Raw genomic sequence first — 105,676 nt, forward strand, 5'->3', positions numbered from 1 at the left:
AAAAACGGTTCATAGTTCACTTCAAAGAGCCACCTTTTTGTACCGGCTCATTCGCGACCGACACATCACTTGTGAAAATGTAGATGATTGAACAGTCAGAGGTGCTGCCAAAAAGAACCCTTTCTGCACTGAAATACAATGAAATTTATTTTGATTCCGTTTGCTGCAATACAAACCGGATACTTCATACTTGACCATAAAGTTAATTTAAAACTTAGTACCTCAATTCAAAAACAAAATGTGACGTTGAAAAAAAACGTTGTTTTGTATTTGTAAGACTGAATATGAAAATAAACAGAATTTAATTTTCAGTGAGGCTCAAATACAGTTTCAAGGAAAAAAAAGTCTATCGTTTCAAATTCAGATTGTACAATTCAGATTCAGTTAGTCAATATGATTCAGAGTAAAATATACAAATCCATCCATTATCCGAGCCACTGACCTTCAATTCACGTAATTCAAATTCAGTATAAACTATGTAAAAGTTATTCACGTTTAGTTTTGGGTGGCAAATATTCCGCCCCACAGCTAGTTTAGTTTTGGTTGTAAAGTGTTCTAGAGTGTCTTAAAAGACGCTTATAAATGAAATGTATTATTATTATTATTATTATAAGAAATTTCAGGGGTTATTTTTACTGACCATTCATTGTTCATGACATGTACAAATGTTTGTTTTCCTAAAACACTGTCCATTCTTGTTTTCTTACAGTTCTTACAGCCGCTGTGAGACCTAACAGCCTAACATCTTGGGCCTCAGACCAGGAAATTGATGTCACAATCAAAAGATGGCTACATCTGGCTCCTGATCGGGGGGGTGACAGGAAGGAGAGCATGAGAAGAAAAGAGGACATGGAGAGCGCAACAGTTTGATGGACAGAAAAATACCGTTCAAGAGTAAGCTGCATCCCAATTTGGACTTTGTGTTCACTGTTAAATAAAGAAAAGTGTATTTACCCAGTGTATGTGGAGTTATATGTAAGGTTCACAAATTATGACAATAAACATATTTTTATAACAGTCGTTTTTGAGATTTTTTTTTTAATGTGGGTCAAATATGGGTCATGAAAGATGTGGCTTAGTTGAGGTTGAATTCAGGCTGATATTAGGAACCTTTTCTGGCCCAGCGTCGGACCGGAGTAGGGCCAGATATGGTTTTACAATGCGGCTCAGATCTGGGCCGAATGCGGCCCACATCATGGATGCCAGACGTGGGCCACTGCAGGACCGTCATTCATTGAGGTATGTGGGCCGAGTGTACGTGCCGTGTCTGCCCCAGAGCTGGGCCAGACCAATTTTGCTGACTGGGCTGCAACCCTTGTGAGGATAAAGCAGATCGGAAAATAGATGAACGGATGGATTGATGGTCCTGAATCTTTTCTGACACACCTCAGAGACTTTGAATTAATCGTCATGAATTTGGGTCACCCTTGACCTTTGTTTCCATAGGAGCAGCGTCATATGTAAAGTGTGATATCTCCCTCTAATCCCTAAATTCTACACACGCATGAGAACATCTTTGGAACCACGGTGGGAGTATTGGGTGGGCAGCAGTATGTAGAGCCTGCTCGGTACTGGCTCCTTGTACAGTGTGGAGGCTGCCAGGTCTCTCTTTCTCTCTCTCTCTCTCTCTCTCTCTCTCTCTCTCACTCACTCACTCCCTCATTCACTCACACACACACACACACACACACAGCGGCCAGTTTCGGAAAAATGGGAAAGGCAGCGAAGCTTCTAGCACCTCCCACCTCCAGAATTAGCACCATGACAACCATGTGGGCCTGCTGGCGTCTCCCTGTCTTCACCAGCCGCCGTTGCCATGGTAATTCCCCATGGGGCTCCCGCAGATCAGCGGGATGGGCGTCCAGTTGACTAACGCTCTCCCAGCCTGGGAAAAGCCGGAGGAAGGAGAGGGCGGCGCGCAAGGCGAGTTTGTATAAATGTGTGCAGCAGAACCTGGCAGTGCCCATCTTTGCCTGCATGTAGCATTTAGTCTGCTTCTGTCTTGAAAATAAGAGTGCGGATCTCCACCAAGGTTTCAACATTTGCCAACTATGCTATCAATGAGTAGCCTCACTAGCCGAGTGTTCAAATTCGAATATAAGTGCAACAAATGACATCTGGTGTCATGAATGCATTACCTGATGTTAAAATTTCGGTTGCTAGCAATGTGGATCAGATTCGATTTGACCAATTCTGGCCCTGTACACACATTTGGATACTATTGATACACATACAAGATTATCTTAGTTAACATGATATATAGTTTAGATTAAATCATGGATAACAATAAATAATACATAAAGGATATTTTAATTATCTGATTTTTTAAATGTAATTATTGTCCTCCCCCCCCCCCCCAAAAAGGGAACACATTTTTGTGTGTGAAAATCATCCCAAATGAGGAGAAAGTTGCTGATTTAATGGCTAGCTTTAGCGGAAAATAACTGGTGGAAAGAGATTGTAAGACATTGTGTTGAGAGATATGAATGTACATTTGAATAGATAAATATACATTTACATTTAATAGTTTGCTGCTTTGATTCTAAAATTTTGACGAAATGTTATCCACACTCTCACGTATGTCAGTACAGAAAGTACAGTCGTTCATTAGAATGCGGGAAAAGTGATCATCATCACCATTTGGCGCAACAAAAATAACTTCTTAAATTATTCTACCTCTTTTCTGTACCATTACCAGGCGAAAGATTTAAATTAATTTTCTCCTTAACTCGTTTGGCCAAAAAGCGTTTCTCAAGGAGAGTTGCAAACAAACGAAGTAAGAACAGCCTCCATGGCCCACTCCAACCAGCGACAGCATTTTATGACCTCTTTAATGACATCGAGTGGCGCAAAACTGCACTGCATCATCTGCTCCTGTTTCAAAGATTTGACTTACATTTATGTTATACTACATGAGTGGAATAAAATATGAAACAACATTCAGTGTTATGCGTTACAGATCTAAACCAATGCAAACCACGAGCAAAATAATACAAAATGTTGTGAAGCTAAATATCTCTCAGACAGTGTCGAGATAAATGCTCTGGCCGATGTGCTGATCTCATTCATGCCTTATTTCACACAAATCCTCCCGAAGATACAGCACTTCCGTCATCCCGCATTTCACAGTCACTGGCTACTAAGGAACACTTTCAGTGGGGTTTGGACCATGTGTGGTGCCTTGTCAGCAATGGCCTTCCTTGAGCCTCAGGCAAGGAAGGAGAGGATTGAGTTGTTGTTGTTTTTTTTTTTTTTCAGTCACTAATTGTTCCAAGCTGTTTGTGTGTCAGCATGTCAGCTACATATTCAAAGCAACAAAACGCCATTAATTTAAGAGTGGATCGCTTCTCTAGCATACATCAGAAATGGTGACAGCTTCGACTCGATGCACAAAGTGAAGGGCAGTTCAATCAGGTGTAGTTCATAATGAGCATTTATTGAAAAACGAGAGATAAACGTTCCATGGTAAATGCTCTCCGATGTAATGCGAGTGCAGAAAATGTTTCTACTTTTTCATATAAAATCCGTAAAACATATAAAAAGATGACAAGGCAATTCAGTCAGTGTTACAAGAAGGCAATACGCCCCAAACATTCTACGCTAATTCAAATACAGTACTCCGTTTATTGTCTCTAGTTATGCGTGCAATAATACTTCTAACTAGCTCAAAAGTGTATGACTAGACTGTGCACTTGCAGTGGTCGCCTTTGGAATTTAAAAAAAAAAAAAAAGAAGAAGAATCCCTTGACATGAGATGATTATCGAGAAAAGATATCTTGATAAAGAGTTTATTTATGAAACTCCGAGAAGCAGCCTCCCCTGCAGAGGTGGACATTGCATATCTTGCATCCAAACACGCTCTCATGCCGTAGTCCCTTGTTGGTGCAGTTCCTGCAGCGCCGCGAGCGTTCCGACATGCGCTCCAGGCGGTGTCCGTACTCGATGGGCGAGTCGGCGTGCCTCTTCCTGGCTGCGCGCTCCATGCCCCTGGCACCCTGGTAGTCTCCGATGAGCTGCTGGGCCAGCCGCACTCGGAAGTGGCGCTGGGTGAACTGCTTCCCGTTGAGGCCGGCCGGCGACGCGCCCCCTCCTTTGCTTTCCCTCAGGAGGACGTAGGCGTTGACGATACACACGTTGACGTAAAACCACAGAAAGTAGCGCCACCACTTTCTGCACGGCCGGCCCACCTGGTAGCACTCCCTCAGCTGGTCACACAAGTCCACTCCCCTCATGTTCTCCTGGTACAGCAGCAAGGGGAGTGGCCTCGGTTGTCCGAAAGACAAACCTGAGCTCTCCATGCTGTCGCTGTCGCCCTCACCGTCCGTCTCGCGGCCGTGCTGCTCCCCTGGGCTGATACCCACAATCCCTGGCGCAGAGTTCGTGGATAGGCAGCTAATGACCTTGATGTCCCGTGTCACCGTAGCAACCAGGTTGCCACGCTGGCACTGATAAAATTCCCCCTTGGACAGCTTGCCCACATTTCGAGGGCGGAGGACCTCAGGGAAACCTTTACGTCCTGAATGAGTGGGCCCGCAGGCGTAAAGTCCGTCCTTCAGCAGTCTCTGGAGGAGAGGCACCGAATTGAACAAGCCGTCCATGAAGAGGTGATGGTATTGACCTTCCAGGCCCCGCACAAGCGAGGTGACCACCCTGTATCCCTGCAGCACCGCCGCACGGTCCTCACTGGGCCGGCCCACGTGAATCTTGGCTCGGTGGCAGTAGCCCGAGCGCGAGTCGCACAGCATCCACACGCTCAAGCCTTTTCTCAGGGGCTTGGAGGGCATGGAGTGCGTGGGCGAAGAACGCCCCTTGGCGACAAGGGCGCTCTTGTCTATGGTCAGACAGCGGTTGGGCGTGTACGCGTCCCACATGGTGTTGTCCAGCACATCCAGAAGAGGCCTGATTTTGAAAAGGCCGTCGTAGCCGCGCTCGCCTCGCACGGGCTCGGTCTCCCTGTCGCAAAGCTGGAGATACTGGGTGAGCTTCTCAAAGCGCCTCGCGGTCATGGTCTTTTTAAAGCCGGCGTTGCCTATGAAAATGTCACTGGCCCAGTACATGTCACTCTCTGGCAGCTGGTTGATGCCCATGAGGATGTTGAGGCCCACGTAGGCTCTCATCTCCCTGGCGTGGGTCGGGTGCCAATGTGAGTCTGTTTTGCCGCTCCTCCTTTGCCGATAGAGGGCGTAGTTGTTTGTTTGTTCCACCATGTGTTCAAAAAGCGAATCTGGGAAGAGTATCCGGAAATAGTCACGGGGTTCGGCGTCATCCCCCAGCGAGTGCTGAGGCCCGCTGGAAGCATTAAAAGTCTCGATAGAAATCACCTGGTCCGGTTCGCCCCAGAAGTCCGGAGACGTGCAGTCCTCGAACAAGTCTTCATCGTAGCCGAGAAAGCTCGCTCGCTCCTCTTCCTCTTCCTCCAAATCGGAGAAATCGAGGTCAGAGTCGTTCGAGGCGACGTCGGAGCAGTTAGTGGAGGTGGAATAGTAGCACTCCTCCGAGTTGTCCTCCTCTTCATGCTTGAGTCCATTGCTCCCAGTCACCAAAATGATGTTGCAGCCTGCCCCGGCCACAAGGCTGCCGGCCGCCGCCGCCGCCGCGCTCGCGGACCCATTCTCCCCCGCGCCGCCACTGACACCGTCCTCCTCTTCCTCCTCGTCTTCGTCCTCCTCCTCCTCCCCCCGCGCTCCGTCTTCGTCGTCGGAGTCGGGCTTTTTGTACGGAATTTCAAACCACTTCACGTCGGCAGAAAGATTTAGCGGGTACTCTTGGCCGTCGCACGCCGTACTACTTTCTGTATCCGCGCTCGTTTCCAAAATGGTAAAAAGCTCCCTTCCGTTTCTTGCCGTCGCCATGTCGGGGTATTAAAGTGCCCCTGCATGAGTCCCCTTTCGGCGTGTTCTTTTCCACGCGGCGGGGAAATAGACGCACAAAGCAGTCATCCGAAGTGAGTCGATGTGCTCTGGAGGGCAGCGTCTCGGGCAAACGTTGAACCTATGCGGCGTTTGAGGGCTCCATTCGCATTGTTTCCGCTCCCGGTTCTTTGTGGGCTTCGCGGCGCAGTGTGGCCGCAGACGTCAGAAGCTGCATGCATGTCCTGCTTGCTAGGGCGTTTTGCGACTGCAGCTGGTGGGGTTGCTAGTTCGCAAGGCTGGCAGATGGCCGCTCGCTCCTCTAATGCCCGCTGGCATTCGGCGTAGCCGTCATCCCGGAGCGGTTTGCACAAAAACATCACATTCACGGGGAGCAGCCTCACGGGACGCACTTTTGTCATCGTCACAACAAGCGGGTTCATCGACAACACTCAATTCTTATTAAATATCTATTCAAAGTGAAGGGCACGTTTCCACCATTGGGAGATGCATCCGCCACGTATGCATCCCGACCACAATGCAGTGATGCACATCAAACGGCAGTGTGGAGTGGTCGTCGATGGAGTGAGCACAGAGGCAGCGAGTTCATTCATAAACATGTGTCTTCTCTCTGACAGGTTCTTACATGAACCTGAAGCCCTATAGGCTATTGTGGAATTAGGGACCTCCCTCGCTTTTATGAATGTGGGCAGATACACTCGTGTGTTTTACTCGCGGGTTGAGGGTGAACAGCTCCCCCTGATGAGATTGATGGTTCCTCTGCAAGTTATTTCTGTTGTACACAATACAGAGTTGCAAGGTACTTTATGTCATACGCAATAAAAAGTTGTTTATACTATGCGAGATTCGATTATGATCAATGCTTGCATTATCATTTTGCTCTGCACCAAAATGAAGCTCGATTTCTACACACATCAGAATAACAAATCTTGAATACTTTTTCAGACGTTCTACTTTTTCTCTACATGTGAAAATAATTGTCTCTACCTTTGATTCCTGTGTCTAAAAAGGATTGTTTTGAACATTCGTGGATGACAACGCAATGAAGAAAAGACAAAGACGGGTCAACTGCTTCAGCTCTTGAGGTCCAATAGGTCAGAAAAAAACAGGGACAGCAGCAACACGGAGAAACATAAACTAGGGAACATTAACGACAATGATGACAGATTAGGAGAAACAAGATATTCCCCATCCATGGCCTAATAGCATTTAAGAGTATTGCTTGTAAGGATGGCTGCGATTGGCTGGCAACCAGTTCAGGGTGTCCCCTGCCTACTGCCCGAACACAGCTGGGATAGGCTCCAGCACCCCCCGTGACCCGAGTGAGGATAGAGCGGATCGGAAAATGGATGGATGGATGGCGTGTAAGGATAGGTACAAAGTGGAGAACTAAACTGGCCCCAGGCTGGAAAAAAAAACGGCAGTATTGATAAACTCCCTTAACCATTCTGTAAATGGTATGAGACAAATTACTTAAATTAATTTTCAAATCATTTAGGCTATGTAAACATTTTGCACCTTATACCTCTGTGAGCGTAATTCTAACTGACAATAGAATGAATACAGTATCTGCCATCCTTGCCTCACCATAGCGCCCGTGCACGAGAGGCCCATGTAACTCCTTCCTATGCTAATGCGGTGCTCTGTAATCATATTACGATGTGATAAGTTGTATTATATAAAAACATCCACTGTGCTGTCGAAAGCTGTAGTTTGTATGATAATATTTTGTGGGATCGGTATTTGTGGAACATGGCGGTGACTACGTGCCGTCACAGGGCTTTTACTAACATGCACGCAGCCCTAGCTGTCGTGCTTTATGTTGGGCGAGTGCTGTTGCTCCGAAAATACAATCAGAGCATTTCACTCTTCAGGCACAACTCACAGCTTTCCACTCAATGCAACTATAGGCATATTCTTATGATGTCACTTTCACTGGACACCAGGGGAAACAAACACACACACACACCAGTTGTTTCGATAAAACTGATGATTATTAAATAATAATCAAGTCAACTTAATTATTACATGTGCAACATGTGCATAATGCAATCACATCGGAGTCCGTAGGTATTAGAATAGGCAGCTCTTTCTGGGAAGGAAGGGTTAGCACTGATTTATAACCCATTTTCTCATGGGGGGGGGGGGGGGGGGTTCGTCTGTCATCCTGATCCCACGTGAGACAGAGATGCGACCCTGTGCTGATGTTTCTACTCTAACATAGTTTTTGTCCTTAAGATTTGTTGTATTAAATGCTCAAAGACAAGTTTAGCATATTGTAATTTCATTTGGACATAATATCACCTATAAATATGACACATTACATACAGGAATTCCAATGTGGATACCTTTGCCTGACATAGCTGCACGGCTCTCCACTTGGGGTCTCGTCTGGGAATTACTTACACAACCATTACACTAACGTTAAACTTTGTTTTTTTCTGATTTGTGTGCTTATGCCTGGAGACTGGAGAGGGATGCAGCGATGACATGTCCCTGCTCAATAATGCACTTTGCATCATTGAGTGCAATCAATCATTAAAATGTCAGAAGGAAACAGGAGGCTTAACAAACATATCCAAAAAGTACTTTTTTTTTTTTTTTGCAGCCCAACTGCATGTTCCACCCTTATTGCTCTATGCAAGTTTTCTTTCACACACAATACATTTTTGTATATTCACAGTGTAACAGTGATTTGTTCAAATATTTTTTTTCTGTCAATGGTTGATTATTTATTGTATGTGTGAATTGCAAGACAAGTGCATTTATAAGTAAATGTTTTCTTTCTTTGAACATTTTTCCACAAAATTTGGAACATATTCAAAATTTCTTGGTGACAAGTAAAACTGTTGGCGAACGTCTCCTGAATGTCTTTGCGACGGTTTGCGACCTTGACCGAATGCCGACTATAAGAGAGAGAGAGAGTGAGATGGATCAGGTTCTAGCTATCTATCGATCTAGCTAGCTAGCTAGCTGTTGTTTTACAATAATACTTAACTATATTTATCGCTTCATATGTACCTGTGCCTAGAAACCACAGTGTGGAAACTTCCTGTCACCCAAAAGCATGGGTGCAGTCTGATCGATCATTGCCAACAGACTTTCAAAACACCCACACTCTCTCCTTTATTCTCACTGTTGGTGGCAAGCTACTTTCTCTTGACAATCACGTCATGTTTTTGTGGTTTAATAAAAAATAATGAAGTTCTGTATACTGTACTATATGTGGAGCCTCAAACCCCGATACTGGGTCGCAATTTTTTCATTTCAGCGTGTCAGTGTGGTGCTCAATCCTTTGCTGTGCGGGTGTGAAACGACAACTGTAATTTTCTTTTCCATCTTATCGCTCAGTGTGTGGCGTGCCTAAAAAGAAGTTTACGCTGTTGATATTTTAGATGCAAAAAGTAAAAGGTTGAATCTCAAACTGGTTTATATTTTATATGGGCTTCATGCAACGCATTTTTAATCATTATCAATGTCTTACATGCGTAAGATACAACAGCCGTAACAAAAGAAATACATACGCTAGACTATTTTCAAAACTGTATTTTAAGATCTTGAACCTAAAATCTTCCCTTCCAAGCTAATTTAGTGGCATCGGTGTCTTTGGATTTTCCTCAAACCAGCAAACCTCTGAATGTGAATTTCTTGCTCACTTGGGAGGTGACCGGTTAAATCATGTCTTCCTGTTTGGGGAGTGGGGGATGGGCTGGCGGAAGAGTCCCTTTTCCAAATTCCTTTAGCTGTGGCCAGCGTCTACATGGCTGGCTAAGCACTGGGCCTTGCAGAAAAAGCAGGCGCAGTTTCTGCATCCTACCTCACTCGCTTAGCACAAGATCCTTGTCTCAGTGGGATCAAATTGCCGCCATGACTTATAAGGCCTTCGTGTTGTTTGTATCCACACGCAGCGGACATGAGCGGTTCACTGCACTGTGATGCAGCATGTTTAGAAACAGTGGGAAACGTGAGAGGCTAAAGTCCTCCAATGTTTGGGCCAAAAATAGAAGTCAAGGGAAAAAGGCTCACTCCCAGCATTTCCAGGCCCCTGGAGCAGAGTGCTGCAGCAGACCCCTCAGAGAGTCCTTTGGTGGGGTGGAGAGACACTAACCAATTGGGGTTCAGACCCTCTAACACAGGTTCATGTGTGTATGTTGCTGCAACGAACTCCGCTCCCTCGTGGATGAGTTCAGATAAGGCCTCAGTGTGTGTGTGTGTGTGTGTGTGTGTGTGTGTGTGTGTGTGTGCAGCCAACAAGATGGACCGGCCCTTCCTTCTGTCACTTCCATGAATGCTTTGTGTGTGTCGAATTTTTTTGTAGCTGGTGTTCTCTTCCAACACCTACTTCCTGTTTGATCTGATTTGAATGACAGAAAGGTGCAAAAAAAAGCAATACAATCATTTCAAATTCAAACCAAAACATTTAGTTTTCCCTTACAATAAATTTAATTGAAATGGAATCGGGAAAAACAGTCATGATTTAAAATGAATAAATGTTATGTACTTTAAAAGGTATTGAAAGTTTCGCTCAAGGGATGTACCCGTATATATGCGGACACCCTCTTGTTTTATGTTGAGGGAAGAAATTTCATCTGTGCTGTATGTTACACATACAGTACATTTGACAAGAAAGTTTGTCCAATCCAATCCAATATGTTGCTATCATTATATTACAAAATATTTTCAATATACAGTATATTGACAAATTGCTAATTATATTCGGTTTCTACGTAATTGGTCAGAAAATGTGACGAAGTGGTCTGCATAATCTTTGCAGGCAGTGGCCTCTTGTGGTACTATTGTAGAAGAGCACAATGGTCAACATTTAACAGGCGGTATGACATTCTGGCAGCTAAATTATAATACAGTACTAATACTCTAGTATCAACACCAAAATGTGATTTTATTCGAAAGCCGTATCACCAAAATGTGATTTTATTCGATAGCCGTATCACTTATGCGCCGAGAATAATACAATAATTATGTTTGAATGTACTGTAGTTAGTATTTACTCAATGATGAAGAAAGGATTTTATTGCCATTTAACATTTACAACCTGTTCAGGTCAAGCTTGACCCCTTTTGACATTTGACAGCAATAATATGCTTCAACTGCCATTGTTTCACTTCACAATTGGATGAGTTTTCCTCAAGTAATACAAAATACACAAAAATTTCAAACGTTGAAAGCAGCGCATACTACACTTTGCCTACACTGAAGCAGTTTCAGGTCAAATTTTACCCGTGTGAAAAGGATTTTCGATTTACCGGTGTATGTTAGATCGAAAAAATGTGATAACGGTGAAACACTTGAAACTGTGTAACGGTTATCGTCAACGGCATATCATAAGTAAATAAACGAGAACTGTACAGTAATATGAATCATCTTTATATGCTTTGTGGAGATTCAGTTAAATCGTTTATACTTGCATAGCGAAGCAAAAGGGAAAAATAAGAAGGGAAACAAATGACTGTGTTTTTTAGCAAAACCACTAGATGGCGTCAATGCACAGAATACTGCACATAAGGCCTATGTTAGGTGGTTGAATGAATCCAAATGTAATGCTGTCTCAGAAACAGCACTTCTAGGTCATGGACGGAGACAGTGGCTCCTGATATTACAGAAGGGTGTAAAAGTAGGTACACAGTAGTATCACATCGGTGAATTATTAGTGACATAGATGAATGAATGTAGTTGTTATGTTTGTATAATAAACACAATAAGTATTGTATGTGTTCTGTCTCTCCCTCTCTCTCCCTCTCTTATAACTGTACGCTTACTTTTGCTCAACCCTGGAATTGCATCAGGAGCGACTCGGGAGTGTCCCCATTTAAAGATCCCAAGTGGACACGTACCGTACCAAACAAAGGAATAATACGCCTTTTGATGATGAAGTGGAGGAGGAGGATGATGCGTTTGATGTTTCTTTCTCATTTATCTTGATCTTACGCTTTTAAAACATGGATGTCGTAATAATCAAGGATTCTGAGATGGAAAAGTAATCGCTTAACCATTGTTAGACTTTGGAATGCAATATTTTAAGTGTTTAAGTTAATTACATTTTAATTGGGGTGGCACGAAAATGGGTGGTTTGCACGTCTGCCTCACAGTGCAGAGGGCATGGGTTCGAATGCTAGCTCTCCTGTGTGGCGTTTGCATGTTCTGCCTGTGCTTGCGTGGGTTTTCTCCGGGTACTCCAGGTTCCTCCAACATTCCGAAAACATGTATGGTAGGTTGAGTGAGCGCTCTAAATTGGCCCAAGGTGTGAGTGTAAAAGTGAATGGTTGTTTGTCTATTTGTACCTTGTGATTGATTGGCAACCAGTTTAGGGTGAACCCTGAGACAGTTGGGAAACGCTCCAGCATGGGCACGACCCTCGTGAGGATAAGCGGATCAGATAATGGATGGACATTTTAACTGCCAAAACAAAGATAGTTTTCATATATATGGTAAAACAGACAACTAGGTTCCAATTATGTAAAAAAAAAAAAAAAAAAGGACAGTGTGAAAGGTTTATTAAGGCTATACGTGTGAAGTATTTGATGTAGACTTGGCCAACCTGACAGAAATTATTACGGTTATTAAAATATCCATCCATCCATTTTCAACATCGCTTATCCTGAAGAGGGTCACGGGAATTGCTGGAGCCAATGCCATCTGATTTGGGGTGAAAAGGCGCAATAACCTCTGAACTGGTCGCCAGTCACAGGGCACACATCGAGACAAATAACCAGACACACCCACATTCACACCGTCACTGAGTGGGAACCGGTTCCACTCCGCCCGCACGCAAGTCAGGCAAGTGCCACTACACAATCAGCGACTGCTATTAAAAAAACGAAATTAGTTCGTCCTTTGACTCATTCTAAATTACTCATGGTTGTTATTAATTCTCACTTTTCCGACACGAATTGAAGGCACCGAGTGACTTCCTCCTCGGTGACGGGAAGATGACGTCAACACGTAGGGCGTGAAAAAAAAACGGACCAACGTCCGACGTGAACACGTTCCGGTGTTCTCCGCTAAAAGATCGTCGGATTGGACCTCGTCGAGCAACCAACTGAACACCAACAGCAGAACAGTCTTGACTCCGGGAACTCACCGGAACCAACCCCCACTGTTTAAATAATTCTATATTTGTTTTTAGTCACTATTTATTTTTATTGGCTTACGCGCTAATGCTAACTACCCTAGCTCGCGTAGCAGGTGAACATATGTAATTCGGCTGTGACCAAATACTTGTCACTATACTCTTCATTACTAGACAGCGATAGATAACAAAGTGGCTGTAAACGCGATCCCTCATCTCGGCTGTTTTTTTTTGTTTTGTTTTGTTTTGTTTTTTACCGTGTCGGGACGTCTTCTGGACTTGTTCCTGGCTTGAGGCGTTCGAGGTCACCCGCGCACTTGGGCTCTTTATCAAATCCCCCGGAGGGAATGAAGAGCTTGCCGTACTTCTGCCGGGGAGAGGTCGTTCGGGGCTTCGGAAGAGGCAGCAAAGAACTGGGAATACCGACCGGTACGCCTCTTTATCGTTAGGTGTTTCTTGTCTATGCGTCTTTGTCACCAGCCTTGATGAAACTGCTACCTATTGGGTACTAATTTCCTCTAAGGCCCGCCAGTTTGATAAACACTTAAATACGAAAACTGCTCAAATGAGTTCGAATGACATGTTATCTATAATGAATTATACTAATTAATAAAAACAGCCAGTCAAAGGTCAAAGGCACAATTTGTATTTGTGTGTCCGTACTTCAGCCTGCTAGTGTATGAGAGGACACTGAACATAGTACCTGTAACAATTTCTCGCAATAATTATCAACAATGATTTAACAAGAAGAAAAACAAATCATGTACCTGTACTGTATTTCAATCTTGGTAGGAGTTTATGTTTTCAAATGATCGATTTTACATTCCCCCCTGAAATCACAATATCCCATCAGAGGCAAGCTACTTTTTACAGCAGACCTGCAGGCAACGCATTTGGTCCTTGGTGCCTACCTTTAGCTTTACCTTTTAATTTAATTAGCTTTTAAATAACTTCAAGACCAGAGGTGGGCAAACTATGGCCCGTGAGCCACATGTGGTCCCCTCTGTCCTTGAAATTGTTCTTTAACCTTTTGACAGACATGTAACGTAGAGGAATCAGGATTGTGTTTGCAGAGTCGTATTGTCACCTCGTAATGTGCATGTATTTATTTATAGCATTCCTCTTCCATGTTGCTCATATCTTACTTAGCAAAGTCATTGAGTTCCATTTACAGTCTTGTGGTTCTCATCAGATTTTCTCAATGTCAATTTCAGCCAACTTCCCTGACTGTGTGGTGGAGCACCTGCCTGGTGACATCGGCACGGGCATCTACTACGGTTGGGCCTGCGTGGGCAACGGCGATGTGCACAAGATGGTGATGAGTATTGGCTGGAACCCGTATTACAAGAACACCAAAAAGTCCATGGTGGGTACCAAATAAATGGACGCCAGCTAGCAACTCATTATACAGTATACGATCATCAAAGAGTGTGATTGGCTGTGTGTCTGTGTAAATTTGAGTCATTGTGTAAAAATGACCTTTCTTCACAAAATGGCAACATTCCTTGCGTAAATGTCAAAATTGTTATGTAAAAAGTGACCTTTTTAGGTTAAAAGTGCATCATGAGACAAAAGGAGAGCGCTGGGGTATATAAGTACCATACGTCTAATAACATACAGATACCGGTACTCAAGAATAATACGAGTGGAAGTTAACATGCAGGGGAAAAAAGTAAAACTGCTGATATATGATGCAAGGATGTCCTAAGCTGAGGTAATCGGTGATTTATGGAAACTTGCATGCATGGAGGCAGAAGGAGCAGCCATTGATGCCCAGCAGGAGAAAAAATAAAAGAGAACATTGATGTTAGCTGGAATGAAATGAAACATAGCGCGTGGCCTGGAGCCGAGATGCCCGATTATCACGGTGGTGGAAAAGCGGGTTATCTTGAGCGCCACGCTGTCATCAACGCATGTGTGCTTCGCTTGTTCCAGGAGACTCATGTGATCCACAAGTTCAAAGAGGACTTCTACGGCGAGACCCTCAGCGTCGTCATGGTGGGATACATTCGCCCGGAGAGAAGCTATGACTCGCTCGGTAAAGCCAACGCACACACGCGGCGCTACCCGAGATTTCGCGTCTGGTCTGAACCTAGCATAAAAGCGCCAAATCGATCAAATAAACACTAGGGTACAATTAGAATAAACGATTTGTCAGAGCATGCTTCACAAAGAGAATGCACCTCATATCCGAGTGTGCCATATGGATGTCATTTCTTAAAATACCGTATTTTCCGCACTAAAAGGCGCACCTAAAAGCCTTCCAATTTCTTCAAAGCTCACAGCGTGCCTTAAAATCCGATGCGCCTTGTGTATCGTCATTACGGTAATATTTCGACCCCAAAATGGCTCCTTGCTCGACACATGCTGACAACGCAGAGTTCAAATTTAAGGCATTATGGTAACAGAAGGCGCAATAACGGACCAGGGTTGTTGTACCTTTGGCCACAATGCAACGGAGGATTCGAGTTAAGGTGCGCCATTATATATTAAGATAAAACCTGTTTCGCGAGTAAGAAGCGGAAACGTCATCCAACCGAAACATGTTTGCTTCTGCAACACAGGCTGCGTTTGAAATTTGACTGCGACGCCCTAAATTTCTATTTGAGATGGTCTCTACTTGTACATGTATCTCAACGTGTGTGTGTGTGTGCGCGTACCCCATCCTACAGAGGCGCTGATCGCCGCCATCAACGGCGACATCTCGGAGGCCAAGGTGCAGCTGGAGAGGCCCGAGCACGTCAAGCTGCGGGAGGACAACTTCTTCATCAGCCATTCCACCTCCACTTCAGCCGCCTCCTCCTCAAAGACTTTCATTAACGGCCACTGACGCCAAGCGGCGGCGCATGGCCGGCCGGCCTGTTGCCATGGCGACACCTGGGTGAAACCTCATCGTTAGTTTGAATGGTTTTGTAGCAGCTGTCTTGTTTTCAGTCTTCTGTCTTTGTGTTCACACACACACACACACACACACGTGTACATTTGCGCATGCAAAAACACATTTAGTAAGCCAGTGTAGGAGCGTGTGTGTCAAGCGACGCTATGCAGAATGACCTTGGACAAAGAAAAGATTGAATCACTACAGGCTAACTCTGTTGTTTTGTAATCTCGAATCTACTTGAATTGTGGTCTTGGTAACCGTTTGTTTCTTTATTCCTTTCCTCGGTGCACATTTGTCACACATTGACATTACAACAATGCGTTTGGAAAAGATCTTTAATATCTCAATCCAAATGATCCAATTTGATTCTTTTTAAGCATAACTTTATCTTTGTAATATTCCACATTTCTTGTTTAAAAAAAAAAAAAAAAAACAATTGCAACATTGATGACATACAACTTAATTGGGATAATTTTCTTCCAAAACTCCAACTCTTATGTAAAGCTTGACTTTTTTTTTCCACTGCAGATTTTTTTCAAGTTATTTTTCTCCGTTTTGTGTGACAATATTTGATATAAATTATGTATTTGATGTAAACATCTCAACGAAAAGTACATTTTGTTTTTCCTTCTGTGTACAAAATTATCCATTCTGTTTTTACACACAAAAGTACACTTGTTTCCCCACATTAAAACAGTCTTTTTTTTCAATGCAAAATTTGGACTTTTTCCCCCAAAAGATTTGTCAATTGAAATGAAATTTTTTTTGTTTCATGTAAAATCTTCACCTCAAGTTCATATTTGTTCCACAACTTATATACCTGTATGTCATTTAAAAAATATTTAATTATTCTCATCTGTTTTATTTTTTTCACAAAAATTCAACTGTCTCACGTGAAATAACTTTCACATCTATTTACAATTAAATGACTTTTTTTTAACTATGTAAAATTACGTTTCCCCTTTTTATATTTCAGCATTTGGGGCAAATATTACAACACAGCTCTTACCAAGGCCACTATTACATAACAAATGGAAGTTAAAGTGTAGAGTTGAAGTTTAGCCAGTAGCTTGAACTTTTCTTTGCACATAACCGCAACATGGTTGGAAGCTCAAAGTCCACTCACTCGGCACAAACATACACTTTTCCCTCCTATCGCTACATATATGTTCTCAATTCATTTTTGTCTGTATACTGTCAGGTGTTAAATTATATAATAAAATATATATATGTACTGTATGTGTAAATGACTTGTGAATATAATGTGATTCAACCTGTGAACGGTCACCAAAATGTTCAGATTTTACTCTCTCACTGTCTTGTGTTCTTCAAACTTTTGTATAAAAAAAAAAAAAAAAAGAAGAGAGAACTAGAACTAGAGGGTGTCCACAAAGTCTGGGTACAAAGGAGATTTCACGGTCACCAGACCTTTCTCCCCTTGACTTGTTTTTCTGAGATAAGTACACTTGATGACCATTAGATTCTAAACCACGAGACGCATTACCTGGAGTCACCAAGATTTTACAAAGCGCTTCAAATTATGCATTGAAAATTATGGAAATCATGTTGAGAATATTTATCACCATTGCAATTAAATTTTAAAAAATGTGGGGGTGGTTTTCCATGTATCCAGACTTTATGGACACCCCGTAGAAGCTCGCTCTGACCAGAATTTAGTGCTCAACGCCAAACACTTCCATTTTTTTTCAGATAATCCAATAAATCCTCAACAATTCTCCAAAAATATATTCTTTGAGTTAAGTGTATTTTTGGGGGGGATGAAATATAAATTTCAGGTGTGTGTGTGTGTATACTGTATATAAGTAAGGAAGGAGGCCGGGGACTAGTGAGTGTGAGAGCCACTGTCCAGGATGAAACATCCAAGCTCCATGAATACATCAAGGAGAAGGCTCCAACAGATGACGTACTCAGAGAATGTCTCAGACAATGGGGAACAGAGGATGAGGCGCTGGAAGAGGGACCATCATGGGAGGACAAGCCTCTACACGGGATGTACCACCGGACCATAACTGAAGTGGCCGATCTCAAGAAGTCCTATCAGTGGCTAGAGAGGGCTGGCCTGAAGGACAGCAGAGAGGCACTCATCCTGGCTGCTTAGGAGCAGGCCCTGAGCACCAGAGCCATTGAGGCCCAGATATACCACACCAGACAAGACCCAAGGTGTAGGTTGTGCAAAGAGGCACCTGAGACGATCCAACACATAACTGCAGGGTGTAAGATGCTGGCAGGGAAAGCCTACATGGAACGCCATAACCAGGTGGCTGGCATAGTCTACCGAAACATCTGTGCGGAGTATGGACTGGAAACCCCAAGGTCAAAATGGGAAACACCTCCGAAGGTGGTGGAGAATGACAGAGCGAAGATCCTGTGGGACTTCCAGATCCAGACTGACAAGATGGTAATGGCGAACCAACCAGATATCGTGATCATAGATAAAGGGCAGAGGAAAGCCGTTGTAGTGGATGTAGCGGTCCCAAGTGATGGAAACATCAGAAAGAAGGAACACGAGAAACTCGAGAAATACCAAGGGCTCAGAGAGGAGCTGGAGAGAGCCTGGAAGGTAAAGGTGACAGTCGTGCCTGTGGTGGTCGGAGCACTCGGGGCAGTGACCCCCAAACTAGATGAGTGGTTGCAACAGATCCCGGGAACAACATCGGACATCTCCGTCCAGAAATGTGCAGTGCTGGGAACAGCAAGGATACTGCGCAGAACCCTCCAGCTTCCTGGCCTCTGGTAGAAGACCCGAGCTGAATGAGGGACGGACACCACCCGAGGGGTGAGACGAGGATTTTTTTTTTTAAGTAAAATAAATCTGGTCTGTACACTAGAATGTGAAACTAGAACTAAAATGCTGTCTGTGATTACAATTTTTGTCCATCTATTCCGTTATCTGAACCGCTTTTTCCTCATAAGGGTTGTAGGCGTGCTGCAGCCTATCCCAGCTGTCTTTGGGCAGTAGGCAGGGTACACCTTGAACTGCTAACCAAGTCATCCACCGTGACAATTTTAGATTTTTGTTTGTAATTACATTACGTTTTCATGCCAAATTCTTTTTTTTTTTTTTCCACACAATAAATCTTTGTTGGAGTGTATAAATGGTACTCATAAGCTTATCCACTTCAAATGACATTTTTCCATCTACATTTTTCCACTCATAAAATGTTTTGCATGTTCAATTAAAATGTTTTATTACAGGTAATATAGAAACGTTTCACCCAAAACTGCTGCTGTATATTGGGAATTTCTCCATTGTGAGACGAAACGTTTTCTTATTCTTAAAACTATTTTCATCCCTCCCCCCCAAAATCTACATTTTGTAGGTAAAAATTAAGACTACACAACTTAGAACTTTCTTTCATATAACCTTTTCATGGCAAATTGTGACTTTACGTAAACTTGGATTTTTCTTGAAAAAAAATATGATTAGGAGTATAACACTTTGAAGTAGAATTATGAGTTTCTGTAGGCAAATTGGGTGAACAATGTTTTTCATCCCAATTTTTGGGGAGTGGGAAAAAAAATCGACTTACGTAAAATTATGACTTTTGTGGAAGAAACTGTTTTCATGAAAAATTGTGACTAAAAATGACTTTTTTTCATTTAAAAATTATGACAAAACAAAATCCTTTCCAGGTAAAATTAATACTTTTCATGTAAATAAAGGGGAAAATTCCAAAATTATAACTTCCTTTTGCAAAGCTTGTCACAAAATTAAAACACTTCGTGTAAAATCGGACTGAACATTTTAAAACTTTTTTTTTTAAACCGGTTAAAACTGGAACTTTTCCCCTGGCAAATTTTTCATTTAAAAATGTCACTGAAAATCCGTATAAATAGTGGCGCCAACAAACTAGCTAGCAACGTGACGGCTATGTGCTTGCTTCAATATCAATGAAGACAAGTAGTTACTAGCTAGCTATAATGAAGCTAACTAGTAATAGAAATGCTAATTAGTTGCTCCCTAGTTATAAGGAAGATAACTACTTTCGAGCAAGATAGCTATAATAATTAATCACTAGCTAGTTAAATATAAAAAAGCTATTTGGCGGCCATTTTTAAAAAAAGTCTATTTTCAATACAAGATATAATCTCACTTGTGTCTTATAATACATTCAATCAACTTTTTTTCCCTCCACAAAATAATTTTATCATGTCAGATGTCAAATTTTAAAAGTGTTATGTTTACGTTTTCCACATAAAATTTCATTTGCTTCCGACTGGATTTTTAAACAAATCAAATAACCTTTTGAACATAAAATGTTTTCTTTTGACCACATAAAGCGACAGATGTGATATATCCACTGGCTTGTGCGTATTCACGTGTAGGTGTAGCTTTCATCGTCGTACTCCAGCTCAATGTCATCCTCCTGCTCGCCCAAATAGTTGTACTTGAACTTCCTGTACACAGTGCCATCTTGTCCCATGTACACGATGTCATCTTCATCGTTGTCGTCATCGTCATCCTCCGCCCTGACGATTCTGTCGCTATACTCCCCAAAGGAGGACGCGACGGCTTGCTGTGTCGCGTCTACCACTCCTTCGTTGTTGTCCAGCTTCTGGTAGCCACCGCTTTTGGTTTCGGCCTTGCTGGCGGCGACCGTGGCGCGTGACTTCGAGCGAGCGCTGAGGAAAACAAACACCCCGGCCCCGACTGATAGGATCAGGAGGACGCAAATAGTCATTGTCAGTCTGGCCCCGCCTCGGCGTTCTCGCTCCAAGTCGGCAGCATCTTTCAGCACAAAGTTGACATCCAGGATGCATTCCTCTGGAAGAAGAGGTTTGAAATCACTGCTTTACCCAGCAAGGCGTCATACAGTCGCCTACTACTGTACATATGGCCACTTCACTCTTCATAAATACCCGTATTTGCATTTTTTTTTCTGTGGAACCGAGCCACAGCGAGTTGCTCTCATCCATCAATCAGGAATCGTGTCACGAAGTATTTGAGGTGATACGCTTCGAAAATGATGAATGGGACAAAAGCAAAAGAAGCAAACAAAAAGCTATTTCAAACAAATGTTTTTGCATATCAGTGTGTCCTTTTTAAAAGATTTTTTCTAATACGTGTGATGTGTGTTGTCGGTCAAATATTTTTTTGTATTTCTGTCAAATGTTTCCATACATTTTTGTCTCAATAATTTTTCAAAATATTTTAGTTTTTGTACTTCTTGTCATAATTATTGTGTAATATTTTTACAATTGTCAAATACTGAAATATTTTTCTTAATATTTTTCATGTTTTTTTTCTAATCAATTTTGACTAGTACTGAAATACTTTCCCACAGTCCCCCCCCTTACACAAAGCTACAACTTTTCCCATAATTTAATGTAAAATGCGCTCTTTTTATTTAAAAAAAGTTTTAGGACTCTTTTCATTTAAAATTATGAAACTTTTTTTCCATGTAAAGTCACATTATTTTCTCATGAATTACACATTTTAAATTAAAAAAAAAATGTTTCCACACTAAATTACAACTTTTACTTAAGGAAATAAAGGTTTCAGGTAAAACGAAAAGACAAAAAAGGACAAAATTTGGAGATACAGCATTTCTTTTTTTCCTCCTTCCTTTTCATCCATGATTGCTCCAACTGCTGCATGAGCTTGCACTGCGGTGTTCCTAATAATGTGTCTGCTCGTCTTACCCAACGAGGCGTGGCAGTCGCAGCACTTCCAGCCCACCGGCCGGTTGGCGGGCAACATCCGCTCGTGGCAGCAGCTCAGGCAGCGCCCGTCGTCGCTCAGGATCTGCGAGGCAGGGCACTCGGTGCAGTTCCAAGCACCCCCGCCACGACAACCCAGGCAGGACGGGTCGCACCGCCGACAGTCGAGCGCGTTGCCCTCCGATGACTGCTCCTGGAACCGAGAAGAAGAAAAAGTTGGTGTTCTGATGTAGACGGAGGTCAGCATATATGAAGAAGATAAAGACCTGGGAGGCTAAGTAGAAGCCAATCATACACTGGGAATCACAGATGCTGGAGCCAATCAGACGGTATCCATGGTAACACGACTGGCAGGACATAGCGCCGGCACCTGGACATACACAGTCATCAATTAGCTACACTCAGATATACTTCACTAAAATGAAGACTTATGTTATGCTCCACACATACATACAAACATTGTGGTCATTGATTTATGATCCATCCACAAAAATCAATAAATGATTGATTTATGGCCCCTTCATTAAAGCATTAAGGAATGTGCAACTAGATTTTATGTGCTCCTAGTGTAAAGTTAACAGGGAATATCATGATTTACACATTAAGATATGAACCAACGGTATACGACGAAAAAAAGAAAACGGTTGTTTGATTTATGGTCCACCATTAACTCGTTCAATCCCAGCCATTTTCACTGGAGCAACCCCCTCAATCCCAGCGTTTTACCGGATTTTGACTGATCTTGCAAGGCCCACAGAATATTTGGTTCTAATGCTATATAAACATGGAGCCTACCAAAATAAAGTTTGGACTCTCTTCCGACCTACTGGTCGCCTTTTTACATGATTTACAATGCAAACGGCTTATTCTCATTCACAGATTGCATCAGACCCTGCTCCTCTCTATGACGCAAAAAAAAAAAAAAAAAAGACTTAGACGTACATGTACGTCCTTGGTAGGCGGGGCCTAATTTTAAAAAGATGTTCAAGTACGTCTTGTGGAATGAAAGAGTTAAAAACAAACAAATGTGCAGGTGGATTGTATGGTCTCCTCATGTCAAAATACATCATGATTTATGGCCTGTCAACACTGGGATTGGGGGCGGGAATGTGACGTCTTATGTCCACAAAAAATACCTACAGTATATGCTAATTGATTTATGACCCAGCGCGCGATAAAATAACAGAATAAAATGGTTGATGCTTTATGATCCCTTCCTAAAAACAAAGGAAGGCACAGTACATTTGAGTTGTTTTAGCTCTTCACGTCAAAGGGATAGAAAATTGGTGGCCCTCCATTCGATCAAATGAAGGAAGGCCCAACTGAGGTTTAATTCATGAATTTATCATCGTTACTTCACATGAATGGATACCCCAAAATTAAGAATTTCTTTTATTTGGTTTTCTCTGATAAATATACTGTATATTATTTTGGAGATTGATATCGTACCGTTAATTGACAAGTTCTTTGGCAATGTCAATGAAAAGAGAGCATTATGTTTATAAGGGCTAAAATTAGGACAGCTCTTGTACGAGAAAGGAAATAATTTCTTGTGACTAATCATTTGTGATTTGTGACCGCTTCATTTTTGAGGACATTAATTCCCCAGCGACGCTATTAACCCGAGTCATCCTTACGAGAGCGGATCACAAACCTGTGCACGTCTTGCACGTGGGGTGGCACTTAAGGCAGGTGTGGGTCCAGCTGTGATGATAGTATCCCGGCGGGCAATTCTTCATGCAGCGGCTCTGGTGCCTCGCGTAGACGAAGCCGCTCCGACAACTCAGGCAGTCGGTGTCGGCGGGCCCCCGACACCTACTGCAGGCAGGGTCACAGCGCTCGCACGCCATGCTACTGCTGTTGCCGAAATGACTAGAAAAGGAGAAATGAAAGCAGAGGTTGGAGCTGGTCAATAATAAGTCTCAACTCTTAACATTCAAGTTTCAGGCAAGTCTCAAATTACTCTGGCAAAAGTCGAGTCACACAGTCTTGGCCTGTATACTACAGTGATGGGAAAAAAATATTTTTCACTGACCATAACACAATTTGAAGAGGAAAGGGACTGAGTCTTTACCATGAATCAAATGCTCATTGCCCCCTCCCCCCAAAAAGGGATTGTAGTTACCATGAGATGCTACAAGAAAGCAAAAGGTCCTTAAAATGGAGAGATCATTTCAAAAACAAGGGATGGATAGAGGCTTGTAAGATGTCTCTTATGTTCAGAGTGGTATGTTCCAGTGATGTGTGCTCAAGTTTAAAGAGAATGGTATTCCATTTGGATTGTTTCATGTACTGTGGTCTGTGACATTGCAGTCAAAGAAATAATCAGGAAGGCATCAACACCATGCATGCATCTAGCACGTACACGTTATGAAACCATGTTACATAAGCAACTGTATTGAGACGGTAAATCATTCAACACAAACGAGCCACTTTCACTTTTGAGGGCAATTAATAGTATTGGCTAACATAGGACATTCCAATGTCCAACACTAAGACAAACTGACGCACAAACTGACGCACAAACTCCCTTTTTGGGTTTTATAAACAATCGTAACAGCAAAAGATACTACATGGCTAGGAGTAGCTGCATCAGGATAGAAGCAAAGACACACTTTTACTTTCACTTTGACTGCTTATTTAAGAAGCGCCAATACAACAGGGATTCTCGAACGCAGACGAAAAACACAAATGATACCAAAAGATGCAGCAACGTTGCAGTTTTCAATGCTTTGGTCTAATTGCAAAAAGAAACGGAAGATAGGGTCCATAAAAATAAATCAGAGAACAGGATGCTGAACCCCGAATACGTGGGTGCTCGCTGTATTGAAGCGAATCTATGGCTCTCTCTTTTCATGTGTATTCTGTATTGTCATATTTAGTAGATACAAAATATAATGTATGTGCATGCACTATTATCCATCCGTCCATCCATTTTCCGATCCGCTTATCCTCACAAGGGGGTGCTGGAGCCTTTGGGGAGTAGGCGGGGGACACCCTGAACTGGTTGCCAGCCAATTGCACGGCACACATAGACGAACAACCATCTGCGCTCACGCTCACACGTAGGGACAATTTTAGAGTGTTCAATCAGCCTGCCACGCATGTTTTGGGAATGTGGGAGGAAACTGGAGTACCCGGAGAAAACCCACGCAGGCCCGGGGAGAACATGCAAACTGCACACAGGGAGGCCGGAGCTGGAATTGAACCCGGCACCTCTGCACTGTGAGGTCGACGCGCTAACCACTGGACCGCCATGCACGATTATCTGACTTAAAAATGGTATATGAATGTATTGAATATTTGCAGCTGTAAAACAAAAAAATGTAAAGAAAAGTTCATTACCACACAGAAAAAAAACATTGCTTAAAAAATGCAACACGGGGAGGAACACTGAAAGGCGATATAGCGGGGGAACATTGTACTACTGACCTCTCAAAGCAGGTTTGTACACAGCTGCTGCCCTGCCTGAAGAAACCCGATCTACAGGCGAAGCACTGCACGCTGTGGCGTCCGGCGCATAAGGCGCAGCTCGCGTGGCAGCGCTCACAGGTGCGCTCTTCCTTGTCGTCGCCATAGTAACCGGCAGGACACTGCTGCACGCACGTGGAATCTGCCAAAATGAACAAAAAGGAAAAAGTCAACGCCAAGTGTCTCGTACGAAAGGAGCGTGTGTGAGTAGCACTCACTGAGCAGGAAGCGTGGAGGGTCGCAGCCGAGGCAGCGGTCCGGGCCGGGGCCTCCGGAGCAGCTTCGGCAGGAGGCGTGACACGGCCGGCACTGCCCCCCGCCGTCCTTGTAAGTGTGCGGAGAACATTGGCTATACCACACGCAGTGGCCGCTGGCATCGAGGCGGCACGTGGACCCGCAGCTGAGGCACGCCGATGGCTCGTTGCCCGAACACGTCAGACAGGTGCGGTCGCAGTCTGGACGCACATGACAAATGGACTCAATATCGACATCATCAGTGCTTCGCAAACTTTTAAAGAAAATTCAAAGCTCTCCAAGTACTGACATCATGACCAATATTAAAATACAGTCGGTAGTCACCAATACAAGGCAGTTAAAAAAAATAAATTGTATTAGAATGTGCTGCACCAAAAATGTACAAATACAAATTATATTTGAATACATGTTGGAAAACCAATTCCCCCAAACTAAATATAAATGTACTTAAAGGGGAACTCCAGTGAAAAAAAAAATCTTTGCGATAATTAGTTCAATGTGCTCTCACTAGTCTAAACGCGGTATTCCGATTAATATAGTGTTGAGGGAATAATAATGAAAGTTAGCTTTTCATCCATCTCATGGGGATGACATTTTGTCCAGCACAGCCCCCTGCTGTCGACTGAAAATGACGTTCAAGTCCACTGGCGCTCGCGTTGAAAGTCATCTGACCAAACCAAGAAAACAGGTGAGCCTTGACTATATTCTTAGATTTCAGGGGCTACAATCAACATATTACAAAGCAATATTTTGACATGATGGCATCAAAACAAATGCAAAGTATTATTTTTGGAATTTCCTGGCCGGTGCATAAAAATTGTGCTTTTTATAATATTTTTGTCTATTCGTGTCACTTAAGTCACATTTTTAAATTACATTTTTATTGCATTTACAGTCAGTCTTTACACACTTTTGACTTTATGTGCTTTTATTTTATTTTATACACTTTATTCTATTTTTTTAAATATTTTTTTCATTATACACTATTTACATTTTGAATGTTTCATTATTTTTAAAATTATATTTGATTTGTTTTTACTTATATTTTGAATTTGTATATTACATTTCAATTATACCTCTGCACTCGCCATCAGCGCTCTCGTAGTAAGTGTTGCTGGGACATTGGGGGAGGCACTCTCCGTTGTAGCGCCGCGCTTTGGGGTTGCGGCACGTGCTGCAGTCGTCGGGGTCGGGCCCATCGCACGAGGCGCAGTCGGCGTGGCATCGAACGCACTCGCGCTGCTGTTCGCTGGGGAAAAAGCCAGTGGGGCAGTTGTCCACACACTTGTCGGCGTGGAGGAGGAAGTAATCTGCACACTCTGGTGAAGAGGACACACACACACGCACACACTTAAGTGTAGGGTTTCAAAAAAAAAACAAAAAAAAAACGCTGTGACACTGCTCGAACAATTGGCTCATGTTGCCGTGTAGAAACGCATGAAAGGTTTGATGTTGGTTTCCTGTGGAATGTACAATGGAAACTGAGGCTGCTGGGTGTCCTAAGCTGACGTACTTCTTCAGCCATGCCTTCTGTCTCTAATAGGCTAATATAGAGCATAAGATTGAGCCAGAAAGGGATGGTTTTTCAAAAGATCTTTTTAATAATAATCTACTCTCAGGTCAGACAACCAGTTTGAACATATAGGACAAAAAGCGTTGTTTTTCAAATGGCAAACTTCTCCTTTAATTCAAAGATTTTAACACCACTCAAAAAGAGAGATTTGGCAGACCTCCCGGTGAAAAATTGTGGATTCTTAATTATTCAATTTTTGTTTTTATTCTTTATTTCAGACCAAAGGTCATTCATACCACACTATATTTAATCCACCCATCCATTCATGTTCCCATCCGCTTTATCCTCACAAGGGTCGCAGGGGGTGCTGGAGCCTATCCCAGCTGTCTTCGGGCAGTAGGCGGGGGACACCCTGAACCGGTTGCCAGCCAATTGCAGGGCACACACAGACGAACAACCATCTGCGCTCACACTCACACCTAGGGGCAATTTTAGAGTGTTCAATCAGCCTGCCAGGCATGTTTTTGGAATGTGAGAGGAAACCGGAGTACCTGGAGAAAACCCACGCAGGCCCGGGGAGAACATGTAAACTCCACACAGGAAGGCCGGAGCCGGGATCGAACCCACAACCTCTACTGTGAGGTTGACGCGCTAACCACCGGGCCGCACTATATTCAATGATTACGCGAATTAAACTCCCTTCTTTACTACATGTTATCAATTGACCCATTCCCTACACCGCTTATCTTGTTCAGGGTCGTGGAGTGCTGGAGCTAGGCCCAGCGGACTTTGCGCGTTAGGTGGACTACAGTGCAAAGGGCATATACAGCAAAGAGGGACAAACATTCACTTTCGCTTCATTCCATAAACATTGTCAGTCCTCACTCACCCCAACCCAACCACACCCACTTTTGATTTGATCTACACGTGTACTCACTGTTACAGAGTCCGTCTTGGTTGCAGCGGATACAGTCGGGAGGACAGCGGAGACACTGCGCGTCTTTACTGTAGTAGCTTGGAGGACAGCCACGCACGCACCTGTGCTCCAACAGGAAGTGGTCGGACTCGCAGCTCAGACAAAACGAAGCATTGGCGTGACAGGACGTGCACTCGGGAGCACACGGGCGGCACGTGCCACCCTCGGGGAAACCTCTGCAAATGAAAACGGGCAAGAGGGAAACTACACGTATTTGTTCCGTGGCCAAGCTCATTACTGCGTTTATTTTTCTTTCAAATCAATGAAGAAAATGAACTGCGATGCCATTAATCCTTTCCAGCACACAAAAAAACACCACCAATTTATTGTGGCTTTTAATAAAGAAAAAATCATAGGTAATAAAGGAAAATGTAGAGATTTTTTATAAGCTCTAAAAACAGTGTTGCCTTGAGTGACTTTTTCAAGATACGAGCCACCTGGTCAAATTTTATTTTTATTTTTTTTGCCTTGATGTATGAGCAGTATGACATATGAGTGTGCATCACAACTCCACCACTAGGTGACAGTAGCGCACTTCACAACATCGAGCCACCACCAAATCACGTTGGTTTCCTTGCAGTGGCAAGACAGTCTCAGGTAGGGACAGTAATGCGCCATAAATATAGTTTTCCAACTGCCAAAATACACCAGAGAAGTAGATAACAAGGAAAGACAATACATTAGGTACAGCCCCTTTTGTGCTCACATTTTCCCGGTGAAGACCAAACGTTATCACTATGTTGTGATACATACAACATTGTTGAGTGCATTGTTTCTAAGGGGAAAAAAACCCACGTATACTAAAAATAAAATGTACAATAAATGTACAAATATAAAATAAAACAAATACATGAAAACATTTTTTAAATACTTTTTTTCACTTCACCCGAGCGGCATTGTATCTCAAGCGCCATCTTAACTCATAGCTCACTCGTACCTCCAATTTGGCTCGCAACGCAATTAACTTGAAAAGACAAACAGAACATAAACTGCAAGAGAGCTGACCTGTCACATTGTAGCACACAGGCCGCTCGTTGCAGAGAGAGTCCAGTGTGACACCGCAGGCACGCGTCGGCGCCGTGACATGCGACGCAGCCCTCGACGCAGTCGTCGCAACGTCCAGACGTGACGTTGACAAAGGTGGACGCGGGGCAGTGAGTCAGGCACGCCTGATCGGACGTCAGGAAGGCTCCTCCAAAAATAAATACATTATTTGAATAGTTAAGATGGACACATTCATGTTCATGCTAACCATGCACAAGTGTTTTCTTATCGAGATGCGTATACACGCACGCGCTACTGAAATGCCTTCAGTAGTATGTATGAAAAAAATTCCTGTTGTGTATGCAAGAGAAATACATTTCAGAAGTGTGTGTTTAAGCAGTGGTTTGAGAGAATTTCATGAGTACATGCAAGAGCATATCCGTAGTGTGTGTGCGTGCACACGTGTGAGAGACAAGAGGTAATGCTGAATCGTGTAATTAAAAATGTGCACACAAAAATTCACATTACAGAACATGTACGCAAGATATAGACAGACCTTTGTGACAGGTGATGCAGTCGTCGCTGCGTGCATCAAAGCAGGTTTCACAAGAAGGATGACAGAGCTCACACTCTCCATGTGCTGAAACATGCAGCATACACACACACCGCACACACACACACGCACGTGCACGGTCACTAGTTGTACACAAGAGGTGGGCAAAGTATGGCCCGCGGGCCAAATACAGCCTACTCCGTTCACACATCTGGCTGCTGAGAATTTGAAGCTGAAATGGGATTGGCCAATTAGTGCGCGTGTGAGTGTCTGGGCATGAGTTGTGGCCCACAGCATCTTCTATATCATGTTCAGAGGCTTCTCATATCGTATGTTGTACTGTACAACTTTTTTCAATCCACGTAACAATAGGGTGTCATTCCAGGAAGACACAGGTTGCTCCAGAAAAAGGACGTGGGTGAGAAAAAAACGACAAAAATTGGGGATGAATGCCGATTGCAAACATTTTACCACAAGCTTCACTATTTCATCGAACAGGTACATATGAAATACTGTACAAACGTTTAGGTATTGTTGTAAAACTCAATATATAGTACTATGCGTGTATTTTACAGGTATATACTGTATTTCTATAGTTTGGTGGGGGTTGGCTGTGTCTTCCTTTCTTCGGACCCGGAAATGGATCTTTCGCTTATGTGAAAGCTTCCGTGCAATTTCATTGGCTACAATTTGCAACATCGCCACAATTCATATTTTGAATGGCCACAAAAGCAGTAGCCAAGACTCGACAACTTGTGAAAACTTGTGCCACAACCCCGGACGTCCTGCGCCAGTATTCAGTGCAGTTCCGCTGCATTGCTCATTGTGCTGCAGCCCTAATGTTACCATTTTTTTGTTCACAACACAAAACAAAAAAACTTGCTGGTGCACTCGGAAATCAAGGCACTACTATAACAATAAGATAAGAGCGTCTGGTTGTCCTACCGTTCCTGAAGTGTCCAATAGGACAGGCACCCAACTGAGTTCCCTTCACGCACTCGCCGTCTTTCAGTACCAGGTCGTCCCGGCATGAATCGCAGTCGTCAAACCTCGGACCGCCGCACGTCTTGCACGCTCTGTGACAGGCCTCACACTCCTGACTCTCCACATCCACAAAGTAGCCCTCCTGGCATCTCTCCACACACCTACCATCTACACACACGCACACACACACACACACACACCCACACACACACACACACGCGTTTGTCTCATTGCTCTTTCAATGTGGGCTCCAAAAATGGTGGGGAGGCGTACCAAAAAGGTAGAATCCCCGCTGACACCAGTAGCACTGTGATTCATCGCAGATGGCACAGCGCCGGTCTTCACACGGTGTGCATGTCATGCTCTCGGGAACACCAATGGTGCCATCTGGGCAAGACTTGTAGCAATCAGAAACCAGCCTGCCACACACGCACACACACACACACACACACACACAAAACACATTAACCCGCAACACAATAAAATGCGCAAAAAGCTTGTCCATTGTTAACTCACTGGTAGAAATCATCTTCACACTTGAGGCAGATTGTTCCCTGGTCCGGGTGTGCGGAGTCCTCTGCGAGGAATACTTTGGTTAGCATGTTCGCATAGAGTGGCTATTAAAAGTCTCCACAACCCTGTTTAGGTTTCTGTGTCATAAAAAAATGGGACCAAGAGAAATCATTTAAAACCTTTTTCCACAAGCAATGCGACTTATAACCTCCTGTTCAACTCAATGAAAAAAAAAACGTTTTGAGAGGGTAAGTAGAAATAATCAACTTGGATAAATGTGCACACTTTTAAGCTTTGTTTGTGTTTTAAGGGCTGCACATTTGTTTTGAAAAAAATGATTTTGGTCTTACACCTGGCAAATGGAAAAAAAAAAAATCTATATTGTATTTAATAAATATAACCTAATTTAGGGCGGCCCGGTAGTCCAGTGGTTAGCACGTCGGCTTCACAGTGCAGAGGTACCGGGTTCGATTCCAGCTCCGGCCTCCCTGTGTGGAGTTTGCATGTTCTCCCCGGGCCTGCGTGGGTTTTCTCCGGGTGCTCCGGTTTCCTCCCACATTCCAAAAACATGTATGGCAGGCTAATTGGGCGCTCTAAATTGTCCCTCGGTGTGAGTGTGGGCGTGGATGGTTGTTCGTCTCTGTGTGCCCTGCGATTGGCTGGCAACTGATTCCGCCTACTGCCCGGAGATGGCTGGGATAGGCTCCAGCACCCTAGTGAGGATCAAGCGGTTCGGAAAATGGATGGATGGATGGATAACCTAATTTAACTACATGCCAAAATGTGCATGCTGCTAATTTGTCACAGCCAGTTTAGCAAATAGTCCATTATATGCTAGATTCTGGCTTGTTGCCAAAGCGCTATATGCTTATTTGTACATACAATTATTCAGATTCATATAATTGTGAATTAAACAACCCAAAACCAAACAAACAAACAAACAACCACTCACAACTTGTAGTGTTGTTTGTCACCAGCAGGGGCTACTCTAAGACAACATAACACAGCAGTTGACCTGATCAAAGCAAAATGTGAGTTTTCCAAGAGACAATTTTGGACAAATCTAAATTCATCACATGGTGCATCTTTAAAGCTGAGATTGGCAACCTGCAGCCCGAGGGCCATTAACCATCTATAACAGATCGTTTGATCCTGCCCCCCCCACACACACACGCACACACACACACACACACACACACACACACACACACACACACACACACACACACACACACACACACACAGTCAAGAATGATGAATGCAAAAACATGTCGCTACATGCGCAAATCAAATTCACACAGGTGGAAGAAAAAGAAAAGGGGCCCTCACTCAATCTCCAAAAATCATGCCTTCAAGTGGTATCTAGAGACACGTGTGTGTGAAAATATTTTGGACTCACTGTGCTCACACTGTTTGCAGCCGTCATCGCAGGGGAGACAGGCTTCAGCGTCTGCAAGCTCACCTGAAGATGTGGTTAAGAAACACTTGACGCAGTGGTGATATGCCACAAAGGAAATGTATCAATGAGATTTCTACAAGCAGAAATCATAACTAAATTCTACATGTAATAGCCATGAAATAATAGCAGATCTAAAAAGACCTCAATGGGGACGTTAGTAAGACACATGATATTGAAAATGTAATTACAAAGGTTGAAAGCACCCATCAGGGGCTTCAAATACGATAGATGACATGATGTGGTTTGTTGCAGATTGATTTTTGATCATTCACCTGGGCTGCACTCCAATGGAAAACATCGTCCCTCTCTGAGTTTGTGTCCTGGGCCGCAGCTGAGGCATCTGCTGGCCGACGTGCACACAACACAGTCGGATGCGCACGGCTCACAGCGTTTGCGCTCAGAGTGGAAGAAGGCCTCGGGGCACACGTCTCGACACTCGCTCCCAAACAGGTAGCGGGACACATCAAACATATCTGGAGGGGGCGAGACAAGGAAGAAAAGCTGTTTAGAATATATATACTGCACAAACGGAGACGATGGGTCACTGGGGAAAAGCGAAGAGTGGAGGATTAAACTGCAACATCCAAAGCTAAGGAACAGATAATTGAATTCTGTGTGGGCGTGCGTTTGTGTGCGTGCGGGGTAAATAGTGACAGCGTTAACAGTGCGCCACAGTGATAACCAGGCATTAGCCTCCTCTATCTGCACACACCAATGATGTGTCGTGGGTTGAGGGAAACGCATGAAACGAAGCCCATCCCCCCACACATCGTACAAACGTAAAATGTGAGCGTGCGCCTAAAAATAGTGGCGCAGATTAAACGCCTCTGCACTTTGTTTTTGTTTGTGCTAAAGATGGGGGGTGGGGGGGATACGACGGTTTTAGCCACGGATTAGACCAGAAAGGTGAAAGACACAAGTTTAGTGGGTAGCACTGATCCCAGGCAAATAACGTTCATTGCAAACGGAATGAATGGATGAAGGTCATCAGGGATGTCATTGAGGATTACCCGTCGTCTCTACTTCTGAAAAGCTGCCATATGCACAACTGAAATCCTTTCACACAAGTCATTTTAACCCTTTCATGCCCCAAAAATGATAACCTGTAAAGTGATAACATGCTAGGCTGTCCACTGTAGTAACCGCTGTCCCTGAAACGGTTAAGGGCTCATCAAAGATTAAAAAAAAAAAAAAAGTGTGTGATTATCGAGAAGTATGATATCATCATTGATTTTTGGGTCGGGGGGGGGGGGGGGGTCTTGCGCAGGATGTCAATCAAGCTAGGGCTGCCACTGTATATCCCCGATGGCCCCCTCATTCTTATATCCCGAGGAGTTTATAGTACAATACTGACCCGAGGTCAGCTGACACTTACTTCATACAAATTTGATGACATCGAAATGACCGTACGAGTGGACTGCCGCAGGCTGATCCCAGACCAGCCGAGGGCTTGTACCTGTGTCGCAGCTGGTGCAGTTGTCAGGGCCTTCGTCAGTGCACTCGTGGCAGGTGTGGTGGCAGCGGTGACACTCTCTGCCCATGGCGTAGCGCCCTCGCTGGCAGCGGATCACACAAGCGCCCTCGTCGAAAAGCCTGCACGGGGAACAATGCGAATGAAAGTCAGTCACGACTACATTGATCTACAACTTATTTCAGCAAAGACAGAAAAGACTCTGATTATTTCATTCTCAAAATTATTCTTCATCTGGAGACTAACGAATGTCCACTGACCTATCCATCCAGCCACAGAATTGATGGGAACTAGCGTATCTATTAATGTATTAATCCATGGTATCTATCAATTGTGTTGATCATATATATTAATGTATGGTATTGATTGTCTCAATAAGATTAATGTTGCAATGGCAGCAGTATCTATAGCATTTACATGGCCTCAATGTATCCATGTATTCATGCTATTGATCTCTCCATGCAGCAATTTATAGTATCTTTGCATGGAATTCATCAATCATGTCCATTAGTCGAACTTGTCTGTGAAGAACATGTTGCAACTGTGATGCTCTTTTCCCACATGTGAGGACTTTATGGCCAGAAAGAACACTGTAATTTTTATTTATTTTTTTAAATCATGGAAAAACTTAATATCGTGGTCCAGCGCAAAAAAATTGAAATGCCATGGAGCAGGGAAACAGTGACAACTACCTGTTGTGTGTCATCAATAAAGCCCTGTGCTAATTTCCACAAACTATACGTGATGTCACAGTGGGGGTGGACGGTGGTCTCTCACCGCGTTGAGGGGCAGCTGGTGCAGTCCTCTCTCTCAGGCCCCGTGCACTCCAGGCAGGTGGCATCACATAGGCGACATTTGCCATGTCCGCCCATGTACTGACCTGCAATGTGGACACCACAGCACATAAATAAGCCTTCGAATCAATCCATGTCCTTACTCACACAAGTTTAGGCCTCATTTTCAATTGAAGTCATGCCCTTTGATGCAGTGATGTTGACATTCCTCAGAAAAAGAAAAACTCAGGATCAAAGGGACAGCAAATCATGCCACTGGATGGAATCTACCAACACCATCTGCCTTTTGGTAGACAGGTGCCTGGCGTAAAAACGGGCGTAACTTTATTTTCATACCAACGCAAGTTTAGTCTCGCATGTTTGGGGCCATATTGCGCCTGCCTGGGCAATCTGGCGCACAGATTTGCCTCAACGCTGACTCATCAGACAATTTCATAAAAGAAAGTATTCTGGGCAGCAAAATGCACCTGCTTTTGTTCTATCTCAGGGGGGCAGCCGTTTGGTCACTTGGTGTCAAAGGAAAATGAAATGACAGTGCCTAGGCGGGGCTCGGCTTGTGAATGTCACATGACAAAACCCAGAAAGCAGGTGAGCTGCGACAGTTGCTACCTGAGCCCTGAGCAACCGTAATGTCATTTTCAGTTGACAGCAAAATGGCAGCCCTCCCAGATGGATAAAAATAAAATGAGTGGATTTGTCTGGATTTAAATTCATAAACGCAATACTAATCAGAATAATGTGTTTAGACTAGTGGGGGCGCATAGAACATATTATTAAGGATGTTCAATACCACTTTTTCAGACAGATACCAGTACAAGTACTTTTCAGTACTTCTTTTCAGGGAATACAATGAACTGCAAAGAATTAAAATGAATACAACAGTACTTCAAGTAATGCTTAGGAATACCTACCATTTAACCAGCGTTTTGGCAGCACAAGTGTGCCATCTCTTTCCAAAGCCAGCGTTTATTTCAACTGTGGCGTCTCAGTCTCAAAACTGGGTGCCACCCGCATAATGACAAACATGACTTAGAAGCAGAAAAAGAAAAGGCACGAAGAAGTACTCCGAGTTATGTCATAGTGCTCTGCTAAGCTGGAAATAACATCATAAAAAAAAAGATACAACATGGACCAAACCTGAATGTCAGGCCCAGACAGTAGGCCTATACATGTTCTGCACTTGTACAAGCAACACATTTGGCTCATTTGTGTATTTATTGTACCAAGGTGACAGACACTGCTCATGGATGGAGAAGTGTGTTTGTGTGTGGATACACATATGGACATTTTGACCTGCAGCCAGACAGACGGAGGAGGAAACAAGTTTGGGGAAGAGAAACTTTCACTGTCCTTTTTGACACTCGGGATTTATTAAGTCAAACCCACCAACCCCAGTTTAAAAAAAAATTCTCGAAATAATGCAGTCTTAGCAATGAAAAATGTCTACCAAGGGCAGACCCACAGAAAAGTCTCAAGAGCCCGTAGTTTAAAATAACAAAAACAAAAAATATATAGTCTGCCATTTTGAATTGAAGCAGCCAGTTGAGTGTAATTTGGGGCATTTTCAAGTGTCCTTTAACAATTCTACCTAATTGGAACCATGCATACGAAACGGATGGGCGATGCCACATTGCTAAACGTTTTAGGTTTTCTCGAAGCGTTGTGGGCAAAGTTTGATGACTCCTCCAAAACACTTAAGCAAAGTATTGTCAGCATGTGCTCATCATTTTAGAAAATTCAGCCCCGAAAGCAAACAGTAATTTGGTCGGGATGTGTATGATATCCAAAAAGACTCATATCCAAAAAAACAAAGGATGTCAGCCATTGGATTTGATGCAACCTTCCAGCCTGCCCCCAGTCTTTGACCGGCCCTCACAGTCATCATGGAGTCAAAGTAAAATGTAAAATACATTTTATTCTCTGTGCACACATGTGGACGCGAGTTAGCAGGCAAGAGGTACAACAGAGCAACATTTTCACTATATTTAGTGATTTTTATGACCCGTCCAGCAATTATTTTTAAGAGTTTTTCTTTCCTGCGCAAAAAAGGTTAGAGGGAAGATTTGGCCTGATAATACTGTTTGCATAGCTAGTTTCATATACTGCACATATTTTGTGTAATCTAAGTCATCATTGTATCATATTTTGATTCCAAGATGGCGCCCGAGTAGGCAGCCGTTGGCAAATGCTCTTCAAGAGCCTTGCTTTTTTTGGTTGTTTTTGTGTATTGTTTTGTCACATGGTGTTAGTTGTTACATCGTGTGAACCTGATGTGGATTGTTTTCATCATTTTTTGGCCACGACATTCATCAAAGGAGAAGAATCTGTGCTTGGTGGTTGCGCCTTCTCGGCAGCACGTGCATACCAGTACTGATTTTGATTGGGAGGAATGTCGGCGCCATTTGACTGTCGGGGCTGGACAGACGCTTGTGTTTTTTACGCCTGTAATGGACAGCATTTTTCACTCCCCGTTTTGTTCAGCGGAAATGTCGGTGCTGTTGGACAGTCTGATGGATGGCTTGTGGAGCTGACGATGAGAGGAATGGCGCATCAGCGCAGAGCGCAGATAGATGCGTATGTGGAACTCGGTGTCGCAGCTTGGAATTGAAGCGGATTTACATGGGACAGGAGATGTGAGCCAATCTTTTTTTTTTCATCAATGGGCACTACAGCTTCTTGTTCGCTTTCAAACTTGGCTCGTAGCAGACACGTGCACATTTTCAACATGACGTCTCTGATCCACTGGTGAAAGGACATTTTGATTCTCTCCTCTTTCATCTATAACTGCTTCAAACAACAAAGTGTATGCAGAAAAAGTGGTTAAGATTCCATGACCGTCTGTGTTGTGTTGTATTATTTTGTCATTTTATGTGAACTGTTCTGTTGATGGCGGCACGGGTACCCGCAGCGGCTCCTCTCTCTCCTGTGATTGCACCGTGGTTGAGAGGAAAGAAATTTTATCTGTGCTGTATGTTGCACATAGAACATATATGACAATAAAGTTGACACTTGACATCACTGGAAATAACATTGTAATTCCCATTTGTCTATATATGTGTGAGTCCTGACTAAGAACATTTAATATGATTTGACGGCTGGTGTGCAGAATTAATGTAACCATTTTTAAAGTGTAAAGATGTCATTTGAATGATCACCTATTATTTTTCTTAATTATCATGATACATATCTGCAAACATGGACATTTATTGAAACAAGACAATACGCTTTTTGTCAAGACATTAAAATAATATATAATTTTAAATAAGAAACAAGAGTTGAGTCCAGCATGCTGGTTCGGCCCTTGGCAAGCATTTCAGTTTCTCATGTAGCCCCAGCCCTGAACAAGACAGAGGGGTGACGGCAAATTGTGAAGCTTGTTTGCTTTCATTGGTGTCTGGGCTGAGCATGGTGGCAACGTTTGATCAAACACAAACTAATAAATGTGGTCACTTATTGGAAATTCAGTGCCCGAAGCGAGTTTCACTCAGTCATATTAAATTTGGTATCTGGTTCCATCATAATCAGAGCCACAAAAAGTCTCAAAAACCAGTACTAGAAGAGACAGAGGAAGATATTTTGTGACGGCCATTTGCAGGGGTCACTCAAAGACAGACTTGTGCTAAAGTTTTAGCAATTGCTAACAAATCTGACCACCTACACTCGCCAGATGGATGATGCTGACAATGTGGAAAAAAGCACAAAATTCTAATTCAACAACTATGCCAAATTGGAAAACTGCGATAAGAGGCGTCAATTTTTTTTTAAAGTCACAACCTTTGTCATTGAATATAAACACTAGGGTGTAATGTATACAGAACCACCAAAAAAAAAACAGAAAATCTACAATAGGGCAAGAGAGAAGCCATATTGAAAAAAACAATTTATGCAGTTTTACCCCTCCTCCACACACACACGTTTAAAATACATTTAAAGTTATCTTTTTTAAAAAATCATTCAAACTCACTTTTTTAAAGACATTGCAGATGTAACAAAAAATAAAATGTATTGAACAGGGGTGTCAAGCTCATTTTTGTCGCGGGCCACATTTGTTTACCATTTCCCTTGGAGGGCCGTTATGACTGAAACCGTATTAAAAAAAAATAGTCAAGAATAACAGTTTATTTAATTATTGTTTAAGTTACTGGAATGAGAGATTTGATAACAGGAAAATGCTTCCAATATCTCTTATTGATTACATGAGAATTTTACATTTTGGTTGAGATTTTAGCAAGCATCATAGAAGTTACATGTTTGATTTGGGGGCCACATAAAATGATAGGTAAGCCAGGTCTGGCCCCGGGCCTTAAGTTTGACATGTGGTATTGTCGCTTTTCAAAAAAAATTTAAGCGATGATCTCATAGCTGAATGGTAACGGCACTGAAAATTACAAACCTCTCCATTCTATGAGGGTGCCATAACTTGCATAATCAGCAGTCAACAATTATTTTCCCAACTAAGCGAGGGAGCACAGTACTATCAGATCTCTGTTGAGGACAGACAGACTGTAATACCTTTTGATGACTTGTCCATGATTAACTGCCAGTAAACCAAAAGTAGGCATAAGTGGCTGTTTGTATGAGTATCCAGGCATTTGTCTTCCTCTCTAGCTTTTTTAAAGCACATCAAAAACAGAATAAAGCATATTCGAGAAAACACCAGTGTCGATTTATCAGCACAGCTCGTCACATGAAACTAAATCAAGATAATGAACAAAACAAAAACACAAATCGAGTAAACATTTTAATAAGAACATTTAAAAGTAAAAAAACAAAAACAAATTCTAGTACTCTGAATAGCAATACATTGTAGATGTCACAGGTACACAAAAGAAACGGCTTTTATACCAGGGGTGTGTGTGTGTGCATGTTTTGTGTGTCATCTTAAACAATGACAACTTTATGTGAAGCAAAACCAAAGGGGATTCATCAGTCTTTATTACAAATCAACAAGAACCAGGACAACGATCTAATACTGTAAACACACACACACACACACACACACACGCACACACGCACACACACACACACACGCACACACGCACACACACACACGCACACACGCACACACACTTTTAATTTTATACTGTTCTTTGTTAGACGCCAGCACCAGAGTCAGCACAGTCAGGAACATCCGCCGGCCATCGTGAAACAAGGAGATGCCACATTGTGACCACCAATAGCAAAATGTTGTGCTCATTACATTTTCGTATGCATTACTGTATTCTCATATGCATTTAGGTCAGTGGAAGGGACGCAGGTGGAAGAATGGACAGCTACTCGGAAGCAGAGGGAAACATTTTTCGAAAACATTGAGGGGTTAAATATTTCGGGACTTATTCAAACAATTTCCACATCCTTGGCTGAGCAGGAAAAGTAATCAATCAGGATGTCCACAAGATGACCGGGTGAGGAAGTGATTTAATGACCGAGTGCCGCTAGACCTGATATCAGGAACATAACACCTTTAGATCAAGTTAGGGATGCGGTTAATCCACGGGGGACTGATTGTTGTAGGGTTGCCAAAATTCTGAGATTTTTTTCAAGTATTAAACTTTCCATTGAAACAATTGGGAATTTATGGGATGGGCTGTAAGAAAAAAGGAATTTATAATATCGGGAATTTAAATATTGTTGAGGAACATATATTTGAGCACATTCCTGACTGACAAAACAACCATGCCACAAAAGTGGTACCTTGATTTACGAGCGCGCCATTTTATGAGATTTTCAATTGGCAAGCCGTCACTTTTTTTTTTTTTCGGTATGAGCCAAAATTTGATACGTCAACCACGGTTGGATACGCTGCCTCGCCAGTGAAGTGAAAAAATGTCGCAATCAGCGTACTGAAATCCCCTTACATTAAATTGAATTTCGAATGGATGTCTGCTTATTCCAAAACAAAATGATGTGACAGCAGCCATGAGCTACTTCCACACGGTGGCATGGAAACAGGAGCTTAGAACAATCAGAAATTTCCATCACATTTTACACGTTTTTTTTTTCTCTTTCATTTAATATTGTCATATGCCTAGCCCTAGTGAAAACATACACTCGCGGTAAAGTTGATTTTGTTGGCACATCGCCATTTCGTGTGCGTGTAGGTTGCCTGTATCTGCTCCCTCATAGGCCCAGATGGCCAAGATTTTCACATTGTCACTTTTATCATTTGTTTTCTTTGACGTATGCCACTGTATGTACAAATGCTCTCCTAGTTCCATCTGCTCATTATTATTAACACTGGGAAAAAAAAGAGAGAGAAAGATGCACACAGGCGCATTCAGAGATTCACAGGTTTTTAGCGATGCACGCTACACTGGCAAAAAAAAAAAAAAACTCAGACAAAAAATGTTCAATTATTTTGGCATTGATGCTTTGGTCACAAAATACTGACACTTTTTTGTTTTGTTTGCACTTTTTTGTTGTTGTTGAGGAAATTCCCAGTCATTGTACACCCCGAACATTCGAGTACAGAGCAAAAAAAACAACCCAAAACAAAAAGGTAGGTGTGTTGTAGTCCTGTCTTTGCACCTCCTCCCATGCAGTCCCTTTAAGAGGCACAGATTCCTTTATAAATTATGTGACTGTGAATGAGTGGGGGGCATGAACGAGGGGGGTGTTGTGTGGTGGGCCCATCAGCCCTTTTGTGAACATGTTCTGCAGCACAGCTGCTGCAGAACTTTCCTCTGGCAGAGATTGTTCTTTTTAACCAGCACGCAGAAACTGCCTTCCGCCCAAGATTCTTCATTTGCTTTCCACAGACCAGGAAGGAGAGAGAAGAAGAAAAAATAGATGGAAGACACACACACACACACACACACACACACACACACACACACACACACACACACACACACACACACACACACACACACACACACACACGAGGTGTGATTGGTCAGGAGATGGGAAGTTGAGGTCCAGTAGAGTGATTGAATCAATGCCAGGAGGAGCAAGAGGGAAATATTTGAGAGGAGAGGGAAAAAACAAACAACAAAAGTCACACAATTAGAAAATTGACAACTTTTGGCATCAAGTACTTATATCTTAAGGTAAAATGTCACACAAGACCTGAGGCTGGAGTGACACTACTGTACAGTAGGTCTCACATCAGACGTTTCCACATTCCCAACTATAAATGGTCATGTTCAATCAAGCATCCTACTCTATGTTTTTCATTTGATTCTTTCATATTTCTGGGCTGTAAGTATTTCTTATTCAAAGAGAGACTATAATTACAAGTTTATTACTGTGTAGTACTGTGTTCCGGATTACATCCAAATACAAGTTACAGTTAGGCATGGCTGGTGGACCCTTCACCTTCTTTTGTATGTTGGCAGGATCGTCAATCGCTAGATTTTTTTTCTGTACGTAAACAGGTGCAAGTGGTACTAATTGACATGAATGACTTAAATCTGCTCTGGTGTGCAGGAAAACAATTTTATAATGTTGCCCATCCTTGGTCTAGACTCTAGGCAGTACAATTTGTAGGCAAATATGTACCCTTGGGTACAGATTGGTCTGTAAAGAACAACAAAATATGTCAAAGGTACATGTAATATGTACCCTAAGGTACATACATGCCTACAAAAGGTACACATCGTAAGAGTCCCAATAAATACCCTGTTTAAAGGGTGCAATCGGTGTAACCTTGAAGGTACTGGCCCAGTGATCATGCATTTGACCCATAAAGGTAAAGTTCAGCACCTTTTTTCTGACAATGTAGTGTAAATCCAGCCTAAGATTGATTTTTAAGAAAACAACAAGAAAAAGAAACACAGGAGGGGGGGGGGCATATACCGTCTAAAAGAAACACCATGCACAGAGAAAGTGAAGCCATGCTTCCACCAAGCGGTACAGTACAACAGACTTTGCCTTGGTTTAGTAACATTAACCTAGCATTGTGTTTCAGCCGCTTTGGTAACCCAAAAGTGCCTTTTGACAACTAACAGAAAAAAACTGAACTACTTGGTGGAAGTGTGAAGCAGAAGTTAGAAGCAGAAGTAAATAGTTAAAGAATATTTCAGGGATGCGGTATAAGTCCCCCTTGTCGAGACACTATCACGGAGTACCAGGAAGTGGTTGTTTTAATACAAGTAATAAAAACACAACACGTGTCAGTGATGGATGCGATGTTAGTGACATTTGTAGGCACACAAGCACTGTCGGAGATGCTAGACATTCAAGACGTGAGTACACACACCAAAAAAAAATATTAAAAAATGGCTGTTCACACTTCAAGTAACGCAGCTGTATTTGGTTAGTAAGGACCCTCGGAACTACCACGCTTTGATGGCCAGAGAGAAGATAAAATTCAGAAATCGACATATATTTCAATCAAACTAAAAAAGCAACTGCAATGGCATTTTACTGTTTTAAATGTTTTCTATTAACAGTCACTATTTGTATCACTTGGTTTGTGACGAAGTTAAAAGGCTCATTCTAACATTATCACTACTGCACTTACAAACCAAATTTAAAACTCTGGAACTGTTAAAATATTAATAGATTTGAATAAATAAATCTGCATACAAATTAATGAAGATGTTTGAAATGTCTTAGTTAAAAAGTAATGTCAATTGATAAAAATTATTTATACGTCTAAGAGTGACTTTTTAAGATCTTATTTTTATAAATAGTTGACAAAACTAAGAAAAGCAAACTATTTCCCAAAATATGTCTCTAATTGAATCGTTTTGAATTGTGATGTAAGATACAAATTGTTTTAAATTGTGAAAAAAAGTACATGAACCGGAAAAAAAAAAATCTTCCTTTAACAGTCTTGGAGTTTCAAGGGCCCACTTTTTACCGTTAGAAGCATGCACTTGAGTGAGCTTGTTAAACACCTTTTGGAGGTGCGAGCAGAAGCTTTGCGTATGACGAGTGGGATAAGAGAAAGATGAAAACTCACCATCTTTGCAGATGGTGCTGACCACGCAGGCTCCCACCTCCAGATTGTAACCGCTGACGCAGCTGCTGCAGTTCCTCTCACCGGGCCCCAAGCACTCGTAGCAGCTATGGTCACACCTGAACAGGGCAAAAACGTGCTCACTTGGGACGCCATAGTATCTTTAAACTTTGGATTCTTCGCTCTAGATCTAATTGACTTTAAAACCCACTGAGGGAAATACAGTTGGACAGTGGCATCCATTAGGTGTGGAACCGTAGGCAGTATTACAGGATTCCCATATGCAAAATTAAGTGAGGGGAAAAATATGTCCACTACTCTGTAAACCAGGGGTGTCAAACTCATTTTTGTCGCGGGCCACTTTGGAGTTACGTCTTCCCTCGGAGACAGTCTAACCGAATAAATGTTTAATCAACACATTATATTATTACTTGTACACAAAAAAAAATGATGACGCACTAGTTTTGAAATCAGTCAGGTATTTGTTCAATTATTGTTCAAATGGGTAAAAACAGGGCAATAAAATTATTGCAAAATGTCACCGTTATTTATTATGTATGACGATTTGAGATTTCGATGCAGGTTTCAGCAAGGATCATGGAAGTTGACACAGATGATTTGCTTTCACGGGCCACATAAAATGACGTGGCGGGCCAGATTTGGCCCCCCGGCCTTGACTTTGACACCAGTGCTGTAAACAAAGCTCAGCCTCTGGCCAGTGGATGTCATGGCTCGCGATAATCATTTGGTAGTAGAGTATTTCAAACTTCCACCATTTTGCATCGTGCTTGTCCTTAGGGTCACAAATGCCTTGGAGCATATCCTAGCAAAATGAAGCAAGTGTATTACACAACACGTTGAACTCATGTTATAGCAGGTCTGTTTGATTTATTTGAGATGAGACCAAGGGCCATTGCAGCAACACGGACACTGTGGTGTAAAAGACCTCGAGTCCAACTTACTTCTTACAGGACCTCTGCACTTGGCCTCCGTCGGTCGTCTGCTCTGACAAGTAGTAGCCTTTACTGCATGTGGATACACAGCGCCAGTCCTCCAGCAGGTAGCCGTCCGCGCACTTGGTGCATGCCTCGATGCCTGTGCCTTCAAAAAAATAAAATAAAGCAGGTTTGGCAACTTGGTGTTTCGCTGAGTTGCGAATCTTAACGCCTTACCCGCGCAAGTGGCACAAGCGCGGTGGCAAGGCTCACAAGTCCTCCGGTGGCCGTTGTAGTAGGAACCAGCGTCGCATGTCATCTGACATTTGTTGCCTTGTAAACTGGACACAAAACAGAAGGAGACACTCATTCATTTTTTGTGTGTCTCTGGGCTGTTTACTCAAGTGCACACGAGGAAGTCTACTAAGGGGGCACCTATTAGGGTGGAGGCCTTTGGACAAAAATGCATTTTAGGTAACATAGTAAATTATATTACCAGTTACCAGCCTAAGGACCCCTGTAGCAAAATGGACACTTTTGGAGAGCAATATTGCAGCATGCAAAGTAAGCCATTTTGCAGCATGTGTGTTCACTTTTAAAAGGTTAAAGGCAAGACTAATGGACACTGCGGCAATACATTATTCTGAAATATCACTTAACAAGTGAGTCATGATTTCTGGCCCATCCTGTTGTCTTGATATACTAATAAAGGTGGTGCTATGCTATTACTATGCTGCTGTTTTTATTGACCTTTTTTAAAAGCAAGCAGGAGGTCATACTGACCCACAAACATTCGCATTGTACCAAAGAAACTAACAGGAGGTTTAAAATAACTTGTCAAACAGCTCTTGTGTTGGATGATGTTTAACTTTGCAGGTGTACCTAATGTTGCATTTCCCCACTTGAAAAACGCTACAAATGTATGGCCATATGGGCCAGCTTTTGGAAGCAAGTCTAGCCAGTGATGCCTGGTGTGAGTTTGCAGTGAGGACATCTTTCAGCGCCGTGCTGAGCTGAAAAACAGCTGCTCCGCATTAGCCGGGAATTCCAAGAAATCATCTGGACCCCTCTTCGCCCCCTTCGCCGAGACTTTCCGACATAGTGTGTATGTGTGCATATGTGTGTGTGAATGTGTGCGGACTGGGGGAAATGACGGCTCCTTAGTCCGTGTGGCTAACTTAAACGGCTTAAGCGATGAGAGCGTCTTCAAAAGAGCCGAGCAGAACACAAAATGGCTCAGCTTGGTGTGTGGGTCCGGGCTTGATGTGGCTTTTAATACTTGCTGGGTCATAGGGTGAAAGACAGTCCACTTAATAGAGACGCCCCAGCTGCTGCTGACAATGTCTTTTCCCAATTTTAAACAGCTCCCCGGTGTCTTCATTGAAACAGTTTTCCACAGAATTAACTTGCGCCAACTTGCACAGAAATAATAGGAATATGTTTTTCTTTACATACAATGTGAAAATAAAATGCTTCCTCTTGTCAAAACATTTATGTAAATAGTATTGCTAATTAACATGGCTGGTGCTAGCTTTCTCTCTTTTAGAACATGTTGTGGGCAGCAAAAACAAAGTTTATTAATATTAAATAACTTGTTTTCCTGGTGTATTCAGTTGAATATAGGTGGAAAAAGTTGAATTCTGTTTTTATCTAAGTTTTACACAACATCCCATTTTAGGTGGGATTGGGGTTTGTAGGGAACGCAAATTTGTCAGAATGCCCTGGTTTATCTGACTGTGGTGTCTGTCTGGACACCAGGGGCCCAATGTAAAAATAGATCAGAGGTGAAGAAGAAATTAGAGGGAAAGTTGAGTTGTGTGATTTTAAGAATGTAATCTGAACTGTGTGCTGAGTCGTGAATAAAGTGAATAAAGAAGAAATGAAAGGGCTAATTTATTTTACACTCGCAGGGTGAGCAGACAGTCTGGACCAGGGGTCACCAACGTTTTTGAACCTGAGAGCTACTTATTGGCTACTGATAGGTACAAAGGACTACCAGTTTGACCCACACTTCCAAGAAAAAAAAAATGCTCAAATTACCTTTAATGAGGATGTTATTACATTTAATATTAATAATTCATCATGTTAACTTATGTGAAGACACGGATCATCTTAATTATTTTCACAATAATTAGGAAACAGATAAATATTAAGATAAGAAAACCTTTATTAGTCTCGCAATGGAGAAATTCCCAATTCACAGCAGCAAAGTTATGAAAGGAAGAAGTAGAACAACAAAATATAGGAGCTGCTGGAAAGGCAGCCACTCTCGCGGCGCCATTTTGAATTACGATGGAGCACTTAATTTTTATAAATCTCTGCCAATGTTCACATTTTCAAATCATCACATCTACAACCTTCCTAGACAATCACAATGCCCCATCATAAACTCATTTTACAACAGGCTTGCAGGCTACTCAAGTGGTCCTTGGGGGGGCTACCTGGTGCCCGTGGTCACCACATTGGTAACCCCTGTTCTAGATCCAACAAGGTTTCTAGAAACCATTCCAAAGTAAGTAATTGACTCCCTCTGTTATTTAAAAAAATTCAAACTAAGATCCCAAAACACTAATCTTACAATATTAACCTTTAAAAAATTGTTATCGAAGACTTGATCACGAAAAACTGCACCAAAAGTCTGTGTGGCCATATCATGAAGTCCCTTCATGAACTTCCACTAACAACCCAGGCTAAACTTAGCTCCTCCCCACCAACGTACTAAGTTCGTCTCTCGGTCAAAATGTAACTAATCTCTTTAAAATACTTCCTGGACACGTTCCTATTTAAACTGAGCTTTGGTGGCATTGTGGGAAATTTTAGGGTGTTTCAGAAAGACAAACCCCCGCCTCACACCAATGGGTGAGTTCACAAGCAAAACGCAAATAGGCGAATTTGTGAATATTGAACTGTGAATATGCAGTTGATTACTGTTCCGTTAGGTTTGAGTAGCTCACCTGGTTCCCTGTTTACATTCTGTGCAGAAATTGGAGGTGGTGCATTTCTTGCAGTTCTCCGGACATCTCCTGCAAATGTTGGAATCTGCAAGACACCAGACAAGAATGTCACAGAGACACATACACACACAAATGCACGCATGCACACACACACAGATAAATAATATTTCATGCGGGGAGTGAAGGAAGCAGCAAATGAGCAAAACAGCAGGAAGAGTAAGGATTGGGGGGGGTGGAAAAGTGGAGAGGCGCAACAGCTGGGAAACGAAGATGACGACCTCAGCATTGGGAGGACGGGAACGCAGCCGAGGAAAGACTAAAAAGGCGCGGACAAACTTTGTCATACAACACATGGACACACGCTCACTCTCCTCCAAGACACATTCATAAAACATTAGAGCCGCTCTGCTATCCCAACAGCAGGGCAAGAATATTAAACCGCCCTAAAAGTCCAAACAAACTTTTCAAGTTATAAAATAGAAATCTAGTAATGTGGCCGCCATCTTGGTGGAATGTTCTAAAAATGATGCAATGACCATTTCAAATACCTCTAAAATCCCCCATAACAAATAAAGCCATGAAAACACATTTGATGACAAAAGCCCATGACTTATTCTACTCCCACACTGCTCTTCTCACGAATAATGTTCACTTTGCAAAACTCAAGTCCAGTTTTTATGGCAAGTGACGCCGTTTGAAACATCATTGTAATTTTAAGGAGTCCACTTGGAGGACACCTTAGATTGTCCGCTCTTATGAGTTTATTTACAAATTAAGGATTTGTGGATTTTTTTTGCTGAAATTTGTCAGCTCAAGGAAGAAACGGTTCCCTGAGTAGCAAATACAATGAAAGGATCAATTTCAGCAGTGTGTGACAGTTCATTCATTGAAACTCATAGCAACTGTTCATATCTCAAAAATCAAGCATCACTAAGTTTCAAAACTCTAGTTATTTTGCGAGCTAGCAAACACATTCCATTGCTACGCCCTCAGATAAAACAAAATGTAGCTGACAGGACCTTAAATCATCGGAGCAATTTATTGTCTGTATCTCAGCAAGTGTTTCGTATCCACAACCACTAACAAAGCGCAAAAACTGATTTAAAAAAAAGGGTAAATAGGACATAGGTCCTCCTAGCATGTCATTCGCATTGTATGGACAGAAGTCACGTTCAACCAAACACAACATGGTGACAAAAGCCAGCAGCAGCAACCAGAAGTGAGAGTTTTCTACTTTACTTGTTCAGGGTCATTTTGGACAGAAAATAAGTCTCTGGCCACGTACATGTGTGCAAGGACCATCGACCGTACCACATTTTAGAATACCCAGCGTTTAAGAAGATGGTACAGACACTCGAACCACGATACACAGTAGCAACACGAAAACACGTCAGTAGTCCCCGCCCACCCCGAAACTATAAACAGAGTTGATTTGGAGCTTTTGAAGTCATCAGAGAGAGCGACTCTTAAACACATTTGGTGGTACCCCTCTGTTCATGAAATTAAAAATTCTAATAACAAACAGGACTGGACAAAAATAATGGTTACCGCTAGAAAAGAAAATAATTTGACCATAAGAACATGTTTAAGTAAGCTGTGCCCTCTAATTAGTATCACAGGTATATACAGGCTTTGAATCAGTCAGTCAGCGTATTTCAACTTGAGTTTATTGAAGCAATGTCTAAATATAATTTATTTTCAAAATATTTGAAATTATACATACTATTGTTGTAATTCTTTTATTTGTATTTTTTTTTAATTATTAACAGCGGGGTACCAACAATTTTGTCCAACGTGTGCACGTGACAGGTGGACTTCGAGAGAGACTGAAGCTGTGTCCAAATTCACAGATGGTGCGCTCCGAAACTGAAAAGCCCCCCTTGCAGTGTTATAAAATACCGGTATTACGATTTGGCATCAACAGTGTATTCGATAAACACAAAACCCGGCAAGTGTTCATTATGACGAACTGCACAACAAGCAATAAATAACCTATTCTGTGAAACATTTTGCCTGGCAGCAAACTTTGATAATTTGCCATGAACCACGGACCCCATCCGTCCACCCCGCCGAACCCTTCCACCCACCCCAACCACACAACCCCCCACCAATACCCCCCGCCCTCTCCACCCTCAGATAAGTCAGTAACGAATGTGATATTCGCAGATCACTACAACTAAATGTGATGCTTTTTCTTTTTCGAATTAACGCCACATATTTGAACAGCCTTCCTCAAGGAAGGCCCTGTCCAACACTGTGGTCAGCCTGACAAAGCAAATAGTCATTTACCGCAAGACAGTGCGGGGGGAAAAAAGAGGGAAAGTATCTACAACATCTTTGGCCCGAGGAATGTTATGATTGAACTTGGACACGAAGGCGGCGCATCTGCTGCCAGGATGCTGGATCGGCAGCAGACCAATAAATCGAGCGAATTATTACATGATCCTTTTTGGTCTGGCTGCTCCACTTTTATCGCAGTTAGTCCATCTCGTTTTGGGTCAATGCAGGCTAATCCAGCCAGTATATAGACGACAAGTTTGAAAGACATACTCAACTCACAATATAAAACCAATCTGTCAACAAACACGAGAAACCCAAGCAGTCTCTCTGAAGATTTGGCTCATTACATGTCCCCCGCCGACCCCAGCCCCATATTCAAAATAAAATGAAGAATTGTCTTGTTCACATGTCAAACTAAATTCCACCTACATCTTAAATTGTGATGAATGGCATTGTTAATGCATATGAAAACGTACCAATATCATGAAGTATTCTACTGTTACTGTTTCAATCTCATATTGATATCATTGTAATATACAGAGCATTACCTCTTACGTTATACACAAATACATACATACAACGCCGAAAGTGGAAGGGGGGCAGAGTGTGCCATGACATGAGGTAATGTATGATTCGTTCCGTTTAATTGTACAGGTGTGTTTTGCCTTTTCCGTAGCTTCTGGCGCACGCTTACCGTGGTCGAGGTAAAAAGCATCGCCACAGGAAGCCACACAGGTGTGGGAGCCCTCGTTGAGGTGGAATCCGGGCTTGCACGTGGTGCACTGGTCACTGCGGCTGCCCATGCAGGTTTCACACAACGATGAGCACTTCTTGCAGCGCTTCTTATCATCGCGAAAGAAGCCGCTGGGGCACTCTGACACGCACATCCTGGAAAAAAAAAAAGGCACATTAGAAAAAGTTTTTTTCCATCCTCGAAAGAGTAGCTATCTCACCCTAGATTGTGTCCGAGTGTGTGCATGCAGTGTGGATAAGGTAGTGATTCTCAAATATATATTTTTTAATATATATATTACTTCACGGCCCACCCAACCCTCCACCGCGACCAGAAATAATCAAAAAGAACGAAATAGAGATCAACCCACAACAAAGAATAACTCATGTTAACAAGTCTGTCACAGAAAAGATTTGAAGAGCATCACTGTAGGTTGACTGAACACTCTGCCATCTAAGCGCGCCACATGAAGTGGGGCAATGACCACTATTTGAGAAGGACTGTTACTGTATATGTCGAACAGGTGGAACATCTGCTAGATAACTTGATAAAACTCAGTCACCACCTCATTTCCCTTCTCTCTTCAGGACATCATCAGGATCACACAGCAGCCTTCTTCACATATTTTTTGTGCTCGTTGCCAAGAATCACATACATGTATGGCATGTGTAAAAAGCACAATGCACCGCTAAACATGCCATTTAACTAGTGAACACACACAAGCTAAAACCGACAGCAATTGTAGCGCTACATGTGGGAGAGACAGTAAAGGTAATCATTTCTTGTTTTCAACAAGAGCGGGAAAACTTCAGCCGGGAGGCCACTTACACCCTGCTGCAATCTTCAACCTCCCCACCGAGCATTTACATTATCAAGAGTCCGGTGATATATGTTGCACAGCTGTTTCTTCCTCAAATTCTTTGAGGTAAGTATGCATATTTATTTGAGGTAAGTATGCCTATTTATTTTATTAATTGAGCTCATTCAACATTTTGTTGATTTTGAACAATTTGAGATGCAAAAAAATTTAACAGCATATTAATTGATCTATTTTAAATAATCATTTTTAATGAAAAAAAATTATATACAGTACATTTGAAATGTTTTATCAGGGAATTGGTAAACAACCTACATTATAAATAGCATAATAAAAACATTTCCCGCAAAATTCTTTTTTCTTAAAAACAATAATTTTCCCCAAAAATTCCCTGAAAATGGACCACCACTGATCTAGAACCATCATTGCTAGTACTGATGAGTTTTTCATTCAGGAGAGAGAGAAAAAATACTGTATATCAATGCAGTCACTCACTCACCCACTCACACCACTAATGAGGGCTCATCAAGCACTCCCTGCAGTGGTGCAGAAGGGCACCGCCCCTCCAGGGCAGGCTGACGGCGGGGCGGCACACCATGCACCCTCATTCTGGCTCTTCTACCTTTTATGACAGCAGAGCCCAGCTGACACAATGGCAATTAGTGATCTCAATGATCCTAACACTTTCATCCAGAAGGGATGCTAAAGTTGCATCAATATGAACCCTGAAAAAAATTCACGCACGCACACACACACACACGGCACTATCGTGGTAACTTGAGTTTAATTTGTTCCGTGTCCTAGGCCGTACCTCAATTTACTAGTATATCAAATCAATTTTCCTCAATAGCATTCGCGAAGATGCCATTAATCTGTTCCAGCCACCAATTATTTTGTTACATGCTTTCAATAAGGAAAAATAGGACTGTAGCCCATAAAAAATAAAACAATAAAAGAAAATGTAAAGAAACTGTTTTGCTGTCCTGTATATACTGTAGGTGCAGCTCAGTGAGTGACATCACAAGCTGGGCTCGAGTTGGCCGGTTAGTCTGAGTTGTGGCCTACAGCTGCTGCTTGCGAGTGTCGTCATTTTGTTTTGGGTGTTTGATTGTTTGTCCCTTGCAATAAATAGTTAAAAGGGCATAAGCAACTGTGGCTTTCCTTGCCTAAGAACAAGGACAACACACAAGCTTAATTTCTCATTTTTACGTATTTTTTCTCCCATGTTTGGGTATTTGCTGTATGGTGACAATACATGACAGTATCCTATTTTGTGTTGCTGTGTTATTTCCATCTATACAAGACAAACACTTCCTGTAATCTTAAAGACAGTGAGTATTCAGACCTGGTGTTGTTCTTGAACTTGAGGAAGTAGTGCAGACAGTTAATGCAGTGATGTGGGCCGGGCCCTTCGCAACCATGCTCATTGCATTCGGAATCACAAGGACCTGCCGAGAAACACACACAACCAATTACAATTCAATGCAATGTAATAAATATTCAAAGTTTACCTACCGTTGTACTCTTCTGTGAACTCTTCATCGGTGGGCGCCACAGCGTCAGTCGATCTGGTCTCAACAGACATGCTGCGTAAGGACGAGTATGGGTGTACTGAGGTCCCGTACAGTACCAGTGACCACTCCTTCAGCTTGCCTAAGAACACAACAACACCATCTTATTGTGCACTGCCAGGATGCTTTGACATGTATCAGATTGTTAGCTCTTACAATTCCCAAGTGGTAGCAACTTATCGTGGTCCCTTTCAATCCTGTGTAAATAGTGACAAACTAATTCCTTACATTTCAAAATTATTATGATTTATTGCATCATTAAGTCTCACAACACAATATCAATATTGTGATGTATAGCAGCTTATAGTTTAAATGATGGTGACCACAATTTGAAATCATGTTCTGTTTTTATCTAATATTGTTACTTATCATACGAACCGTTATCTCTTTCAATGCAGCATCGATGTAATTCATCTTAGACCCTGTCTTTCACAAGAGAGTTTAGCTACTGTGACATTGTATTGGCATCTGTTCCAATAAAGTATTGGTATCGTGGAGTATCGTGTTGATATCTTTGAAAATGCAGTATGGTTAAGTCATCGTGACATACTGTAAAGTAATGTTAGGGGTGTGCAATATGGACAGAATATCATATGTCGCTATTTTTGCCAGATATCTCGATATCAATGCAATAGCGATATTACTCTTGGTTCGGTGAGAACTATGCTTTTTTAAAGAAAAAAACAAAACAAAAGAACTTACTCACAGCCATCAACATTAACAAAGTTGACAACGCATAAAACAATAACTAAATTCACATTGTACTGCAACTGTGCTTCAATGATAAATAATTTTATGCTACAACATAAGCATTTGTTTTGTTTGCGTGTGTGTGTGTTTTATCTACAACAAGGTGTGTTCTCTTGCAATTTGTCCATGCCCTTGACGCATTACATAACTTTACTGCTAAGGCCCGCCACACAGGACACAATGCTTCCTTCGACTTTGGGGAGAAAATAGTTGACCACTCACCCGATGTTTAGTGTGGACTCCCAGCGATATGAACTTTGCGTTTTGAGGCGCCATATATTATGTTGCATTGTATGACTTGTTTTAATGCACAAAACGATAGTGGCAGTCAAGGTAGATGCGCGTTGCAGCAGAAGTTTGTGGGCGATAATCATGAGGAAAGTGTCAGTAGATTGAAAGGTGAGGCTCGCTCCGATTCAATTCATTGGACTAGTGTGATGCAGGCCGCTCGTACATTTTTACAAGCTCCACTATTTTATCCACCAGTAATTGTGAAATTATGAATATGGTCACATAATGTTGTCAGACAAAATATATGTGGCTCAACAGCACATGGCTGTCTCACAACTTTCGCTAACACTGAAGTGGTGATTTCTCGCCTGTGTGATGTCCAGGAGTGGCTGCTCACGTCTCCCTCAGTGCCTCCATTGCTACCTCCCCTCCTCCGCAAAATGTTTGTCAATGGCTGGCTTTAGATGTCGATAAATGTCAAACTTAAAAGGAGGAAATGTGGTTGGTTGGACTGAGCTTTATATGTATCACAAGCGTGGCAAGGTTATTTGACTGATATCGTCATAATACAAATGTTCATATCTTAAATGTTTGATTAAGATAGCCCTTAGTAGCACTAATGCTAGCAAAGATTGTTGCGCACACGGATCGGCTGCGTATTGTTATGATTCCCACTTGAGTTCTAAACAGGAGAGTGAGAACATGTCATCTGCGTAGCCTGCGCTCCAGCAATGCAATAACCAATCATATTGCAACAGGGTGTGTCCTGCCTAGAACTTCAGTGGGACTCATAATAATAAAGCTGCGGTTTAACTTTAAGAATATAAAGAGATGGCATATCGTGACCTCTTATAACACAGTATCATGCCAAGATAGCACATCATCTTTTATGATGCAGTTTCTATATTGTGATGTAATGCAACAGTAATTCTACAATAATGTATCATTGTATCAAGTATCAAAGTATCATGACATAAGACAGTTTCAGGAAAAAAATGTGTTTAGAGTATTGCAATGGCAACCGTTTGACCAGAGAACAAACATGGTACAATGTGAAGTACTTCTGGCTAATAAGATTGCTTGAAAAGGCTCTAGGAATTTAAAAATGCGAGCCACACACGCACATGCACACACATTAATAATATGCAGTAAAATATTCACTTGTGTCTTCTATAGCAGTGTTTCCATACCAGGCACTTTTTGGCTGCGCAGCTGAGAGGGGGAATCATAAATCTCCAGCACCCAGTCACCCGCTGCCTTCTCTCCCCAGCAGTGGGTGGTCATGAACTCCCAGTTCTTAAACCCCTCCATGGAGTGATCAAACAACCTGCATGTCGAGTACAATCAAAGACACAAAGGCTGTAAATTATTACATCAGATGAGGTCAGGACTCATGCACTTTGTGTCCTAGCACATCTCTTCTAACGCATTTGTTATTTTGGAAGAGCACAGCCACTCTGAAGTTCTATTTGTGCATTTTTAGACCAACCGCATTTACTATAGCTTCCTTCCTTGATTTACGAATGTTGCTATGGTACTTTTTTCCAAAATGACTTTCTTCTGTATTATCCAGCCATTATCTGAACCGCTTATCCTCACATGAGGGTCGCAGGCGTGCTGGAGCCAAACACAGCTGTCTTTGGGCAGCAGGCGGGGTGCGCCCAGAAATGGTTGGCAGTCAATCGCACGGCATACAGACAAACACCCATTCGTGCTCACAATCACACCGAGGGGCAATTTAGAGTGTTACATTAACCCGCTATGCATGTTTTTGGAATGTGTGAGGAAACCGGAGTACCCAGAGAACACGAACGTGGGCATGGGGAGAACGTGCAAACTCCACGCAGGAAGGCTGGAGCGCTGATTCGAACCCACGACCTCTACACTGTGAGGCAGATACTAACCAGTCTTCCACCGTGCTGCCCTTTTGTGGACTAACTTTTATTTTCTTTACAGTTCTCTTTGGGAAAAAAATGGGATTAGATCGTATTCATCTTAAAATAAAAAAAATCATATTGTGTTTGCATGGAATTATTATTTTTACCGTTTTAACACAATGGCAAAAGGATTTTGTTTTTTATTTTTATTTAAAAAGAACAATTACGAGATTCAATTGATATGTAATTTCTGATTATTTGCATTTTCATTACCGATAATACGTAATAATTTTCACAAAATCTTCCACAGCACATTCTTTTCTACCTGTTGGCCAGCAACTGAGATTTGGTCCCCGATGGTGAGGTCAGGTTGATTGACAGGTCTCCTCGGCGTGGGTGCGTGATGGTGATGCGTACCACCACGTGCTCCAGGTAGATCACATGGTGGTTGGGGTTGTCGGTGCAGCCCGTCGCCTTGTACACCGAACGCACCACATGCTCTGGGCGGATTGTCCTGGAGCACAAGGATCATTAGTTTGTTAGATTGCACTAATGTACAAAGAACATAAATGTGGTGTATATATATTGTCGACATAGAAATGTCAAAATGCACAATGACAGCGCATCTCACTAGACTCATTTCAGTCAGCACCAAAGGATTGCCTCTGCTTGTGTAGAAAGACAGAGTATTTTTTGTCTGTGATTAAGAGCGGGTCCTTCACATACAGTATTTAGCCCTAGACTAGACTGGCGTTATTTTATTATTTATTATTGTCAGTGAATAAACATTAAATGAAATTCCAGTATCTAAGCTCACAGTATGAAATAAATTTAATCGTTATAATGAACGCACAAATAAGCATGAATAAAAGAATAAAAGCATTATTGCTCATATTGCACCACCAACATCATATTAGCAGCATTATAGCACAAATGATAAACTTGTAGTCCAGTGGGGTTATCGTGGGAGAGTCAATGGGTAGTGGGTGGAGCCTGTTATAGTCAATTGATGAGGGATGATTGTTTCACTGTTTATGGGTGTTCAACAAATGTTGGAATGTTTTTCTAATATTGTTACAAAGGATATTTTTACTAATATTATCTTTTTGTGTCTAATAGCTCAGTAATTTTTTAATGACTATTTTTGACTCATTTTTATATTTTAAGAGACTGTTACTTTTGTTCCATTTGGTGTGAGGCTGTTATCCCGACATGACTGAAGTGACTGGTCAGGAAACAAACGTCCACCAGTTGTTTCGAGTGTGTCTTAAAAGTGAGAGCGCATCGTAATAGCAAAGTGTGATGTTGGGCAGGCGTGCGGCTCCATCGCACGTCAAACAAATTCACCAGCGTCAGAGGCAAAGCAGTCACGAAAGAGGCCGTGAAACCAGCGTCTGTTTGGCGGGCGTCCATGCGCTCATGGAAGGCTGTGATAATCAAGACCATCTTGTCAGCGTTGGAGTAACAGCTGAGCCAATTTTGCATATCTTTCATAGAAAAGCCGCTGAGTTACACTTGCTGGAAAACACTTGGTGTGTGTCAGGACGGCTGGAAAAAACACGGACTGATGCTCTAATTTGCTTTATTGAAGCCCATTTTCCCTGAACCCAAGAAAGCACCGGCTCTTTTTGAGAACATATAGCCAATGCAGATGTTTACCATTGAGGGGGAAATTGCTCAAGGCAATTCCAAGCTGCGAATTTAGCCGAGTATCTGACCAAGTGTTTCTTCAGCGTCGGAAGAACCCCCCCCCCCCCAAAAAAAAGGGTGAACCTGCTCCGTTTTGCTTGTCACATACATATCGCGTTACAATACCAGATGTTCTTATGATTGTTGCACTTAATGACTTTAACGTGTGTACTAGTGGTCCTTGTGTGCCGGAATCACAGCCTCCAGACTGGCCCGCAAGACTCGATTTTCAACTTGATTTCCTGCTTCCTTCAACACTGCTGTCACAATAGAACTTGAGCTTGAAAGCTTGGCTTACACAGATAATTACAACTATTACAGACTGTTTAATGCATCAATCAGACAAAATCTTTTGGACAAGTCCATCTTTGAAAAATCTTGAGAAATGATCCTAAAATGGCAGACTGAGTATTTTTTCGGGCACTAGTTGTTGGGGCTTGTACACAATAAACATGCCAACCACATTTCTCATTACGAAGTGAAACAATTTTGGAGGGGGGATGAAGAGGTCAAAATGTCTGGCCTTTGTGTCATTCATTGATTTGTTCAAGTTTACTGCCATGCTCTGCAAATATACTGTACTGTACCACGGTAAAACTAGAATGGGGGGAAAAAAATTCGGTATATGTGTTCAACAAATGTTGAAAGGGATTCCTTTTTGAAGGATCCCTAGAAATGGTCAAAATGTCCCCAAAATTGCGATGTCCAATAAAAATGGCAGACTTCCTCTGTCTTTTGGGACATGGGTGATAGAGATTATTTTGTGCTGATATCTGTGTGTGATATCTGTTGCTTCTTTGGGAGGTGGCATTTGTTTTCTCTCCCAAACACTCGCTCCACTTAAGCAAGACAGGGATGGCGCCTCTCTTAAACAAATGCTGCCTCCCAAATGCTGGTTCCTTTATGTCCAGGACATACTCAGGCCGCTTCGATATTTTTTTGCCGGAGGTCCTACCCCTTCCATGGCAGATAATAATAATAATAATAATAATAATAATAATACATTTTATTTATAAGTGCCTTTCAAGACACCCAAGGACACTTTACAATAACAAAAAACACAAAACAATACGGGTTGAGCACTTCGTCCTTACAGGGCCAGAGCTCAATGACATAAGCGTTTTTCTGTCTTCTGATCAGTTCACCAGAACAAAACTTGTCCCATGTAACTTGGCCAAGCAAAAAAAAATTGTGGCAATTTGCACACATTTCATCATCAGAAGTATTTTATAATTTTTTATTTTGTCATGCTTTTAGTTCTGATCTGCTCAAGATGATTTAGGTGGTACACTTGCAGACTGTTTATGGCATTTTTATATAGCATTGATGGTTTCCAAGTCAGGTAAACCTTTTTTGAAGGCCCAGGTCCCGAATGGACGGCCTGCAACTAGAAATATGACAAGCATTGCCTGTACAAATAATAGCGACAGCAGGCTGGGGTGTCTTCCAGAGGAAGGGATAAACACAAGTTATTTGAAGTAATTAACAAAGCAGCAAGACGCCGGCCGATTAAAAAAATGTATGAATGCAAGTAAGTAAAGAAAGGCATGTGGAAAACAATCACGGTTGCGTAAGCGGCGGCTGGCCAAGGGGGGGTGCTGATATCGCAACGCAGCCGTGATAGAACACAGACAACAGAACCCCCAGTGGACGCGCAGCTGATTACTGGCAGCCAGACTGAACAAAGTCATGAGTGTGTGCATGCATACAAACGCATAAACGTGTGCAGTATTCCACACAGACATTAGTGAATGCAGTCCAAGAAGCCAGCCAAAGTGTATGTGGAAACACGGCACTGACAACACACACCAGCGCATACTGAACATATTTTTGGAATAAATTTAACCAGGTTATTGGTATGACAATTCATGGTAAATGAAAGTGGAGTTTACAACAAAGTAAACTATTATGGAGAAACAGCAATTAACCAAACAGATTGGACAGACCACATACATTACATACAACACTGTGAAGTTAACCTTACCAGAATGAAGTTGTATATTTGAAATTTACTTTTTAAAATTCGACCTTCCCCCTTGTTAGACCATGACTTCAGTGCCATCTACAAACTTAATCTTGAAAAAATATATATATAATGTATATATTGACTTTATGGCAACATAATGCATCTTTGTTCTTTTATTTCTTGTAAAAATACCATTTAATTCTAATGATATTAAAAATGTATAGATTTTCCTCCCCCCGTGAAAATTGCTTTTTTTTTTTTATCATTTAGGGTTAGAGTGCATAGTTAGGTTTGATAGTCGTTGTATGTCACATTAAAATGGGGTCCTGAGAAAAATGTCACCACTGTATGAGGTCCATGTTTAAGAATCCCTGCCTTCAAAACTGGAGAGGTAACTCACTTTACTCATTCGTTCAACAATAGAGTCAAAACAACCATATCACACTGTCAGCAGGCACAACTACAAAATCCTGATATTGGCTGATTTGTGCATCAGAGCAGAACAGACAGGACGGTGGTGATGATGATCAGGAGGAGGTGGGTGAGGGGGAGCAGTGGTGGGTGCTGCCTAGTGAGCCCCTCACAATCGAACGCTTGGCTCCAGTTGAGCCTTGCACCGAACAGTGCTTGGGCTTCCAGCTGCATCAAGGATAACAAGCTTTGAAGCCCTGGCTTGCTGTGTGTGTGTGTGTGTGTGTGTGTGTGTGTGTGTGTGTGTGTGTGTGTGTGTGTGTGTGTGTGTGTGTGTGTGTGTGTTTAGTAAAAGTCTTATGTGAGAACCACCCTGCCGGAACTAATGCTTGGCCCCTATCAATGTACAAGCTTGCACAAGCACATTCTCAAACACATGACGGCTGGTGTATAGAGGAGAAAAAAAAACGAGGGGGGGGCGGGTTCCATCCCTCAATTTTCTAATCCGCTTATCCTCACGAGGGTCGCGGGCATGCTGGAGCCTATCCCAGCTGTCTTCAGGCAGAAGGCGGGGGGGACACCCTGAACCGGTTACCAGCCAATCGCAGGGCACACAGACGAACAAACACTCACACCTCAACCATTCGCACTCACATTCACACCTAGGGACAATTTAGTGTTCCATTAACCTGCCATGCATGTTTTTGAAATGTGGGAGGAAACCAGAGTACCTTTCATTTCATTTCATATCTGAGCCATTTCATTTCATGAGCAATATGTGTCCTGTGTGCAATATAAGCCTCAGTCCACACTACCACTACTGCTGCTGTTGTTGTGTGTTGTTGAGTTTTGTATTTATTTTATTCTATTTTTTTTTTCGAAATGCACTAAGGAGTGGCACCCAAATTTCGTTGTATGCTATACAATGACAATAAAGGTGATTCTGATTCTGGAGAAAACCCATGCAGGCACGGGGAGAACTCCACACAGGAAGGCCGGAGCTAGAATCGAACCCTGCACCTATACACTGTGAGGTGGATGTGCTAACCAGTCCACCCATGTGCTAACAAGTCGACCACCGTGGCGCCCAGAGAGAAAATAAAGGGGCTCAATTACAGCGGAAGCAACATTTTTCACATTTTTGTTTCACACCGAGGAGGAAAATAAATGAGCAGGTGACAGCTTGTAACTTGCAAAACTGGCAAATTTGGGCACTCCTAAGTCAAGGTACACCTGTACTGCATACTTCCACTTTTAACAGCCTATTTTGAGGCATTGGTTGATTATCGCCATGGAATAAGTGCACCAAACACAAAACAAAGAACGAGCAAATCCATTCCTGCGCTCCCGAAATGGCCAGCTTTTGATCATGTACCTGATTTGCCGGTCGGCGCTCTCCACGCAGACGTGTTGAGGCGGAACATGCTGCGAGGGTAGCTGCTTCCATCGCTCTGCCTCCTTCACCATGGCCTCCGCATCCATCAGGCCAAAGCCGTACAAGTGGCTAACTGTGGTCCAGACACACACACACACACGCACACACACACACACACACACAGACCATTATTGTTTTATTGCTATAAACACTTGTGTCCCTCGAGGCACCGCCCACCCATCAAGTGTGCAAGTATACAAGTGTAATAATCCCCACATTTAAGAGACCATTTTAATCTAAAAGGATAGTAAGGGCGGCTGCAACAAATTGGACATTGCAGTGTACAGTATAATATGCTGTGTAAATACCGTTGTAACCAGCTGCATTGGTCTTCCAGTCGGGAGCGCTGAGGTGTCCAGCTCGGGATGTCTTCACAATGATGTGCTGAACATCTCTCCAAGTCAGAAGAGTACTAGAAGATGGGAAACATGAACTGATTTGTAAACATAGGATGGACGCACACAATTTGGAGCGACCGCATGTCGGGTTAGACTTTGTTGTTAAAGTCGCCATCTCCACACAATTCAAACTTGCTAATTCAAAGACTGTTCACAGACTTGGTACTGCTGTTTCTCTTTAAATTCCAATATGGATTTAACTTTACAGATGTCACGTTTCTAAACAGGAAGTGGTGAATGTTTGCCATTAAAAATAAAAATGCTAATACACACATCCTGACTCTATTAGGTCTTAATATCAAAATGTTTAGCAGCTTTTGTTTCCAGAATGCTCTCTCTTTTTAAATGTCAGCATTAATTCAGTTTTACAGGTGCCAGAAAAACAGGCCTCCCAAAGCACTGGAGGGAAAGATGGTCGATAAGAGGGAGAAAAGAGGTTGAAACTAAAACGATGCAACCGCAAAATGGAGGTGGAAATTACAGGAAGGCTTGGCTGGAGCTTGTTGAGGCTCATTCATCTGTGCAGCCCCCACCCACTTGCCGGCCTCTCTGTTCTCACATGAGATCCATTACAGGACAGGCAACCATGTGTCACAACTTCTTTCATGTCCCCAACACTACATTAAATAGTGGGGGAGAACCGGCAAGTGGGTCACCGTGTTTCCTGGGATTCCCTTCCATATCCGCATGTCATCCAGATGCTTCTACGCCATGCGAGAGCGCTTGTCAGCCAAGCATTGTTTTTCATGAGAATGAAGTGTTATTGCGACAGTCGAGACAAAAGGGCTGACACCTGAGGACATTGGGCCCCATAATACAGCACTTGGACAGAATTAGCAAAAAAAAAATCAAAACAGGAAAAAAAAGCCCTCATTGTTTAAAAAAAAAAAAGAGATCAGAGTGTCCAAATCAAGCCAGTCCTCTGTTCAGAAAAAGCTTCGGCTGGGAGTGCTATCAAGTCAACTCGTATAGAATGGAATTTAAAACAATTTTGCTACCCAAGTGCTTGTTTTGCATTCATCTTGTTTTCTCCCAGTAGCTATTTTGTTTTTCCTGTTTTTTTTTTTTTATAAGTACTACTGTGTAAGTACGACTGTGTTTTTGTTAGCATTTGTGTCTTCCTTTCATAGCGCTCTGTCCACCTCTGTCTTATTTGCTTGTCATTTATTTCACATCGACGTTTTGTCATGTTGCGTTTGTTTTTTGGCCTTTCCCTCAACCTTAGATGCTCTTTTTATAAAAGCAGATTTGAAAGAATTTGCTTTGTTTGTGTTTGCTTTGGAATCCACCATCAGAGATTCTTACGTACCCTGACAAATTAGGGTAGTTTAATACCCTCACATATGGGTAAGGCGAGCCATCATCGCTGATGCATTTTCAGCTGTTTATTGAATGAAACAACAAAATAAAAGATGAGAACACTTGCAAAGTGCTAAAGTAGGCCACAATTAACGCAAACTGATTCCATTTCCTGATGTCACTCAGTCAGCCACGCCCCTTAAAGGTACATATCCAGGAGCAGATTAATGGCTTATCAATTAATTTCAGCGGGAAAATAGATTTATTTTTTTTTAGGCGAGAACCATACAACTCTGAGGACCATACTCAAAAAATGTGATTTGATACACAAGTAAATAGGTTTAATGTATGAGCTTGGTCATGGAACAGTTTAAAATATATATGGATATTCCTTTTAAATATTCTAAGTATACTTTAACGGAACAGAAGTATATGCCATGAAGGCCAAATGAATTTGAGTGCAAAAGATCAATATTAATGGGGTGGTAGGGGCGGAGTAGCTGGCAAAGAGTAATGATGGCCCCGTAAATGTTTTATGGTCATTAATTAAGAGTGGAATGGCATCGTTATCTAGGTCACAACAGCCTTCCTCTCATAAACAACCCAATAGTAATTAACGAAGCAAGCGCACAAAACCACTGGCAGCGGCAGCTGCAACAAATATGAAGGTTTTAATGCGGCTTCCTTAGAGCTAGGGTAACGGGTAATTAAGTTAAGAAAAAATATGATTAACTAAGACGCGGGGAGACAAACATTCTCAATATTCCTGTGATGCAGATTAGCAACAAATAATCTGTTCCAGGTCAAATTGTTGCCACATCACACCTTTATCAATTGAACAGGTTTCACAGCATAGAGTAGGGATGGGCAAATTGGGCACAGGGAAGGCAAGCATAAATTTAGTTATTTTTGTCCTAAAATTGGTTCATTCAAATCTATGCATTTTAATTGATTTTTTTATTCCTTTATCTCATGAAATAATAAATTGATTTATTGTATATAATGAAAAACAGTAAATTACTGGTAGCAAAGCAAACAGTTTAAAACCTTTTCATGTCATTACTTTGTTCAATAATTCTGATTAAATTCATTAAAAATAATAAAATTAGAAGTGAAAGACTCCTCGCCTCACAAAGCTGTTTATTTGGTGTGCACACGGACTTATGTGTATATGCACCATTTGGAAGACCGTCAAACCAGCCACAGCAACACTCGTTAACGCTTTGCATGAGAGTAACATGCGATGAGAAGGCCAATTTCAAAATAAACCATATCTTCAAGAATTAATGGACATTTCATGCTAGTCTGGCGACTGTCTTGAATCATCTTCCTGACTGTAGTTGTGGCCAATCTATAATATTGCTCTAGCGAACTGTTGCCACCAATATCAACAATCATGTACAATCACGAATTAAGGATGCTAAAAACAACTTAATTACTTACACGGACATAGATGACAGGGATGGAACGATATCTGTGATTTTGCGATGTTAAAATTGCCACGATATCGTGTCGTCACGTCACGATATTAAAAGCACCACATATTTTAAATAGGCCAGGTTATTATCCATTTGTGCAGTTTCAGCACCCTCTGGTGGTTAGTGTATTCATGCAGTTTGATATGAATTTTGCGTGTTTTGGCCACCTGTTTAAGACTAATCGCCGGATGAAGGGGAACGTAACCTGTTTTGAGTTCCTCCACAAATCGACTCAATTCACAATGTATGAGTACGTTAGCAAGTAACTGCCTCAGGTGTTATTACGTTATCAGACGAACATAGCATTGTGAACTACATAGACCATGATACTTTGCATCGCTGAACCAAGAGGATCATTTGAAAATAAAAGTTACTTTGTTGAATTCCTGCTGTTATGTTCAAAAGCACAATTTTGTGCTTTTATTTTTATTTACAATGTCATGACTTTTTACAAAGCATCAGGAGCTTTTCTATCTTGCCAACTTGCCACAATATTGAGATAATTATTTTATCGTGAGGTTCATTCAGTCGCACCGTACCGCTGTTGTGCTGAGGGAACCCAGAGTTTGAGGTAGTTTGATGTATACGTCTACCATTAGAGTACAAAAAGATGTTTTTGTGAGGTCATTGTGACCTTGTAATCAGCTCATCTCTATGCCCGAGGCCTTTTCCGTTTCACCAAAACTTTGAAAAGCTCTTTCACACTACAAGGAAACCGCACAACAGCTGGTTCACCGCAATGGCATTGTTTCATCAGTTACCAGCTGATATTATCAGAGAATCTGTTGAAAGCGATTGATGCTTCCTTTCCTGCATGTGCATGCAAGTTTATCCAAGTGGATTTGAAAAAAAGAAGAAGAAAAAAGATAAGGGGAGGAGGGAAAGGCAGGCGAGCAGAGAGTCCGTGTGTCAATAATCTTGTTGAGGAAACAGGCTTAGAGTACGTGCCCAGTCCGCTATACCAGGAAAGCCAGAATATTTTCTACTGCTGGAGATTAAAAGCGGATTATCCGGGTTAAACTAAATGACCTCAACTAATTGAGCAGCTAGGCACGTGACAACGGGCGAAAATTGAAGTCGTCTAGGACCGGCTTAATCAATTCATAATTTGTGAATAAACATATCCCCTTTAAGCGCATAAATCAGAACAAGAAACGGTAAAAAAGAGCATCAGTGAAGGCGACTGAGAGTCTCTTGAATTCTCCAGTCAGGAGATTTTATCCACAAGGAGAATGAAAATTGCTTTAGCAAGGCAGAGCTACAGGAGACACAGATGTTACTTTATTTTATACAGATGTTACTTTACAAACAACAGCAAGTGGTACTGCTATTTTGAATAACAGTATTGGCAGTTTGTCATGGTAAATTGACATTTCATTCAGGAGGAGACTGAGGGTAGTGACTAAAATGGAGATTATGGAGTCTCATATGCAGCCCGATTATTATCCATTATATTCACCTTGTCACAACTTTCGAATGAGGACAGCAAGAAAAATGCTGACTGGACACTAGGTGTCAACTGGCGGGAGCATGGTTCAAATGGATCCTTCAACTCAAATGGATGCCGTGACCAACACAAGACCTCCGGGCATATGATCTCCCTCACTCCATCAGCGAGACATAAGAATGTAAGCAAAGTGAAAAAGGAATGAAGCGAAAGGGATGCAGTTAAGTGGATCTTACTTGGCTTCCAGAGCCAGAGCGATGATGGCGGCAGCCATGGGAGCTGAGGCCGACGTACCGGTGTGACTGTCCGTGCAACGGTGCCTCAGGTCTGTTGTGATCTGCATGGCGAGGGAGAAACAATGGTGATGCACCTGAACCCTCAGATTCTATCTTTGATACAGTGACTCTCTAGACCCAATACCTCCAAAGAATTCAAGCCATCAGTCCAAGCTAAGCTTTCAGAAGAGATGCACCACCAACAAATGATACTTATACCAAACTATACTGTACTACTTCAGTAGTTAATCCTGCAAGTTGCACATTTCTCGTGGCGCAATTACATATAGTCAACGCCGTTTGCCCGAACAAGCACAAATCTGTGCTGGGAAGAGTGGAGGATACGTTTAACAATTGGTGGCGAAGCACCCGCAAATTTGCTTGATCGCCCATTCACTTGCGTTTTGAAAATCCAAATTGCTTTGTGACAGCCAATCGGAAACGAAAGCCAACTTAGGAAGGGATAACAAAAGGAATCGTCGAGTGCTTTTTTCTGAAAATGTTTTGGACAATTGAGCCGAGGACTTTTTGCCTGGAGACCTATTTTCAGACCAGGTCAAAATTTCAAAGGCAGTTCAGTTTCAACTGTTTTCCGGGCAAGCTTTGATTTACAGTGGGGTGAGCAAGTTAAGGACAAAAGGAATTGTCCTGAGCTCTAAAGCTGATGGGGTGCAAACTGGAAGACGTTCGAGTGTTAAGGCGGCTGTGAGTGTTTATGCTGTCAAGGACTCAGTCACTTAAAGCCTTAAGAAGTCAATTCGGAGCTAGACATTCCCCGGGAATCACTGAGGCAATTCTGATCATGGACCTAAATTTGTATGTAGCCTTACAAAATTCAGATCAAACATAATAGTTGTCATGTTGTTGGTTTTGTGATTTAAAATTAATAATAATAAAATAATCATGTCTACCCGGAATTTCTCGATGATTTGTGGTTCTCAGATGAGGCTCAATTTGCCTCTTTGGTCATGTGAAGACAGAAATTACGGTCAAGATAAGGGCTCTTCCAAGGTATGAGTGTGTGTCAGGCACCAAGGGTTTACATTTGGAGCACATTGTGGAAAGAAAAAAAAATTCTACACTTAAATCAGTCTCATTAAGAGGTGAAGGTTTCCAAGTGTGTGCACACATAGCGAATGTTTTTTTTGGGACAGGGTTTGTTCACTGTTGCAAACAGTTGCAAAGACGTCCGCCATACATTCCCGAACAGTTTTAATGGTTGCAAACAGATTTTTTTGTCGCTGTCAAATTTTGAACTGCTTGAGATCATTCAAATTGTTGGCAAACAATTTGCGAGGATTTAGAACCTTGACCGATCCCCGAAGAAAAACAATCTTCACTATGAGCGCAAACACTTGCAAACCTTCGTCACTCAGTGAGATCCGACCTTGAAGAGCTCAAATTTTCAGGGCTTAATTGTTATGAAATCAAACTAATTTGTGCGAGAAATAAAGGGCTGGCTTGGCTGCATTGCATGCAATGCTGAGTGTGGATGTTACGATTCACAGCAGGTCTTGGTCCTTAACCTCCATGAAAAGCGAGGGTTCATTGTAGTTGGATTATGGTCTGCTTTGGCAAAATCATATGGACTTCTAGAGCAAGGCAGGCTGCAAGCCAAGAGAAAGTTTGGCAAGCCCCTCGTCTGAGCCCTGATCAAAGGACCTTTGCCGAACTGAAAACTTGGAGGGATTATCCCAACACAAACACACAAGCACTAAAAATGTGCTGCAGCACAGAATGTCTTTCGAGTAGATTAGAGTGACACGCAAAAATGGCTCATTTGTATAAAGCAACCAGGTTACTGTGTGTGTCCGCTTGTAGCATCAGTGCGAGGAATGTAGCGGGACTGTGCCAGACTAACTTGCATTTTTCATCCCTGTGGACCGTAGTTACGATGAGGTGGAAGTGGGTCAAGCCAAGTGGAGTAAAAAATACCTTTTGGTCCAAAGCTTTTCCGACTAAAGCTTTGAGCTACAATTCAGGGAGTTCAACCTTCAACCATTTGGGGGAAAAAAAAATTCAATCCACTTAGGTGAACTAAAACAAGTCCGATAGATTTGTTAATTGGAAGATACATTTATTTCTGGTTCAAAATTCATGGGTCAACATCCCATTCCATTCCAAGGTCCTAATCTGATACCTATGCCTAAAACTCAGAAATTTGGGCCCGACTCACCACAGTCATTTGTAACCATTCAGAGACCACTTTTTTCTCTGAATGGTCACTGGTTGATTTGGTGAACAACCAAATCTGAGTAGGTGGACTTCAAAGCCCCTCATTACCCCTCCAGCCCAAGGTTCGAGCTTACAATTTTCCGGTCGTAGTTCTCGCCACTGCTGTAGGTGGTGGTGAGCGTGGATGAGCACTCCTCCAGGTACCAGGGCTTGCGCCCGCTCTCAGCCGTGCTGGAGATGGAGATGGTGTAGATAGAGTTGGTGTAGCCATCGCAGGAACAGTGGTCGCGGCTTCGGCCGCCGTTGCCTGAGGCCCACACGAAGATCGAGCCCCGGCCCTTCCTCCCCTAGGAATGGGTGATTAAAAAAAACAAAGCTTGCTTACTCATCATTCACTTTTTAGGGATTCTTTTAGAGCTGCTCAGAGGGAAGTTACTGGCTGCGTGGCTCAATAGTGATCAAGAAAAAGAAGAATCATCTTCATTTGTCATATACATACACACAAACATGAAATTTGATCTCTGCATTCCTCTCATTACAGTCGTGGACAGAACAGACACTGTTAGTAGGACACACTGGAGCAGGGGTCTATTTAAGGCCCCGGGGAGCGGTTTGTGGTATCTGTGTCTTACTAAGACTTTTGAAAGTGAAAGATCAGAACTCTCCGGTGAGGTTTGGAAGGGGGGGGGCAACAATGTAGATTGTTTTTGAATTGCTTGTTGTTAGCGGGATGCATTTTTCATGGGGTCTGCAACTTTCGCTGGCAAGACGTCCTGTAGGTTTAACAAATAATTCAGCTGTAATACTCAAAATATATTATTGAGTCACCTCTGGAAGAAATGCTGTTCAAATAATGTTCAATTTTTTATTTTTTTATGAGACAAAAAAAAAAAGAGTCTCTGAGAATCAGTTGAGGGAAATAGCAAATACATGTCTGGTTGCAGTACCTTTCAGTCATTTGTACGAAAGTGTTTATTTTTTCTGACAACTTTATTTTCACACCCTACATTTAAAAACACGGTACTCCTTACTTTGTCAAAATTGGCCTTTTACTTTTGGACATGACACAACAAGAAATACGTACATTGAGAATATAAAGTCAACCACATTTGGGATCTTGATTAAACAAGGTCCTATGAGGTGGAAAAAAACACGCACAGGGGAAACATCAAGCACCATAAACCAACAACAAAGTCGCAACAGAGTGTTCCCCATCTGTGGCCTGATTTAAGAGAATTGTTTGATGTTGTGTCTGTGCCAAGAAGAATTGCATCTTAAAAATCGAGAGCTTCTGGCATTCAAAATAATCGAACATGAGCAAAGCTTCAGGAACTGATTTCGAAAGCATAAAAGCCTCAGCCAATGCTAGCCAGTTTGGTAATATACATACATACACGTCGTACACACATGTGTGTACGTGCGTTTGTGTGTGCGTATGTATGTATACAGGTACTTTGTACTTCAATACATTTCAGACAGTGTACTTTTTTACTTTGATTTAAGTAATGGAGTTGAATGAGTACTTTTACCTTTACCAGTTTTTATTTGCACAAGTACTTGTACTTTTACTTAACTATCGATTATCCGGGCAGCACGGTGGGTCAAATGCTTAGCACATCCACCTCACAGTGCATAGGTAAAAGGTTCGATTGTGGCTCCGGGTTTCCTGTGTGGAGTTTGCATGTTCTCCCCATGCCTGTGTGGGGGTTTTCCGGGTACTCCGGTTTCCTCACACATTCCAAAAACATGCATGGCAGGTTAATGGAACACTCCAAATTGTCCCTAGGTGTGACTGTGAGTGCGGATCGTTGTTTGTCTAGGGGGGCCCTGTCATTGGCTAGCAACCATTTCAGGGTGCACCCCGCCTACTGCCCAAAAACAGCTGGGATCGGCTCGAGCATGCCCGCGACCCTTGTGAGGATTAGTGGATTAGAAAATGGATGGATGGATACAGAGAATGTGTACTTGCCATCTGTGCTGCTTACATTATTTCTTGGATATGCCAAGACATTGAGATGTGCAAGCATTGCTACATTAAGAGGAGACAGCATGCATTTGTCATCACTTAAAACAGTCCCAAGATGTCTTCCTCATGAAATATGCCAAGAATCAAAGCACAATTTTTATGGTATTTTTTTAAGCCTTGCCCAAGTGTGCTAAAAGTGAACCCCCAGAAAGACAATAAACACGAGGATTGTATTTTCACACATGGATAAAGCACTTTGTCACCGAGACACAAAATTCCACTTGTTAATTAGTGGAGTTGATCCATGCATGTGATGCATGCAGCAGACACATTGTCAAATGCAAATACCAGAGGTGGGCATTCCGCTAATACTGAACTTTGTATCAACCCACCCATCCATCCATCTTCTCGAGGCTAACCAATGTTTGGGAACATGATGGTATGGACAAAGAAGCATTCCCACTAACCTTCACGCTTAAGTACAATTTAGAGTGTTAAACAAACCTAACACACATGTGATTGGAAAGTTGGAGGAAACCAGAGTATCTGGAGAAAACCCATGTGAGAACGGGGAGAACATGCAAACTCCACAGAAGAAGGCCACCGCCCAGATTTAAACTCCCAACCACAGAATATGGCCCCTTTAACGTTTCTTTGCAGGATTTGGCAAGAAATACTTTACTAATGATTTCTCCCCACTTGTGTTAACACTTCAGGCAATCTTCAACATTTTCCTTAATTTCCCTGTGAATAATAGATGACTCTTAATGACAAGCTTTTGCATCTGTTTTGCATTATTTATTACGCAAACCATATTCAACATCGTCTCCATGTTTCATTTGAAATTCTCTTTTCAACTCTAACTCAAGTGATCCAAGATCCAGCAATACACATAGCCGTTTTACATTGTTAGGCATTTTTCCTCGATTTTTTCCCCCGTGCCGTTTGTCTGTCAAGGAGCACCATAGAGAGAAGTAGCGCCAACCCATATTGAAATTTTGATTACCGGGGAAATTGAGATTTTGAGATCTTACAAAGTGCTACTGTTGAGGTAGAAACATTAAAAAGTTAACTGCCAAGCCCATTTTAACTGTTGCTAACCAACGTGGCAACACAAAGCATGTAACCAGCAGACTAATCATGATAATCTTAATAATAATAATCTTTGATCACAAGTGCTATGAGAGCGGCAACATGTTTCAGCAACTGCAGCGTACTTTGGGCTTCTCTCTCTTTTTTTTTTTTTTACTTCGTGCCTTTGTTTGTATTTCAGAATCTCAGTGTGCTTCTTCTACTTTTTAAACATGGATGCACAAAGGATATCTTAATCTTAATCTTAATCTGTACTAGCGTGAAGCATGAGCCATGGTTCTTTTGTTTACAGTCAGGATCAGCTGTTAGCACTCCTTGCTAACACTACAACGGCTCCTGGAGTGTGACCTGACATTCCCTGTGAGCTGAGGAAGAAGAGACTGGGATGTCATGCTGGGAAAGAAAGTTGAGCAAGGAGGAGACATGTCTACCAGTCCCTCATGGCTGTGAGCAGGGGGAACATTAGGTCTTTTTCCAGATAATGCACTTGCGGCACTAAACCGGCATGTGAGGAGTTGTGGCTAACAGCATTAACACCGGACTCAGTCGTTCAAGAAGCGCTGCGTGAATCTCTCTTGCGTTTCCACAGATTTATGCATATTATGTTAACATTCTTGAGCACATGCAATACATACATCTTCTTTGTCTGTTTATTGAACGAGTCAAACACACAAAAAAAAAGAAACTGAGAACACTTGCAAGGAGCTGCTGTCAGACTCAACCCACACCAGACAATGTGCCCAAGTAGCTCTACCTACTAATGTCAGAGACAAGGCCCCAGCTCTTAAAAGGCACACATCCAACCTTCGACTACCACAGGATGTACAGTACAACTCAATACACTTATTATACCCAAAGTCAAACTACCACCGTATTCGATTTTTTTTCTTATGTTAGCACATTTTTCCCAGATATTCAATACATATTTCTAATACTGCTGCACTTTTCATATTTTTCATTATTTGGTGTTGCAAAAACATTTCCTCACCATGCGGATGCCATTCTCAAAGGCCTGCCTGGCCAGAGCTGCGGGTCCATCGACCGTCTTGCCATCATCATCGGGCCCCCAGCTGGCACTGTAGATGTCAATATGCTGCGGCTGCAAGCTCAGTGACTTGGCCTCCACCATGTCCGTCACGTCCCCATCCAGCATGCGCACACCTGACGCAGAGAACAACACACCGCGAGGGATGATTATCGATAAACCACAGTAACATTTTCAGACAGTGCATTACGTTAGTTAAGTACTGTACTATGTAAATGTGTTACATAAATTTGGGGTGGCTTAATTTTTATGTCATGGATAATGTGTACAATATAACGTAATTCTCCATATGTCGGGTTAGCTACAGATCCAATTTTATTTGACACCAGGAAAGCAAACAAACAAACCCAAACAAATGCTTGTGACTACAAACATATACACTATATAGCTAAAGATACATTTATGTACGGTATATAGTATACATATGTGACTCAGCAGGACTGTATGAGTTGACTTATGACCTGCTTTACCCAAGTGAGGAACTGACTCGACTTCCTTGAAATGTAGTCAGGACTCTGCTTGAATTGCTTGAGATTTGCCACAATAACTTGGGACTTACTTGAAAATTCAAGGTTAGGAAATAATTACTACTGAAATAAATAGTTTCAGTAATTACTGACACAACCTTTTTATGATAACGTGCTCATTTTGCTCACTACAACCGTGGTGTAAAATATCTTCTTCAAAATTGTGGACATCTCTCTGCTGAATAACGCAAATATGAGATTCAAATATATGAAACCCTATTAGGCCCACCTCCTATTCTGGCATTGTAGGCAATTCCGACAACGCAGTGCGAGTTGTTTGCTGACGCAGCCACTTCTCCTGCACACCGTGTCCCATGTCTGGGGAAGAGACCACAAGTTATTACACCATTTAACACATGGCACACACGGCGAGTCACATGAGGCCAACTGTGTATATACAACTGCAATACTATATACACGCTAACATGTCAACACAAAAACACACAGGTACACGGTAGAGTAACATACCACCGGTCAATGTTGCAGTGACAATGGACAACAACCTTAAAAACAAATAAAAACGCTACTTCCAAGATACAGAGACACACAGTAGCATGGCTCAAGTGGCAGAGTGCTCATCGCCCAACGCGAAGATTCTGTGGTCCATTTTGAGCCCCTGTGACAATGTTGAAGTTTCACTGAACAAGATGCTCCACCCCCAGTTGCTCCTGATGCTGCATCATCAGTAGTTGAATGAAGACTCAAGTGCTTTGAGTACCTTGAAGGTAGAAATGAGCAATACAAGAGAAATCCCATTTACACCCTATCACACCCACACACACACGCACACACGCCTTCTGCAGAGAACATCTGCATCCAAACCAAACTTGCGCCTCGACCTATGAAAGTTTTTCTTTTTAGTTTAAAATGGCTTACTCTACAACCAGAGCAGTTTCCTGCTGGCTAGCCAGCTGTGTCCCAATGTCACACCTACGCTGACAAGCCTTTTTGATGGTGCACTTAGAGACAGAAAGCTATGGCTGCTGTAATATTTAAACTTCCCAATGATCTTATTGTGAAGGTACATCACCAGAGGTAGTCAAGAAAAAAGTGATACACTGTCACTTGATGAATAAAACATCTGTAGTGTACTTCCGAGAACGACTGGAAGTTATCATTGAACAGAACGCCTTCTGAGCAATGCAGAGGAGGAGATGGCCAAAAGCTGGCCGGAATCCACACACTCGCGAGCGAGATGCAGCCTACTGTGAGGCACGCACTCGCTGAGTAGATCCAGCCCATCGTTTTGCATACACTTGCCGGCAAGAAGATGACAACCAGAATGCACACTCGGCGGTGAGCTCCAGCTCACTGTTACACACACACACACACACACGCGCACACGCACACACTAACCAGGATTACTTGTTTTCAATCAATAAAAATAGCATTGTATTGTACAAAAACATAATAAAAAGGAATGTAAGGACAGAAACAAGTTTTGTAAAATGTATTTACTGCAGATACTTTAGTATTCATGTGTTAGAGGTGTGCCTTGAAGGGATGTGGCTTCATAAGTGACATCAGGAGTAAAGTGAGCACCTGGGTATGAGTTTTGTGGCCTACAACAACTTTTTGCATGTTCTTTTGTGTTTGTGGGTATGGATGTTTGTCTTTTTCAATGAATAAAGTGCATCAGCGATTGCAGCTCTACTTGACCACGTGCATCAGCACTACATTATCTTTCAGTAATTGCTCGATTTTTTTCACTTCACTCGAGTGGCAGCGTTTATGAAGCTTGCCCATTCCCCCAAACACAAAGCCAAAAATCAATCAAGCCACAACTCGAACTGGAACTGAATAAATTGTGTCAGTGGTGAACCAGCATCCTGAAACAGAATGTGTTTCACCTTTGAGGCATTGCTTTATACATGTGTGGCCTCAATAATTAAAGTTTCCCACATGTCTGCACTGATTTTTCCCATTTGAGCATCTGGGATGGAAGACGTGATGCTGCACCCGAGCGACGATGACGCTTGCCGAGCAGACGTCGCTTTGATCATGCTGGCAGTCACGCGTTGACTCACTGATGTCCGCATAGGGAAAAATGAACACGAGGCCTATTTTGAATGAAAGTTTAGCATTTTTGTAACAAATTTAAATCACTAGCAGTCCCCTTGGCGGTGCTTAATGAGCCAAACTGGCTTCAGTCGTCTTCCCTCACTTCATTGCACTTTACTAATCCATAAAATCTTCAGTCTGGCCATCGTTTCGCTCTTTGTACTTTGCTCGTATTTTCCATTTTCCGCACATCTGCGTCTCACTTGTTTCGATGGCTGAGGCCAGAATGGCGTTTGGGGCTGCCATAGATTTGCAGTCAGTGGAACAAGAGGCACACTCCTATCGCAGCAGGCTACGTCGCTCTTATGCCGTGCTGTGTCATCTTACAGTGTCTCGAGCTCGTAAAAGAGGGGGAAAAAAAAACCTTCACTTGCGGAAACTACAGTAAAGCCACAGACAAAGTTATTTTGTCTAGGCACATTAAACACCACAGACACAAAATGAAACCAGGCTAATTAAAGTGGCATCTGTGTGCCGCATGTCTCTTCACACGCACGCACACACAAACAGTAGAGATGTAGACTGCTGAGTTAGTTCCCACGTTCTCCGGCAACTGGTTAGCTAAAAACATGTACGGTATTTACCTGCATATAAAATTTGTAGGCGACCACCTAATTTCAGGCCACATTCAGTTTTAAAACCTTTGAAATAATCGAACATTTCAATTTTTATGCAGTTTGTGTAATGACGTAGGATGCCACAGGATGGCACCAAAGCCCTCTCTAAATAGGAAAGTAGTATAATGTGTGTCATAAAATTCCGGGACTAGTATCACAAAAGCTATATTTATATGACCGACTTCGGGACAAATCACGCCGCCATCATGATTCTCTGTGAGCACTGAGCAGTGACAATCACATTTTTATATAACAGCTTGTAACATTAGACATTACACATCATATTGGAATGAAAGTAAACCACTAGATACCGGTAATAGTCTACAATGTGGAGAATTTTCATAATTTCATGCATGTGTAATACTCACTCTTTATTTTGGCTTGATTTTTTTGGGGGGGCGGGGGTTGTGGGGGGTGTTATTCTTGAGAAGTTGAGCATTTACTGTATATAGGCCCGTATAACCCAGTACGGGGGGTGGGGGTCTGGTGCATGTCAATTACTCACAGTTTTTCACTATTTGCAGCAGGGCTTGGTCTATTCTAAGTAAGGGAGGTGTCTATTTATCATTGAGATAGCCCACATTAGACTCCTTGCACTCGCTGCAAATGAGCAATATACAAGTGACACTATATGAGTGGAATACAGAATATATATTGATTTAAATTTGGGATTGAAAGGGTTTTTTTTTTCCTTTACTTGTTCTCGTTGGTTGCATCATAGCGTGGCATGGGATCCAGGTCATTGCCGTTCACGTCAAAACTGGCTTGGTGGTCCTGGAGAAGGAGACACAGTGGTTAGAAGGAGGAGGAAAAAATGAAAAAACGTAAATGGACAGAAGGAGAAGAAGAACAATGAGAACAAGAACAAGGACAAAAACAGGAGAAGAGGAAAAAGCTGCGCCTCCAACAATGATTTGCACGTGTGCCGTCATCGAAAAAGGCGGCTTTTTGTTGGCATCAAACTAAAGCTTAGCCTAACAAATTCATAAACAGGAGTATGAATCATTTTCGCCTCACCTGCAGCCTCGGGCCAACAACTTCCAATTGAGCCTCTCGGTGTGATTGTGTATGCGCGTGTATTAAGCATACCTCAACATGCACGTACAGCGTAACCACAGACGCACACGAGGAGGCAAACGCCACATACCTGCACACCCACAAGTATGAGGAATGTAATGTAAGACGGCACTTACTGTAATTCAAAATAAAGCAATCTGACCATGTTAATTTTATCCATTGGAGAAAAAAATGGGGAGGTGTTGGGTGTTATGGTTTCAAGGTAGGAGTTGGTTCCTATTCGGTACAGTTGGGGACCAAGGTCCAACAATACAATTAATGACATCGAAAACACAATGTTCAAATAAACTAAATAATGTAGAGTATACCAACTAACTAAATAATAAATACCTTAGACATATTTTTGGAGGAAAAGCACAACAGTTATATATTTTTTTCTTGGAAATTATCGATTGTTTTTCTTTGAATTTATTTACATTTAAACAAAAAAAACATGCACACTGCAAAGAGTAGCTTCTACAAAAAATGTAAAATGTTTTTTGAGGAAGTGCAACATCCATAATTTGTCTTCATGTTCTCCAATAAATTAAGGATTCTGTCATACTATACATAACATATTAAATCTTTATCTTTACTATTGTGCATGGTACACATAAATGTTGTAAGACACTATAGCAGTTTCCATACTGCACTTTGGTGTTGCTGTTTTGTTTGGCACAGTGGCATTCATCGAACCCTTCGGTGTTGGAAAAACAAAATGCCTTTTTCCAATTTCAAAACAAAGGTCCATTATATCAGTGCACATGATGAACCACGCATCAGTTGCACACAAAATCATTGTGTTCAAAAAATAAAAAAAGCAAAATATGAATTTCACTCAAAAATAAAAAAACCTAACTCAATGAATACTTATTTCAAATCTATGTTGCCTTCCCCACATACATTCAGGAATGCTGAGCTGCACCTTGGCAAGAGCCATTCTCATATAATTCTCCCAAAAGAAATCTATTCCTTTTGTCATTTGAATGTCTACCATCAGCAAAAACAATTGCTTGCAAAGATACATTGTTACAAATTGAATTAGGATTTCGAGGTAAACGGAACAAAGGCACGCATGCACACATGCATAAAGACAGACACAAAGACACGCACACAGTTGGCAAGAGTTCAAGTTTTACAAAAGCCTCTGCAGGTAATTTCCAATGACAATTCCAATGAAGTTGGGACGTTGTGTGAAACATAGATTAAAAACTGAATGAAATTATTTGGTTTTTTGACCTTTGGTCAATTGAATACACAACAAAGACAAGATATTTAATGTTCAAATTAAGGAACTTTTTTCATCCCAAATATTCACACAATTTGATGCCGCAAACACATTGCGCCATCTTAACTGTTGTTTTACATCACCTTTCCTTTTAAAAACACTCAATAAGCATTTGGGAACTGAGTACACTAATTGTTGAAACTTTGTAGATGGAATACTTTGCTATTCTTACTTGACGTACAGCTTCAGTGTTCAACAGTCCAGGGTCACCGCTGTTTAGTTATCTTTAACTTTCTTTACATAATTCAATGCGCCGCCGCCTGAGGCGTCCAAGGTCAGAGACAAATGTGGTTTTCAGCTTTGCCGCTTACAAGCAGAGATTTTTCCAGATTCTCTGACTTTTGTTATGTCATTATGGACCATCGGAGATGAAATCCTTTTTCGGAGTTGCTCCTTTTATACCCAATCATGAGACTGATCTGTTTCCAATTAACCTGGTCACATGCGGCATGCTCCAAACAGGTGTTTTGTTGTTTTTTTGGGAGGGTGGAGGGGGGGGGGGGGGGGGGGTTCTCCAGCATCTCTCAACTTTCCCCAGACTTTAGTTGCCCCTTTCCCAGCGTTTTTGGAACATGTTACAGGCATCAAATCCAAAATGAGAGAATATTTGTAAAAAAACAAAAACAAAAAAAAACATTAGTTTGAACATTCAATACCTTTGTAGTGTATTCAAGTCAGTATAGATTGAAACGGATTTGGAAATTATTGTATTCTGTTTTTATATACTTTTTCAACAATGTCCCAAATTCATTGATATTGGTGTCAATTATAAACATAAAACATCAGAGAATGTACAGAAATAAACTCATTTTATGAACCGCAGTTAATGGAAGTTCTGTCTCTTAGACATACACACACTCCTGTATGTAGAAATACGTACACGCACGCAAATACACGCAGAGTAGTATTTGTGTTTTGATGTGTGCCTTTTACGGGTGTGGTCAGATGACATCAGGAGCTCAGAACCTTACTCATATGTTGAGGAACAAGTACATTTCACAAAAAAAAAAAATAATAAATAAAGGAGGAAAAATGGTTCTTAAGTTCATTAGGAGACTGTTTCACACGTTGGTAGTTGATGCTGTTTCGGTTCGCAAAAGAGTTCAAACCGGGAACTACCTGAAGTACATAACCGCAATGATATGCATCTACGCACTGAGAACGCTAGTTACTGCCTGGCTTTTCCTCATGGAAAAGGGGATATGTCTATTCTTCTGAAGGGGTTGATGCAAAAGGGGACTTTGTGCAATAACTGTCCGTACAAACACACACACACAAAATAGCATACATACACACTCACGTAGTTCTGAGCGAGGTCTGGGTGGTTGCGCTCGATGCCGTCGTCCAGGATGGTCACCACCACACCTTTGCCTGTATAGCCCCGCTTCCATGCTCCCATGATGTTCATGTCCGACTGGCAGTTGTGCACATCATCATTGCAGTGCTGTAGCAGCCAAAATACATCAAAGATGATTGCGTGTTAATGGTCAAGGATACAAATAAAATCCAAATATAAATATAAAACACACATTTTCACATAATACTGCACAAAACATGATTCCCAAGGTCCCAGTTTAGCCAAGAAAGTCCCAACACTTGTTAAAATAAAAATAGAACTATGTCAGAAAAAATAAACACGATAACGACATAGGAGGGAGATGCTTTTTCATGGTTTGAATGTGCACAGAGATGCAATGTAGCAAAGTTGTGAGTGTAAACGAGTGAAAATGCAAGAAGCTTGAATTTGACATATTTACACGGTCATTTTGTACTTGACAAAAAGAAAGAAAGTTCAAGAATAAAGTGTTAAAATAATGTGCTGGGCTGAATGAGCGTACGGCTTTAATAGTAGTATTGGGTAGTTAAGTTTTGGCAGTTGAAAAAAATAAAACTTTTGGAACAATGAATATACATTTTTATTAATCGAGAATTCAATATCAACCATGATCACAATTTCTACCCATAATCACCAAGCCCTAGTGAGAATGTCACTCCGCTTCATGTTGAGGCCGCTCCTTTCAGTATGTGACAAAAAAAGCCAAATAAAAAGCTAAATGCTCAAGTAAGGTACACAGAGAACTTTTATGTGAGGTATATTTTGGAGTTTTTATTGTAACACACACAGTATGCTAACATAAAAATATTTTTGAATGAACCGAAAAAGTCCAACCATTAAACCACCCATTTTATAGCATCAAAATGTGTATAGATGGTTTTTACCCCCCACACAATTCAGTTCGGGGAGTTCTGTTCAAAAGCCAGAAAAAAATTTAAAGCGATGGTCAAAGTATTAGCATTTATCTACACAACATTAACCATTGACAGAGCTGAGGACTACTAACAGCCGAGAAAGAGTAATGATCTGAAGGGGTGTGCAAACAACTTGTGATAAGCAGCTCAAATCTCTGTTGTGTCGACCTAAGGTGACTCATTTAAAGCAGAAAAGACTACAGCATAGTGCTTATTGTTTTTTTCTTCCTAATATTTGTGTGCTTCACCCCCCCCCCCAAAAAAGTCCTAATATTTTTTGTATGTTGTATACAATATGTTTGTGGGGACGTCCACCACCGTCCTGGAGCGAATGGTGTTCGACGGTCATTACACTACGGCTTTACTCGTCTTCCATTCACAAAAAAAACAAACAGATCCCTCAGCTCCTCTGACCCAGCACTAATCAGAAACCAACAACCGCATCTGAACTTTGACCTATAAACTAGCGTTATAGTTGACAAAGGGGAAAAAAAACGTTTGGGGGGGCCGTGGTGTACTCACAATGTACCACATACTGCTCCACTTGGCGTCGTTGTAGAAGATGTTGCTGGGGAAGTTTAGGCTGCTGTGGGTGTGGCTGGACAGAGAGAGGGGCGGAGCCTGCTTGTAATCCCGCTTGATCCTCCTCTTCACCACCTGCTGCTGGATCCACTCCACCTAACACATTCCATTAGAATCCAAAGTCATTGAATATAACCTCAGTTCAAGAAATTCATTCGTTCTGTGACTCTCTTCGCAAACCGAAAAATTGTCAACCAAGATAAGTGAAAGGTCTATTTTCTTGCAATTTAGGGTCGCCCATCTGTCTCAATATTTGTGTTTCAAATTTGATGAAAATTACACAAAAAGCTTATAAATGAAATGTATTATTATTATTATTATTATTATAAAAACTAAAGGCTAAATTTGCTTTCTAAGGTCTCTTGGAAATTGATAAAATGACCCTAAATATGTCATTCCAAACCAAAAGACTTCCCAAATCTTTTCATGCATAGGTACTTTTTTTATGGGTATACTCACAATAGACATATATACCAAATTTCATGTTGCCAAGTGAAACAGATTTCGGGTGCTAAAATTTTAAATTCATTCCAGGGGTGAAGTGATTTTTTTTTAAGTGTGAAACTAACCAATTGGTTTAAAATAGAGCTAGATATAATACACACATCTTATTTAATTTAGAAAATATTTTTAAAAGGTCAATCAATTAGAACTGAAAAATGATACCATTTGACATTTTTTAAATTAGTTTAATTAAAATCTAAAATATGCACAAAATGTTTTAATGATGGCAACAGACATTCATTTCCATTATTTCCTTTGGGAAAGCCTGTTCATAAGTAGAAACAACTCAGATCAATAGACAAAAAAGGAACCTTGATGTTGTTGGGATGTTTTTGTTGCTGGTTTTTCTTTCTTTCTTTTTTAAACATTTTTCCACATCTTTATTCACTCCCCGGAACAATGCCGCATGTCATGGCATCTAATGATGAAGCTGGCACAGAACTTGAGACTACAAAGAGAATCATTTCCAGGGAGCACAACTGTCTTCTTGCCGAAGAAGCCGGAGCGTTTTTCAACGCGTCGATACGAATCGAGAGCGACACTGACATAATTACTGCGGCGTGATTATCTGCTTTCATGCACAGAAACAATTTGCCGGCATCTCAGGAGGGTTGGGAGGCGGCGAGATGAGATAAAGGCGGGAGGAGAGGAGGCTTGAGGAGAACGAGTCCCTGGAGAGTCCAAGAAAAGAAGCGCAAAGTCTCCACTGGAGTGAAAAGAAATAGCTGGAGAAAGAGAATTGATTTCATAAATAAGGGTGACTTAACTCAATTGGGTAGCTCTTTACAGAGGCGTTCAGGTCTCTTCTATGCGGGAAAAGATGAAGACGAGGCCACCAGGGAGGGAACAAGCGTTAAATACCCACTCAAATAGTCATTATTAGCCTAATGCTGCTACGCTACATCTGTGTAGCCGCCTCAAAAACACAATAGATTAAGATTCGCTTGTCTACTTAAAACCACAGGTGTATTACTCCAATTTGCATACATTAACATTCCATTTCTATTAGTGCCATAATTCCGGGAGACAGTGAAGGCATTGCTTTTTCAGCATAGTCAACTGCGACATCCACAAACTAAATTGACAGCACCTCAAGTCTATTCTCAGTAGTTTTAATTTGGCAGAGGTCAGCTACCCAGCCTGCCTTTCAATTGGGAATTACAGATGCTGGAAAGATAAAGCATACGTAAAGTGTACCGACTCCCACAACGGTGAACAAGTTGAGAGACAACAGGGGGAAGGAGCAGCACGAGTTAATTATGACGTAGGTAAACAAACACCCATCCCCCAAAAAACTTTGTCTTTTTTTTTTCAATCATCGAGCGATAAGTTGATATAGTAATTCTGGTGACAGGTCTTTCCTCAGGTGCTAGTCATGTACACTCGAGAACATGAGATTTTGGGTGCAGTTACAACAATTGTTTTCTTGGAAAGCCCTTATCTATGGCAGCGAATCTGAACAGAGGTAGAAAAAGGAAGCACAAACATCATGGCTCATGAGCGTGACCGGATTCATGCCATTATCCTCCCCCCCAGCACCAACAAGATAAGTCTGGATAAACCTTAAAACCTTTGCGACAGGTTCAAGTGCTTTTATATTTATTTACAATAATTTTGTTCTGTACCAGGCATTGAGAGGCTTTAATAACTGTTTTACTTTATTGAGTGGTTTTAGGCCACCCAAAAGGTGCAGTCGGTGGTACAATCGGCTCAAACAGACAATTCCTTCCCCCAACTAGTTTGTTAAATCGAGGCTCCACTGTATTCTATTGTCAGGTTAAGCAGACAGTTTGACAAGTATGACAAAAAGAGTTGTTTTTCTTGAATTGCAAATCCCCCCTTTCAGAATGGTCAGTGTTGCTGTTGTTGATCAGAAGAGGGAGTGGCTTTTCATTTTTCAAAAAAAGAAAGTTCAATTCATTTTCAAGGCGATCCGCCGCAGAGAAAAACCTTCCGCTGTTTCCGCAAAGTATCGTATGGCGATGACACGCTTTGTTCCCCCTCGATAAGAGTCGGCACGTATAGCAATTTGGATACGACACGGTATCACAAGCCATGTTCAAAGGCAAAGACAACATCATGCTTGGCTCCTAGCCAAGTATCAGCAACCCTTTGTTGGCTCGCCCGTTGGAGACGCTTCATTCTGTTTTAGTTTTACTCCAGCAACGGCTTTCCGCTGGGTCAGCTCGATTCCCTCCAATTTTGTCATCTTTAATTTATTTGTTACCTTGTCTGCGTTGCCTCAAAAGACCCCCTCCCCCACCTCCAAACATAACACACATGCACAGACGTGCACACGCGCACACTACACGATTGCAGGTGGTTCGCCTGGGTCAGTAACCAGGGGGGAAGTGGGGAAGAGTTCATTCGAGTCGAGCAAATAAGGACAAATTGAGCCACTGTTGTTTTTGTGGTGGAGTTTTTATCGTTTTACACACAACAATCTTTCAGGTTGCCTGTTATTCGTATGCTCACGAGTCCTTCTGAGCATTCTTTCCACGTTTGATTATCGCATTTGGTTTGATTAAAAATTAAAGTACCGGTAGTTTGCATTCAGTGCTTGTATTATGACGAAGAGAGCGTTGAAGGTGTGGGGTGGCAACGATTCAAGTGCAAACCACGTAGTACCGTGCTAGATGACTTTCGGTCTTGACAACTCAAACCCTCCGAGACGCAAATGTCCTCCAGCAAAAAACAATCACCAATTGGATTTTTGTTTGTTTGTTTGTTTGTTTTTTACCAGCCACAAACCTGAATGTGCACAGACTTTAAAAAAGGAGGTCGCGCGGCCAAGATGTAATGACCACAAACTGTTGGTAAGAATTAATCTGATAATGCAGTAAATACATTGCAACTTGATGAAATAGCATTTGATTAAACTAAAACATGCAGCCATTTAAGACCCCACAATTTCGCATATTTTTTTAAAAAAGCTTACTTTCGGTTATTTGCCCTAAAAACATTCGTGGTGGCTGTTCAACAGTGCTTTGTGTAACTTAAGCCCTTTTCACGTGGACGTATGGACTGTATGCCAGGAAAGGTCTTCATGTACGAACTCTAATGTATCGATGTCTATGCATGAATAACGACTGCAGTTTTAAAAGGAAACATTTCAATATTAGTCTCCATGGTAGCTAATCTATGACGTTTATTGGCTTCACAATTAAATGCAGAACCAACATGAAGCATTTGACCAGCGACTGGTGAGCGTAGATGAAGGAACCGTTGTCTCCAAGTTTCAAAATGTTACAAAGTACTCTGGTCTTTTTTCCCGGTTTCTTAAAAACGATCATCCATGAAAGATCTTTTTTCGCTCCTTGGTTGACTGCTCGCAATATGCCGCTTCGATTCTTTTGCCTTCAGTCGGTGACGTCTACGTTAAGATAAATCGACAGAGAAGGTCGTGGGCAGCAGGTCACGGCTCCCTGCACACACCCTCTGTTACTACCTCAGAATCCAGGAAATTTGCAGGTTGATGTCAACCACTCATTCCATGTTGGTACCTTTTCCTACTGAAGGGGGGAAAAGTGAAGTCTACGTTCATACAGTCATTGCAGCTTCACGCATTTGGATAACCTGGTAAATGCCCAACATCATGTGTCCAAACCTGGAAAAAAAGGGTTTGCATATTTCCTGTGTATGCAGCGATTACTAGCATAACAACCGAATGCTAAAATCCTAACCCCAAAACATGATGCTTTGATCAAGAACTTGCTATAATTTTGCTTTCTTTATGGCTGGTGTCTTCAGGCAAAAATTAAATACTTTGCACGTGTCTCTTTTTTTTATAGGTGTATGATACAGTATGTGTTTAAAACACAAAGCGGAAACTGTGATACTGTCATCTTTGGCAGCTCTTGAAGACATCTTGTATACTTTGTAAAACAAAAGGCACCGTCGACATCAAATTCCTACGGGTGCTTTGTCCCAATTCCCTTCTATAGGGTTCCGTTATTTACCCTCGCTGGAAGGAAGTGCTTTAGCGTGCTTTGTCAAATGGAGAAGTTTTTGGCGCTTTATGCATATATCAGATTTCAGTGGATGTGTGGCCATGACAAGGGGAGCAACTGTTGCTTTCAACACAAATTGAGTAGGTATCAAGATGAACTTCAGCCACCTTTCATAAAGAACATGGTGGGGGAGGGGGGTGTAGCCATCATGGTAAAAGTTTTGTTTTTTTTAACTCCTACAGCCTGTCACATTCTGTTACTTAGCCCAACCATAAATTCCTCACAGTCATTAAATGAGGGTAAAAAAAACACACTCATCAACACAGAAATGCTCTTTGACCCGACAGGGGCAGGTGACGTCAGCGTAAAGCCTGTGCCATAAAGCGGCACTTTGTCATGGTAACCAAGGTGCAGCGCTTTATATGCGCTGCAACAAGTTGACGGCGGCACTCCACCTCATCTGACTCATTCACACAGAGTGGGACGTCATAGCGGGGTGGCAGACTCGCCCTCTAGCTGATCCAGCAGATTAGCCAGACATTGCCCGCCTAACCCTTCGGCACGCCACCTTTCCTTTATTTGGCTTAATCCGGCCTTCACAGCCGTAACCTTGCACAATGGAAATGAACAGAATGCCTTGAAATGAGCCACAAAGCTGTGGTAACGAAGGATTGCATCATGAGGAATTGATCACAAAGCTGTTGTTCGTTGCACCAATTGTGATAACTACCACTTGGCATGCTAGAAATGGACAGAGACTTCAGCAAATTGAAATAAGACATTAAGTCAATAAAGCTTTGGTAATGTGCTGTTGTATTAACGAAGCGCTGAACGAGCGCAGAATTTACATGCAAGGTAATACTACAATGGTTTCACCATGCCAATTATGAGCTACAGTAACTCACTTAAGTAGTCAATAATATTGACTTTGTTACTTTACACATTTGTATGCGATCTTTATGAGAGGTGGACAAAATACTGGATTAATCAATTGTTGATTAATCAGGCTTTGGGACTAAAAGGAGGGCACTATTTGACAGAGTAGCAGAGCTTCCAGGCTCGAAGAGTTTTGCCGCAATAAAATGAGGTAAACTACAGGCACATTTGCAACAACCCCCGCCATGGCAAAACTCTCATTCGCATCAATACAACACGCTGGAAAAGAGTAGTTGAGAGCATTCAGAGAAAGACAATGTGCTTACCTTGGGCTCCATGGAGATGAAACTGTGGCGACCGCGACTGGACAAAGTGGACCTCTTAATGGTCCGACTGTGGAAGAAGTGGTAGTGGTCTTTCAAATCCCCAATCTGTAATACCAGAAGATATCGCTTAAAACAAAATAAAAAAAGACTGTCCTAGAGAATTTCTGAGAGCCCGGGGTAACAAATCAAATCTTTGAATACAAACATGGACACGCGCGGGCGTGCATGATGACACGCGCATACAAATACACACAGGCACAAATACACGCAAACAAACAACATTGTGGACACTGAGTTCGTGTTTATGAACAGTACTTCAGTCAGTGTCTTGGTAAATAACTTTTTTAAAGTCGCATTTGAATGACAGGTTCTATGAAATAAGGCTGAACGATGTATCGTTTTTGAAACGAAATCACAATTCCATGCAACACAATCCTGCAAAACACAAAGCTGCGTTTTGTTGAGCCAATTATTTCACACTTGCAAATTGTGACAACTAATGACCTCAGAGCTAGTTAAAAAATGTTTGATTTATTTAATCCTATCCCTACTGCATTATTCATTAACAGTAATAATGATGATAAAGACTCACAGGATGTGAGTCTTTAACGTTAAAAACAACAGATTTTTTGTTTTAACCCCCCCCCCACACACACACACACCATGAATCATTATGTTTACCTATCTACCTGTGTTAATATACCCCCTTATTTTCATCTCGATGCTTATTTACAAAACTCAGTTGGAGCCTTTTCCTAAACAGACTCAGACCTTGAACAATGTTTGAGCTCATCATTAATAATAATAATAATATATACACAGTGATAGCGAGTAGGAGGAAATGAAGTGGATGCCAGCTGTTCAGAAGGTGATTAGTTTTAATAATTGATAAAGACCACACAATCCCTCACATGATCAGAGTGTCATGGCTGCCAAGGCTCCGGTGGTGTGTCACTGATCCATGGCCAGCCCCACATGGTCCATGAGATCATCTTTCAGCTCATTCAACACACAATTCTTTGAATCAAATAAGAGCTGCAACTATCTTTGGAATTTCAATTGTTTGGCAAAAAAAAAGAAGAAAAAAAGAATGTATTAAACGTAAGATTCTAAGAAAAGAGATTTGAGGGTTGAGAAGGTGGTAATGTCTCATGCAAATGAGTTACTGCTCACCCCCGCCCACCACTTCTGCAGGGCCATCGTGGAATACGACGGTAGAGCGAGGGGATTGCGACAAGGCAAAGGAGTGGCTACTACTAGGCCAGATTGTGCTGAAGCGCTGAAGGGAAAAAGCAAGGCCCCATACAAAGACAGAAAAAAAACAATGCCTTGTGTTTTGACTGCTGCACGTTATGTAGTTCAAGAGGTGTCTCAAATCGTTCCATTTTGAAATATATTGAGCTACGTATCGAACCGTCTTTTATTGGAGAGATAGATATCTGAAGGAAATGGCACATTTAGTGCTGACAAGTTCATTCAAATGTATGTAAAATGTCAGCAAAAGATAATTGCATCACACCCACTTGAACTGAGCCGTACCATATTGACTTGAATCGTAATCCCACTGAGTCAAACCGAATTGAATCATGTCACTTTCAAATCGAACCTTCATGGAATCGGAATCGCAACCAATGTATGGAAAATCACATTGAATCATGTTTTGTGGAGAGATGCACACCCCGAGGGAGAAGAGAAAAATCCCGAAGCCGTGCCTGTGGACGGGGCCGGCCCGTGAATAGTGAAAAAGAAAAAAAGAAAATATAAATTGCAAAAATTCTTCAAAAAACACCAAGAATAAATACAAATAAAGCAAACAAATAGATAAATGTGGGGTGAAACTTCCCTCAAAAGTATGAACATACAGTATATATATTAAATTATGGAGAAAATATTGAAACAACCCCCCCAAAAAAAGAATAAAAAATCTGCAAATATGCAAATCTGCCGGTGGCAAACGGTGAGTATGTGGAAGTCGAAATTTGATAAAATATTTACGGTAGAAAAGTATAGGGAGGGACTTTTTTTCTTAAAGTTCTCATGAATATAAAAATTGGAATGAAGTATTGTACTGTATTGACTTTGTATCATTCAAAACTTTTGAGGCCAATCTTTTCCTTTTCAGCACAAATTAATCTGTGCTCTGAATATCGCTTTATCGTTATCAGCCTCCTTGACTACGAATAATCAGTATCACCCCGGGAAAAAAAAAAATCATGAGTTACAAGAAAAATCCCAAATACAGCCTCATCTTCGTATCTTAATATCTCTGTGGTAAGCGCACGCTCGAAAACCGAAAATTAATCAGTTCCCATTACGTCAACCATGACGAGGAGCTTAGAAGCTATCAAAGTATACTGCATATTAATGACAGAAATTTATAAAATCATCATACTGTTTGTGTTTCTTCACAGTATTTGGGACCGAAGTGTGATGAATTTTGTGAGTTTTCAGATAGACATAAAGATAGGCCGAAAATCACATTATATCTTAGGTTTTTTTTTAAATCAATTTAGTTTTGCTAAGGGATAATATTTGCATGTTTTTGTATTCATTAGATTTATTTCATTACATAAAAGAAAAGCGGGCAAATATGTACATACTGCTAAGCCCTCCGTCTATGTTTGAAGCCGTTAACATTAACAAAAAAAATTCACTTACATATGATCTACACCAACGATTTACACTTCTTACCACCTAAAGGCGCCATGTAGTCCAGGCACTTCCTACAGTGTTCCCGCTACAGCAGCAGCGCTATGGAGAGAAATTTGTTTCTTTTTATGGAGTCAAACAAAAAAATTGGATTCCAAATTTAAAATATCTATAAAAGTATTTCCAAACAAAAAAATTGCAAACAAAAATTATGGATTCGAAATTAAAAAAATAAAAGATTTGCAAACAAAAATATTATTTCCAAACTTTTGAAAAAGTTGCACTTTTGTGTTCTACATTTAAAAAAATGTCCTCATGAAACTATACATTTTGTTCGCATATTCTGAAGGTTTATTTGCAAATTTTGAAATTTTGGTTGCAAGTTCTGGAGTTTTCTTTGCAACTGCTGACTTTTGGTTGTGAAACAACTTTCAATGGTCAATTTGGAATGCTGCTGTGGCAGCTTCTGGCCTCACGAGAAAAATACGAAGTTGCTGACAGCGAACTATGGTCAACATTAGTTAATTGCTATGGTTATTGTTAACTTTTCTGTCTTAGTTATTCGTATCTTAAAAGCAACCCTTAATCTGTCATTTATCCAGTGCTTTGTTCTGACCAGTTACATAATAACACATTATTAAATGCCTCACTGAGAGAGCTGTTGTAATGATTAGATTTTACTCGCTTCAAATCATGTACAGTACATTGGCTCCCAGTAATATCATGATGGGGAAATAAATATGTATGAAATAAGCCCGGTTCGACTTACTTTGCAGTATTAAATAACATGCACGACAGGAAAAAGTTGTTCATGACGATTGTATCAGTCGTTCAATTGTCATACAATTATGAATCCTAAAATGAAAAATGGGTTATTTTCATGTAATGTTTTGAAATGACCACAAATCAAAAATGTGCTTGTCTTTCAATATCCCATTTGTTAATATGGATGAAACATAGGAAACGTTCGGGGGGTAGAAAATATCATCATGGCTGAATGCTAATTTAATGTACATGAACAGGTCGCGGCAGTTTTATCGCAGGAAAAAGTGTCCAAAAATCTGAGGGAATTTTATAGGAGTGCCAGTACATTTTATCCAATACAATCCAGAATATAACCCCAAATCAACTCTGCATGATTGGCATGCTGCAAGCAACTCCACCAGAGCCAGACATGGTAGAGGTATGCACAAAGTCAACAGTCGGATTTACACGGAGACCTTTTTTGTCATTCTGTTTGAAATCACTTCGACTGAAGATCGCTGGTCACTACGAAAAAGTTAGGAATAAACATCCCGGTGTTGACTGTAGCCCGCTGTCGATGGCTTCATATATGTCCAATGAAGGTGGAAGTTGTCACATCATTCCAAACTGACCACTGAAAAGGCTCCTAACATTGTTCACTGAAGTTGATTCCCAAAGCAAAAGTCAGGAGTGGCAAACAAAACTTCTACTATTCAAAGAAAATGTCTACTTCTTGAGAACATTTTTTTGTAAACAAAACCATACCTTTTTTTTAAAGTTTGGAAATAATAGCCTTGTTGGCAACCCTTTCTTTTAAGTCCATTATTTTTATTTGTAAATCATTTACTTGTTTGCAATTTTTTTAAATCCATTTTTTTGGTTGATTCATTTCATAAAAAGAAAAAAAATTGCTCCATAGGTTTAAAAAAAAAAAAAAAAAAAGTTTGCTGCAAATGAATGCCGCATCATATGTGTGTGTATGAGGAGCACACTAATTTCAGAGCAACACATGAGCACTGTCACCTTTCACTCAAAAGAGTGCTTCAGGCTAGATGTCAACACAAACCCAAAACATCTTATCCTCAACGACTGGTTCAAGAGCCTGTGTATTACCTGCAGGGCGAGTTTTCAGTAATTTGTTCACCACTGTTCATTTAACCAGCAGAGTAATTGGTTGCACTTTTTTTTTTCTATCTTACAAATGTCGTATTTGCGTTATCTTGATCTTGAAAAATAAGTAACAGGTAAACCTACAGTTAATTCAACCTAAAGAGGTGTTGCTTGCACTTCATTCAAATAAATTAGGAATGCATTTGCCAGATCATTTTCTTTACTTGTTTGATGCAAACAATACTTTTGTTTTACCCGCTTTCATTGAAGAAATAACAAGAATCTAGGAAACTTCCCTGAACAGCTCAGTAGCTAGGTATTTATTTCACAGTCAAGCTGATGGTATTTTCAGCTAAAAAGTTACTGAATCAATTTCAATCCACTGAATCGTTTGGAATGATATCATCCTTGAATTGAATTGGCAACCATGAATTGTGAGACAAATCGGATCGTTGTTCAAACAAATCGAATCGTTCCACTCCTAGTGTCCTGCGTCACAATGGCATTAAAATCTGTATTTAATTCGTGTGATATGTTCAAATGGGGCTTTGATGCTAAAGCCTGTATCTCACTGAGCAACAGGTTTAATGACAGTTGCGGCTTGACTTTGGAACATGAGATTTGTATTTTATAAAAATGATTAAGGTCAAATTTCTACTTAATGCACACTTCATGAACTTGGTATCCCCAAAGTAAAAACATTCTAACAGTAGGTCTTATTCAAATTCTCTAATCATCGCTGAAAAATGAAGCCATTTTGAGCTGTTTATCTCTCAAAGTGCTTTTGAACTGAGCCACAGAGGCAAAGCCTGACTCTTTGTTTTCTTGGAACCATGTCGCAACTATCACCGCTGGGAAGTCAATCACGTGTCGGCATGCTGATACTGGATTATGCGTCACTTTGATCACAATCCCGTAATTGCAAAAAAATAAATAAATAAAATAAAAAGATCTCTCTTTTGTCTTACCTCCCACTGGGTGTATTTAAATGAGTCTTTCCGAGCTGGAGCAACAAGTCGGGGATTTGCCTGAACTAGTGCGCTGACGCTTTAAGCCCAGAGTCTGCCTTTACATGCAACTGTGCGTCCATTCAAAATGAACAACCAGTCACAGCTATACTGTCGACATTGTGTGCATATGACCTTTCCTACACCGCAAGGTTATGTTATAAACTATTCTAGTTGGTTACTTACACCAAGGCAATGGTGTTCAAGTGAATGCTTACTCATTTGTTCCATATGTTAATGTATGTCCACCAAAAGTGCTTTCGGTTTCCAACTCTTGTTTGTTACTTCCACCATGGAGGGTTACTTTTAACAATGTTTTTTTGCATGATACCCCCACCAAAAAAGGTTGTTTTTGCAGAATTGGTGAATAAAAATAACTGAATTGATTCTTCAAATTTAGGACACCTGAAAAGGTTTGATGACAATGTGAAATAGGATTGTTTGGCTTCGCTGGGAGGTCTGTACTCTAATACTGTCATTCCCAGCCCCTGTGGGGGCAATTGTCCAGTTTCACTGAATTAATTTGGAAATTAATTATTTATGACAAATAATATATCTTTGCTCACCTACTTATGCCAGAAACGTATTGTAACCTGCACAATAATCTCAAAGTTGCTAAACTAGATGGCAGATGGTATGGATTAGCCTCTTTACCTACATGTTGCCATTCATACAACAGAATGATCGTCGTGTGCCAAACTAAACAGACCCAGATTTCACACTATGTAAGAAAATTTAGGAGTAAATACAAATGAGACCTTTACTTCAGTGTACAGTTGGTGGTACGTGGGCTTAAATGCACCCCCCAATCTACAAGTTTTTTTGGATTGTTTTCGGCTACAAGGTGTTGCTTAGTTGACTGTTTTTGCTTTGTGTTGTGAGCCCAAATTTTACATATGAGTCAATTTCAGCTGCTCTGCTGCTCCAGCGAAATGGAAAAAAAGCAAATGGAGCAATTAAGGTCCTGCTATGCCCTTGTATGTGGGCAAGGAAATCCACCGTCGCCGATGCACTTTAAACCACTGATTAAATGGTCAAACACACAAGTACAAAATGAGAAGATTCACAAGGAGCAACTAAAGGCTACAACCCACGCCCAGACGCTTAAACTGAATACAGTACTACAGTACGGTAACTACAGTAATTACACTTTATAAAACCAGATATTTTCTTTTCTGTTTTATTATGTTTGTACTGCATTCCATACAGTAATGTTGTGAAATGAGTGTGATACTGGGTGAGCTCTCTCTGATGCTACACTAATGTAGCGTCTGAGACTGAACGCAACAACCTGTGGCTTTCTATTAGGTCATTCTCGTGCCTCGCTCTCCAGGCATGACAGACTGATTTACGGTCAATCCAGCTGCTAAACCAGGGATGGGCAACTTAAATGATGGAGGGAGCTGCAATTTGCACTTCCTCACTAGATGTATGACAAAATGGCCATTTTAAATGAAGACAAAATATGTGCCTGTCTTCTTTTTTCCTTAACCCAATGTACAGAACAATATCTTCATACATTTTAATGCTCAAATGCATATAAAAGATCTACTCTTCCACAACTAATGTTTTGAAGGAAACCAAAAAAAAAACCCCAACTATATTGTGTTTTTTATCCCCGGTGCAAAGGGCTCACTTGCATTAAACTGCACAACAGTAAACCAACTTGAAGTGCAAAAACACATTTGCACAAAAATCAACTCAGAAATGTTGGTGCTACTCAATGTTACTGCATATTGCATTTTACCTGCATATCATTTCAAGTCTCCACATGAATAGGGCTCATGACTCGTCTGTATAACACAATGTAGTATTGGGCAGTCATCCCTGATTAATCGCCTCTGCATAGCAAGTCCAACGTTTCTCCAAGCCATCATGCCCGTTTGTAACACTATTAAGCAGATATGACCCAATCACATTTTTTTTGTACCCGAGTCCGAGTGATCTCAGTTTTTCCGAGTCTCAATCCAATACCTTGGCAATGTATGAAAAAGAAAAAAAAAGATCACATCCAAAAACTATCCCAACATGGCAACTTTTATATGTCTAGTGGAGCAGTGGTTCACACCAAGAAAAACATTGAAATCTTTTTGTGTGAGTGGAAGGGGCGGCACGTCAGTTTTAGAGGTTGTGTATTATATGTCTTAAAAAAATGACTCTAAAAATGACAGAATAATAATTGCCACCCAGTATTGAACACTTAAGGTTGCTCAGCTATAGTAAACATGTTTATTTTCAAAAATTAAGCGAGAGCCACTCCATGTTTGGGCAAGGGCCCAGTCGCCCATCCCTGTGTTACACAAATGTAAGAGTTGGCTTTGGCCTGGACTGATTGGTCACGCCAAGAGAGTGAGGCACAAGGATGACGTAATGTGACATTGCTTCTGCATTATTGCGATCGAGGAAGGTACTAACATTGAAGTGACAGTTGGATATGAACAAAAAGTGGTTGAGGCGGTTTTCGGACACTCAAGACAACAAATACCCATGATCTCTGGACATTTTTGTTTGGCAGTGCGCCGTGAGAGTTTTTAAACGTAAAATACAATATGTGCCTTGGCTCAGCAAAAATTGTGAAACTGCTTTAATTTCGAGTGCTATTCTAGACCCAAGTGAAAAATTCAAAGAGAACGTTCAACGGTCCTTGATCTTTAATGATAAAAACAGTAACAAAGTAATGAAGAAGAGGCATGACAAACCATCAAATCTAATGGTGAAAAACACCTGGCATCGTTTACTTTTCCATGGACTGACCCCCCCCCCCCACACACACACACCCATTCCCCAAGACCCCCACCTATCTCCAAGCACTTCAAAAATAACACTTTGAAGGTGCATTGTGCCCGTGACCTTGTCAGCTTATTTAGACTCCATTTGAGCCACTGTCTTAGTCTGGGAAGGGGGCTCCTCGCTTAAGTGGATTACCCAGAATTCCCCAACAAGGTGCTCACTCTATGGATGCCAACTCCTTTCATCCATTCATCCATCTTGCCACCATCGCGCCATTCTTTAGTTGCCAGATCGGTGTGTGCTGCCCCCTTCCAGTCCTGTGATGGAGTTCATGTTGTCTTTCTGTCACCATTTCCCATCCAGACCCCACAAGCACCATCGCGTCACTTGCATCTTGCTTCCCGACACAACTTCAAGGTCTGTTCTTTGAGACCTCAATACAGTAAGCATCACGGGTTAACTCTAGTGACCTCCAAGTGTTAAACTTTACACCCCCTAGTCCACGCAATTCCCGCCACTGTTACAGCTCTTTTATACTGCTGTTTTACTACCTCCAAAGGCAGAATATATGGGAGATGACTTTGCCCCACTTCCTCATTCCATTTCAATGTTGTTTGTTACAGAACAGCGCCACAAAAAAAATGGATGCAACATTCCAGATTGCTACGATTGACTCTCAATTTATTTTTATTCTTTTTAGAGAGAACAAGTTTCGGCCTATTTGTGGACAAAAGAAGTTTTTCTGAAAAAAAAGACTACCGGTACTTTAAAATGAAATTCTCGAAAATGATTTTTTGAGCTTCCAAAATATGAGTTTAGTCAAGAAAAATCCAAATGATATTCTTAAAAAAATTATTTTAGATTGAAAAAAATTGACTTCATAGGATTCAAACTTTTTCTGAAAACCTTTTTACTTGAAAATGTAGTTTTTTTCCCCCCAAAAAGACTCAAAAACTACAATTCTATTCTCAAAAGGTGATTCTAAAAAAATTGCATTGTAATTATGAAAAAACGTCACTCAAAAATTAAGTAGTAGCAACAACATTGTAGAATTCTGGTAAACACCAATGTTGGCATTTTTGATGTGTCTCTTGTGTTGCATCCATCCATCCAGTTTTAATTATATTAGGGCTGCAGCTATCAAATATTTTGGTAATCAGATATACGACTGATAATTATTTTGAATAATTTGGTATTTGGATAAAAATAAACACTTTTGTTGTTTGATTAGTTACAGAACAATTATGAAATACCAAGTCAAAAACACACCTTTCCACTGAGTAATGAACAACAAACTGGTTTTCATTTTTAGATAATCAACATTTAATACAGAAATCAAATGTGTGCATAGCCACACACTATTTTCTTTCCTCTTGAGAAACATTTGCAAGATTTTGGACACATTTCTCCCCGTAGATGTTGTTCTATGAGACAAAGTGCCACAGCAGCGATTTTGCCGGCAAAAGCAACTTAAGCCTGGTTTGTTCAAAATGAACAGTTGGAACGATAACTGTCAGGCTGGCAGCATCAAAGTGTGCAGTCATTTACATGCACTGTCTTTGAAAAGTCATCCACTGGCTTTTACTACCCTATATGGGGCACTTGAGAACTGATAACTCCGAGCAACGGCTGCAGTTAAAACAGGCACTCTACAATATCATGACAGTTTAAGTTGTTTGCTTTCAGCACCCTCAGTTAGTGATTGAACATAATTTCAGGACGGCGTTTTGCTGATGTTGGGAGCTACCACTTATGATGGTAATATAAGCTGTCAGCTTGACTACTTCTTCCTGACAGTGTATGCTTTCATAAGTGGGTACTCGAGACAGAAAAAAATTGCTTCCAGCATTATTTTTTAACCAAGGTACCCAAATTACTTATTTCAGCCCTTGTAGATAGTGTCAGGTGAATGTGATGTCATTTTCCCCAAAATTTGTTCCGACAGTTATCGTAAATCATGACAAAAAATATTTCTTAAAAAGATTCGTACTAAATCGTAACGAAAAAATACTTTGATTCTCATAAGATGATTGTTGAAAATATATAATTATTGTTGAAAAAATACAATTTATCAAATAAATACTTGATCTAATAAGTTGGTTTTAAAAAACAAAAAAAATATTTAAACCACAGATTTTTTTTAAACATAAAAAATAAAATAAAATTAATTAATTAATTAATTATATTCTCATGGGATAATATTTTCCTCAAAAATGTTTTTTTTTCCGAGAAAAAAATGTTTCCTACATTATAAATTTATCTTGACTAAAATAAGGGTTGAAAAACTGATTTTATTCTCTTATGAGTCTCTTATAACTTTTTTTCCCCTGAATAAATATAACAATTCTCATCGGATAATTTTGTTTCAGAATTTTTTGTCATTCCTCTGCAACCTGTCGAATTGTTCTACATTTTCGTGGCGGCCAGCAGGGTCCTTAATGCTGCCATTTTATACTGCGGGCAAAAAGAACATTCCCCAGTTGAACATAAACAAAAGAAAGCATGGCTGACAACCTCGATTGATACGTCTAAGGTCGTGATCCATTCGCGCTACTCAAAGTGGAGGATTCCATGTGGGTGGGAGTCTAAAAGAGTTATACCCCTGAGACCTCCCTCCACACACACACACACACACACACACACACACACGCACACACACGCACACGCACACGTACATGCACGCATAACTCCCACACCAGGAAGAGAAGTAAAATGCTCATCTATGAGGTGTTGATGTCCAATGAACACACCATATTGACATGGAAATGAGGGCGAATGGATTGGGGGTGGTGTTACACTCCACAGGGGAATTCCTATGATGAGCTGGAATAGGACATGAACGAAGGTATGGCTGAGTGAGTGGTGATGCTGGGGAGGTGGTGGGCTCTACATGTTTAGTTCTCATCAGAGAGAGGGGGATAAACAAGGCCATTAAGGCTCTTCTCTCGGGGAGTGTAGTGGGTGGGCGGGCTGGCTGGGCAAGGCGGAGATAGTAGAAGAGCGGAGGCAATGAGTGAGGGTTCAATAGCTGTTGACTAGGCTACCCCACAACAACCTGTCAGAATGCCCCCCCCCCTTAATGTCGGCAAGTGCGGGCTTGAACTATATTTTGGTGTGAGGAGTATGTGTGAGGTCCACGCTGGAGGGGTGTATATCTTTTCCCCCACCCCCCACGAAAGGCTCTTTAACTGTGTCCAAACACGCCCCCACCCTCCCACCAACCCGCAACCCAACAACACCTCCACTGTCAATGAAAAGCTCTTGTTTATGGATGTATGCCTCATTGTGGTCTTTACTGACAATAGTCAACATGGTGGAGGGAATGGACTACAGGACTCTTTGCAAATTAAACTTGAAAACATGTGAATGTGTCCATCTTTTTGGAAATAATGACCCTTTTAGGAATGAGAGCAAATCGTGCATTTTAGGCCAGCTCAAGCAAGATGAAGAAAGTCACAAAGACTTTCTAGCCCCCATTTTGAAGCCACTTGTCCAATTTAAGAAACCAAACGTGGCCATGCTGCAACTAGCTCACAAAGCTCATAAGTAAGGGGGTCAGAAAAATACAACAAATTTGTCATTAGTTATCAGTCGGTTGCGAGTTGTTGAAAAGACAAGGAAAAATGAAATGCACTGCATGGATATCACTGCCCAGTCTTAACTAATTTGCTGTCTAAGGAAGATAGAGATGTCAGCCGTCGAAAAATTGAAATGTCCAGTCAACACCCTGCGACGGCAAGACCTGTCCTTCCAGCAATACTCCAAAATTATAATTAGATTTTGATGTTTTAAAAAAATATTTTCTTGAAAAATGACTACCTGTTCCCTTGAAAATTCAGGCTTTAATTAGTAAATAAATAAATACATATAAACAAAATCATTACATGGCTAGCAAAAAAAGATGAGAACAAAAAAGGATCCTTTTATCATGGACAACTTTTTTTTTTTTTTACCAACCAGCCTATTTACCTTGCTGAATGACTATTCTTGTGAGATTCAGACTTTAAAAAAAATAACATATATATATATATTTTTTTTTTTTCACGTTAGAACAATGAGCAATCAAATGAAAGCAAAGCCCATGAGGGCAAAAATTGCTGTTCAATGTAAACTTAACCTCTGTGTGTGACAATTCACAAGACTGAGATCATCCGGCGTGCTTCAAGGTCTTCGGATTATTAATGCATTGGCGGCAGACATATTGGGTGTCAAGCCCCGCTAACAGCATCAGCATTCTGAAGAGAGCATCACATTTAAATGCAGATATGCTGTTGTTTCATGTGTTCTTGTTAAAACTTATGATAGAAAAAGTACACAACAAATTGGAATGCTCTCTGCGTGTTGTTTGAAGCTTTATAATTTACCATAACATTGGCGCTAATTTTGGTTAGCATGTCTATCTTTTACTGAATGATAGCATTTAGCTAGCGGACAATCATTGGTTAATTTGTGAAAGTTGTTTTAAACAACTTGTGAGTGACAAATTAATAACTTGAGATAAGAACTTTTGCCTCTTATTTAAAGAAGTGGTTGAAAAGAGTGCTACCCTGAGATACTATAATCTTGAATGTAGTAGATAAATGACAACACATTCAGTTCACTATTTTGCAGAGACTTGGATACTGTGCATAACTGACAAGTTCGATATAAATCACGCTGAGCAGTATCTTCAGGTCAATAATCCAGCCTTCCTGTTGAAATTTCCAAGGATCCAAATCGCCAATCAAATCAAATTTCTCATACACTCGCCTGCCAGCCTTAAGTCTCTGTGCACTTCTCCATAACTACAAATTGTCAAGTCCACTTAAAACTTCTTGTTGTGTAAACTAACCAAAATACTCATACATACCAGCGTGCCGGCATTTGCAAATAAAAGGCAAATATGACTCCCAGTATGGTTCTGCGCATGGGCTTGTGGGTTATATTACTATTTTTAGCACAAAGGTCAGACCGCGCTATAGTCTGAATGGTCGAAGCAAACATTTAAGTACATTCTTTGCGCGGCTCTCATGACTCCATACAGTGATCCTGGTGTAAAGCAGCACTGATAACAGTGTTTTCACTGAAACCCAAACAAAAGATGTCAAAAGCAGTGGCAACACACAGATGGCTGTTCACAGCCGCCAGAGGCCACTCAAGTTGCTTCAAGACGTTCGTGGATCAACTGCCTTATATTGTTGTTCTTCATCTGGAAAACTAATTGTGGGTGACTCAAGAGCGCCTACGCAGGTCGCATCTAGGTAGTGCAACTATTTAGCCTCCAATCACCAACTCTAAGTAGTCTTCTTCAATCTGTGTATCGCACACGTGCGGGATAATATATTTGTTTTAGGAAAAGAATGGTTTTGTTTTTCATAGATGTGCTTCATGAAGATCTGGCCAATAAGCGTCAAACCGGTTGGCGAAATGGGCCAAGCACATGAGAATTCTCCCGACCCGGCGAGGCTGAGGCACCTGTTGTGCGGTCCGGCTCCGTCCCACCGCGGCTTTCCTCAGGGCGGACTTTTAGTCGCTTCCAACAACATTTTGACTGGTTTTGGTTTGACGGCTTCGCCTCCGAGACACTTTGACAACTTGGTACGAGCGAAGGAAAAGGAGAGGAATGTCGCCTACCTGCCCCATGTTCCTGTAGCCGTACTTCTCCGCTATCCGCTCGGCCACCGCGGCCCCACCGGCTATCCTGACCGCCCAATGGTTGGTGTAAATCCGAGCGTGGCACGGCGGCGGCGGCGTGAAGAAGCCGAGGCTGAGCGCCAGGACGCACAGCAGGCGGACCATCTTCCCCCCGCTAACTTTTCTTTTCTCCTCCTCCTCCGCCTCCTCTTCTTTTTCTTCCCCCTATAAAAACAGCTAACTTCGGTGGAGCACGGATCTCACATGGACGGCCGAAGCGGGACAACGAGAGAGAAGGACCGAGAAAGGGACGGAGGGTAGCGGTGATAGTGGGAAGTTCCCCTTTGCCCTCAAAGCTCTAATAATGTCCACATGGGAGAGTTGGAAGTTCGCTCCTGTGGTCGCGGTAGTAGACGGAGGCTTCTCCGAAGCGATTGGCTTCCAGGGCGCTCCACTGAGATAAGTGTCCACACGGCGGCTCTTCACTAACGACTAACTAGCTGGAGCAGCCTGGTCCGCGGAACACCAGACTGGAGAGGAGAGTCCAAGCCAAGGGAGGGAGGAGGGCGAGGGGAGGGGGTGAGGGTTCCCTACTGCCGCGCCGCCGGGTCTTAAAGAGAGTTAATTAAACACAGCCACTTTTTAATCGAGATGGGCCTGGGGGGCTGTCTGACAGCCGCTGTCATGCAGGGGGCAAGGTGGTCATCCTGGAAACTTGGAAGCCCTTTATCATGAAAAAAATACTAATAATTATAACAAACATCCAGAGGTGGCAAAAATAGTCTCACTTGTACTTCAGAAGAAGCACATACATACTCCAGTAAAACACGAAGTACAGATTCAACTCCTCTAAGTAAAAATACAGACTAATACACTCTAAATCATGGTGTCAAACTCAAGGCCTGGGGGCCAAATCTGGCCCACCAAATCATTTTATGTGGCCTGCGAGAGCAAATCAATGATGTCAACTTTCATAATGCTTGCAAAAATCTCTACCAGAATTTTAAATTCTCATTTGTAATAAATAAGAGTGATACTGTCAGCATTTTTTTGTTACGAAACCCCTCATTACAGTAACTTAAACAATAGGTGAATAAACTGTTATTCTTGACTTCTTTATATGGTTTCAGTCAAAACGGCCCATCACACACACCTGTTTCCAATTAAACTGTTCACCTGTGGAATATTTCACAAAGATGTTTTTTCTTTACATTCCTCAACTTTCCCAGACTTTTGTTGCCCCTGCCCCAGCTTTGGAACGTGTCGCAGGCACTAAATTCAAATGGGACAATACTGGCAAAAAAATTATAATAAAAATCATTCATCGGTTCAAGCATTAAAGAACTTTCCTTTGTGGTGTTTGAATGCACTGACCTCAATGAACATAGGTTGACAAGGATTTGCAATTTATGATTTGTACTTTGAGTACGATAGAAGTTTTGATAGCTTTCAACAAGGCCCAAAAGATAAACAAGTGAAAACAGCTATATGGATCCTTGCCAAGTCACTTGTTGCCAAGCGGAGTTCATAGGGCACATGCATAACAGCCCCATAAGCTAAAAAGAAATAGGCTTATGCCAGACATAATGGTAATGGCCTTTCGTTGGATTAGGCTCTGTTGGAGGAGAGTGGCCTTCTTTCCTCCGCGTGTTCGTTGATTTCGGATGATGAGGATCTTGGTTATCCAAATACAGGCTGGAGTCGAACAGTACCTTCGAAGGTTTTATTTGCAGAATATTCCGGGCACCCATGGTTTCCAGACAATGGCTGCGGATCCCGAGTGCGCCCACATCACAGACACACAACATATTTATATCATCAGAAGGGCGGTACGGAGATTGTGGTGCGACCTCGAGACTTCAGTGGCTCCCTAAACCGATTCTTAGCTTGTATCAACTCCACAGTCTCCAGCAGAAGACACACTTCAGCTCCAACACACTACATGACCTGTTGAAGGCATAGTGGTCGACTGATTTGCACATCCGCCTTATACTGCAGAGATCCGGGGTTCTACTCCGGACTCTGGTCTCCCCGCCTACTTCCCGAAGTCAACTGGGATATGCTACAGCATGCTCGTGACCCTCGTGAGGATAACCAGCTTGGATAATGGATGGATGGATCATGGTAATGGTACAGTGCCCCTGGAGGAAGAAGCCAGGAGTGTCACTGCTCCGTACAGGTCTTCCATATAGGCCTAAAGTAGGCTACTGTGTTACAACTTTCGGTGTGCCGGGTGCCCCTTCCTTCCATGGCACCTTCGGGGCTTCATACCTTCCTGATGACTGACAAAACTCACATTTTTTTCATTCAGGCTTGGGACCAGCAATGGATCGTGAATTGAAACCCTCCCTCCTTTTTCCCCAGTTTGCACAAAAGCCTGCAGCATGTACCACTACACCAGTGGATAATATAGTCATGTATTGGAAAGACAGGAAACACAGAGCTATCTGCTGGATGTGGTTGGGCACTGCAGATGCGAATTTTGCAATGCAAGAGGCTTTTCTTGGACTGTAGTCAGTTAGTTAGCCCATCCGGTATTTATTTAGTAAGTCAGTCAGTCTGTCAGTTAGTAATTTATCAGCCATCTTGGCCATGAGTTAGTTAATCAGAGAGGCAGTCAGTTACTTACTTAACAGTTAAATAGGGAAGCACTGTGGTTGACTGGTTAGCACGTGGACCTCACAGTGCAGAGGTCATGGGTTCATATTTGGCTCCGGCCTCCCCGTGTGGAGTTTGCATGTTCTCCCTGTGCCTGCGTGGATTTTCTCCGGGTACTCCGGTTTCCTCCCACATTCCAAGGACATGCATGGTAGGTAGCGAGAATAGGCTCCAGCTCACCCGCAACCCTCATGAGGATAAAGCGGTTCAGATAATGGATGGATGGAATTTTCTCAAAGCAATCACTGCTTCACTATGACCATTTGGATATTCAGAGTGGCGCACTGACTGGGGACACAATGCGTCCAGTGCGTCAGGCAATCCAGATGCAAACACTTGAAGCACCATCTGCTATTTGGATTATAACATAGGCTGCGTACGGAAACTAATGGGAGAGGTCGGCGCTCTGCCTCTCCGAACACACACACGATCAAAGTGATGTGAGAGCATCAGAGTGAATTTCCGAAAGCATTCATAGGTGTAGGGCTGTAACTAACAATTAAAAAAAACGGGCCAAATAACTTAAAATTGATGGTTCAGAAAATGGGCAAACATTAATTGATTATGATTTGGTGACTGGTTTGGTCTGTAAAATAGCTGAAAATAAAGGGGGAAAATCTTTGTTTTCCAAAGTGAAAACAGATGCTTGAAAATGTGTTATTTTGATTAAACGCAAATATAAACATTCTCCTTTCATGAAGGACCACAGATATTTACAACATTACCTGTTCAATGGGTGAAATTCTGAAGATTTGGACAATTACATTACTGCCACCTACAGTACTGGAATGGAACAGCATTGCTCAGTGTTGTACTGCTCCAAATTGTACTTTGCATTCGGATGCTTTCCGAAGAAAATGAGTAAATCCCTTTTTTGTTCAGTGGTATTATAATTCCTTTTTGCCATCACACGTATACTTCGGTGGTGGCATCACAAACACGTGCACACACACGCGGGCACGCGCACCCACGCACAAACTCACTAAACATCTCGTTGAGATGTGCTGCTGAATGCGAGCCTTGTCAGTGTGCCGTTTCATATTGACATACACATACCAGAGCAGAGTTAGCTCAACTATGACCTCCACCTTAACACTCAACAACTAAACTGCACACATTCTCCTGCACACAGTTTTGCAGAATTATTCCTTTGATGCAAAAACTGGTGTTTCGGGAGTTAATAACATCAATAACATCACAGAGTAATCAAGAAAATCTTATTTATTAGGGCAAGGTATCTTATATACACGGTAACTCAGTGTGGTTCACATACTGTACTTGGAAAACAAAATTTAAAGACTAAACAATTTGTTAAAAGCAGAGTAAATAAAAAGTATACTAAAATTACAGCGCAAGAACATGATTTAGGAAAAATAGATTTTAGAAATATTGTACTCTAAAACACCTTAACTATAGATATGGCGGGGGTAAAAAAACAGTTTTTAACCTGAATTTAAAAGCATTTACACTTGGTGCTTTCCTGAGTTCTGTGAGCAGCTTATTCCATTTGCATTAGAAGCTGACGTTGACGTACACTAGTTTAACTATATCAATCAAGGTGCGGTAAATGGCAAAGTTTTGATTTATTACAATATCAAATATACAATGTATTCTTCAACTGAGAGTGGTAATAAAACAGAAGGTTCTCTTTTTGAAGAATTGTTCACTATCTGCCAAACTACAGCTTGTTGTGAAGTGGGTTGAGTTCACTGTACAGTATTTCGAAAACCTCATGTGAACCGTACCTCAAGGGACCATTGTACAATTTTCTCGTCATCATAGAGTCTTTGATGTCCAAAATATTGAAACCAAAAAATGGTTGCGCTGAAAAAAAAAGGTAAATGAAAACGTATGTAAAAGTGCATACAACAAAATATTTACCCTACGGTACATCCATAGATTTATTTCATTACCTTTTTTACAAACGTGAAAAGAAAAATGTTTCAACATGTCACCACATTGCCAGAATAGTCGCTAAAGGTTATTGAAGGTGTTTGCTGCATATTTACTCTAGATGTCATGTCCAAACCCCCATTGCAATTCGCCCTGGGGTAATACATCGACCCCCCTCCCACCTCCCAGCCATGCAGTCCAGGTCACAGCTGACTAAACGCTGTCATTCTGGAATGTGCCGGTGATTATCCGCCCATTCACTGTTGATTGACATTTTTTTGTCACCGCCCCTCACCTAAACCCCCTCCCCGAGAAACTGGAAGGGGCGTCCTAATCGCATGCTAATTGCGGCTCAGTTCCTCCAGTCAATGAACACGACAAGCGTGTCCTGCACCGTCCCTCATTCCAAGATGGAGATGAACGGGAAGAAAGAAACCAGCAAATGGGGATTTATTCATGTATTTATTTTCGCTCTTCAGGCCTTTAAAAGTAGACTAAATTCAACCCGTCCCCCCTTCCATTCCCTCAAGCAAGTGGACCCGCTGAACCCCAAGAAAATGTCAACACCGAGGGACTGTCCAATGCTGCTTGGGCGCATGAGGTTTTGGAGGGGGGAAGAAAAAAACGACAATTTGCATGGCGCAACACAGGAGAAAAGACAATTCCGGTAAAATATGGCGTTTAAAATGTAACTTTGCGACAATCAAGACTAAAGAAAAATAATCTACACAAACACCTGAAAAATCAACTTTGAAATCGTCATTAAAAGAGATCTAATAGGTCTTTTGAAAAAGAAATGTCTTGAGGCCTTTTAAAGACCTCCACATTGTGTGGAACCCTCACGGTTTCTAGTGTGGCATTCCACAGCCGTGGGGCGACTGTTTGGAAAGCCCTGTCGTCGCCCATGGTGGAGAGTTTGGTCCTAGGTTGAGTACATGGAGGAGGCGGAGCGGAGAGTTCAAGTGGCTTGTGCGGAGGGTGAGTCAGAAGGCAACGATTATGGTGTATTCTGA

At 41.7% G+C, this 105,676-nt stretch overlaps 2 protein-coding genes across 3 annotated transcripts; one reads left to right on the plus strand and one right to left on the minus strand.

The window, feature by feature from the left end:
• Positions 1-12,718: 12,718 nt before the first annotated feature.
• rfk (riboflavin kinase) lies at positions 12,719-17,077 on the plus strand. The gene is made up of 4 exons (XM_086112081.1): positions 12,719-13,386; positions 14,172-14,323; positions 14,893-14,995; positions 15,630-17,077. Exons 1-4 carry the CDS (start codon positions 13,305-13,307, stop codon positions 15,785-15,787), a joined length of 495 nt encoding a protein of 164 aa, XP_085968207.1. The 5' UTR covers positions 12,719-13,304; the 3' UTR covers positions 15,788-17,077.
• A 1,312-nt stretch (positions 17,078-18,389) lies between these two features.
• pcsk5b (proprotein convertase subtilisin/kexin type 5b) lies at positions 18,390-100,633 on the minus strand. Of its 2 annotated transcripts, XM_086110927.1 has the most exons (37): positions 100,113-100,633; positions 86,260-86,364; positions 80,544-80,699; positions 79,072-79,215; positions 76,125-76,201; positions 72,979-73,067; positions 72,166-72,338; positions 68,254-68,466; positions 65,906-66,006; positions 61,356-61,459; positions 60,988-61,120; positions 55,872-56,060; positions 54,860-54,996; positions 52,633-52,770; positions 52,463-52,565; positions 50,262-50,455; positions 47,288-47,372; positions 44,571-44,674; positions 44,361-44,499; positions 43,402-43,517; positions 34,477-34,579; positions 33,685-33,821; positions 32,501-32,701; positions 32,169-32,231; positions 30,773-30,833; positions 30,530-30,675; positions 30,218-30,424; positions 29,276-29,359; positions 28,741-28,927; positions 27,697-27,911; positions 26,323-26,565; positions 25,210-25,446; positions 24,953-25,133; positions 23,175-23,392; positions 21,787-21,890; positions 21,503-21,713; positions 18,390-20,624 (listed from the first exon to the last, which is right to left on the minus strand). In XM_086110927.1, the coding sequence occupies exons 1-37, from the start codon at positions 100,275-100,277 to the stop codon at positions 20,176-20,178; spliced, it is 5,712 nt and encodes a 1,903-aa protein (XP_085967053.1). In that variant the 5' UTR covers positions 100,278-100,633; the 3' UTR covers positions 18,390-20,175. The 2 variants fall into 2 exon arrangements, with proteins under 2 accessions (XP_085967053.1, XP_085967052.1); XM_086110926.1 differs by lacking the exons at positions 18,390-20,624; positions 21,503-21,713; positions 21,787-21,890; ... (12 more) ...; positions 33,685-33,821; positions 34,477-34,579 and adding an exon at positions 39,222-41,241.
• Between the last annotated feature and the right edge of the window lie 5,043 nt (positions 100,634-105,676).

The sequence above is a fragment of the Hippocampus guttulatus genome, chromosome 5 (assembly GCF_054856545.1).
Source record: "Hippocampus guttulatus isolate MCC_2025c chromosome 5, RoL_Hgut_1.0, whole genome shotgun sequence".
NCBI lineage: Eukaryota > Metazoa > Chordata > Actinopteri > Syngnathiformes > Syngnathidae > Hippocampus > Hippocampus guttulatus.

Excerpts from the sequence above, each read along its gene's own strand:
- pcsk5b (XM_086110927.1), bottom strand. The coding sequence starts at position 100,277 with ATGGTCCGCCTGCTGTGCGTCCTGGCGCTCAGCCTCGGCTTCTTCACG. Across the intron at positions 76,202-79,071 it reads CAGACCTCGCTCAGAACTAC|GACCACCAAGCCAGTTTTGA; the intron begins GTGAGTGTGTAT and ends CTCCTTCTCCAG. Across the intron at positions 44,500-44,570 it reads CGCTTGTGCCACTTGCGCGG|GCACAGGCATCGAGGCATGC; the intron begins GTAAGGCGTTAA and ends ATTTTTTTGAAG.
- rfk (XM_086112081.1), top strand. The coding sequence starts at position 13,305 with ATGAAGAGCTTGCCGTACTTCTGCCGGGGAGAGGTCGTTCGGGGCTTC. Across the intron at positions 13,387-14,171 it reads AGAACTGGGAATACCGACCG|CCAACTTCCCTGACTGTGTG; the intron begins GTACGCCTCTTT and ends TGTCAATTTCAG. Across the intron at positions 14,996-15,629 it reads GAGAAGCTATGACTCGCTCG|AGGCGCTGATCGCCGCCATC; the intron begins GTAAAGCCAACG and ends CCCATCCTACAG.